This window comes from Rutidosis leptorrhynchoides, chromosome 3 (assembly GCF_046630445.1).
Source record: "Rutidosis leptorrhynchoides isolate AG116_Rl617_1_P2 chromosome 3, CSIRO_AGI_Rlap_v1, whole genome shotgun sequence".
NCBI lineage: Eukaryota > Viridiplantae > Streptophyta > Magnoliopsida > Asterales > Asteraceae > Rutidosis > Rutidosis leptorrhynchoides.
In genome coordinates, this window is record NC_092335.1 from 11,148,090 (window position 1) to 11,292,268 (window position 144,179).

Below are 144,179 nucleotides of genomic sequence, written 5' to 3' on the forward strand. Positions count from 1 at the left end.
TTGATGTTAAAAAAAGTTCATTTGCGTTTTCTACAAAGAGTGAAATATCAAACAGGGTTTGTATTAATAATAGGTAGATGAACTGGGGAGTTGAAAGAGAAGGTGTGTTTGAGGTGGGTGATTTTGTATTTGACTAATTTGAATTTGGTTAAAGAAAGAATAAGAAATTAGGGTTTGTAAAATATCCTGCTCCGTAAAGATGAAGGCGAATAATATGATAGATTATGAGAGGATTTAATGGGTGTAAGATAAAGATTAAAGAGGATGAATGACATAAATACCATGAAGTGCTTTGCACATGCTAAATTTTAACGAGAAAAGATAACGATAGTGATGAGGATCACTGGTGATTGAATTGCAAATCTTAGGGACTATCGTTGATGAAAAATAGCACAAGGACCTACAAACCACATGAAAATTTGTTAAAAGTAAAACTAAACACAACCAAAAGCAACATCAGTCTACATGTAATTATCAAGTTTACGTGATTTGAGTTTTTCAATTTAAAATCCATAATGAATTGATGATTCATGACTTTTCATGTATAGGTCAATCTTGGTGGTATTACTTTAAGCTGTTACTAAAGTTAGCCGACTTAATCCTTTTCATCAACATTAACAATCCATTAAAAAGTGACAGGTGTTATAATTCAGTAGGCTTATAACTACCTTTAGTGGTTTGATTCTTGATGTTATAATTCAGTAGGCTTATAACTACCTTTAGTGATTTGATTCTTGATTAAGAATACTAATAATGAAGTGTAAGAACAAAGATGATAATGGAGAGAAAGAAAGAAACACTTTGTAAGTGTGAGAAATGGTGCAAGTTTAATGCTTGCATTCATGGCTATTTATAGCAAAAATATCACAAGTTTAGGTAATACAATAATATTACTTTTGTGTATCAATAATTGACTATCCATTTATATATATATATATTTATATATTATAACACTCCCCCTTGGATAGCAATTTTGTTTGTTGAAGATCAACTGTAAGTTACTGCCTCGTTAAAAACCTTGCTAAAGAAAACCCAGTGGGAAAAACTTTAGCTAAGGGAAAAAGAGTGCAGCATGGAGTTGACTCCCCCTCAAGTAGACATCGCTTCGGTTGTTACATCTTTTGAACATGTCTCATGCCAATGTTATGAACGTGTGTTCTGAAAATAGCAGTTGGAAGTGCTTTCGTGAAAAGATCAGCAGAGTTTTTGCTGGATTGAACATATCTCATTTCAATCTCGTTGTCCTTAATGAGATTTTGAGTGTATGAGAAGAATCTAGGAGGTATGTGTTTGGTTCGGTCACTTTTGATATACCCTTCTTTCATCTGTGCTATGCAAGCTGTATTATCTTCATAGATAATTGTTGGACTTTTATCGCGTTCTAGTCCACAAGAATCAGTAATGATTTGTGTCATTGATCTCAACCAAAAACATTCCCGAGTAGCTTCATGTAATGCAATCACTTCGGCATGATTTGATGATGTAGCAACAAGTGTTTGTTTTTGAGAACGCCATGATATTGCAGTACCTCCATTTAGGAATACATATCCAGTTTGAGATTTAGCTTTATGTGGATCAGATAAATAACCTGCATCAGCATAACCAACCAAATCTTGTTTTGATTCGTTAGAATAAAATAATCCTAAATCAGTAGTTCCTCGAAGGTATCGAAATATGTGTTTTATCCCATTCCAGTGTCTTTTGGTAGGAACAGAGCTGAACCTTGCCAACAAATTAACTGCAAAAGAAATGTCAGGTCTTGTACAATTTGTAAGATACATAAGAGCTCCAATTGCACTAAGATATGGTACTTCTGGTCCAAGAATATCTTCATGATCTTCACATGGACGAAATAGATCAGTTTTAACATTGAGTGATCTAACAACCATAGGAGTACTTAATGGTTTTGCCTTGTCCATATTGAAACGTTTCAAAATCTTTTCAGTATATGTTGTTTGATGTACAAGTAAACCATTAGGCATATGCTCAATTTGTAAACCAAGGCAATACTTGGTTTTTCCGAGATCTTTCATTTCAAATTCTTTCTTTAGAAGTTGAATGGCTTCATAGATCTCTTTATTTGTACCTATGATGTTAAGATCATCAACATAAACAGCTATGATCACATATCCGGATGTTGTTTTCTTAATGAAAACACAAGGGCAAGTAAGGTTATTTGTATACCCTTTGCTTATCAAGTAATCACTTAATCGGTTATACCACATACGTCCCGATTGTTTTAACCCATATAAAGATCTTTGTAATTTAATCGAATACATTTCTTTGGGTTTTGCATTTGATGCATCTGGTACCTTAAATCCTTCAGGTATCTTCATATATATATCACTATCAAGTGATCCATATAGGTAAGCAGTCACAACATCCATGAGATGCATTTCTAAATTTTTAGAAACTGCCAGGCTGATTAAGTACCTAAAAGTAATTGCATCCATAACAGGGGAATAAGTTTCTTCATAATCAATTCCCGGTCTTTGAGAAAAACCTTGAGCTACAAGTCTAGCTTTATACTTTGTAACTTCATTTTTCTCATTTCTTTTTCGGACAAAAATCCATCTGTATCCTACAGGTTTCACATCTTTAGGAGTGAGAATGATGGATCCGAAAACTTTTCTTTTATTGAGTGATTCTAATTCAGCTCGTATTGCTTCTTTCCATTGAGCCCAATCATGTCTATTTTGACATTCAACCATAGATGTTGGTTCTGGATCATCATCATTATTCATGATGTCATATGCAACATTAAATGAAAATTTCTCATCAAGATTTTTCATTTCATTTCGGTTCCATAATATTTTTGAATATGCATAATTGATTGCAATTTCTGTATTGACATCATCAATCTCCTCTGCAGTAGGAGTACTGATTTGTGGTTCTTCTTGAACACTTTCTTTTACTTCATTATCAGCTGATTTTCTTTTTCGAGGATTTTTATCCTTTGAACCAATTGGTCTTCCACGTTTCTGACGTGGCAAAGATTCATGAGTGACGTTATTGCCAGCTTTTGGAATTTCAATTCGAGCTGGAGTATTTACTGCTGGTATATATGATTTTGTCACCGTTTTTGTATCTGTAAATGCATCAGGCAATTGATTTGCAAGTTCTTGTATATGCATTATCTTTTGAACTTCTGTCTCGCATTCTTTTGTGCGAGGATCAAGATACTTTAATTGAGGTTCACACCATGAAACATCATTTCTTTATTTTTCATTTCTCCCCCTAATCTAGGGAACAATGTTTCATTAAAATGACAATCAGCAAAACGTGCTGTAAAAACGTCACCTGTCATAGGTTCAATATACCTTAATATTGAAGATGTTTCATATCCAACATATATTCCCAACCTCCTTTGAGGACCCATTTTTGTACGTTGTGGTGTCGCAATTGGAACATACACTGCACAACCAAATGTTCTAAGATGGGAAATATTTGGCTCTTGACCAAAAGCAAGTTGTAGGGGGGAATATTTATGACTTGCGCTTGGTCTGATGCGAATTAATGCAGCAGCATGTAAAATTGCATGACCCCATATAGATACAGGGAGTTTTGTTTTCATTATCAATGGTCTAGCGATTAACTGTAAACGTTTAATCAATGACTCGGCTAAACCATTTTGTGTATGCACATGAGCAACAGAATGTTCAACAACAATTCCTATAGACATGCAATAGTCATTAAATGCTTGAGATGTAAATTCACCAGCATTATCAAGTCTCACCCTTTTAATGGTGTAATCAGGAAAATGAGCTCTCAATTTAATAATTTGGCAAGAAATTTTGCAAATGCCACATTACGGCTTGATAACAGACAAACATGAGACCATCTGCTAGATGCGTCTATTAGAACCATGAAATATCTAAATAGTCCACATGGTGGATGAATTGGTCCACATATATCACCTTGAATTCTTTCAAGAAACATTGGTGATTCTTTCTCAACCTTAAGTGGTGAGGGTCTAGTTATCAATTTTCCAAGAGAGCAAGATGTACATGGAACCATTGTATCATGATGGATTTTTCTATCCTTTAGTGGATGTCCATGAGTACATTCAATAATCCTTTTCATCATTGTTGATCCTGGATGGCCTAATCTGTTATGCCATAAACTGAATACACCAGGATCAATATATTTTTCGTTAACTACCATATGTATTTCTGGTACATTTATATGTGTATAATGTAATCCAGAACTAAGTCTTGGCAGTTTTTCAACCACATGACTCTTGTCAGTGATACTTAAATATTTCTCATTTTCTGTTGTCACTGACTGATAATCATACCCGTTAAGGTATATGTCGGAGAAACTCAATAAATTTCTGCTTGACTTGGGAGAAAATAAGGCATCATTTATTAAAAATTTTGTACCATTTGGTAGTATGAAATTTGCCTTTCCTATCCCTTTTATCAAGTTAGCAGGTCCTGATATTGTATGTATAGTTCCTTCCGTTGGTTTTAGATCAATAAAATATTTCTCGGATTTAAGTATAGTGTGTGTAGTTCCACTGTCTGCTATACAGAGATCTCCACCACTTGATTGATGTTGTATTCCAGCAAAATTCATATTGAACTTCATATATAAGAAATAAATAGTGAGTACATTAATATTACACAATATTTTAAACGCAAATAGATAGTACTGAAACATTTAGCAAACATAATGACAAAGACAGACGATATTAAATCGTTTATTTTTCGAAAGACACACAACTTAAACATTCAAGAAATCTTCATATAAATCAGATGGTTTCTCAGTGACTGTTGGATCGACGTTATCCACAAAGTTTACTTCCTTTTCTTTATCTTTCAGCGAATCCTGATACATCTTAACAAGATGTTTAGATGTTCGGCAAGTATTAGCCCAGTGGCCCATTCTACCACATCTGTAGCAAGATTCTTCAGAATTTTTAGAAGAATTTTCTTCAACATCTTGTTTAGTGGGCTTGTTTTGTGGTTGATATTTATATTTTCGTGGATTATTATTTCTTTGACCACCACGGCCACGACCACGACCACGTCCTCGCCCATTACCATTACCATAAGGATGGTTTCTACCATAGTTATGGCTTTTGGCATGATGATGGTGATGGTTATTATAACCACGACCTTGTCTGCGTCCTTGTCCCTGTTTATAATTATTTGCAGTATTTGCTTCAGGGATTGCAAGTGTACCAGTAGGACGGGATTGCTGATTTTTCATTAATAGCTCATCATTTTGCTCTGCAACTAAGAGATATGAATTAAGTTCAGGATATGTTTTGAACTTTAGCATTCTCAAATTTCTTTGCACTGTGATGTTTGCAGCATTCATTATGGAGAAAGTTTTCTCCATCATGTCTGCATCACTTATTTCATGTCTACAGAATTTAAGTTGTGAACATGTATTATACAGAGCTGAGCTATATTCATTTACTTTCTTAAAGTCTTGGAACCTTAATGTTCTTCATTGTTCCATAGCAGCTGGAAGTAAAATTTCTCTTTGATTATTGAATCTGCTTTTGAGACCTTCCCATAAAACATGGGGATCTTCTACAGTCACATAATTATTTTGTAAGCATTCATCAATATGTTGATGAATAAAGCAACATGCCGTTGCTTGTTCTTTTTCAGAACAAGTGTTGTTTTCATTTATGGCTTCAAGAATGCCCATTGATTTAAGATGCATTTTTACTTTTATAACCCATGGCATGTAGTTGTTTCCAGTTGATTCTAAAGGAGTAAATTTAAGCTTTTCCAGATTCGACATTTTCTATTAAAACAAACAACATGATAAATTATAGTCACTTTATATTCATAAGTATATAAACATTAAACATAAAATTAATATAACATAAATGATAAGTAGGTGACAGTGTCGACCATATGTAAGCAATCATTAATAAATGTTATATAACATAAATATAAATATTAGTAAACATAAATGATAATTAGGCGACAGTGTCGGCCATATAAATGTTAGATAATAGAAATATAAATGTTAGTAACATAAATGATAATTAGGCGACAGTGTCGGCCATATAAATGTTAGATAATGGAAATATAAATGTTAGTAACATAAATGATAATTAGACGACAGTGTCGACCATATATTATTCAGGTGGTATAACCGACCATATATCATTTAGGTGGCAGAGCCAACCATAATTAGTATTAAGATTATCGTGCTGATAACGTGTTATAATTCAGTAGGCTTATAACTACCTTTAGTGGTTTGATTCTTGATGTTATAATTCAGTAGGCTTATAACTACCTTTAGTGATTTGATTCTTGATTAAGAATACTAATAATGAAGTGTAAGAACAAAGATGATAATGGAGAGAAAGAAAGAAACACTTTGTAAGTGTGAGAAATGGTGCAAGTTTAATGCTTGCATTCATGGCTATTTATAGCAAAAATATCACAAGTTTAGGTAATACAATAATATTACTTTTGTGTATCAATAATTGACTATCCATTTATATATATATATATATATTTATATATTATAACAACAGGATCCTAATTTGAAACTTATAATAATAATAATTCGACTGCACAAAACAATTACCCGTTTAGTTTTCGAGTTAGGCGTTACTCACTTTTGATTAACAGTTTTACAACTGTGTACATGTTGTCATCAATGAAACACTGAGTATATTAAAACGGAAGTTATACGGTGTACTATTTATTTAAATGATTATTTAATTTTAATTAATATTTGTGATTTGTGTTTTATGATTAATAAAAAGGAATAGCCATCGTCAACATCCACCAATCTGCATAAAGACGATACCAAAACTATAGACATTCGTTCCTGTGTTGTCAGATACTAAAATATTCATATTCCCCATCTGAAACAATTATTTTAATTCCACATTTTTGTATTAATTAATTCAAAACCCAATCTACATTGGACTTGTTACACTACCAAAATATACCTAAAATCCCACCTTCATTATTCCCGCCTATCCATTTCTTTATGCAAACACAGTCACACATCACTATTTTCCTCCAAGATCTCACATGATGGATTAATGGGGTTTGTAAATCAAGGAAAAAGTTACTTAATTGAATGGACTGCAGAGCTTTTTAGTGCATTAATGGCTGAAAAATGTGAGATTTCTTATGGGATTTGTGTTTCTTGGTTATACATACAAAGTAAGTTCTTAAAGTTGCAAACTTTTTACGATCTTAAAGTTGATTTTAATGATTAAAGTTATTAAAGGTTAGGGCTTTTTTGATGGGTATGTTTTTATTCTATTGAAATTGATTTCTTCTGTTGCATAATGTGTGATTAATTACTCTAATTACTTGAAATGTGAATCTTATTCTGGGATTTGGGCTTCTTAGTCACATGGAATGTATGTTGGCTAAAATAGCTGTAGGCCATATTTATCGACTTTAAACTGTGGTTATCGTAGTTGTATGATACAGTTTTAATGATTATTGCTGCATTTTTCATGAGGTTATTGTATTCGACTCAAATTAATTATTTAATCGCTTTTTCAAATGGTTTTTTGGGCGGAAATTGTGAAATCTTTTATGGGATTGTGTTTCTTGTTTACATATATAAGTATATACGTAGTAACAGATAACAGATTATGATGTTAAAGTGGTGACCTTTTTGGTATTATAAGTCAATTTCTATCATTTTTAGTAGTTGATAAAGATTGGTGCTTTTTTATGGGTTTGTATTATTCTGCCTAAAATGATTATTGATTACTTTAAAATCTCAAATTAATTTCTCAATAATTGCTAAGAAGGCGACATATAGGTGATGCCCACTTTCATTTTCACGCATTTTGGGTTTCTTGAAAATAAACAAGATCAAAGCCTTAAATGTTGAAGCCGTGAGTACCAATACCAAACAAGTTAAAATTAAAGATAGTAATAGGAGAGAAAATAAAGGAGATATTTTGGTAAAAGTTAAGCCACGATTTGGAAGAGAGGGTCCATGTTCTTGTCACGTGACCTTGCTTCCCTACTCCCATAACTCCCATAAACCTCAACTTATTAACTTCCCTCTCATATATTTCTTTCTTGTGAAAAATATGTTTTTTTTTCAATCTCAAATTGGGTAAGCCTAACAGAAAGTATCATTAAATGTAATTACTTGTTCGCATGTAATGTTAGATTTAATTTTAGCATGATTTGGTTTATTTAAATGTGGATTTTTGGAAAAATTCCTTCCTGCCTAATTCTAGAGTGTTCTACCAAAATCTTTATTGTGTGCTTGAATAGGTTGGTGAAAGTTTGGTATCTATCATGAATGTTGAGCATGCCTAAGTGAGTGTGAGAGAGCAAAGTGGTCCTAAAAATAGCTTTGAATCTTGTGGGCTCATTTTTGATGTGATTGATCTGTTAATATCATATTACAGTTGTTGAGTCATGTGATTTGTAATCTCTTGCTTATATTATTCTTGGCTTTGCATGGTAATCACAATTACACTTGTACTAGTTTTAAATAGATATGAATTCTTTTGAATTCAGATAATAATAGTTGTTCATAATTGTACTTACTCTCTAACCCATTCATTTATTCCAAATTAGTTCACTTGTTGTAAAGGGTGTTTGCAAAAGTAGGAATTCATTGGAACTAGGTGAGGTATGGGTTCCATTTCTAACAAGATTGAATCTTTTCTTTGATGGGTAAAAGGGAAAAAGGTTCAATCTTTATATTATCTTCATTCAGTGTTATCTTCTGTTCTGTAAAATCATGGTGTCTTTTTAGCTTTTTAATGAGTGGGAATTGCAATTGCATTGTTTTATCAAGTTCCTTGAAATAAAGGTAAGGGATGCCATTATGGGTCTATTAACAAATGGGTCACACATTCTTGATCTTCAAAATGCTATTGCGAATTAGGAATTCGAGTTTCTTTCATTTGTCGCTTTCTGTTTAAATTCAGGATTTATTTATGGGTATCAATAAGATTTAATTTTGTTTTATTTTTTCATGTCTTTTGTATTATCTGGGATCTGCAGCTAGCACTTAAAGGAAAAGTTGCAATTGCTTCTCATTAAAACATGGATCTTGATCATGGAAAATGTTGGGCCAATTCTAAGGTCAACCATCGAAATTCCGCTGTTCTTCTTTTACTGTTTAAATGCATTCTTTAATCTGTTCTTTTAAGATTTTTCTTAGTTATATTCTTTTAGAAGGACTCTTGGAGAACAACTTTGTTGTTGGCATATCAAAGTCTTGGTGTGGTCTATGGTGACCTCAGCATTTCTCCACTTTATGTTTACAAAAGCACATTTGCTGAAGATATTCATCACTCAGAAACAAACGAAGAGATTTTCGGTGTACTTTCATTCATTTTCTGGACTTTAACACTTGTCCCTCTATTCAAATACGTGTTCATAGTTCTTCGTGCTGATGATAATGGCGAAGGTAAGTTCTTATAATATTTCAATTAATAGAAAATTTAAGTTACATTTTCTCTAATTTATTATAATCTTTAGGCGGTACTTTTGCGCTTTATTCGTCAATATGCCGGCATGCCAAAGTGAGCCTGTTACCAAACCGACAAGTTGCTGATGAGTTATTATCTACGTATAAGCTGGAACAATCTCCAGATAGAGAATATAGCTCTAAAGTGAGAATGTTGCTCGAAAAGTATAAATTTTTGCATACCGCTTTACTAATTTTGGTTCTTCTTGGCACTTGTATGGTAATTGGAGATGGAATCCTCACTCCTGCAATTTCTGGTAAAATTAAAATTCATGTTAAATTTGCTTTCAAATGCACTTTTGAATTTCAAATGACTAATATATTTTCTTTTTAATTTTATTGTTAATTGTTAGTTGTGTTTGTGTAGTTTTTTCTGCAGTTTCTGGCCTTGAGTTATCCATGTCTAAAGATCATCATCAGTGTAAGTTAAAGCTGCTCGCTTTTTTACCTATTGACTTTTCAAAGTCAACTTTTATTATTGTACGCAACTTCGAAAAATGTTATTGAAATGTGTTCTAAGATGATATGTATTTACAGATGCAGTAATCCCGATTACCTGTTTTATATTAGTATGTCTATTTGCGCTACAACACTATGGCACACATCGAGTTGGTTCATTTTTTGCTCCAATTGTGTTATTGTGGCTGATATGCATCAGTGCACTTGGTCTATACAATATAATCTGGTGGAACCCACATGTTTATCAAGCTCTTTCACCATATTATATGTTAAAGTTCTTTAGGAAGACAAAGAAACAAGGATGGCTGTCTTTGGGAGGAATTCTACTGTGCATAACAGGTAAAAAGTTTGAGCCTTTTTTAACATCCGGTATCAAATCTACTGTCTTCAATACAGTTGGTCATATGCATTTATCGTTCACCTTAAAGTTACAAAATTTTTGAAACTTCTAATTATTATTGCAAGTCGCGAGTCCAACACTTATATAGAAATCAATTTTGATGGTTAGTAAAATTAATGTCAAGCTATTAGTTAATGTATTAATATGTTTGACCCACAAGGTCAAAGTTATGTGACCAATGATGAACTGCACCTGCAGGCTCAGAAGCAATGTTTGCAGACCTTGGTCACTTCTCTTATGCTGCAATTCAGGTACAATTCAATGGGCTTTAAATGGGCATCTTTTAATTTTGTTGCTTGATATTTATTGTAATTTTATTATTTCCCCATTTTGCCCTCACAGATTGCATTTACATTTTTGGTTTATCCTGCACTCATACTCGCTTACATGGGTCAAGCAGCATACTTATCAAAACATCACCAGAACGCCGATTCAATCAGCTATTACGTTTCAGTACCAGGTATTTGACTATTTGTTTGACTTTTACATAGTCAAGATGTAAATTATGAAGTAATTTTGCTATATGACATGTGATACAGAAAGCTTGAGGTGGCCCGTGCTTGCAATAGCCATTCTTGCGTCGGTTGTGGGAAGCCAAGCAATCATTAGCGGAACATTCTCGATCATCAACCAAAGTCAATCACTCAGTTGTTTTCCGAGAGTCAAAGTTGTGCATACGTCCGACAAGATTCATGGTCAAATATATATACCCGAGATTAACTGGATGCTTATGATTTTATGTATTGCTGTCACCATTGGTTTCAGAGACATTAAGCACATGGGAAATGCATCAGGTACTTTCCACAAACCCTAATCCTAAACGATGTGAATATGGGTTATCTTTGATCTTTAACACGCCACATAATTAAAATACATAAAGATAGCTAAAATGGATTTTTTATACATCCTTACATAATTATTGAAATAATGTTATTTTTGTAGTTATACTTATAATTAGCACCTTTAGTAATTTGAAAAAGAAAAAAAAAAGACAAAAACGACCAGGTTGCAAATCTCCCTATGGGGAGTACTCGGGAGCTCGGGGAGTACTCGGATGTTGACCAAGTTTGACTTTCACCGTTTTTGACCGTGTTTTGACATATTTTCCGAGTAATCCCGAGTTTTGACCAATCACCCAACCCGCTTTTCTACTTTTTCATAATTGATAAAAGTGTTCTTTTGATCTCATCGCAGGGTTGGCTGTAATGGCGGTTATGTTAGTGACAACTTGCCTTACGTCTTTAGTAATTGTTCTTTGTTGGCATAAACCGCCAATCATCGCTCTAGTTTTCCTATTTTTCTTTGGGTCAATAGAATTACTTTACTTTTCAGCTTCACTAGTCAAATTCCGTGAAGGTGCATGGCTACCTATCCTATTAGCACTCCTCCTAGTTACTATAATGTTCGTTTGGCACTACGCCACCATCAAAAAATACGAATATGATCTTCACAATAAGGTTTCTTTAGAGTGGCTACTGGCATTGGGTCCCACTTTGGGTATTTGTAGGGTCCCGGGGATCGGGCTCGTGTTTACCGATCTAACTTCAGGCATTCCTGCAAACTTTTCACGGTTTGTTACCAATCTTCCTGCTTTTCACCGTATCCTAGTTTTTGTTTGTGTGAAATCGGTGCCTGTCCCTTTTGTTCCTCCCGCCGAAAGGTACCTACTTGGTCGTGTGGGTCCCGCATCCCATCGATCTTATAGGTGTATCGTGCGTTATGGGTATCGAGATGTGCACCAGGATGTTGACTCATTTGAGTCTGATCTTGTTCAGCGGCTTGCAGATTTTATCCGCTATGATTGGTGCCACCCAAGAGCAAGTTGTGATCAAGGTAATTGTTTTAATGTAACTAGAGACAACAATTTCGATCCGTTAAGATTATTTTGGTTATTATGTTTTAGTCTAACGGCCGGATAATCTCCCGAATATGCATAAACCTTATAAATCTTTTCATTCAAAAAATGTTGTTATTAGTGAAACATTAGTACTTTTTAATGACAAAACTTTAAGGATAGTCACCTATGGTTTGTCGAAAGCATTAAGTTTTGTCCTTGAGTTTTTTTTTTTTTTTTTTTTTTTTTTTTTTTTTTTTAATAATGGATAGTCCTATAGTTTGCACTTCAAATAAGGATACACTAATGGGCGTTAATTATTACCGTTAAATCCAGTTATGTGTCAAACATATGTGAGGATATTTTTGTCATTTTATCTGACACGTTGATTATGTATATGAAATAAATTCGACATGTGTTTTGGGCGGATCTGAACTGTCATGTCTTGACCTGACCCTTTTATTCAACTATTGTGCCTTACGTCATGGGTCCCGTGTAGGTGCCGAGGATCATGCATCAGCATCAGATCAGTCATCGGTCAAGCATAGATTATCGGCAGTAGGAAACGCCGAATTTTCAAGGACCTCAGTTTTTGAAGTGGACGAAAACATGAATCAAGTAAGTGTATCTTTCGGGTTCCAAACGGTTGAGAGTATAGGTGACATCATCGAGATGAACCCACCAAAAGAAAGACGGGTCCGTTTTGCTATAGATGATCAAGACGAGTCAGAAAGTCCAACCGAATTTGAAATGAGACAAGAACTTGAAGATCTTTTGGCAGGTCAACAAAGTGGAACTGCGTTTATACTCGGGCATTCACATGTAAAAGCAAAACAAGGGTCATCGATTATGAAGAGATTAGCGATCAATTTTGGGTATAATTTCTTACGAAGGAACTGTAGGGGACCGCATGTGGTTCTGAAGGTTCCTCCGGCGTCGCTCTTGGAAGTTGGCATGGTTTATGTTGTATAAACTTAGTTGTGTTGGTTGGTTGGTTAGTTTCTGTTGATATTATAGATCATGGGATATATGGTTTTTCCTCAAGTTAGTGTTTGGTTCTTAAATTATTCAAAATTCAATTCAATGCGTAAAGCTATAGTTTTACTTTTACATAGGAAAATCGAAAAAGGTTTTGTAGGCAGAATGAAACCATAAATGAAGAAATACAACATTCATATATTTGTGACAGATATCAACTTCTCTTATTCATTATGATTCATTCGCCATTTATAAGTATCCGTACAGGATCATAAGTAGCACCCTTTATTGCCTTTTTATTTGGCCCCTACGTAGTGGCGAAACTTAAACTCGTATACAGATAAGGCTGGTGTAGACGCTTAATAAATTTTTCATTGTCATCGGGAGTAAACACTAATAAAAATCTTATTATTTTTAGTGTAATGTAATTTTTTTTTAACCAGATGGGGCGGAAGCCCCTACCTGTCTTCACAAACATCCGCCATTTCCCACACGGTGTTTTTGGCAGTACTTGTAATCCGATCTAATAGTTAAGTGATTCCTCAAACAGAAGGACAATCCTAGTATTAGTATTAGTAATCTGATCTAAAGGTCAAGTGATTACTTGTGATTTAAGTTGTACACACCATTCATATATATGGTGAATGACTTAAATTGTGTAATCTTGTTACACTTTTAGTAGGACTTGGAATGTATATTATGTAAATATAGAAGTGCCGTTCATTAGAAAGTTAAGAAAATTTTGTAGCTATTCAACATGTACGCAGCTTGCATCCGTATAATATCGGCATGATATAAATACCTAAACAAAATATTTATAAAACACATAACCTAAGCATGCATATCAAAATCATCTGAAATACCAAAACACAAAACTTACTGATAACAGTTTGCAACACACAAAATGTTATGATCACCTGATCAGAGTAACATAGCAAATGTATGTGTTGCCATGTTTCATCAACATATGACACCAAAATGATGGTATGAAGGGATTGTTTCTATCAATGTACAAGTAACGACACCCGTTACTATACCAAAATATCATTCCACGCTCGTGTTAAGTTCAAAAACTACTCACATCACAACTGCAGAGAAATGGCTCCTTCTTCCAATTGTTAGCTGATTATCAATCTCCCATCCACTACCCTCTTTATAGCATTCAACCTGCCAAATGGTCAGTGAAAAACGTAAGCTGAAAGACTTGATAAACAATGCTTTAGAAAAAATGTTCTTGATACGGTTACGTGATAAACAATGCTTTAGAAAAAATGTTCTTGATACGGTTACATACAATGTCCAAAACTTCATCATTTTCCTTGAAACCACCAATCGCGTACAGTTTATCTCCAATCACAAAGGCACCTAAAGAACCTCTAGAGACGTTCATCGGCTCAGCTTCCACCCAAGTATCCATTCGAGTGTCAAAACACTCCACCGTTGCAACATAGTGATCACCATCATATCCGCCGACGGTGTATCTGCAAGTTTTTAACTTTTAGGATGCATTACTTGACTCGATGCATAGTTTAACAAGATTTCTGACTAATATACCCATGATACTTATCTCTACTGGATCTAACCAGTTATGTTTACAACCTTTTAAATTGTCTTACTAATTATTATAGACTGTTATATAGACTGTTATTGATGTTATTGATAGAAAATAAAGCCTTACTAATCATATTTAACACACTAACTAATTAGTTTTATCATTTAATAAAATAGACAAGTTCGGCTCAATACAACATGACCTATTCCATATGTACAAAACATTACATGTTTTGACCCGTTAACCAGCCCCCTCCATTTTGCCACAATCTAACATTCTCTAACGGATAAAATAGAGACAATTATATCAGTTTCTTGATAGGGGTGTGATTCGTACATTGCATGAGAACTACAGTCAGATAGGACTTCAATTGAAAAATCAACCATGTGAAAATATGTTTAGTATCCATATTGCATAATTAATGGTATAAGATGATCACGACAGTGAGTTTAATGCAGTAATAATTACAGAGACGAGCGTTAGAACTTACAGTTTCTCATTTAGTACAACCATCGAATGGCAGCTCTTTTTTGTGTTCATACTAGGAAGTCCACACCATGCTGCTTCACGGGGATCATATCTTTCAACAGAACTGCAATTACATAATTCAAAAATATCAAGTTAATGATGAATGCATAATAAAAATGTCCAGATGTCAAAAAATATATCTTTGAAGACTAAGATGAAAAAGACGATAATGTTTCCTTGTCGTAGGTATTTAATATAAATGAGACATAATTTTATCATAAAAGAATACTCTTATAAGTTTACCTCAAGTAAGATACCCCATCGTATCCACCGGACACATAAAGTACATTGTTCAGTTCTACTGCAGCAGAAGCAAATCTCTACAAAAGTAATTACAGGTTAGAGCAAAATGCATATGAAAACAGAAGTGGCATAATCTGAAAAAAATGAACATTGAGGTGACAATTTTGACCCATGCTTCTATAAAGAGTTTAATCCGGGTTGTGCTAAATCCCTGGCGGGCCAAACGAGCATAATGAGAGGAATATCTTGGAGGAATGGGTCAAATTATTAAAAGGCTCCTAGAGTATATGTTTAATGCATAAAATCTATTAATGCATTTAGTTGAAGAAACCTGAATTATAAAAATATGAGTTGACACAGTGTGACAGTTGATGAAACTTTTCCTGTTACTCGACCCGCCCGACCAGACCCATTTTGCCGCCTCAAAATTGAATATAAAAGTACCTTGTTTCCCATTGAACGAGCTGGAAGCCACCTCCCAACAATGAGGTCAAGATATTCCACCTCTGAAGAACAACCATGCCCACTAATACCACCAATCGCAAAAAGCCTGTCCTTAACTGACGCCCCAGCTACATACACGTTTTTCCAATATAAACTCGGTCGTGGTATCCATTGATTGGTTGTTGGGTTGTATGACTCAACTACAAAAAACGAATTAAGAAAAAACACACAAATGTTAATAGAAAGAGAACTGTTATAGTTACGAACTTCAGGGCTTTATTAGTTTATTACCTAGGTGAGATCCTAAACCACCAAAATAGTAGAGTTCGCCATACAAAGTTGCTGCCGAGCCATATGGTTTTACATAATTCATCGGACAAAGTGAATTAACGATATTGTTTGATGGAGTATAGGACTCTAGAGTTGACAACCACGAACAACCATCATATCCCCCAAAGATCAAAACAGATTCACCAAGCTTTGAACTTGAATCTCTCGATAGCTGATCATCTACATCAGCAGGGTCCACAATAGATCCTGATCGAGATTCCAACAAGGCAATTCGGTCTCTTAGCTGTAGGATTTCTTCTTTTGATTCAACCTAAGTAGCCAAATGACAGTACGCAACCGAACAAGTGCAATCGTTTAAGCAAACTATGAGCTAAATTTGATATCTTCAAGAAATAACACACACACACACACACATAGGGTTGGATTCCAGTGAGAAGACAATGTTAAAATGTGAACAGTGACAACACTTTCATTTACATTCATAACTTATTATTTGTGAACCTTTATTTTTTCTATTCACATAAAATTGAAGTAGTGAACCTTTAAAAGTTTTGGCTTCACAGTTCACACCGTTCTCAATTTAACAAAATATTCTCAATGGATCTCATGCCTATACACAAACACACACGTGTTAGGAGTAAAGATCATACCGATTCTTTCTCCAGCATGCTGATCTTCACGATTTGCTTCATCTGAGATCCTTTCAACACATGAACTTCTTGCATTAACTTGACACAACAGCAATTTAACATTGATTAGACTAATAATGTAATAATAGACAAAAATCACGAATCAACAGTAAGCATCTTAAAGTCTTTAGATTACCTTGTGGACCAGTGACTCAAGATCATGATCAGTAGACGTCTCCGGATCTTCAACTGCATTTTGCACTTCAGAATCGTACTTCTCACCATTATCCTCTTCATCACTATCATCTGTCTCAACGGAAGAGGAATCCTTGATATCATGATTGTCATTAACTGGTTTAAATGAAGATAATGTCTCGTCTACTTGTTGACCACTCAAATCTGAGATTTGACCATTTTCAACTTCAGAATTCATGTGTGATACCCAGCTTTGATCCAATTCAACTTCACGCGTCTCATTATCAACAGCTTCTGCCTCCTCCCATGTGTTATCTTCCACTAAATCACCGTTCTCGTTGTACTTCTGGTCCCACGCCAGCTCATCAGTGACCATATCTTCTTGATTGAAGTCACCTACCCAGTTTTGACCATTGGTTTCATCAGTCGTATTGACAAAATTCTGACTGTCATCCCACATGTCATCTTGAAGAACATCTTCCGCCTTTTCACACACGTTTGAACCATCAGTTTCTTTAAAAGATGACTCGTTTTTGAACAGATCGCTCCATGTTTCTGTAGGATTCGAGCTAGAAGCAACATCGCCTGCAATACTGTTTTTGACAAGAGCAGATGCATACGAAAGCGTTGAAGTCTGATTCTGATTCTCCTGAAATGCACCCGAACCCACATTTGGCTCCAAAAGATTAGTCAAGCCTGTTGGTGTTGGCCAGTTTTGTGCAGCATTGTATTCTTGTGCTTCAGATGTTACAAGCAAAAAAGTGTTCAGATTGTTACATCTTGTAACAATCTGGCCCGAACCAGGTACAGATGTTTCTGGCGACGGTTTGAACAGCTTGATCAACTTGTCTGTCTGATCCCGATCCAACTCGAAGTAGAAACGATTACTCTTACTCTTGTGGTAGTTACTGGCAATAACTGGTTTGAAGTCAGCTTCATACAATGGTAAGCAGGATTGTCTAACACGAACACGAACCTTCAATTCAAATGACACATTATACAAAGTATAAGTATGTGTTTTATTGTTATATAAGCCTATGAGTCTTTGACAGAGCTATAACATTAAACAAACCTGTGCGGGATAATATGTTGTCCCGTATTTACCATCATCTGCAACCCACGCGTAACTATCGATATTCATTTGACCGGGACTTGCAGCCTCGAATATTCCATGTAGTTTGCGATCACTGTAATTGAACAGAAACAGTGCAAGTCCTTGGCTGATGTTCTTAATATAAGAATAGTGCACAGCTGGCAAACCTATTCAAGAAACAAAATATAAAAACAGCATGAGCAACATAAAACATAAAAATGTGAACATCTAAAGAAGCAAAAGAGATACTGAAAATAACAAACTAACCAAACAAGTTTTTTGAAAGGCATTCGCTGATTGTGTCATGTGTGCATCCAAATATAACAGCACCTAGATCGTTTTTTCTCAAATTCCTAGCAGGTGCACTATAGTTGGAATGCACAGGGGCTTCTTTCGAGGCCCGCGTAAGAAATTGCTTTTGCTTTGGCTTCCGACCTCCCATTCTGCCAAAAAAACATTTGAGCATCAGAACTGAGAAGCCACACCCGAAATAATGTGACACGCAATCCATAAAGCAGAAACATATAATGAAATTACCATATATAGCGAAGATAATGACTACTCTTGTATAAATATACGTAAAACCTACTTTCCTAACAAGGTTAGATACTGTGAACAGTCATCAGTGTTCAAGATCGTATGATCGTATCACACGATCCATCACACTGTGTTTGAGACAAGCATTTTGTATATTGAAACCAGTAAAGGTATTGGCACTGAACACAATTTTGCTAGTTCAGAAAATTTGTACAGTGATAAAAATGTATCATATCATATTATATATCATACAAATAAAACCTAACTTCCTAAGGAGACTAGATACTGTTAAGTGTGAGCTGTCGATGTTCAAGATCTTGTCAAACGGTATGTCATGTGTTTTTAGACGAGCATTTTGTTTGTGGATAGAAACCATTTAATGTACAAGCATTAAACGCAATATGGATGACTAGTTCAGAAGCAAAGTAAAATTGTGTTTCTCTCTTTAGCATCAACCATATATAGCTTAACACAACATAAAAACTAATTAAACGCAATATGGATGACTTCAGAATAATAGTGCTAGTATTGGATACCAGCTCACCGCTTTTTAAACAATAAATACAGAAACAAATGAAGAACACTATGGACTCACTACTGAAAGCTTTTCACATATGTTAATGATCAAAAAAAGATTAAGTGACAGATGAACAGATAAAAGAATCAAACCATACTTGCTTTCTTGACCAGAATTAGTGTTCAACTATTCGAGTTCATACAATCGTTGAAAAATTTTAAAATCCCTTGTATTGGCATCATTTTTTCATGTCCAATACAGAGTAAATCACAAATTCCTTTAACTAAACCACGTTTTAGCATGGTAACCACAACATTTCTTCTAATAAAGCCGAGTAATCACTCCCAAAACTTAAAACCCCCAACAAAATGACTAGTTACACACACACTCAGTTACAAAAAAATGTTAAACAACCTAATTAGTACTGTGTAGCATTTCACAAATTATCATTATCTAAAAAAACTCCAAAATACCAAATAAATATCTACCTACTGCAATGTTTCATTATCTCAACAATTTTCAAAAAAATCATTTCATCTGACGAAATTTTCACAAAAACCCTAACAAAAAATGGTTCAAAATAAGTAAATAAATTAAATAATTAGCAACTTAAGCATCCGTTAACAATAATCGAAACAACAACAAAATGATCTATACATTTCAAAAGTACCAAAAATCGACTGAATAGACATCCTTACTTGCGTCGGAACTTTAGTGTACGGCCGTCCGATTAACAAAAAGTGCCTTTTCAGAACTCCGATTAACCTATTAAACAAAATAGGAACTGTATTACTGCGTATTATTCAACAAATAGAGAGAGAAAAACTTAAAAACTTAAAACAAAATTTCAAAAAAGGATGTGCTAATTGTGCAGAAAATTATACAGTATCTATCTACTAGAACTAGAAAGCGTAATTTTTATTTAAATCGAACAACGGCATTACGTCGGAAAAGTAACAACCGGCGAGTCAAAGGAAGCAGAAAACGGTCAATGAGGGCGAAGAATCAGGGTTTATTGCCGGTTTCCATAGGGTGGTAGCTAATATGGAAGTGGGGTCTGATGACAAATATGATATGACCACCTTACCCTGGAGAACGGACTGGTAACCTGCTACCGATTTGACCGGTTTTGATTTTTGACAGAAGGTAAAGCTATAAAGTGGACGCGACATTTTCCTGGTGTTACAGAGGTGTTTTGGCTTTTTCTTAAATTATCCACATTACCTATTTGATTGTTTGAATTTTTTTTATAGAAGTTTTTACTTTTTTTTGAGTTATTCTAAAAATGTATAAAGTAGATTAAAAAAACTCTCTTCTATTTTTACTTTACTTTGTTGTGTAAATAAATAGTTACAAAAAAATCAAGCAAATAAAGAAACTTCGTAAATTTTGTTGGTGAAAAGTATAAGATAAAATTTTGTTGATGTTCCATGAACTTTGTTCCAAACATTTTAAGTGACTTTAAACTATTTTTTTAAACTTCCTTGACCTCTATATATCACACTGGTGCTAACGAAAGTTAACCTTTAGCCGTTAAGTTGAACCACGTGCACAGCACGCGGGAGCATTTTAGTGCACGTACATTCATACATCACCCAAATTAGAACACGTGCTTAACATGTGTGCCAGACTTTATTAATCCAACCCGCTCCTAATCCAAACCCCAATCCCAAATTGTGAACTCTAATTTGCACTGACGACTTACTTGCTCCAATTCAAATTCGAATTCGAGATGGTTGTATGTTAGTGTGGTTGTAGCGTCGTCCTACGTACATCATGGACAACTCGAAATCCATGTCGTCGTTTTATGCTTGTCCGAATAAGGTATTGTACTCTATTTTTTTTGTGTGTTTTCATGCAATTTTACGATTTTGAACTTTTGTATGCATTGTTTGGTTGTCAGGTATAGACTTGCAGGTTTGTTGGTTGGTTTTGATCCACCATTGTGTGAATGCTCATAATTGATAATTTCGGGTTTATAAAATTCAAAAAATGTGAGCGAAGCCAAAGCTAAAAATGCATAATAACATATTTACAGTTAAACGATCAATGAACAATAAGAATACCGTATAATTCCTTCAATTTATAAATTTCATACTCTAATCGAATCCCATAAAAAATTTCTATCGACGTGATTAACATTAAAATTTTCAGGTCATGTCATTCGTTTACATTGGTTTTTTAGTAAAGAAGATAATCATGCGACTAATAAGGTTATGATTTAGTGAGTTTAAAGGTTTAATTTTGTCAAATTATGATTAATACAATTTCCTGATATTATTTGTTTAGCGAAAATAAACAATCTAACGGAGATAAAAAAAAAAGTGTGGTATGAAAAATCAATATCGATAATATTGAATGTATGATTTAACTATCAACTTTAACTGAATAGTAAGCTATTACTCCGGACTGAAGATGACATTGGCCACCCGATCCAATGGTTATCTACCTGATTCACCCGCTTCGTGATGGATATGAGTTAACCATACTTAATTCTCAAAGCAAATTCGGAAACGACAGTAATACTTTATTTTTGCACGAAATTTGGATCGAAACCACACGATTAAAGGGCACTTTCAAAAGGTTATTTGCACTTGAAAAGAACAAACAGTCGATGGTAAATGACACAATTTGCTACAACAATTCAGTCAACAATGGATCATGGGATTGGTTTAGAAATCCAACAGGTAGAGCACTAACCGACCTTAACGTACTCACTTATCTAATCTTGTCTTTTACTCTAAATGATAGGCCGGATCGGTGGATATAAAATCTAGACTCAAGTGGAATTTTCACGACCAAATCTCTAGCTAGGATCATTGGCAACATTAAGCTCGAAAGTGCGGCTACAAGTGAAGCCATTGTTCGAAACAAAAGCCACCACCAATAAAATAGACATCTTCATTTGGAGAGCAAAATTGGAAAGACTAAAGTGGAACTTGATAAACGTGGAATTGATCTCGATACGGTGTTATGCCTACTTTGAAACAACAATATTAAAACTGTAAGCCATATTTTGACTCAATGTGAAGTAAGCAACAACGTTTGGAAACTTGTCTTGAAATGGTGGGATCTACAGTCAGTACACATATCAAACATCTATTAAGCATTTATACAAGACCAAAACGAGGCAAAACAACTTGTTGGGAGAAACTATATGGCAAGCAACAAAATGGATTGTTGGTTACATGATTTGGAAGCAAAGAAGCCTCAAAGTATTTAATAACAAAGAATGGGCCCCCACCACAATTCTATCAGAAATTCAAACACAAAGTTTCAGCTGGATATAGGGATGGCAAAATGACCCGAATCCGATGGGAAAACCGAAACCCGTTATAATTGGGCCGGGTCTGACCGATTCTGTCGGGTCATGGGCCGGGTATGGGGATGGTTACAAAGAAATTTCCGGATTTGGGTTCGGGTATGGTTTTGGATACAAAACCGTTTACCCGACCCGTACACCCGACCCGCATACCCGTCCCGAGGAATTTTAATAATAATTTTTATGTAAAATTTTAGTATTAGTATTATATTGTTAATGTATGAAAGATTTCTCTTATTTGTTTTGAAAACAGGTATAATTTTATTCAATATAATCATATACAACAAGTTTTTGAGATATGATAATTTATATATTTTGTGTATTTTAGTATTTTAGAAACTTTTCAATCAACTTTTTGTATTTGATATTTTATAATACTTTAAACATGATGTAGTTAAGTTATTTTTCGATATTTTGATTTGGTAACTTATTGAAAAATAAATACATAATGACTAATCGGGTTTACCCGTTTACCCTTGGAGAAACCCGAAACCCGATAATATGTAAGTAAATGGGGACCCGATGGGTTTCAGGCCGGGTTTGGGGCGGGATTTCTTAATCGGGTTCGGGTATGGGATTACTTAAACCCGACCCAAACCCGACCCGATGCCATCCCTAGCTGGATATCAAGGCAACTCAAGAAATCCAACTTGGAATGGCAACAATGGATGATTAACCCTTGATATTTTACAACATATAATAATCGTACGTGTGTTGGTTAAATGGTTGTTGCCCATAATTAACTTAAAACTGCCATGGTCATCAATCAAAGATCATCTTCAGTTCCCATGTTTCATAGCAAGTTTCATATTTCATAGAGTTATAGCACATATTTGCAACTGTTCTGTACAATTATTAGATGTGATGTTTTCGTTTAGTTCACTGTTTAGAGGGCAAAGCCCATTTCAAATCGGCCCAGTTCCAATGGCAGGCCCATATATTTGTAATTATCACCTTAATTATTAATAATATTTCTTGCTTTAAAAAATGGATGAACCTGTATGGATATGAAAAGTTTCATCCATGAATACCATTATCACCCGAAATACATGTAACATACATAAATATAGATATATGCTTATATATTTACTATTAGGGGTGAGCAAAAAACCGCATCAACCGAACCATAACCATATTAACCGATAAAACCGCACCAAATTAACCAAACCAAATGGATAACCGCGAGTTTGGTTATCACTTTTAAATTAACCGCACTTTGTGGGTCGGTTATGGAAATCATAGGTACCCGCACCGAATTAACCGCACCTGCACCATTTAGTATTCTATATATGATCATTTTTATGGAAGATGGTCAAAATGTTAAAATATTTTAAATCAATCAATGTGTAACATTATTTTGACTTTTAAGTTGGGAAAAATTAAGCATAGATATTAATTATACCAAATGGAAACACACCAATTAAAGATACTTTGATCCATGACTCTCGGATGGAAGGAAAATAAAGTTTGAATGAAAGTTTATTTATTAAGAACTTTAAGTGAACTTATGTTTTGTCTAATTTATGGTCTTTTGCATCAATTTAGAGTGTAAAAACGACATTGATCTACTTTTAATTTCGATTAGAAATATGAGACAATGATCTAGTCTTATATTAAAATGTTATTTATGTGTAAAAACAAACTTATTAAATTAATTTTTTCCCGTAAATGGTTAACCAAATTAACCGTTTTATAATTAATCGTTAACCAATTTAACCATATTAACCAAACCGCTTTTAATCGCACCCAATGGTTAAGAAAATTAGTTAACCACAATAATGGTTATGGGTGTGGTTTTTGCCTAAAACCGCCCTAACCCGCACCATGCTCACCCCTATTTAAATGCACACATGCATTTTTCGTTAGAGTTACATTTTTTCTTTTAATTTTATATAGTGAATAACTACGATATATTTATTGTCATAAATGCATTTGTATTTTCTAACGGCGGTTATGAGTCAATGACGGGGTCCAACGCGATGTCGGAACCCACCCACCCGGTTATTACATGGGACGAACAATTTACAGTCCTACCGTCCCTCTCGACACGACGAATTCATACGGGCATCGCATGAGGTAAAACCCCCTTAGGTGAGACTCGAACGCAATACGACATAGACCTACGAGGCCCATGAAATGAGTGGTAACTTGACGGAAAATGTTTTGCAGCTCATGGAGATCAAACCCATGACGTCCCTTATGGGAAGTCAGGTCATCACCAGTACACCAACACCTTCAAATTTGTTTTTATTCTGTTAGCTTTTTTGATTAGTTAAATTGTATATTCTCATAACATGCAGGTTTGCTCACGGGTCGTGAGTGATCGCGGGCCATTGACATTGGCAAAATTTTTTACCCATTGATGGGTGCACGAACCACGATGAATAAGGATATACTCATGATAGATGCGCGACAAATATAAAAGATACATGCTTGTAGCACGCAAGTTTCGTCTCTATACATACACTTAATAATAAGTTATACTCCATTCTTAAAGTTTACACATTTAATATAATATAAATTACGAATTATTAACCTTATATACTAAATGTGGTGGGAATTTTGTAGTTTTAGTTATATCGGATTGTAGTTTTGAGTTTGCGTTCACATTACACACGGCCCCTCAACTTCGGCTATATTTACACAACGACCCCTTAAGTTTACACTTTCTCAGGGGTTAAAGGCGTATATATATATGTATATATATATATATATGTATATATATATATATATATATATATATATATATATATATATATATATATATATATATATATATATGGTGAGAATTTTGTAGTTTTAGTTATATCGGATTGTAGTTTTGAGTTTGCGTTCACATTACACACGGCCCCTCAACTTCGGCTATATTTACACAACGACCCCTTAAGTTTACACTTTCTCAGGGGTTAAAGGCGTAAATATATATATATATATATATATATATATATATATGTATATATATATATATATATATGTATATATATATATATATATATGTATATATATATATATGTATATATTAAAATAAAAGAAACTAATTCCACCCGAATTTATAACGAGCCCTATCTTCTCGCTCGGTGGAGTTAAATTTTTTCGAGACCACTGTTCAATTACAAAAAATCTTACGAGTTTGCGTTCACATTACTAAATGTGGTGGGAATGTTTATAGTTTTAGTTATATCGGATTGTAGTTTTGAGTGTGCGTTCACATTACACACGGCCCCTCAACTTCGGCTATATTTACACAACGACCCCTTAACTTTACACTTTCTCAGGGGTTAAAGGTGTAAATATATAATTTTATTAAAATAAAAGAAACTAATTCCACCCGAATTTATAACGGGCCATATCTTCTCGCTCTGTGCGAGTTAAATTTTTTCGAGACCACCGTTCAATTACAAAAAATCTTACGAACCCAACGAGACTAACTATACACGAAACGGACAATTTTTAAAAAAACGCTAAACAAAACGACAACCCGTATCTTCCCGTCGCCACGAGGTAAATTTTTTCGACGGCAGCGTCAGACTCGAAATAATTTTATGAACAAAACGGAACTAACCACGTTCGAAATAGACACTTTGTAAAAAACGCTTAACACAACGACAACCCGTATATTTCTGCTCGCCGCGAGTTAAATTTTTTCGACAGCACTGGTACACTCGAAAAAATTTATTGAACAAAACAAAACTAACTACGTTCGAAACGGATACTTTATAAAAAACGCGTAACACAACAACATCTAAAACGGCGCTTAACACATGGGCCGTGTTCCCCTCTGTAAATACACAACGCTACGTTAAATATGAATACGCAGCCCGAAAGCTCCCGCCGCAACGCGCGGGCCGGTCCGGACTAGTTACGATTATAAAAGACGCCATTAAAGTAAAACATTTCAATATACTTACAATAGCAACTCACATTTAAATATAGCGAAAACTCTGTGTTATAAACTAGCTTTAAATAAACTAAATTGTTTTAAACTGCAAATCTACACATAAACCGTAATAGGACCGATAGCCGGAGATTTGGAAGCCCATAGTCTCCGAGTCTTTTACTGGTCCACCAACAATGTCCACGTCGACACACACCACCACATTTCACCGCACACGTACTTCAATTACAAACAAACCACGTCGTCGCCACGTAAGCATAAACGCCTTTGACACCGAACACGAAGTTCGGCCGAGAAAACGAGACGTTTTAGTAACGCCGTTAATTGCGGTTGGAGTTTTCGTACTTAGATCAGCGGTAGCTAGGGCAGATGAGAAGACGGAGGCCGAGAGTGCCGTTACTTCCGTTTCGGCCGTTACGGTTACGGTGACGGAAATGAAAACGGAAGTTGTTGCGTCGGTGAAGAAAGAGGAGGTGATAAATTCGAGGATTTATGATGCGACGGTGATCGGAGAACCGATGGCGGTTGGTAAGGATAAGGGATAAGTTTGGGGAGAAAGTGATGAATGGACGAATTGTGTATTTAGGTGAAGCGAATAAGTGCCAATATATTAGTTTTATGTTAGCTAAAGATAAATTCACCCTGAGCTGCAATGTGTGTAGATCAATACAACATTTGTATGGTATCACTCAGGTAATGCCAACAATATGATTACAGAAACACTAATTTTACATTTACAATATAGTATGATACGTGTATATTGAATTGAACTTGTTAGGAGGTTGTACACATTAAAATACAATTTGGACAATTTTCAATATGTTATCCCTGTTTGACCCAATTTAGATTAGAAGTAACCTGAGCTGACCCACTACATGTTAAATAGGTCAATTTTGCCACCTCTTTAGTATTAATCAAACTGATGGTACACTGAAAGGAGTTGTGATTTGTCTATTAGATATTGAGGACTGTTCAAGCTAATGGTATTTGTAGACTTTGTAAGGCTGAGCGTAAAGCTTATGTTACTCCAGCTGGGTCAGGGTTTATTACAGGCTATACATCTCTCACATAGACCATGAAAGGATATCAACTTCCCAACTCAGTTCAAAAGAAAAATCAAACAGTTATATTACTTGTTCCTGAAAGACAGTATATTCGACATGAGGGTGAAGTTCCCATTGCTGATTTCTTATGGTATTCTGCTGCCAGACCATGCACAAGAAATTGCTTTGATGAGGCTGAAATTGCTCGAGTAATGAATGCTGCTAGCATAAGGCGAGATGCGTTGCCACAGGTTAGTAGAACCATTTTGCTGTTACAAATGTGTAACAAAATTAGAACGTCACAGCCTCACGGGCCTAGTTGGGCTGATGTTATATAATAAAAAGACGTGATTGCTTACATTTAATTGCGTGTCATTTGAGACTAGGTTCTTTTTCTGCTTTTGAGATGTTAACTAAAACTCTTAGTAGTAAATTCCATTAAACTAAATCTTAATTGTCGTGATATACATAGTTACTTACCAAGTATGCTATCCTATGGGTTTGATCCTTATAAATGAGCATATTATTCTGTTTCTTTTCCATTTGTTCCTGCATGTGTGCATAGTTTTATTATTAGTATATGTACTTGACTTGATACTTGATGTCTAGTTTAAGTGTAGCATGAACCATGCTACTTTGATTATAAAAAAAAGAGTCCATACTGCTTTGATCAAAAAAAGACCATGCTGTTTGTTATATCCTTCAGGATCCATGGTCAAACATATCCATATAAATCTATTTTTCGAATTCAAGAGTCTGATTATAATATAAATTGTTTCCAGGTGGACTTTCATAATGAAAGTGCGGGATCCATTTTATATGCATGTATTAGTCTTAACTCTTAAGTCTTACTCCATAATATATATACCATCTAGTTGAATGGATCTAGTTGCCACTAACGATAATGTTGAATAGTATATTCAAATAAGTTTTTGATAGGTGTTAATAATATGTTTTGTACATTTACTAGGGCATCGAGGTGCTTCAGTGGTTATAGGTGGTATGAAGATTGCTGGTGTTGGATTCGTTTCCAGTATTGGAGCTGTGGCAGCCTCGAATGTGTTTATAGTGAAAACTACAGTTGTTTATAGTGGATTCGTTTCCAGCGTTTGTGAATAAGCAACAGAATAAAAGATCACCAATATTGAAAACTGCAGTTGTTTATAGTGGCTTTCTTGGGACATCTGCTAATCTCCGGTACCAGGTATCCATATTATTCATTACGTAGAGTCCAGCTACAGTATGACACGAATGGGTGACTGGTGAAAACGGGATGGGTTGACCTGAAAAAAATGGTTCTAAAATTTTACATATTTCATCGACAGTTTGGTGTGTCAAATCTAGTTCAATAAACATATTTGTTACTTTAATATAATTTAACTTCTTGAATAAAATAAGTTAAAGAGGTTTTGTGTACAAAATACACATTAAGATTCGGGTGACTTTAAAGCCATGTGACCCTTTGACCAGCTTGACTTGTTAGTGATATGATATAACCCGCATACTCCATGGTTAAGGAAAGTATATGAAATTGGTGTTTCCACCTCAGGTTACACACATCTTAATTTATAATCCGTGCTAGAAAACTCATTACATTACATTTGAAGTTCAATTAAGTTCAAGTGCAAAGCTTCAATTGAATCTCAGAACGGCTCTAAAAACATCCTTGGAATGGCAACAATGGATTGAATAACCCCGGATATTTCGTTTCATCAACGGGCAAACGCACTGGAATTATTGGCTAATCTGAACAACTGAATAATATTGCGTATTTCATACGCCTCCACGTAGAATGAAACACCCTCAAGAGTAGACAAAGTCCTCCCTCTCAATGTTCTATGCATAGATAGAGATTGCTTCTAAATAGACCTCCGGTCAATAAGTAGGTTAAAAAAAGTGCGAGTTGTCATGAAAATGGTAAAATCAAATTTCTATGGATTTTAAAATCTGTCAGAAATTCAATTAAGACTGTAAGTTATAAAAGGGTATAATGTCTCATATTGTACACCTGTGTAATTATAAATTCTTCATTACTAAAATCTTTTCTCAAACAAGAAATGAGGTTGTTGCATCTTAAACTTTTTCTTTGACTTTCATGTTACCTTACTTGACAATGACAATCATCAGCTAAGAACTGTTGATGACCAAAGACAACATAAAATATCATTTTCAGTTATGTCTTATACAAACCAATATTAGTCCATTACTCGTTAATTTTTGCTTGTTTTTTCTTACCTTTTTTCCCAGGTCATATTCATATAGATGTTTGAATTGGCGTTATTCGAACTTTAGAAATTTCTACGAAATTTCTTGAGAATTTTGTCTGACATAATTTTAGAATATTCTTTTGCATTTGCCAAAAAATAAGTAAAAAATTAGTACAACTTACCACGTTGGTATATGGAAGAATCGAAATATGACGTTATTTCAAAACAAAGGATGGGGTGCTCCGGTTTTTATTGAATGAAGTTCAAGTGAAGTCTTTCGAATGGACCTCGGGTAAACTCAAAGGCAAAAGTATCGATTGGCATGTTTGGCTCACCAATCCATCTATGTATCTAAATAATTAGTCTAGTTTGGGTGTAATCTTTGCACCCTATCGTGTTTGTTCATGTTTCATTGGTTTGGTCTTAGTTTTGGCCGTTGCCTTTTCGTTGATGTACATTGTTATGTTTTTTATAATGTCACCTTGCTTTTCAAAAAAGAAAGAAAGGAATATTTAGTTAATACGGAGTAATAATTAGTTGGTAGCCGATGTTTCGGCTATGTTTGCAGTTTTCTTTCATCATCTAATGAAAGTTTTTCCAAGTTATATATGGAGTATGTAAGTTTTATTTTATCTTTTTTTTTTTTAAAAAAAAAAAAGAAAAGAAAAGAAAAGAAAAGAAAGAGGAGTAATAATTTAATCTTTTATGTTTTACATGTTCTACATTTTAACCATTTGAGTTTTATTTAATTTTAATAGTACTTTAATATTTAATAATTCTTTTGACTTATTGCTTTAACCTTTTAAGGATTTAATCACTAACCTTTTGAAAGTTAGATAGTTGAACTATAATGATAATGATTTAGTTTAAACAATGAATATCGTTATCGTTATAGCTAGTCCGGACCGGCCCACACGTTGCGGCGGGGGCTTTCGGGCTGCGTATTCATTCATATTTAACGTAGCGTTGTGTATTTATAGAGGGGAGCACAGCCCATATGTTAAGCGCATTTTAGATGTCGTTGTGTTAAGCGTTTTTTAAAAAAGTATCCGTTTCGAACGTAGTTAGTTTTGTTTTGTTCAATAAATTTTTTCGAGTGTAACGGTGCTGTCGGAAAAATTTAACTCGCGGCGAGCAGAAGGATACGGGCTGTCGTTGTGTTTAGCGTTTTTTAAAAAGTGTCTGTTTTGAACGTGGTTAGTTTCGTTTTTTTTTCAAAAAATTATTTCGAGTCTGACGCTGCCGTTGAAAAAATTTAACTCGTGGCGAGGCGGGAAGATACGGGTTGTCGTTGTGTTTAGCGTTTTTTTAAAATTTGTCCGTTTTGCGTATAGTTAGTCTCGTTGGGTTCGTAAGATTTTTCCTAATTGAACGGTGGTCTCGAAAAAATTTAACTCGCACCGAGCGAGAAGATAGGACCCGTTATAAATTCGGGTGGAATTAGTTTCTTTTATTTTAATAAAATTATATATTTACACTTTTAACCCCTGAGAAAGTGTGAACCTGAGGGGTCGTTGTGTAAATATAGCCGAAGTTAAGGGATCGTTTGTAATGTGAACGCAAACTCAAAACTACAATTCGATATAACTGAAACTACATACATCCCCATCACATTTAGTATATAAGTAAAAAATTGAACGGTTGTCTCGAAAAAATTTAACTCGCACCGAGCGAGAAGATAGAGCCCGTTATAAATTCGGGTGACATTAGTTTCTTTTATTTTAATAAAATTATATATTTACACTTTTAATCCCTGAGAAAGTGTAAACCAGAGAGGTCGTTGTGTAAATATAGCCGAAGTTAATGGACCGTTTGTAATGTGAACGCAAACTCAAGACTACAATTCGATATAAATGAAACTGCATACATCCCCACCATATTTAGTGTATAATATTAAATATTAAATATTAAATTAATATTAATATTAATATTAATATTAATATTAATATTAATATTAATATTAATATTAATATTAATATTAAATATTAAATATTAAATATTAAATATTAATATTAATATTAATATTAATATAAATATAAATATAAATATAAATATTAATATTAATATAAATATAAATATAAATATAAATATAATATAATATAATTATAATATAATATAATAATAAAAATAAAAATAGATCATCTAAAAATTCAGCCACTCCTAGCCTTTCATTATCATTAACAACTTTAATCTTAACCATCCAATTTTCCAGATCAAAATTATGACCTCATAATTACCTAGCTTAATTGTTTGATTATTATTTTATTACCCTCCTCCTACCGTAAATTAAGAAAAAAAGTCGGGCATCAATTCAAAAAATAAGGATCCTTCACTATTCATGCCATTCTCTCAAGCTCTACATCAAAAATTTCCTCAAATTCTCGATCTCAAAAAAAAAAAAAAAAAAAAAAAAAAAAAAAAAATTACAATCACTCTTTGAATCCATGTTATCGTATTACTCCTAATTCATCTACAACCCCGATCAAAAATTTTTGAGAAACCCTTCTTATACCAAAAAACGCATCCAAACGGTACAAACCCTAAACCTCGATCAAAATCGTTTTCATGATTTTAACCAAATATCTTGTAATATCGCGATTGAAGAATGGTTTTTAAAAACAATTTTATAGGTTTACAACTGTGATTAGGATGGTAGAAATCAGAAAAGGTAACTGGATTTCTTGCCCTAATTCAGATAAACGTATTCATAGCCTTTGTTGAAAGAAATCAAGGTAATTTTTTTTAGGAATTAGAGTTTTTATTTATTTATTAATTCTTCATATCTGCTACAGTATTTCTTAACCTTTGAAGTTTAATACTTTAACTGTTCAGAGGATGATTGTCCACGCCACACGTATTCGTAGGCTTTGTTCAAAGAAATCAAGGTAAGCATTTTTATTATTTAGGTTTTTTATTCGTTTTTTTTTTTTTTTTTTTTTTATATAATTGTTCATATCTGCTATTCTCTTGAAGTATGGATTTCAAACCCTACATTGAAACTAAAAGTTTGGCTATTTAATGACCGAATTTAAAACGATTTTATGTCTGCTATTTGCTTGATTCTGCTATGTCTGTTTTATTTATACATAATACACTTTAGGATACATAATACATACATATATAGATGACATATTAGTAGTTAACCCATTCATAAATATAAACGGGTCAGAATTACACATAATTATCTAAACTTTGTATACTTTAAGAGCTAAAACCACAGCCGTGACATGGTGGATTAATGTTTGGTAACGATAATCTACTCTTGGTTATAGTGTATATACGAGTTATGTTAAGGTTTACATGGTTCTTAATTTTCAAGAAGGTTTACATGGTTCGCTAAATTTTTTGCAGTCCAAGGCAATTTGCTTCAGTGTGGATGACTAATTACAAATCTTCTGTATGGTTTAAGTGGTTCATTATCGTTTTTGCATTCCAAGGCGAATGAAGGTATACAGGGTTCGTTTATGGCATTTCTCTTTCACTTTCTCGTGCTTACACTTATTTTAATTTTTTATTTCTTTGCGAGAGTGAAAGCTACATATAACCTCGGTCTATGACCTGCTAAAGTCCATAACTTGGGTATCTCTTCAATTCCTCTGTTATATCTTGTACACATACACATTTTATTTTGAAACTGTACTCATTCAATATTTTTGATCAAATGCTACAATTCACTATAACTTTTCAATTGTTATTGGACTTACTTCTAGGAAGTACATAATTAACTTGAACCCTTTAGATAATACTTTCGTGTAGTTATAATTGATACACCTTCGTCAAGTTCAGCGTTCAATGTCTTTTGTGATTGATATGTACTTAAAACTGTTCATTTCATCATATATGTAAAATAAAAGTTAGATTTAGCGTTATATATTCTACATTCAACACATGCTTCGTTTCAGTTGGATCACTATCTCTCGATGCTCGTGTTATTTGGCTAAGCATTATGGGTTTTTTTTTTTTCCTCAATAAGAGACATAAGCAAAGGTATTCGCATTTATATTCTATGATAAGTAGCCAACTGTTACTTACAAATATCTCATTGTGGGTAAATGGAATGCTCACTATAATTGTTGACATCATTAGTACATTTATAGTTTCAACTCTTGGAAATTTTAACATCAGCAAATAAGTGTCAGATTAGCTAAATAGAGAACAGACAATGGATGAAAGTTATATGCCCCATTTGTTTATATATAGGTGTAGAGATGATATTGACCCATTAAATATCACAGCCTTCGTACCATTGCTATTGTGTGTGCATGAAAATACCTCTGGACCATTTCCTTCCTTAATATGTTTTTTAACCTTCAATCTTTAATTATGCAAAAAAGGATTTTACTGACTTATTTGGGTATATTATATTTGATGATAGTTAAGTACAGAAGAATGGTATGGAGATTACACTAAGAAAGCCATTAAAAGCCTTTAATATGTGCACTACCTGGATTGATCGTAAGTTTTTGAATCTTAAATCTTTTTATTTCTCTATAAGGTTTTTTAATTGCTATTACTTGTTTGCATTAGTTATTGGTGTCAATATCTAGCCTCATGATGAAATGGCAACCAATGCATATACTCCGTATGTATAAACCCTTTTATGTGACGATGGGAATGCTTAATGAAGGAAGTGACGGCTATAGCTTTCGAGTTTTGCTTAGAGAAATAATAATGGGAAGGAGTCCGTGTTTTCTTTGGCCTACCAGGTCAACCATCATCCGTTTTTAATATATGTGCCAAAATGAGTGGGTAAAAAAGCTTTTTGATTGTTTGATCTATTTTTATTTTAGCTTAACATAAAAGGTTATTCATGTGTTTGATTGTCCAACATTTTTTCATATGAATGTGGTCCGATGCAATTGTAATGCAGGTAACGGAGAAGCTTTGTATTTAAATCAACGATAAAATGTTGTACATGGATATGTTGAGCATGCCGATTGCTTTAGTATGGATCGAAACTACTTGATACGGTTGCCACTTGTCTTTTGACACTGTTGTTTGATATAGATTGTTGCAAGTTTTACGAAGTATCACAAGTGGAAACTTACACATATTAGGTACTTATACAATGTTAATTTACTTGATTAAGTGATATTGTTCAATTTTAACTTCGTATTAATCATGTGTTTGGTCTATCAATATGGGCACAAATCACTGAATTTCGCTATACTCTAATAAGAACATCTTCTTTATTTTGGTCAGCATTGGGATCACTGGTTATCTGCTCGGAAACATGACCAATTTGATTGCCCATAGCGGTGTTAGAAATTTTAACATGGTAAGTTTTTCTTTAATTGTTCCAACTGTTTCCAACTGTGTGCATTGAGCTCCTATTTATGTTTCAGCTCACCTATTATGAATGGGTCAATTTGGGTTTTGATTGATCTTTTTTACATTATCATGCTTGGTACATAGGTAAATATAAATAGATCAAATGGGTGGTCAGAAAGAGCTAAATAGGAAATAGGCGACCAAGTGATATTTTTGTTGAGTTGAAGTACAAATTTTAGTTTTAGTTTAAGTTATTTATTTGTGGAGTTAAACTACAAATTTTGAATATAGTCATTTATATACTTATCATTGAGTTTGTAAAAGGTTGCATAGGATCTAAAATTTTATTACAATACAATGCTAAGATAGAGAAGAATGTGGTGCTCCGTCATGTCATTTTTAATAGCCAAATGTTGTTTTGCTTTTTACCATTTCTACTTTAGTAGTGTTATCGTATGATCCATTCTCTACATACAAAGCACATGTAACGTGATATACATGTTAAATATTCAGGTGCCCCAAGTGGCTATGTGTTTGATTTATCTAATACACTAAATGCCCTATAATAAGTGTTACTTGATTTGCTTTTCGGAGATAATATGAATAGAGGTGCCTACATGAGCGGGTTGAGTTCGCTCAAGGTACATTTCCTCTGTTTTCATAACCTTCATCTAATACAAATTTGTTGTCTTTAAGAATATACCTAGGAGCGGAGGTCTCATGTGTGCGTAAATGTAAAGTTTCTTATCACCTGTTATTTCGCAAGAGACTGGCATGGATTTCAAGTGTCTTAAACATGTAAAGCTCTTTTTTTGTCACTTTGTGTTTGTTTAGTATTTGTATGTAAAAATATAATTGCTTTGTATTTGTTTTTTGTGTCGCTAAATTTGAGTTAAACAAAACCTATTTTCCAGTATTATGGTTTTCAACTTTGTGTTATTTATTTTTTAAGTTTATAACTTGCTTGATTTATTATCAGTAATTCAACATTACTACTGAAATTAACAACCTAACAAATATTATATGAACTATAATTATTCAGACAATTTAATTTTTGATTCATCCCTAAAAAAATCCCGCGAATTCGCAGGTCTTAAGCTAGTAATATAATATAATATAATATAATAATAATAATAATATATAAATATCAGGGATTATAGCTACACACTTTTATTTATACTATAAATACCATATAGCCTTTTATATGGTTCAACCATCGTATTCTAATGATAAAGCAACATTTTATCAGTTTAAACATAATAAAAATGCCGTTCAAATAAATAAAAAACACAATAAAAGTGAATTTTTAAAAATTTTGATATAAAATTTAAATTTTTAAAAAATCAGTCTTCGCTATAAGACCACCATGATGTGACAAGGTTAGTATTATACTAATTCCAGAGGCAAATGTTGTACTTTTTGGTGATGTGACAAGGTTAATATTTGACATTCGGTAATCCTAAGGTCAACTTTTTGTGACAAATATTGGTGAGGTGGTGTGGTAAAATCTGATTGAAAATGGAGTGAGAAAAATAAATTAATTAAATAAGTATTTTTTTTTTTTTGAACGGCAAGATTGCATCAGTCCGGATCGAAGCCTAGTCATCATTTGCACACACACACGCGTTCGGGCAGGAAACCCGAACCACGATCACAGGGATCCGAACCCTTAAACCATCCCGAGGGGCAGGCGGGTCGGACCTTAATCCCGGATCGGGTCGGTAAAACCTTCCCTTTGGGCTGACCTCAATGGAGCCTATTTCAGTCCATGTTTAATTTGGTCATTCAGAAGCCAGGTTCGAACCCTGGTCCTCTTACCCGGCGAGGGTGTTAAACACCACCCCGATACCACTCAGGCAAATGCCTCGGTGGTATTAAATAAGTATATTTAAAACTAAATTCTGATTGGCTAGTGAACATGTCAAACACCCGTCAAAATATTCGACTAACGTCCCTTTGTGTCAAACTTTGACGCCCTGTTAATGGCGTCAGGGGCGTCAAAGCCCATTCCACCTCATCTGACGCCACATTAATGGTGGTCTAAGTTGAACAAAAATAACACCTTTGGTTCAAGTTTAGTGATGTTTCTTTTCTTTACTTATTTTCTTTTAATAGGTACGTAAAGGTAAAACGTATGGAACTAGATTATCTAGTCTCATAATTTATCTTCTAGTATTACGTATTTTGGTTTTTTGAGAATGATGATACTTCGTTATTATTTGTAATCAAATGGGGCAGTAGGCACAGTACTAGTAAACTGATCCAGACTATATGAGATGGTAGTAATCAATGAGTTTGGATGTTTTTAGTTTGCTTGAGTTTTGTGGTGTATATATTATTCGCTTGTGTACTCAACTTGTGTTTGTTGTTGTATGATCCATGTATAAGAATTATTTACTCATTGTCAGTTTGATTTGTAGAGTTAATGGTGTTGAATATATCATCATAATTAAGTAATCATGTAATTCATAATATAAAGATTAAGACATGAAGATGTAAGGCTTACTTGAATGGAAAGATGAAGCCATAAGAACACAACTAGAATGATTGATCTTCTACTTAATCCTCTCCTTTAGTGATGGACTTAGATTAATTGTAATGTGTTATTGTTATGTGTACATAGAGGTGAAGAATGAGCCTCTATTTATAGGAGAGGTCAAGGAGGGATCAACTCCAAATATTAAAGAGTATGCAACTTAATATCTCCCATCAAGATTAGTTAAGTGCATTCATTATGGTATTTAAGTATGATCATAAAAGACAACATGTAATCTCACCATATCACTAAGATGGTGACTTGTTATTAATAATGATATCTTGTGATCTCACCATATCAATAAGATGGTGACTTATCATTAATAGGTTAGGACACATTAATGTAGGAGTAATAAATAAGTCTAACATTCTCCCACTTGGCCGTATACCTATTAATGTTTTGTATAAATTTTGGCCAATTAGTTGATTTAATAATCAATCGTCATCAGGTAGAATTACTAACGCAAATCAATATAGTCACATGTATCATTTTTCGATACAGAACCCCTATCAATTATACAGTTAGTCATTCACATAATTCATAATTCTCATAATCCATAATGAATTCGAATGGTGATTAGAACATAAGTGGTAACCAACATAAACCATTCATAATAATGATCCATTAATAATCGTTTGTTAATAATATCTTATAATGTGCACAAAATAGAGAATAACAAACTTCAACATAATGTGGATAAAACATAATATAAAAGAACATAATCCTTAAACTAGGTTATTACATAATCCCATGCCGGCAACATGCTCTAGAAAGAGCTTGGGAGGTAAACCTTTAGTAAGTGGATCAGCCAACATGTCATTAGTGCGTACGTACTCAATGGCAATGCTCTTTTCTTCAACTCTTTCTCGAACGTACAAGTACTTAGTGTCGAGATACAAACCAGCTCCACTAGAACTAGTGCTATTAGAGAAACTAACAGCAGCACTATTGTCACAATATAGTCTAATGGGTCGTGATATGGAGTCAACCACCTTGAGTCCAGAAATTAAGTTCTTGAGCAAAATAGCATGACTAGTAGCGTGATAGCATGCAACATACTCAGCCATCATGGTAGAAGTGGTGGTTAATTCTTGCTTATGACTCTTCCATGAAATAGGACCCCCTGAAAGCATAAAAATGTACCCTGAAGTGGATTTCTTATCGTCCTTACATTTGGCAAAATCGGAGTCCGAGTAACCCATGACTTCAAGGTTATCCGTTCTTCGATAAGTCAACATTAAATCCTTAGTTCCTTGAAGATATCGCAAAACCTTTTTGGCTGCTTTCCAATGATCCATTCCTGGATTGGATTGATAACGTCCAAGCATGCCCGTTATGTAAGCGATATCGGGACGCGTACAAACTTGAGCGTATACAAGACTTCTAACAACCGAAGCATACGGTATAAGTCTCATCTCTTCGCGTTCTAACTCATTTTTAGGACATTGAAATGAGCCAAAACGATCACCCTTAACAACAGGGGCAACTGATGGTGAGCAATTATGCATTTTGTGTTTCTTAAGGACTTTTTCAATATATGCCCTTTGTCACAAACCCAAAATGCCACGAGACCTATCTCGGTGGATTTCAATGCCAATTACGTAAGAGGCTTCCTTGAGATCCTTCATGTCAAAATTGCTTGAAAGGAATCTTTTGGTCTCATACAACATATCTTTATCATTACATGCCAAAAGAATATCATCAACGTATAATACTAGGATAGCAAATTTGCTCCCACTGATCTTAAGGTATATACATTGATCCACTACGTTTTTCTTGAACTGAAACTTATCAATAACTTCATGAAATTTCAGATACCATTGTCGAGAAGCTTGCTTTAACCCATATATGGATTTTTTCAATTTACAAACCATGTGTTCCTTGCCTTGAACCTTAAAACCTTCGGGTTGTGTCATATAGACATCTTCATGCAAGTTACCATTTAGGAATGCAGTTTTAACATCCATTTGATGCAATTCCAAATCATAATGAACTACTAAAGCCATAACGATCCTTAATGATTCTTTTCTCGAAACAGGAGAAAAAGTTTCATTATAATCTATTCCTTCCTTTTGAGTGTAGCCTTTAGCAACCAGTCGTGCTTTATATCGTTCAATGTTACCTTTTTGGTCTAGTTTTGTCTTATAGACCCACTTACACCCAACAAGTTTTGCACCATTAGGTAATTCTGTAAGTTCCCAGACATCATTTATTTCCATCGACTTCAACTCGTCATGCATGGCTTCAAGCCATTGAGTTGATTGATTGCTCGTAATGGCTTCTTTATAGGAAGTAGGATCTTCAACTTTGCTTAAGTCATAGTCAACCTCATTTAGGTAGACTACGAAATCATCATAGTTGACAGATCTTCTAGCTCTCGTAGATCTTCGTAATGGTTGTTAAGTATCGGGTTCATGATTTTCTTCATCATCATGTGTTTGTTCATTGATGATGGGAGTGTCATGTGGTAACTCATTATGTTGTGATTCATTAACAACAGGGACACCATCCTCATTTTGAGCTAATGATGGTGTGGTTATCATGTTCGGTGGTAATGGAATATCAGACTTATGAGTGTTTACACTCTCTTCAAGTTCAATATTTCTTCCCCCACTCCCACTATTCTCACCATTCTCAATGAACTCAACATTTCTTGATTCGACAATTCTTGTAGTATGATTAGGGCAATAAAACCGATAACCTTTACTACGTTCAGGATATCCGATAAAATAACAACTAATGGTTTTGGAGTCGAGTTTCTTTATTTGAGGATTGAAAACTTTAACTTCAGCTGGACAACCCCATACCCTAAGATAGTTCAAGTTAGGTAACCTTCCTGTCCAAAGTTCAAATGGCGTTTTAGGGACAGACTTAGAAGACACTCTATTTAGGATATGAGTGGCCGTTTTTAATGCCTCACTCCATAAGTACTGTGGGAGACTTGAATTATAAATCATGCTTCGAACCATATCCATAAGAGTTCGGTTACGCCTTTCGGCAACACCATTTTGTTGTGGTGTTCCCGGCATAGTAAATTGATTTATAATTCCATGTTCACGACAAAATAAGGCAAATGGACCGGGGCTTTGTCCAACATCAGAGTGTTTACCATAATACTCTCCACCCCTATCCGATCTCACAATCTTAATCTTGCATTTAAGTTGATTTTCAACTTCAGCCTTATAGATTTTGAAAACATCAAGAGATTCATATTTTTCCTTAATCAAGTAAACATAAGTATAACGAGAATAGTCATCAATGAAAGTGATAAAATACTTATGTCCTCCTATATCAGTGATGAAAGGTCCACAAATGTCAGTATGAATAATTTCAAGAAGTTCTTTACTTCTTGTGGACCCTTTCTTATTTGTTTTCACAAATTTTCCCTTAACACATTCAATACATTGGTTATAATCGGAAAAATCTAGAGTAGGAAGAATTCCTTCTTTAGTTAGACGTTGCATTTTGTCTTTTGATATGTGACCTAAACGTTTATGCCACAATCTTGAGGAGATTTCATTTTCTAGTTTTTTTCTTTTTCAATTAGTGATTAAATTTACGTCCATGGTCAATAGGGATTCCGCAAAGTTGTTATCTAAATGAAGCTTATAGAGGTCATTTTCTAATGAACCAGTACCGACAACATGAGAATCAAAATACACTTCCAAACAATTATGCCCAAACTTAAAATCATAACCAAAACGATCAAGTTTAGAAACAGAAATAAGGTTCCGAGTCATTAATGGAACATAAAGTGTATTATTTAAGTACAAATTGAAACCACCCTCTAAAACTAATAAGAGAGTCCCAATAGCTTCAACATGTAACTCATCTCCGTTACCGACCTTAATGATTCTTTCCCCCTTTTGTAGCTGCTTCTTTGAAAGGAATCCCTGCAATGAGTTAGTAACATGAACCATAGCACCACTATCAGCCCACCAAGTATTAGAGGGAACATTAATTGAAAAACATTCATGATAAGTAATATATGATATATACGGACCTTTCTTGTCTAACCATTCTCGAAACTTTGGGCATTCTCTTTGAATGTGTCCATGTTTCTTACAAAACTTACATTTTGGACCCGTTTCCTTGCCCTTACTTGCACTTGCCTTTAAAGGACTTTCTTTTGCGGAACTTCCTTTCTCCCATTTTGAACCTTTGTTATTTTTGAAAACTTTCTTACGAGTAGTCTTAGCGGTGGTGAGGTGAGCAACATCGGGTTTTTCAATTTTCAACCTTTCCTCTTCTTGGACACACATGGCAATCAACTCGCTCATTTTCCATTTCTCCTTTTGAGTGTTATAGTTGATCTTAAAAGGACCAAACTGAGAAGGGAGAGACGTCATAATGAAGTGAACGAGAAAACCTTCAGATATTTCCATGTCCATGCCCTTTAATTTTGAGGCCATGTCATTCATCATCATGATGTGCTCACGTACCCCACTAACACCATCATATTTCGTGGTAAGCATCTTAAGAATAAGGGTACTCGCATGAGATTTAGATGAGCCCTTAAATTGTTCCTCGACAAATTCTAAGAATTCTTTAGCATTTTCGGAGTCAGGAATGGCTCCTCGAATAGCTGGCGATATAGAATTCTTCATTATCATTAGGGACATGCGATTTGATCTTTCCCATATATCATAAGTCCTCTTTTGTTCAACCGTAGTTTCATCGGTAAGAGGTGCAGGTTGATCAAATCTTAAAGCATAGTCCAAATCAGTTATGCCAAGGGAAATCTTAATTTGATCTTTCCACGATGCAAAATTAGTTCCGTTCAAGTGTTCTATGCGAGGAATACAGTTTGCAATAGCAGTGGGTGTTAAAGCTGAAATAAAATGCTCATTATTACGCTCAATAAGGACTACAATAATTTTCATGGTACAACAATAAGTTACAAAAAAAAAGACTATATTAGTGACGTTGTATTAATATTAATAACACCAACTATAGGGCAAAAGTTGGTATATATAAATATATAAATTTAATCACAACACAAGATTAAATTTATTAAAGAAGTTGGTGAAATCATTGACTTCTCGTTGGTTCCATCAACAATACACTTATAACTTCTTAATTAAGTAATGCAAAATTAATTTACAAATACATCACCGTTGGGCAGAAATATAAGTAAACTAATTATAAGTAATTTGCTAAATACCGTACGATGTCTCAAAAATTATGGGTCACCGTTGGGCTATCCCACAATTCTTAGACACAAAACGTAACTTAATATGACTTTTCATTTATTGTAGTTATTTCAACTAGTAGCCTTCCGTTGGGCCGACAACTAATCTTAATAATTAGGTAGCCATTAAACATGTTAATAAAAAAAAATACATAAACATGTTCCGTAATGCCCTATAATAAACTAATTTTACTCAATTAGTTATCAAAATAGATTGCAGACAGGTAAATCTAAATATTACTTCATAATGCGAAATCAAAATAGATGCAATCATAATAAAATATTAACAAATCATTAAGACACTAACATTAATTTATTGATGCATTAGTTGGTTACGTAATACTCCCTTTTATTAAATGGAAAGTGAAACCAAATAAAACAATAGTAATTAATTCGTAAGGATGGAAATTAAGTGGTAACTTATTTAATTATAACATTATCCTTCAAGCAAGTTTTAATGGGAAGTGATGAGTGGTCATTACTTGCATTTTAAATATGCAAGATGGGGTCAGGGGTGTCTTACGACAATTAGGCATCTCCATTCTTAAAACACATCTGATCCCTAAAATTGAAAACCTCTTCACAATCCCCAAATAAAATCGATACACTACCGTTACTCAAAAACTTTCAGAATTTTTTTTTTTTATTACAGAAATCCTTATGATCTGTATGTGCGATCATCATGGTTAATCATAATCGTATACACGAATCACATCGGCAGATACAAATCCGTGTTTACATGCCAAGAATTTAATCGTTGTTCATCAATTCGAACAATTCTTGCAATATGAAAATAAAATTCAACAGCGGTTTATCTCAAAGGCAAGTAATTTTTTTTTTTTTTAATCAATCAAATATGATTTGTTAAATCATCGCTTGAATGGAGCCTGCTAATTTAGTTTTTTTTTTTTTTTTTTTTTTTTTTTTTTTTTATGTTTAGTATAGCTATGTAGTTTCGTGCGACATGAGTAGGTTAATTAACTTACGTGTTCAAATTTTCACTTATTGAAGATTTAAGAATTGAGAAATTCTTATGAACTAACTTGATATTGAGGTGAATATGTGGATCTTGTGAAAAATGTGACCATTGACCCAGTTGATTGCAAACTCAATATTATGCCAATATCTTACATGACATATAATGGATCATCATCATATATGTTTATCTAAAATATTGTCTCATTCAAATATGTACATATATATACATATTTCAGATTTAATATAAATATATGTGATTTATTTGCTCTTGATACCACATGTTGAATATATCATCATAATTAAGTAATCATGCAATTCATAATATAAAGATTAAGACATGAAGATGTAAGGCTTACTTGAATGGAAAGATGAAGCCATAAGAACACAACTAGGATGATTGATCTTCTACTTAATCCTCTCCTTTAGTGATGGACTTAGATTAATTGTAATGTGTTGTTGTTATGTGTACATAGAGGTGAAGAATGAGCCTCTATTTATAGGAGGGGTCAAGGAGGGATCAATTCCAAATATTAAAGAGTATGCAACTTAATATCTCCCATCAAGATTAGTTAAGTGCATTCATTATGGTATTTAAGTATGATCATAAAAGACAACATGTAATCTCACCATATCACTAAGATGGTGACTTGTTATTAATAATGATATCTTGTGATCTCACCATATCAATAAGATGGTGACTTATCATTAATAGGTTAGGACACATTAATGTAGGAGTAATAAATAAGTCTAACAAATGGTAATCAAACTGATACTCGTAATTTGGTTCTCGGATGAAAAGACAAAAGAAAGAAGGGATATTCGCCAAAATATACTTTTTAAAAAAAATTCATTCAAAATACACTTTTTTAAAAAAAATTGTCTTTTTACACCATTAGGTCGACCAACGATATGGTCGATTACTTGGTCGACCACCTCATTTTTCAAGGTGGTCGACCAAACTTCAATAAGAGCATGGTCGACTACCATGTAAACATGGTCGACTACCACCTCAAATGGCTATGGTGGACCACAAAGCAAAAAAACAACGCGGGCGACCAACTCATTGGTCGACTTCCCTGTATTCAGGTTTCACGCATCTCGAAATCTGCAAAATCCGTGCAATTCTAGTAACAGTTTTTAGTGGCGCTTTTTGGTAATTTGGACTACAAGAAATCCCTGTCATACTCGGACTACAAGAAACCAAATGCGGTAATTCGCCCGACTCCCTAATTGAAGCTTTTTGGTATAATTCAAACCTGAAATTTGTCCAAAAGGATTCAATCGGTGCTTCGGGAGGATTACTTTTAATCTGGGACCCATCCACTTTTATTTTTGACCTTGCCATCCAGGGGGAAGTTTTTATTGCCATTAAAGACAAATGGGCGGGATATGCTTCCGATATGGTGATCATTAATGTTTACGGCCCACACAATCATCAGAAAAAAATTAAGATTTTGGTCCGAACTTTCAAAGCTTATCGACTCAATCGATGTGCCCCACATTATCTTTGGCGACTTTAATGAAGTAAGAACAAAATCAGAACGACTTAACTGCATCTTTAAACAAACATGAGCGGATAACTTTAATAACTTTATAAATAATAATAATCTCATCGACCTTCCACTAGGGGGAAAAAAGTATACAAGAATCTGTTTCAACAAATTTAAATTTAGTAAACTAGATCGGTTCTTAATCTTTGAGAGTACCCTTCAACTCTGGCCCGACGTCTCCTCCAAAACTCTCGACCGTGACCTATCCGACCACTGTCCAATCATCTTAAAAAACTCCTTCGTCGACTTCGGCCCTAAACCTACACGTGTCTTCAACGCTTGGTTAAAACTGAAAAACGCAGACGAAATCATAAAAAACACCTGGTCCTTGCCGGTTAATGGCAATTGCCCCGATTGTATACTCCGTAACAAACTAAAAAATGTCAAACTAGAACTTAAAAAATGTAGCCTTCAACTAAATAATCTTGACACCGAAATTAAAATACATCTTAATGCATCTAACGAATGAGAAAAAATCGCCGAAACCAGACCACTAACCGATTCCGAAAGACACACTTGGGTAAACGACAAAATAAAGCACATCGAAAAAGAGAAAAAGAAAACGAATATGCTAAAACAAAAGGCACGTATTAAATGGAACCTTGAAGGAGATGAAAATTCAAAATACTTTCATAATTACATTAAAAGACGTGCAAATAAAAACAACATTCGTGGCATCGAACATAACGGTTCGTGGTCCGAAGACCCTTCTGCAATCAAATATGAAGCTCTCAAATATTTCGAAACACTCTTTAAATCCAAAAAACGCAAAGGAAGTTGCTCTTTTGATAACGATCCTCATCGTTCTTATATCACACAAGATGACAACTTGACCCCTGAAGCCCGATTTTCTGAAAATAAAGTGTGGGAGGCTCTTCAAGACTGCGATAGCTCAAAAGCTCCAGGCCCTGATGGCTTCAACATGAAAATTTTCAAATAATATTCATGGTTGATTAAAGAGGATCTCATGAACTCCTTGGAATGGTTTTGGATCAATTCCGAAATATCTAAAGGCTGTAACGCCTCCTTCTTCACACTAATTCCGAAAAAAGCTAACCCAATCGGATTTTACGATTACCGCCCTATATGTCTAATCGGAAGTTATTATAAAATTCTCACTAAAATTCTATCCAACCGTCATTCAAAAGTTATACACAAAATAATTGGAATTGAACAAACAGCTTTCCTAAAAGGTAGGAATATCCTTGATAGTGTCCTAATTGCAAACAAAATAATTGATGAACTAAAAAGGAAAAAACAAAAGGGGCTTATCTTTAAAGTAGATTTCGAAAATGCATTTGATTGCATCGAATGAGATTTCCTTTTTGAAACTATGAAATGTATGGGGTTCGGTCCCAAGTGGATCAAATTCATTCATGCATGCCTCACATCCTCCTCCATATCCATCCTCATCAATGGGTCCCCGACATCGGAATTCTCTCCCGGTAGGGGCATCCGTCAAGGTGATCCAATCTCCCCATTCCTTTTCATCATCGCGGCGGAAGGCCTAAACATCCTTGCCAAACGTGCCATCACAAACGATCGATTTCACGGTGTCTGTGTTGGTCATGATATGATCATGGTATCCCATCTTCAATATGCGGATGATACGATCTTCTTTGGCGATTGGAGCAAACGAAACGCAAAAAATATATATTAACTCTTAAAATGTTTTGAAAATATTTCGGGTCTAAAAGTTAATCTTAAAAAAAGCAATCTTTACGGAATCGGTGTCCCACATCATGAGGTTGTAGAGATGGCCAACTACATTGAATGTGCAGCGGGCTCAACCCCCTTTACGTACCTCGGACTCCCAATTGGGGTTCCCACTACAAAAGCCTCCACATGGCAACCAATCATCGATAAATTCGACAAACGCCTCTCAGACTGGAAAGCAAAATCCATGTCATACGGCGGGCGTCTCACCCTCATTAAATCGGTACTCTCCAGTCTCCCTCTATACTATTTCTCGTTATTTCACGCACAAAATAAAATAATTAACACACTTAAAACTAAAAGAAGAAAGTTTTTTTGGGGTGGGTCGGACATGAAAAATAAAATTAACTGGATTAAATGGGGGTCAGACTCTAATGCCATATGATAAAGGTGGGTTAAACATTGGGTCGTTATTTTGTAAAAACATATCTCTTTTATGTAAATGGTGGTGGAGATTCCACAACGAGAAAAACGCACTTTGGGTTAAAATCATATCGAGCATATACGGGGAGGGGGGGGGGGGGGTTTGTACTAACGTTTTTTCTAGAAAAGTTTCAGGTTGCACAATGTAAGACCCAAATATTTATATTACATACTTATGTACTTATAACATTCGAGTTCTGGTTGCATTGGCTATTTGTATTAGTTAAAAAGCAAAAGAAGCTGGAACAGGCATGTTGCGCGCCGCGCGGTCCTGGTGCGCGCCGCGCAGAATCGAGCTGGCAGACCCCTTTTTCTTTTAAGTGTTTTAAAAAGGGTAAAATGGGTATTTCACTTGGTGGCCGGGTTTTGAGCCACAAAACTGATCCATGGGCAATCTTATCTTCATTTTCACCTCTTTCACTCACACACTTACATCTAGAGAGAGAGAAGGGAGTTTAGAGAGAGAGAGCTTGATTGGGGAAGAAGGAGTGGATTTCTCGCAAAAGCTCGGGTTTTAAAGTTGTTCCTTTCGTTCTCGGCTACGCGGTGATAGTATTGGTAAGCTCAAACTCCGAATTTCATTTATTTAATTTGATATTCAAGTTAGGGTTTTGAGTTAATTAGTTGTAAAACCCTTTTAAGTGATGAAATGGGTTAAGTGAAGCTAGTAATCGGATCTTATAGTTATTGTTGGTGGGTTTTGGGTTGGTTGGCGGTTTGGCCTTGATTAGGCTTTGATTATGAGTTTAATCACTTGGATTAGTGATTATGGAAGTATTGGAAACCATTTTAGGGTATTTGGGTGACTAATTGTGACTTTGGGTCAAATTAGGGTTTGGTGGTAATTATGACCCGATTGGCGAATTAATGAGGTTTATAAACTTAAAATGGATTAAGTTGAAGTATAAGACCGAGTTAAATGTGTTTTGGTGGCAAAACTTGTAAAGGATGAGATTTTGACCTTTATGGGTCAAAATTAGGGTTTAAGTGTCAAAATGGGTATGACACGTGTTTAACACTTGAGTTCGGGTTTAATTGGCATATTAGGACCATTCTCACTTGTGTTAGTGATTATTGGTTAGTTTGGGTACGGTTTGTGCTTGGAAGTGCATTTGGGTCGAAATGGCACTAAGTGACGAATTGGGTTAATTTGTGAATCCAATCTAATTGTGTTGTGGTATTTGTGATAATGGAATAGGTATTTTCCATCGGCGAGTTGCGGTTTACTTGGAAGCTTTCTTCAAGACTTCAAGGTGAGTGATAATATCCTATATGCATATGTATGTGTAGGATGGGTGCGGGTCGGGTGAGGTGATTCTCGGTTATAGAGCTCACTTCACATATAGGTGGATTTGAAGGACTTGTGTATGAGTCCAATTGGCACGTTTGTGCGTCTTGGTTGACCATCTTTGGCGAAGTACACGTTTGTGTGCACGTTATCACACTTGGTTGTGATTTGGTTGTTATAACCCTAATGGCGAAGGGTTGATATGGTTGTGTGGTGGATTTTATAATCCCGTGACCGTGGGTTTTAGTATTGTGAAATGAATCTCGGGTAGTGCGGATTCATGGTGACTCGGGTTGTTCGGTCACCTTATTGGAGGTAATGAATCTCGGGTAGTGCGGGTTCATGATGACTCGGGTTGTTCGGTCATCTTATGGTTGAGAAGTGAATTTCGGGTTGTGCGAATTCACAAGGCTCGGGTTGTTCGGCCAATGTTCGTGTGTTTGAGGTTAAGGGGTTAACCTTGTTCGTTTATATTGTTATATATATATATTAATGTGTTGTTGTGTTGTAGCTAACCCTCCGGGTGTAGCTATTTGGCGATGTTTACTTTGTCGTTGATGGACTATCTTTTGTGTTGTATCTTTAGCTCGTTGCTTAGATCGTACGGTATGCTTAGTGTAGACGCTTTATACTTGGATGCTTCGGTATGCGGTATTTGTTTTGTGTGGCGTATTCATTTTATACATATATATGTATGTAGTATATTATCATTCACTAAGCATTAGCTTACCCTCTCGTTGTTGACTCTTTTTATAGATCGCATGTGGATTGGTGGCTCGGGTAAGCGCGAGGACTAGAAGACGTGTATAGTTGCTTTAGTGACTTACTTTTGGATCATTTAGGATTGGGTAGCGTATTCCCAATCGCCATGCTCGGCTTTGTTGTATTAAAAGTCTTTTGGTCAAATATTGTATTTCGGTACTTAAGGTGGTAAAATGGGTCGTTGTGGGACCCGCTTCGTAAACTCAATTTTATTAATTAAACGTGCTAGTTTTATATATATGAATTTATGGTTAAAAGCGTTTTGGCTAAAAATGTCGGGAACTAGTCAAACATTTTCGTTAAATTGACTTCCGGGGACAGCGGGCTGTCCAGGTGGTTTGGCGCGCCGCGCATCCACCTGGCGCGCCGCGCGAATGAACTGCACCAGATTTTTTTTTTTTATGTTGTGAAATTTAACGGGAATTGTCGTGGTTTGGTTTGGGTTGTTACAAGTGGTATCAGAGCATGGTCTAAGGGATTTAGGTGACTTGAGATAAGTGCCTAGACTTAGACTTTTGTGTGCGCGTAATTTGTTGCGGGACTTGTAGGATTACGGGTCAGGAACGGGTTTAGTTAGTGCCTTGTTTATAGGTTGACTAACGTTTATATTAGTAATGCGGATATTATTAATATATTATTTGTGTTGTGGGGTAATTCTCGCGTGTGCTTCTATCGCGTAGAATTTTGTTTGTGTTTGTTTATAGCATCGAGCGAGGCGGTCGTTGTACTAACGAGTCGATGCGGCGTGCGTGCGTAATAAGAACTTGCAGACCTTATTACGGGTGCAAATCGTGTCTAACAAGTGATGTACGACGAGTGTTTAGCAAGATGGGGTGGTGTTGTGCGTGTCGTTTTATACGTGCGTGGACTAATCGTTTTGCATTCTTTAGAATGACGACGCGAAACGAGACCGAGACGAATGACACGGAATTTAACGCTAGAGTTGCGGCCGCCGTTGCGGAGCAAATGAGAGCGTTTCGAGAAGAAATGGATGGGAAGTATTCCGAATTCCAAAATAGGGGTGAAATGGAGCGTAGTCTTAAGAGCTTCATGAGGACTAGACCCCCGATGTATGATGGGAAACCGGATCCTTTGGTGAGTACGACTTGGGTTTCGGATGTCGAAGGGTGTTTTCGTACTATGGAATGCCCTCCCGAGAAAAAGACGAGACTCGCTACTAGTTTGTTGCGGGGTAGGGCGAAGGATTGGTTGGATGGCAAGATTGATCTTGTCGGTGGTGAAACGTTTATGACGTTATCTTGGGACGAATTTAAGGAGGAATTCTTCGAGGAGTTCCGAACTTCAGCCGATTTATCGGAATTGCGTTGTGAGTTGCGAAATTTGCAACAGGGTTCTATGGACTTGAATACTTTAAAGACGACTTTTATGTCGAAGGCTCGTTTTTGCCCGGAATATTTGGGGAACGATCGTTTGTTGATGGAGGATTTCTATCGAACTTTGAGCGATGACTTGAAAAGCAAAATTAGCCGGGGTTACGCGAAGTCGTTTGCGGAGTTATTTGCGGTGGCTAGAGGTTTCGAGTCTTATACGCGATCGAAAAAGGGCGAACCTTCAATTGAGAGAAGGGTTGTTTCTTATGGTGCTCCGAGTAAGAGGACTAAGGGTCCGAGTGCGAGTACGAGTAAAGTGGTAAAGGGCGCGGTGGAATCTCGTGCGCCTAGATGTTTCAATTGTGGCGTTAGGGGTCACAATGTAGCGACCCCGACAATTCGTCAAGTGACGGCGTCGGCTACGTGGGTCCCATTACCTGATTATAAGTCTTTAAGATAACGTTTGACCAAAATATGTCGCCTTCATTTCAAAATAAAGATTTGTTTCAAAGTTTACAAGAATTGTTCAACCAAAAGTTAAGTTACAACGTTATAAGTACGATTGAAATCCAGGCGACACAGTTTAAAGTAAAGTCAAAAGACGTTCCACGAAAAGCATGTATACTCGACATCCAATGCGAGTATCAAATAATGAGCGGAAGCATGTATCACATATCGTGCAAGACCTGAGAAAAACATAGAAATCTGTCAACGAAAACGTTGGTGAAATCATAGGTTTAGTAAGTAAATTGTATTGAACCACAAGGTTCTTTAAGAATTGCTCAACCAGAATCATTCACATTCCAAAATAGTATTTGTATCACGAGCACCCAATTATCAAGGCTTAACCGAATCTTCCCTCTGAATTTTGAATTTAGTGTTAGAACTTACACTATACATTGTTGAAATTATATTTCATTCACTAACGGTAGCGAACCGTCTGAATGAGGGTTTGTTAAACCCGTATGGCCACACAACATAATTACACGCTTACACTTACACCCTGCAAGTGGAACTAATGATAATTGGATTGAGGACTTTTGTTCAAACTCGTATGCATCTTTGTATTCGTATTTGTTCACAATGTAAAAGCATGAAAAGTAAATAAGTATGAAACGTACGTGTTTCTCAGCCCACGATGTAAAGAATAAAAGTGATTGAAAAAGTGGGACTATGATCTCACCTTGAGTGCAAGAGTAATAAAGTACTTCGACAAGTAAACGCGTGCAAAGACAAAGCTAGTCTCGACCTAAACATATAGGTTGTATCAATAACGGTAAACGCGATAGGTCAAAGATGTTCAATTAGTCCTATGGCTCGATACGACTCGATTAATATAGCATGTGAAGCAAATTGTCAAGTTTCATGCAAGATACAAGTATAAAAGCATGTTAGGAAGATTGCATTAAAAGTTTGGTTAAGTTTGACTAAAAGTCAAACTTGGTCAAAGTCAACGAAAAAAGTCAACGCGTTCGGGTTCGGTCCCGAACTATTTTTCTGAGGTTTTTACTCATATATAAGCATATTAGAACAAGTTTCATGTGAATCGGAGGTCGATAGCTAGTCAAACATTTCACGTGAAACGGGACGAGGAGGTCAGAATCTGACCAGGCACATCGGCGCGCCGCGCGGGGAAGGGGCGCGCCGCGCCACCCTCTGTGCAGGGATTTCTGGTCAGTTTTCAAGGTATGCACGAACCAAAACACAAACAATCACATTTTATGATCCGCAAACAATTAGAACATGTATTTTATATCATCGGAAAGCTATTTCGACAAGGAATACAACTAACCACATATCATCAATCAAAAACATCATTTACAATAAACGAAAACTCGTCAATTGATCGAGAAAGGTTTGTTTTCAAGTTTCAAGTTCGTAAAACGTATTTTATGATTCGGGAATCCAATTTACACATACGATATGCCGTTTTGAAGGTAATGAAGCATACATTACTACTAGACACTAACAATTAACATTCCATGGCATTTAAGCTTCCAAAAGTTCATGTCAAGAACTATCAAACCCTAGTCAAACATCACAAAATCATTAATCGGGTTTTTGAAGTTTCCTTAATCAACCTACACATCCAAATGTGGCTAATGATACTAGTAACACAATTAAAACATGCACTTTAACAATCTAACAACATTAACTCATCCAAAATCAAGGATTAAGCATCCACTTTTCATTTTCAAGCTAGTTACACCAAAACATCAAGATCGAGCATACAAATCATATAATCATGCTAGACACGAGCCATAGACACTAACTAACAACATTTCAAGTCAAAAACACGAATTTAAAGAAATCTATAGTTTTAGAAATGTTACCCAAAATCGGTGTAGTTAGTATCAAATCGTAGAGGATGAAGAGAGGATCACGAAAATGTAATTTGTTTTGTTGTAAGCCTCCTATATCGAATTTAGATGATGATTTAGTGAAGTTGGGAGAAATGGGGTTCTTGAGCTAGAGAGAAAAGGGAGAGAGATGGAGGGATTGAATGGATGAGAATGGTGGGTTGACTAGTTGACCTAGTCAACTAGTTTGCCCACTTGACAACTTCGGTCCCTCAAGTTTCAAAGCGGGTGCGGGAATTAACCAACGAAATATTTTAAAAACGCTCGAGTAACCGAGTGATGTTATAATTAAATAGCGGAAATATAATGAACGTTACTCACGGAAACTATTACTTTAAATACGAAAGATTATGTTTTAAAAAAAAAGACGGTGTTAAAATTAAATTTAACGGAAAAACGCGGGATGTTACATTATCCACACCTCAAAAGAAATTTCGTCCCGAAATTTAGTTGGAAGTAGTAGTTGTTGAATCTTACTCGAGACCTTGCGTTGTAAATTCTACGAATAAGTGAAGGTACGTCCTTGAGTATTTCCACGAATTTTGACGGTCGGGATTATATGTTGTTTTAAGGTTTGGCTTCCATGATTCATGGTTTCAACCGGTCCTCCTAGGAAGTGAGGGTTATCGTCGATAGTGAGTTCATCAAAGGAGGTAACAAGTTCTCGTTTCGCAAAACACGTCTTTGAGTTGATACATTGAATGTAGGATAAACGGAGACCCAAAATGAGTCGGAAAAGTCTAAACGGTTAGCTACGGGTCCAAAACACCCCAAGAATTTAAAGGATCAAAATATCGCGGATTTAGCTTCCTACGTTTTCCCGAAACGGATTGCACCCTTCCAAGGTGCGACTCTTAACGTGACGCGGTTTCCCACGTGGAATTTGAAATGTTTACGTCTAACATCGGCGCAGCTCTTGGTGATTACGAGTCGCGTAGGGTTTTGCCTGAATATAAATAAATTTTCTCGGTTGCTCATGAATAACCTCGGCCCCGGTGAATTGATCATCGTTTACTTGGTTCGACAAAGGAGAGTGACGTTTCCGGTCACACGTGGTTTCAAAAGGAGTGACGTTAAAACTCGAATGAAAATCATTGTAGTACGAGGATTCGGTTAAAGGAAAATATTTTTCTCAAGTAAATTTGAAGTTGGTAATACAAATTCGTATTATGGTTTCCAAGGTTTAAATCGCACGTTTGTTCGGTCCGTCGGGTTGTGGATGGTACGCGGTACTCATGTCTAAACGCGGTCCCGAGGCTTCTTGTAAAACTAGAATTGAAACGAGTATTTCGATACGGGATAATTAACAAAGATACACCGTGTTGGAATAGAATCTCTTAAGATATGTTTGAACGAGTCAGTTAGGGTTCGAAAAAAAAAAAATGTTCGTTAGGACTATTCACCCTCGTGGCGAATACTTATGTAATATGAGGAGTTTCTCTATCCATGGAGAAATGTTACAAGGAGTTTCTTTAAACGGAAATGCGAACGGTAAAGATAGTAGTGAAATGAGGACTTAGAATAGGATGAGTTTACATCTCGAGGTTGCTATAACGTGCCTCTAGTTGTCAAAAGTTGAAGTCTGAAAGAGAAACGAGGTAGTACACGTAGTTGTATAGTTCGGGGTTGAATAATAGTTGACCGATTATCAGAAACACAAGGGCGTTAAGTCAAAGAAGAGTGAAGTATCGTTGGATTGTGTGTTATCTTAATTTCCAGTAATATCAGACGGTAACGGTGAAATAACAGAGGTATGTAGTGTGGTACGTGATGACAAGAATATTGATCGGATCCACAATTTAGTATTCGAATTCTTCGTGCAAAATAACGAATTTCCGTCCCGTTGATTTCGAGTCGAGGGAGTATGCCTTTCGGCGTCCAAGTAGAAATATTTCCATATTTGAGTCCCATCTGGTGTTGTACGAATTTAGCTAGAAATGTTGGTGTGAAGAATCACGCTCAAGGTTCGATCGCGGAGAGATTAAAGTCGTGTAATACGAGAAAAGTCAGAAATGAATCTTCGGTAACAACCGGTGAGATCTAAGATTTTTACGAATACAAGTCTGAGTTGTGAGAGTTTCCTGATTACATGTGGCTTGATTTCGAGATTGATTGTAATGCCTTGACCATTAACATCATGGTCTAGAAAATTGGACTTCGTTCAACAGAAATTCTCACTCGGAGAATTTGGTATAAAGTTGCTCTTTTCTCAAAAGTTCGAGCGTAAGATGGTGATGTTGTTCGTTTTCCTTCTTTACTTAAATAAGTTAAGATGTCATCTATAAATACGATAACAGATTAGTCTATATGAATTTGCATACGCGGTTCAAGAGGTTTATGGATATGGGCGAGCCCTAAATAAATCAAACGGTACTAAGAGAGTTTTACAACTAACGTGGCGAGTTCGGAAAGTGGCTTAGGAGACATCGTCTCACTTAACCCCCAATTGATGATAACCGGAACGGAGTTCGATTTGGGACATACGGGATTCGTGCAAATAATCATGAGGTCATGGATGCGAGGGAGAGGGTATCGGTTTCCAACCGAAAATTACTCAGTTCACAATAATCTATACAAGATGATAGGGAAACTTTTTTTTTTTTTTTTTTTTTTTTTTTTTTTTTTTTTTTTTTTTTTTTCGAATAGGTTCCGAGCTCCCTAGTTCTATAGGTGTCAAGTCAAAGTCTTAACGTATATCCTCCAATAAAATTTATAGGCACACAATATTTTTTTTTTTTTTTTTCCCGTTGGTCACTTAAATCGTCTAAGTAGTATCTAGGGGAAAAAGTGGAATGTAAAGAGCACGAGTCAAAGACTTGTTTATAAAACGTCTAACGGTAACCGAATCGAATAAACATGAAACGTGAGAATTTCGAGAAGAAACATACCCGTGACTAGTCCATCGTCGTCTCGGGCATCCTAGGCGTTGATGTTGAAAGTTTAACGGCGTGCGTTGGGGTTGATTTTCTTATTTGGGCACGCACTCCTAAAATGACCCGGTTGGCCACATTCAAAACAAACACCCGTCTTGGGTGCATTGTGCTCCTTTTGAGCGACGGGAGCGGTATTCCTACAATCGTGGGCTACATGGCCACTTCTTTGACACTTCAAGCAAAATGGTTTGCCACATTCGCCTAAATGATGTTTGTAGCACTCGTTACAATACGGTAGGTGTCCGGTATAACCCCTCTTGCCGTCGGAGGTGTAAGGCTTCTTAGCAAAGTTGTTGTTGCTTGATTGGGAGGGTTCCCACTTTCTTTTGTTGCCGCCCGATTTATCCTCGGCCTTAGGTGCCGGAACTACGATTTCGTCAACCGTTTCAATTAGTTGGCGAGCCATGTTCATAGCGGCTTGATGAGTAGTGGGTTTGGATGACATCACCCCTTGTTTGATGCTTTTTGGAAGACCGAGCATGTAGAGCTCAATCCTTTGAGATTCGGGGTTAACAAGATTAGGACACATCAAGGATAGTTCGGCGAAGCGTTGATTATAAGCTTTAAGATCGTTTCCGACCGCTTTCAAAGCTCTTAGTTCTTCCTCAAGCTTTCGGGTTTCTTCGCGCGGAAAATATTCAACAATCATCTTTTCCTTTAGATCGGCCCAAGAGAGGGCATGAGCTTCATCGGTACCCACCGATTGAACATAGGTGTTCCACCATGTTAGAGCAATTCCGGAGAAAGTGTGAGTGGAGTATTTGACCTTGTCTTGGTCCCGACAACCGCTTATGCTAAAGACGGCTTCCGTTTGCTCAAACCATCGGGTGAGCACGACCGGTCCCCCGGTTCCATCAAAAGTGTGAGGTTTGCACCCCATGAAAGCTTTATAGGAGCATCCCTCGTTTGAGTTCCCGGCTCCATTGTTGTTGTTGTTGTTGTTGTGGTTGTTATTATTATTGTTGTTGGATGAGTGACCGGCCATGGCCGCATCTACGGCGGTAGCTATCATCCGTTCGAGAGCTTGTTCGGGAGTTTCATTGCGGCGTACACGACGAGGAGCCATTGTTCCTTCAAGACACAAGAATATCGTTGGTTAGTATTTTCAACAATACTAACCGGAGTATGGAATAAGTATAGAGAGAAAATTTTCCTTGACTCGCCCTAAATTCTCTATGTCATAATGTCGGAACGTCCATGTGAATCACCGTAATATAATCCCGGAAATTATATTACCCTGATTCTCATGTGCATTTAACATTACTTCATAAAGTCAAGGTGGCGCACCAACAAAATTTATCAACGTAAGATCAAGATCGAATACGAGTTAGATATGATAGAAGAGTTCGAGTATAAATGCACAATTAGTCAAATAATTCCTACTTCAGTCTATATGCCGGTTGTAGTCTAGATTCACCTATGTACCCTATGACTCGGGGTTGACACAAATGAACTCTAAATCCCTACAACCAAGGCTCTGATACCAACTGTAGCGACCCCGACAATTCGTCAAGTGACGGCGTCGGCTACGTGGGTCCCATTACCTGATTATAAGTCTTTAAGATAACGTTTGACCAAAATATGTCGCCTTCATTTCAAAATAAAGATTTGTTTCAAAGTTTACAAGAATTGTTCAACCAAAAGTTAAGTTACAACGTTATAAGTACGATTGAAATCCAGGCGACACAGTTTAAAGTAAAGTCAAAAGACGTTCCACGAAAAGCATGTATACTCGACATCCAATGCGAGTATCAAATAATGAGCGGAAGCATGTATCACATATCGTGCAAGACCTGAGAAAAACATAGAAATCTGTCAACGAAAACGTTGGTGAAATCATAGGTTTAGTAAGTAAATTGTATTGAACCACAAGGTTCTTTAAGAATTGCTCAACCAGAATCATTCACATTCCAAAATAGTATTTGTATCACGAGCACCCAATTATCAAGGCTTAACCGAATCTTCCCTCTGAATTTTGAATTTAGTGTTAGAACTTACACTATACATTGTTGAAATTATATTTCATTCACTAACGGTAGCGAACCGTCTGAATGAGGGTTTGTTAAACCCGTATGGCCACACAACATAATTACACGCTTACACTTACACCCTGCAAGTGGAACTAATGATAATTGGATTGAGGACTTTTGTTCAAACTCGTATGCATCTTTGTATTCGTATTTGTTCACAATGTAAAAGCATGAAAAGTAAATAAGTATGAAACGTACGTGTTTCTCAGCCCACGATGTAAAGAATAAAAGTGATTGAAAAAGTGGGACTATGATCTCACCTTGAGTGCAAGAGTAATAAAGTACTTCGACAAGTAAACGCGTGCAAAGACAAAGCTAGTCTCGACCTAAACATATAGGTTGTATCAATAACGGTAAACGCGATAGGTCAAAGATGTTCAATTAGTCCTATGGCTCGATACGACTCGATTAATATAGCATGTGAAGCAAATTGTCAAGTTTCATGCAAGATACAAGTATAAAAGCATGTTAGGAAGATTGCATTAAAAGTTTGGTTAAGTTTGACTAAAAGTCAAACTTGGTCAAAGTCAACGAAAAAAGTCAACGCGTTCGGGTTCGGTCCCGAACTATTTTTCTGAGGTTTTTACTCATATATAAGCATATTAGAACAAGTTTCATGTGAATCGGAGGTCGATAGCTAGTCAAACATTTCACGTGAAACGGGACGAGGAGGTCAGAATCTGACCAGGCACATCGGCGCGCCGCGCGGGGAAGGGGCGCGCCGCGCCACCCTCTGTGCAGGGATTTCTGGTCAGTTTTCAAGGTATGCACGAACCAAAACACAAACAATCACATTTTATGATCCGCAAACAATTAGAACATGTATTTTATATCATCGGAAAGCTATTTCGACAAGGAATACAACTAACCACATATCATCAATCAAAAACATCATTTACAATAAACGAAAACTCGTCAATTGATCGAGAAAGGTTTGTTTTCAAGTTTCAAGTTCGTAAAACGTATTTTATGATTCGGGAATCCAATTTACACATACGATATGCCGTTTTGAAGGTAATGAAGCATACATTACTACTAGACACTAACAATTAACATTCCATGGCATTTAAGCTTCCAAAAGTTCATGTCAAGAACTATCAAACCCTAGTCAAACATCACAAAATCATTAATCGGGTTTTTGAAGTTTCCTTAATCAACCTACACATCCAAATGTGGCTAATGATACTAGTAACACAATTAAAACATGCACTTTAACAATCTAACAACATTAACTCATCCAAAATCAAGGATTAAGCATCCACTTTTCATTTTCAAGCTAGTTACACCAAAACATCAAGATCGAGCATACAAATCATATAATCATGCTAGACACGAGCCATAGACACTAACTAACAACATTTCAAGTCAAAAACACGAATTTAAAGAAATCTATAGTTTTAGAAATGTTACCCAAAATCGGTGTAGTTAGTATCAAATCGTAGAGGATGAAGAGAGGATCACGAAAATGTAATTTGTTTTGTTGTAAGCCTCCTATATCGAATTTAGATGATGATTTAGTGAAGTTGGGAGAAATGGGGTTCTTGAGCTAGAGAGAAAAGGGAGAGAGATGGAGGGATTGAATGGATGAGAATGGTGGGTTGACTAGTTGACCTAGTCAACTAGTTTGCCCACTTGACAACTTCGGTCCCTCAAGTTTCAAAGCGGGTGCGGGAATTAACCAACGAAATATTTTAAAAACGCTCGAGTAACCGAGTGATGTTATAATTAAATAGCGGAAATATAATGAACGTTACTCACGGAAACTATTACTTTAAATACGAAAGATTATGTTTTAAAAAAAAAGACGGTGTTAAAATTAAATTTAACGGAAAAACGCGGGATGTTACACACAAGTTGTGGGAATGCACGATGCCGAGAAGTGAAGGCGGAATGTGCTACTATTGTCATAAAGAGGGACATCGCAAGCCGGATTGTCCCGAGTTAGCGGCGGCGAATGCCGCAAGGAGACGTTGAGGTACGTTTCGTTTTGATAAATATGTCTTTGAATATTTATTTATGTGGCGTTTATGTTCGGACTTGTTAATTGCATAGTGATTTGCATGTTATGGTTAAGGGTGACGTTCCTAACGGAAGTACCCTATGGTGATGTTTGGTTGTTGGACGAAGGGCGTAAGACTTGGTGTAACCAAGCATTCCTTAGTATTTGGGGAATGTTTCTACAAGCCACGGAAATGGTTTTGGTGTTCGATTGTTAAGCGCGTGTTCGCTTTTGGTGTTGAAGTGATGAACCATGAGGTTCGCCGGGTGATTGGAACCTTTGAGATCGAGTGTTTAAAATCTCGATGTGTGTTGGTAATGGAGTCTTTATGACGCGACATTAGGTGCCTCTTTTATACCTACTAGCGTGGTGTCGACTCCGATTGTGTTGTGGTTACATTGTACTTAGGGTCCCGGGAGAAACCCGTAGGTACATGAGTGACTAGGTGAAACTTGACAAACTAAAGCAATTGGATAATTGCGAGGGTATGGTTGTGTAATCGTGGTACACTTTTCGTTCGAAGTGTTTAAGGATTGATTGAAATCCTTTGTGTGCTCAAGGTTAGAGCAAGGTGTGGTGATGGGTCGTGTGTACCCAGTTGTTGGTAAAGTCTACCCTTGGTAGCATCGTACGGGTGTACGAGTTGTGATATAGGAACGTGTTTCCAAGTGGGGGAGTCGTACTCCTGCGCGAGGAAAGTGTTAGTGTGATATTTCGGATGATGCTTTTGGTAGATCCGGACACTTTGTCGAGACCTAGTTTTGGTCGATTTGTGGTAGAGTACGATTTCGGATAAATTGTACTTATGGTTTAGATTGGAATTACCACCGAGGTGGTAATGTGGTAAACCTCGCTGAGAGATAATGGTCGTGTTTGGTGAGCAAGGTGAAATCCTTCGGTTAAGGAAGGTGTGTGTCGGGTTCTCTTTTGGAGAATTCTTGTTCGGTACCTATGTTTGATATAGGTGGTTCTTGCTCGATTATGGTATGTGGTTGATGAAGCATGACCTTCGGGGTCCGCTGACTTCATCGTAGTATTGTGGATTAATGAAGCATGACTTTCGGGTCCGCTGACTTCATTATAGTATGGTTACGTGATGGAGCATGATCTTTAGGGTCCGCTGACTTCATCATGGGAGTACGTGATTGATGGAGCATGATCTTTAGGGTCCGCTGACTTCGTCATGAGCGTGGTGTTGAGATCGGTGAAGCATGATCTTCGGGTCCGCTGACTTCATCCGGTATTGAGATTGGTGGAGCATGACCTTCGGGGTCCGCTGACTTCATCAAGAGAGTTGTGTTGTGGGACGTGAATATCGGGTTGTTCGTATTCACAATATTTCGGGTAGTACGAATGTCCCTGTTGGTTGGGCTCATAGTTTGAGGTAGTGAATGTCGGGTAGTTCGGATTCACTAAGGCTCGGGTTGTACGGCCATCCTCGGTTATACTATGTGGCGGTGGTAGTGAATATCGGTTTGCGCGTATTCACGATGACTCGGGTTGTGCGGTCATTTCGTTGTGAGATATATGGATTGGGTTGGTGGATTTCGGGTTGTGCGAATTCACTAAGGTTCGGGTTGTTTCGACCATCCTCCATATGTGTTTTGGCTCGGGTTGTTTCGGCCATGTTGAGTTGTAATCTATTGGTTGTTTGATACACCAATGGTGGGGTCGTAAGGACCATGTTGTGGGAACTATCGGTCGTTTTATGCGTCGATGGTGGGGTCGTGAGGACCATGTGGTATGATTAGTGATGCGATAGCCGTGTTTCGCTCACATGTTTGTTACGGGTGTGACGATGGATGATTTCGTACACCTTGGGATTTGTGTTCCCATAGCCGCTTTGGGCGCTATCGGTTTCTAACCGTGGATTGTGTTGTTACGGTAGTTGCGTATGGGTCGTATTGCGCACTACAATGGATGATTCGTGATTGGTGGTATCCGTAAGGATTCTTTTGGTTCGGTCTTCATTGTTTCGGGTCGTTGACCTTAGGTTGAGGCTTGGTTGCTTTTAGAGTTGTACTCGGTATTAGTATGCTAAGGGATTGACATCCCGGTACGAGATTAGTTGAGTTTTCCTCGATGTTGGGGAATGAGCATGGTTTAGTGCTCGGGTTGTGAACTTGAGAAATCGCGGGTGACGATTAAGTTGTAGAAGGCGATTCGTTGGAAAGAAATGCTTAGGAAAGTCGGTTTGGGACTTACGTCGAGGACCGTGAGGTGAGGTCCGTTGGGTTAAGTGACGAGGATCACGAGGACGTGATCGAGTCTAAGTGGGGGAGAGTTGTAAGACCCAAATATTTATATTACATACTTATGTACTTATAACATTCGAGTTCTGGTTGCATTGGCTATTTGTATTAGTTAAAAAGCAAAAGAAGCTGGAACAGGCATGTTGCGCGCCGCGCGGTCCTGGTGCGCGCCGCGCAGAATCGAGCTGGCAGACCCCTTTTTCTTTTAAGTGTTTTAAAAAGGGTAAAATGGGTATTTCACTTGGTGGCCGGGTTTTGAGCCACAAAACTGATCCATGGGCAATCTTATCTTCATTTTCACCTCTTTCACTCACACACTTACATCTAGAGAGAGAGAAGGGAGTTTAGAGAGAGAGAGCTTGATTGGGGAAGAAGGAGTGGATTTCTCGCAAAAGCTCGGGTTTTAAAGTTGTTCCTTTCGTTCTCGGCTACGCGGTGATAGTATTGGTAAGCTCAAACTCCGAATTTCATTTATTTAATTTGATATTCAAGTTAGGGTTTTGAGTTAATTAGTTGTAAAACCCTTTTAAGTGATGAAATGGGTTAAGTGAAGCTAGTAATCGGATCTTATAGTTATTGTTGGTGGGTTTTGGGTTGGTTGGCGGTTTGGCCTTGATTAGGCTTTGATTATGAGTTTAATCACTTGGATTAGTGATTATGGAAGTATTGGAAACCATTTTAGGGTATTTGGGTGACTAATTGTGACTTTGGGTCAAATTAGGGTTTGGTGGTAATTATGACCCGATTGGCGAATTAATGAGGTTTATAAACTTAAAATGGATTAAGTTGAAGTATAAGACCGAGTTAAATGTGTTTTGGTGGCAAAACTTGTAAAGGATGAGATTTTGACCTTTATGGGTCAAAAATAGGGTTTAAGTGTCAAAATGGGTATGACACGTGTTTAACACTTGAGTTCGAGTTTAATTGGCATATTAGGACCATTCTCACTTGTGTTAGTGATTATTGGTTAGTTTGGGTACGGTTTGTGCTTGGAAGTGCATTTGGGTCGAAATGGCACTAAGTGACGAATTGGGTTAATTTGTGAATCCAATCTAATTGTGTTGTGGTATTTGTGATAATGGAATAGGTATTTTCCATCGGCGAGTTGCGGTTTACTTGGAAGCTTTCTTCAAGACTTCAAGGTGAGTGATAATATCCTATATGCATATGTATGTGTAGGATGGGTGCGGGTCGGGTGAGGTGATTCTCGGTTATAGAGCTCACTTCACATATAGGTGGATTTGAAGGACTTGTGTATGAGTCCAATTGGCACGTTTGTGCGTCTTGGTTGACCATCTTTGGCGAAGTACACGTTTGTGTGCACGTTATCACACTTGGTTGTGATTTGGTTGTTATAACCCTAATGGCGAAGGGTTGATATGGTTGTGTGGTGGATTTTATAATCCCGTGACCGTGGGTTTTAGTATTGTGAAATGAATCTCGGGTAGTGCGGATTCATGGTGACTCGGGTTGTTCGGTCACCTTATTGGAGGTAATGAATCTCGGGTAGTGCGGGTTCATGATGACTCGGGTTGTTCGGTCATCTTATGGTTGAGAAGTGAATTTCGGGTTGTGCGAATTCACAAGGCTCGGGTTGTTCGGCCAATGTTCGTGTGTTTGAGGTTAAGGGGTTAACCTTGTTCGTTTATATTGTTATATATATATATTAATGTGTTGTTGTGTTGTAGCTAACCCTCCGGGTGTAGCTATTTGGCGATGTTTACTTTGTCGTTGATGGACTATCTTTTGTGTTGTATCTTTAGCTCGTTGCTTAGATCGTACGGTATGCTTAGTGTAGACGCTTTATACTTGGATGCTTCGGTATGCGGTATTTGTTTTGTGTGGCGTATTCATTTTATACATATATATGTATGTAGTATATTATCATTCACTAAGCATTAGCTTACCCTCTCGTTGTTGACTCTTTTTATAGATCGCATGTGGATTGGTGGCTCGGGTAAGCGCGAGGACTAGAAGACGTGTATAGTTGCTTTAGTGACTTACTTTTGGATCATTTAGGATTGGGTAGCGTATTCCCAATCGCCATGCTCGGCTTTGTTGTATTAAAAGTCTTTTGGTCAAATATTGTATTTCGGTACTTAAGGTGGTAAAATGGGTCGTTGTGGGACCCGCTTCGTAAACTCAATTTTATTAATTAAACGTGCTAGTTTTATATATATGAATTTATGGTTAAAAGCGTTTTGGCTAAAAATGTCGGGAACTAGTCAAACATTTTCGTTAAATTGACTTCCGGGGACAGCGGGCTGTCCAGGTGGTTTGGCGCGCCGCGCATCCACCTGGCGCGCCGCGCGAATGAACTGCACCAGAATTTTTTTTTTTATGTTGTGAAATTTAACGAGAATTGTCGTGGTTTGGTTTGGGTTGTTACACACAATTTGGAACGAGATTATCAAAGCCGGAAAAATAGTGGACACCATCGGAGCCAACTTTGTAACGACCCTGGTTTTTCCATCTTTTATTAATAATATTTATTATTAATGCTTGCGCTTTGATGAATGTATTTTATTACATTTACTTGTTACCATACATGACTTTACATGTCCCGACTTGTCTTTTTGACACACGAACTTTTCACGAATAATATTTCGGATATTATTTGCATTCATGATTAATTATTATTAGTCATTTTTAATTAACTAAGGTTACTAGTTAATTACTTAGGCTTTATTGGATTATTTGTTACATACTTGGTCTTTTATTAATGGACTCATGATTAGTGGACTTGGAAGCCCACCCTACTTCCTTAATGGACTAATTAGCCCATCTTATTATGCAAGTATTACATTAGGATGGAACTAGATTGATTAAGTAAAGGAAAGGCTAGTTACATGCTCATTTACACATCTTTCCCATGCCAACTTGCTTTATTACCATTTTTAGCTAGCATCTTCACCAATACATGCAAGTAACTAGTGGACTCTTGCCTCCTTGGTCCCTTGAGAAACCGTCGGCCTAGGGTAGTGTAAGGAGGGATTCAAAATCTTTTTTTTTATTACTTATTTACTTGTATTCATCTCACTTTTACACACACACACAAACATACTTCTCCTTTTTCTCTCATTTTCTCTCAAATATTGTAAGTAACATGAGCTTTTCTTCTTCTTTTCTTCTTGTCCTAAAACCGAAAAATAAGCTTAAACATCATCATCATTTGCTTGTTTTGTTACTTGTTCTTTGTAGTTGTTTAATTACTTGCTTTGTTAGTTTGTTGTTTGTTGTTGTTAAGAATCAAACTTTCTAGTTTGTTCTTCATATCATCTTGTTCATACAAGAACATACAAGAACCTAAACTTTCTAGTTATGGTTCTACATTTAATGTTTTAAAAGATTTAAAGTTCATGAGTTTTAAAACCATACTTGTGTTCATGTTTGTAAACTTAAGGTTTACTTTCCTAAAGATCAAAGCCTTGGCTTGAATCTTTAAAGTATGAACAAGCATGAACTTGTCACTTGTAGAATTAGTTTATCTCTTCATTTTATGTGCTTTAAAGTTTGTGATGTTGTTATTTTGGTCAAGTGTTACTAGTTAACCTTGATCTCATTTTTCTTGAACCAAAGTTAACTTTGTAAGTTCAAGAATATGGAAGTATAACTTTCTAGTTATAACTTCATACACTTATGTTGGATCTAAGTTTCTATAGCTTATGGTCTTCTAATTTTGTTGTAAATAAGAGCTTACAAGCTTACATACATTTTTCAAGTTGAAAATCTAAGTTTCATAACTTATGGTTTCATTAAAGTTAAGATCCAAGTTTTGTAACTTTGGATCTAACTTAAGGACTTTAGATCTAGACTTTTGAGTCTAGGATCTTTAAGATCTAACTAAGAACTATGTTCTACAACATAAGATCCTGTTTATTTAATTTACTTTCAAGTTTGTAGCTTAATATTACTTTTATAACTCTTGTATGTGTCGGATCTAAGATCTTGATGTAACTTTGGTTCATCAAACTACTTGCAACACTTAAATGAGTTGTGCTACTTATCTTAGACTTGAACTAGTGTTATGATAGTCAAAAATTGGTAAAGATGATGTAAACACATCAACGAATTGTACACTTGAAGCTATATGCATCAAGGATGAGAACCGTGATGAACATCAAGCACCAAGAACTCACCGGAACACCTTTCTTACTGTTTTATGGAACTGATCAGACTACCTGGACTACTTTAAAGCTGATTTTCAGTTAGTTCGGTACGATTAGATGATTTTCCGTTTATACCTTGTCTTAATCCGAGTTACGGTTTAGGATCTATGGCCTCCCGAAAGTCACTACACCCTATTAACGTTGTGCTGAAATTTCTGACCTACTTGCACTTAAACCGTCACCACGGTCAAACGAAGACGAGTTTGGTTCTGGAAATTGGTCAGTACCTAGGGGACTCATATACGAAGCCATGGCCACTGGTCTCACCTTATTTCAGTTTGTATAGAGGTCGTAGCTGCTGAACGAAGTCGGCCTTTGTTTTAAATTCTTTTCTTGAACGAAACTTACTTTACACTTTTTGTTTAATGATGAATGATGATGATACTTAAGACCTAATTTACATACATTTAAACCTTTGGGAACGATTTACTGACTTAGTAACTTTTGACTTAGGTTGAGGACCCTTCCGGACAAACATACTTGCTTACTTTTCCCGTGTCAACTTTACTACTACTTAATCACTGTGAGTTATAGTATCCCTTTTTACTTTAACTATTTTGAGAACTGAGAATACATGCGGATTTTACGTTTTACATACTAGGCACGAGTACTTAAACTTTATATATGTGTGGGTTATACAACGGCATAAACTTTCCCCTTAGCTCGGTAACGTTTAGTCATTGGTCTTTGAACCGGTGAACGCGAATCTTAGATATGGATCCATAGGGTTTGACATCCCCACTCGGGCTAGTAGCGCTAGCATTTAACGGGTGTTTAATACTTCGTAAACATACGCACTCGCCAAGTGTACTTTTAGGGGGTGATAAACGTTAAGTTAGTTACCAAGTGCCCACGGTTATACATATACTTTTCATACTGTTTTGAAACGCTGTTGAAGCACTAAAATCTCGTGGCCTACCTTACATTACTGTTATACTTAAACTATAGCTCACCAACCTTTGTGTTGACGTTTTTAAGCATGTTTTTCTCAGGTGCTTAAGGTTTGCTTGCTTCCGCTGTACTAGTCATGCCTTGTAGACTTCCGCTGTGCTTACTAGAGATGTCACCGCATGAAACATTTTTATTGCATTCAAACTATGTTACCTTTTGAAACAATGATTTGTAACGACCATTGGGTCACGTACTATTACTAATTGCTTCTGTTCACTTAAGCATACTTTTGTTGTAAGACATTTGATGTTGGTTAAGACATCACCTTTATTCATGAATGCAAACTTGTTTTGAAACCGCATATAGTATTTGACCTTGTAATGATCCTGTTGTTGATGATTCATACACGATAGTTTTGTACGGGGCATCACAAACTTCTCCTCATCGATTGTCAAAAGTATCGGAAATGGAAATAACACGAAATTTTGGGTAGATAATTGGTGCGGAACGGAAAAAATTTGCACACAATTCCGAAGGCTCTTCATGCTCGAATCTAACAAAGACGTAACGGTATCGGATCGCCTTGCAACGAATAATTCATCGATTACCATATCATGGAATTGGACGAGACCGCCTAGCGGAAGGGTCCTTAATGAATTAACGGAACTAAACAACCTTCTAGCTTCCATTTAACCTTTCTAACAAACCGGATAAGTGGAAATGGAACTTAGATCAATCCGGAGTTTTTTTGCTTCAATCCTAGACAACTTAAAACTTAATAATCCCGCCAACCTTTCGCCGACACCTAGAAATAAATTAATACCACAAAAAATCAATATCTTCATGTGGCGTATTATAATGGGTGGAATACCAACGCGCGCCGAACTTGACAAACGCAACATTGACCTCGACTCACTACTTTGTGCACTTTGTAACACACACATTGAAACAATAGATCACATCCTCTTCCATTGCCCACATACAACAACCGTTTGGGAATCAATGTTGAAATGGTGGAACCAACCCACTAATACTTTCACCTCACTACACGACGTCACTCTAGGCTCCCAACCCGTCGCCTCATCCATAAGTGGCTCACGCATTTGGCAAGCCACAAAGTGGGCATCGATCTACATCATATGGAAGTACCGAAATATCAAGGTCTTTAACAAAAAGGAATGGAATGTCACTACTATACTTTCCGAGATCCAAACCCAAACATTCGCATGGATCGCAAAAAGAATTAAAAAATCATCGATCGAGTGGCATCAATGGCTTATCAACCCCTCCGCTTACACATCAACAAATGTAAATAGAACAGGTATCGGCTAACTCGGAAACTAGTCATCATCGACTCATCTGTAGCATTAACCATACGTATATATTAAACTTACCTAGGGTATCCACTCTCACTTGATTAAATGATAAGTAGACTCCAACTTTGTCATTGCAAGTGCGGTACTGTATGGTAGCTACTTCTCAGCTCGTTTTTATATAAGTGCCGCGGTGTTTCGTGGCCTATAGTCTAAGTTTGATATAGGTAGTCGATTGTATTTTTACATATTATCCAAACTTGATAGAATATTGTATAGATTATATAGCCATGTAATATTCCGAGATATCAATAAAAGTCTTGCTTTTAAAAAAAAAATCAGCTTCACATTAATTATTTTTATTATTATTATTTATTTATTTATTTACTCCCTTACTAGTACCCACCAAGAATTTTGTAGTTTCACTACTTTAGGATTGTAGTTTTGAGTTTGCGTTCATACTACACTCGGCCCTTCACCTTTGCCTCAATTTACAGAACGACCCCTCAACTTTACCTCTTTTCAGAGGTAAAAAGTGTAAATATATAATTTTATTAATATAAAAGAAACTACTTCCACCCGAATTTTTAGCGGGTCCTATCTTCTCGCTCGGCGCGAGTTAAATTTTTTCGAGTCCACCGTTCAACTCAAAAAAATCTCACGAACACAACGGGACTAAGTATACGCGAAACGGACACTTCAAAAAAAAATGCTCAATACCTCGGACTATATTCAATACATATACACACCTATAACACGCTCCGTTAACTATGATGCGCGGGTTCATTTTTCTAGTTATTATTTACTAGTAAACATCTTAGTCGTCTAGATCAAGTTGTGCTGGAGAATACAATTTGACTACTTTAACTTCACTTTGACCTTTTCCCAAACAACTTACGAGTAAAAGATATGCTAAAAAATATTAAGGTAGGTCAGCTATCAAATCAGGATTAACAGTGACATTTGCAAATTTTTTATTTTTTATTATTATTATTATTTTTTTTTTTAAATTTTTTATAGATAAAATTCCATTTTAATCAGCGAATATGACCTTTTCATCTTTTGAACTTTTTTTTTTGGTACCCTATAAACTCGCATATCGCACTTTTTTTTTTTAGGTAAACAAGGAAACCCTCATATGAACGAGCACATTGGCTCTCCATAGAAAGTAAAACTTCAGGTAATCAAGCCCTCCGAGCGCGAAACCTGGTACCGGGTGAATTGCGCATTATGCGCACCCTCTAGTCACACTCTCTTTTTGAACAATTTGACATAGTCAGGAATTGAATCCGGGTGATGTGTTTCATTGGACAAATCGGTGGCCAGACAAATGTCTAGATCATTATAAATCACTTGTGTGTACCTTGTGATTGATGACGTGCTATATGCTATCTTAAGTTCTAAGGCAACTTTGTAATTTTTTACAAGGGCGAAATGTTATACACGAGTTACCTTTAAAAAATTGAAATCCGGATTTTACTTAATTCTCTATTGTAAATATCAGTTGATAACCTCCGACAATGCTGATCTGATATGATCTCACATTAAAATTTAGACATTTTATATCAAGCTTTTTAATCTTCTCAATTTTTATTAAAAGTTATATATTAAAGGCTATATATTTGATATTATTTATATTTCAATGCTTACCCATTCGTTATAAATATAAATATCAAAATCACACCCATTCGTTAATCGTTATCATGTCATTTTAAAACGACCACATGATAAGGTGTTCACATTTGCTATGGGGACGCGTTGCAACAAGATCCATAACATAATAACATCAATATAAAACATGTTTACTAGAACAACTGAATATAACCAAGAATAGGAGTATATCCTCATCCTGGATTACAATTCTTGGTAGAAAATAAAAGAAAAAACAAACAAACAAAGCCAAATAAAAAAGTGAAATGCAACAAAACGAATCTCAACCACACATATCGCAGACGCAAAATACCACGGTGGTTCAACCCATAGGTTAGCACACCCTCCAACCTTGCCTTTGACTTATTCAACCACACCACAATAATAAGTACGACTAAACCGGATACCTAGAAGATACGATACGCGTTTTTTATATCGCAAGTACCAAACCCGGAACCGACTTCCCGACCCGGTTTGAAAGGCTGCTTACCCAAACAGATGGACAATGAAGCGAAGTACTACTAATAGCAACCGATTTAACGGAGTTACTACCAAAACGAGTTACAGTTAACGAGGTGTTGAAATACTCCCGTACCTGTGTACATTATCAAATATCAAATAATACGTAATACGAAGTATATTATATATTAATTCATAATCATATTTCATATTAATATTAAATAAATACAAAATATTTTTCTGTTTATGTACCTGAGTGATTATACCATACGAATTAACAGTCCACGCGTGAATCCAGGTAATTTCACGAGCTTGATCACAGCCTTCAATGATGACCGTAGATCCAAAGGAGTCAACGGAAAGAGGAACGAATTCAAAAAAGTCAGCGTCGTCGGAATTAACACCGGTGAGCAATCGCATCATATATTGGTGATCAGGTGGGCCATGAAACCACCATTCAAGGTCAGGTGCTAAGAGTTTGTGAATAGTAGTGACGTCACGGGAGCTTAGGGCATGGTAGAGCTGGAGCACCACGCTCTCGTTGGAACTAGTATCCTCCAGAACTTCTTGAGAGTTAGCCAGTTCTGTTAAAAGAGGACTTTGTTTGTTAAGTTTTGGGAAAGAGTAGAAGAAAATGAAAATTTATGAGATCCGAAGAGATGGGATGTTGGATATAGCATGGGGTGATACAATTGAGGTTTTATATGATCAGTGTGAGGGCAGTTTTGAGAAACGTGCTTTGTCCTTGTGGAGTGTACACAACTAATTTTTACACATATACAATCAAATATGCTTTATAGTGTTGTACTCTACAATATTATAAAGTATGTTTGATTGTGTATGTGTAAAAAATGGTTATGCATTATCATTGTGTCTTTAACCTTCAAAACAAATACCATTGGTCTCTTTTTGTCACTTTCTAATCTCAATAATTTTACATATTTAATTATATCAAACATGTTGATATGCAAGTATAATTATTGTCTTACAAAACATATACGGAGTAATGAGCTGCAAAGGAATGAAACTTTAGTTTTACCAGGTTTTACAAGGTTTCTAGTTTCTACGGCTGAACTCAAATAACAACATAATTAAGGCATTCAAAGATAAGAAAAAAGGTATCACATATGTTAAAATTATAAGGTTAAAGATAATATTGACGACTTATTATGAAGATGTAATTCAAAACTTGTTTAAGGTATCTTAAGATGGAAAAGATGGCGGCTCATTGGTAATTCTAAAAGGTAATATGTCTACGGAAGTTTCGCGACATTCGATGTTATGATGACACAGTTGACCGGGGAGAACGCACCGGGTGATAGATACGCTAATGTGTTATCTTACAAGATTGAAAATTGGTATGAGAAGAATTTATTCAAAGAGACGATTAAAGAAAAATTGAAAAAAGCGGCTCTTTGAGGCTGATTGTTTCAGTATGTCTTGTGTTCTTCGGTTAGCTTCGGTCTTGTATTTTCGGGTATTATTCGGTTTTTGTTTAGTTAATATGTTTGTATGTTTTTGGGGATGTTAGGAAGACTCGCTTATAGATTATTTTTATTTTATTGGTTGCTTTTTATGTGCGAGTTTCCCCATTTTTTTCTTTGTCCTTTTGTTTTCCCTTTTGAAGGTGTTTTCCCTTGAAAAACGTCATGGGAAGTTAAAAACAGACAATATTGTGATAGTTGTAACAGACAGCAACCTGAGCTAGATGTAATATGACTATTTTGCCCTTAAGTTTATATGTGTGGTTATATATGCTTTTAATTTCATTATATGTTTAGTGATATTTAATTATTTAGTTAAGACCAGTTTGGGACAAGGGTCACATAACATGTTTGTTTATTTAATTTGGACTCCGTTAGATCCGTCTAACGAGTTGCGTAAGTTATCTTAAAACTGTTAAATAACCGCATAATGTGGGGAATGGGTTTTAACCCTTTATGTGTGTATTACTCTTTCATTTTATCATTTTCTTATTTCTAGAAACTTCTCTCTCGTACCTAACTCTAACCCTTTGAAACCATAATCTCTCAATCTCGTTTTCCGAGTTTGATTGTGTAAGAAATCTGTTGCTAGTGGTTTCTAATATTCAAACAAGGTAAGAATCGTGCCTATTCATGTTCAAATTCGTGTGGAAAATGGGTTTTGAAGTTAGGTTTTGTATAAAAGTGAATTTGATGTCAAATGGTGCAATTTGATGTTGTTTGTGTGTAAAAGTTGTGAATTTATGTCCCAAAACATTATGTAAAAGACTTGTGTTTGGTTTTGAGGTCATAATCGAGTCCAAGATTGAGATTTGGTGGGATTTTGGTTGAAACCCGTCACTTTTGCAGCTCCTGCTGTTGAAGAACACAGTTGGCCGATGGTCGTTGAACATCGATCGATGGTGGTTGACGATCGGTCGACGGACTAGACCATCGACCGATGATGTGAGTCCTTCAACCAGTGGATATTATTTTAGACATTCGACCAACGGGGAGACCATTGCTCGATGGTGTGGCGACAGTCGGCCGATTGTCTCTGACAGTCGACCAATGGTCTTTGGCAGTGAAAATTTTACTAAGTGTTGTCTTGTAGCTGTTATGCTGCCCGTGTGTCTACTTTTGATTGGAACACTTTACTGACTTGATTTATATTGTTCTCAGGAGATAAAACAAGGAGGAAGCTCATAGTTAGAAAACTGAGCAATTGCTGGTAATCAATGAGTGAGTTTATCTCCGGATAGAGTTTCAGTAGCATGTCATGCTACTGTGGTTAACTCTTTTACCATGCTTTAGTTGAGTGATATTGCCATGTTTAGATAATGGTTGCCATACTAGTTGGATATTACGAAGTACATGCTTATTGTTGTTATGTGATCTTATGTGCGCACTGTATTTGACACCAGTCGTGCCTAGGGAGGTTGGGGACTTTCAATCGTGCCTAGGATGTTGTAGTCCGTATGAGGTCAACCGAGCCAAAGGAGGTTGGGTTCATATCCGGTTGTGTATGTATTGATTCAACAGGAAGGATAGACTCTAGCCCGATCAGCTAGGGTCGTGTGCACGTACAAGCCGTCGATCCTCATATTGTCTTTATTTGTATGCTAGTTGGACGTTAGCATGTTTGTGTTTTTGATTGCATGTGTGGTGCTTATGCGATATCTGTTAGATAGTATTCATTCACTTAGCGGTGCGCTAACCCCCCACGTACATTTACAGCCTTTGCAGGTTTAGATTATGCATCTGGTTTTGGCGGGCGGTGCTGGTGAAGACATGTTTGACTTTGTGTACTCTGATGTGTCTTTAGTAAAAGTTGAACTGTAATTTATGTAACGCCGTTTGTAAATCTAAAACTTAATAATTATAGTTGTGTTTATTTTAATGTAACTCTGACGCCGTGATTTATTTAAAAAAAATATGGTTGGCGTTATAATTGTGGTAAAGAAAGATGCTACATATAGTATTAGAGTCGTAATCTCTCAGGATGTGACGGGCACTTGGCTCGTGAGTATTGATTGTGTTTGGCCTGACGAGGTCATGGATAACGTGTTCGAGTGGAAGTAAACTAGGATGGGTGAAATCCATCGTTTATGACATTTACCTTATTCACTTCAAGATATGATGATGATGAACGCAATTTAGGAGGATGATATTTCAAGTTAAAATTTTAATAAATCTACTTATGTCTATGTATTAACAGTTTATATTATACAATTAAATAATGCTGCGATACAATCAAAGAAATGCATTGGTTTGTTTGGATTTGTCAAATAATGAACCGGATAAATCAACACCAAATAAATAATGTAAATTGGAAGAAGAAAAAACTAGAAAATCATCCCCTACATATGACCCAGCCACCCAGGTGACATGTGGACAACGGGTTACACGAATTGGAGCCAGTCAGCAAGCAAGAAGAGCATTGTGGTCAAGTTTGACTTTTCCTGTGTTGATTGGATCCACTTGCCACGTGTCTTCCTTTACAGGTCGTCCAAAATTCCAAAATAAGCTTAATTTATCATCACACTAACTAGTCGCTTCGTGAATCGTGATGCGTGGTTAACTGAAAGCAATTAGTAATAAAAGAAACATTTTCGTACACTTGCAGCATATACATTTACAATCATGGTTTAAGATATTTCAAGCCGACCAACTTAAGCCTCGTGGACAATTGCATAAATAAGTATATATCGTTCTCTAGTAGTGCTACCAACAACTTCAACCATGTGGTGCACCAGTTTTAATAACTACTTTTCGCACGATAGAATGGAATAATCCATAATGTTACAAGAAAACATATTACATTAAATGTTAACTTCTTTAGTATAAGTTCTTTATTTAATTTCAAGATGTTATTATTTATATTAGTATTTAGTATTAGTAATTAGTAATATAACTACAATGGAGTAAAGATTAATGATACAATAAAACCATAGTTACTGGGTTACTGCCCAAATTTGATTGGCATACCTCAAACATTGTGCATTTTAATCGTATACTCGGTCAAAGTGTCTTCGAAGAATATTGCATGTACATGAGTAACGGAAAACAAAAACGATGTGCAACATTAAACTAAAGAAATTGCAATCTTCAGTTGACATAGAATTCCACTAGTTGTCTAGGCATAATGGAAGTTAATGGATACTTAATTGGTTCCAACATCATTTGAAATAGATTTGTGTGATGGCGAACCATATGAAACACGCTGAAAATAAAGGTGTAGTGGCGATTCAATGACAGCTAATTAGTGAATGCAGCAACAACTATGTTGGGTTACAAGTAACTTGCAGTATCTACTACCGTACATAAAATCATCTTGATTCACTACAGACGTTAATTGGAAATAAACACACAATAATACAGTATGATGAGGCTTATAACTAACACAACCACTTTGTTTGATGGGGGAGCTTTAAATGTAGCTAGGCCAAAAGCCCTCTGAGCACATATATCAAATGTTAAGCCCATCAGTCTCGTCATGTCACTTTTATGTGCTCTATTCAATAAATAAAGTGGACCCTTAGATACGAAAGTTTTTTATTTAATAATAATAAGTTCAATAATTCTAAAAATGTCGTGAGTACTAGCCTCAATTAAAATAACAGTTGCAGAAAACGTAATATGAAATCAAATGGACCTAGATATGTAATGTTGAGGTATAATTTTTTTTTTTGGTCATTTTGAATATCAAGCCATGTGCGATTGCACATCTTGCACGACCCAATATCCGGCCCTGCCCAATACGATGTGATGATAACGTTACTGATTACTGTATGCTGAACAATGCATTCAATATTTGGTTGTTGACTTCAAACCAAGCATCTCTTGTAACATACATGTCATAACAAGAAAGAGTATTGTTCGTGTGAGAGAGCAACAACTACAAACCAGATAACATATCGCTTGTTAAACGTGCAACACCAATATTGGTCTTTGTGACTTACACAAATGACTTGGTCATCTATCCGTTTTTTATTTTCAGGATCATTTTCTTTTTTGATACTTTGATGTACTCGATTTAGTGGTAGAATTAGTAGCAGATATCATGGTAGTATTGGGATAGTGGTAATTAAGTATTTTTCTCTTGTAAGCCTACTTAAGGTATTGCTTTATTCAAGTATTATATCACACAAGATGCACAAGTTCTAATGCAATCACTGCGAGTTCGTCATTGTTCAAGTGTGTATTGTGCTTCATTATTTACGTGTAAGTTTAGTTTGAACACCTTTAAAATGGTTGATCTACAAGTCAGTTGGTGGAATTAAGAAACTAAACAGTCAGAACTAAACTACAAGAAAACACTTGTATGATGCCATAAACGTAAGGATAAGATTTATGAGAGGTTGCGAATAGAAGACAATAATGGAATACTATGGAAATCGCGGGTTCAATTTCTTAAAATCAAAGCTTTTGTGTTTTTTTTATACGTTTAAGTTTTTAAAAAACCGAGTTATTGTAGATAAGCAGCTTCAAAAACCAGGTTACAATTTCTATTCATGTAATTGCCTAATATAATCAACCGAATTCAAACTAACATCTACCATTCGAGTATTATCAGATATAATAATCAATAACTAAACGAAGAAATTATAAGCGAAATCCAGTTAACTGACCAGTTTTAGGAGGCACATATAAATTTGAATTGAACCACCAATACATCTCAATTTGTTAACTGAATATTTGTTAACTTATCATGGGTCAAAGTCCAAAGAAAAATGCTACATGACAACTAAAGATTTGAAAATAAATTAATTTCAAAAGGCCAAAAGCCAAATAAGACACAGCAGTTGCATCATCCAAGACCAGCACAATTATCTCTTCTCAATCGGCCGATTTTGCTTGCCCATCCATCTAAATTTTGCGCAGATTATTATTTCCTGTACAAATAATTTTAAAACTCCATTTATCAATTCATGAGTACAGCAATAACACAAAAATGCTTCACATATCACAAGCTGTGTAACATACCTGCCACTCTTAGCTGTAGGAACAATGATTCCTCTTTTCTCAAGGCTCTTGTATCGGTCCCTAGCAAGGGTGCAACAAGCCTACAATGCATGAATAATATTTTTACTTGGCAGTTTAAGAAACTATGGTCTAAGTAAAGAATCGTCTAATGTAAAATGACAATGTTTATGTTTATCTTTTTATCTCCGACTTAATTAACTCGAATCCTACATTGGTTGAAAAAGTGCATACCTTGAGCTTCCTTAAAGAACCAGTAATTTCTTCAGATAACAACACTTGTATAGGTGCAGGCTCAAATCTGACATGTAATATATAACGTTAACCCAATATCCATTCACGCTTAGATCATAGGTTCATAACTATATGAAACAGAGAATAGTATATAAAATAGTAAGACTTACTTGCGTCTTCCTAAACGTGGTGGGCATGATTTTAATCTTTCCTGTTTAGCAACAACACGACGAAGATGTCTCTTGCTTTTTTCTTTATCTTCCTTGGCTATTTCTTTAATTATATCTGGTAAGCTGTGTTATATAAAAAAAAAAAAAAAAAAAAAGTTAAGTGACACACAACTAATACTTTTGTGGATAATTAATAAGGGTAAGAGTATATATAGATAAATACCTGTCTAGTTCTTTTGACAATTTCTTTGTCTTTTTTGCTTCTGCTTCAAACTTGAGTTTCTCTTTGTTTCGAGCTCTCCTATTCAGCTTTACTCGTGTCACTCTCTTTGTTTTAAAAGGCCTGACGATCATAAGAATCAGTGTGGATTATGAAAAAATAGATTTCAGAAGTTTTAGTAAATGCAATTTCGATCGGTTATCAACAACAGTCGCAAGTCTGCATACAAGTAAAAAAACACATAAAACATGTGTATTATCAAAATAGGGCTTAACATCTTTTTATGATTTTACATTATATTTTTGCCACATAAATTTGTATTCTGTATCAACTATCAAGCATCAACTACACACATTAATACCTACATTTAGAGTGCAATGAATACTTTTTATGGAAAAAACAAGTCCATAACAAATGCGTCACAATTAACACTTGATACTACAAAATCTTGGTTGATGGTCCATGAAACACCTGTTGGAACAATTTTCATTTACTACCTAATCCATAAACAAATACAAAAACTTTTCTTCTGTATTTTTTTTTTTATATCTCAGCTAGTGGCAGCATTCTGCAAAACGATTCCCTCTAGGTTTCAATTTTCTTCCAAGCTAGAATTTAGTCTAACAATAACTGTATCATGTTTGCCCAACTTAAAAGCATCCAATGTCTAAGCTTAAAACAGAGGATATTTTTTAAACCATGAAACAAACAAGCCGCACGTATAACATAATTAAGTACCGGATAAGTGAATTAAACTTATTTTTCAAGGTCAACTTTCGGTATCAATATCCAGCTGTTTTCAGAATAAGGATCCATTTTGTGGTATATTGACATTAAGGATCCCAAAAACAACTAGATAGAACGGCCAAAGTGAATTTGACCGTCGATATTTTGACAACACGTGAAAAATAGCTAACTGTGCTTTAAATGCATAACCTGTTACGATACCAAAACTACGAGTCAAAACTGCAGAGACTATAAGTCTATAATGTATAATGTCACCTAGTTTCCAAGGATGCACTGCAACTTACGGTTATACTCCGTATCAAATACTTATATCAATCAGAGTGTTCATACTAAGCAAAGCCATATATACAGTCATTTAATAATAATTATCACCTTATCTTCAAACAGCTACTATTAAATGATAACAAAAAATTGAACATACCTCTTTTCATAATCTGCATCAGCATTTTCATCAACATCGTTGTCTTCTATGTCATCATCACTCTCATTAACCGCATCAAGAAAATACCTCTGTAAAGTTCTCATATCATTTTAGAAATCCATTTCACTGCATACATCAAAGACAATTCAATAAACTAACATACATATACAGACAATTAAAGGTACCCACATCTTCCTCATCAATAGCTTCTCCAACAACATTTAAAGGAACAGGTGCAGGACGCAATTCTTTCGTATAAACTTTCTGCATTTCATCTGCAATGGCCTGAGCCAACGAGTCCTGTCAAAAGTAACGAAACAATAAGAATTAGTTAATAAATAAGAGGGAAAAAAAAATTCTAATTTCCTACATACTACTTTGTAAAATGTAGACCTATGATGAGTTATTTATATCCAAGTAACCTGATGACTTTCAGACGAAGGATTGTATGAGCAGCCAGGTGGCTCTACTTCAACGGCTGGAATTACAATAGTCTTATTCCCGACCTGTCAAAAACATAATTATCTTACTCAGTAATATAGCTATAACAAATGGGCCCAAAGCAGCAAAAGCACGTATCATAGTCTTGTACGCGCGAGCAATTGAATTTACTAAAAAAAGATTGCTAATAGATGTTTCACCTTTCTCTTCTTTACAACACGGTCACCTGAAAAAACCACATACAATAACAGAATCTCATTACATCACAATTGCACACAACAAACATCCAAAAATATAAATAAATAATTAAATAGAAATCGACCTGTATCGTTCCATATATCAACCATGCCTGTATCCTTAATCCCATCTGTCTGGTACAATTACAGTACAACATCATCAATCAATCAGTATCAGTATCACACTAACAATTTACTAATAATAATTCATATGAACCAATTCTAACAACTATTTTAAAGAGTAACAAACCAGAGAACAACTTTCTATCTTCTGAATCTCCTTTTGTTGTTTATTTGTTTTTTTCTGAGTTGATGATGGTATAGGTTTTACAAATGTATTCTTCTGCAGTATACTATCAACACGAAGTATCTTCTCTCTATGTTTATCAATTTTACGCTTCACAGAAAGATCTGAAAATTCAAAATAACAAAAAAGTAATATTACATACTCCACATATATATATATATATATATATATATATATATATATATATATATATATATATATATATATATATATATATATATATATATATATGCAGAGTGCTATGATTACCTCTTGATTTATCGACGAAAAACAGCGAATCGTTGGGGACGCCGGTGAGGGGACCACCGGAAAGTGCGTCTTTGGTGGATTTATCATAGAAATCTTCGATATCTTGAGTGCTTATATTCGATCTCCATGCTTTCTTTCCTTTCCTTGAGCTCTTTGATTTCCCCATGGCGAATTCACAAGTGAAATTTGAAGTTGCCGCCAATAACGATATAAAACCCTAAATTTTTTAAGAACCGGTGAACGGAAGATGTTGATAATTGCGGGTATTAGGGTTTTATTCGGTGGAAGTTCTCGGATCCAATTTTGACCCGTGTTGTTACCGTTTAGAATTAAAGTTAGTTGACAATAGTAGTCCTTCTATTATTTTCGATGGTCAAGTTTAACCATTATACTTCTTGTTTTCACTACAAATAAGGTATTCTTATTTCTTTTTGTTGAAGTTAATAGAAAAAAAAAAGTTATTAAATTAAATTAGTAATTACATTACAATTACATTACATTACATTACATTACATTACATTACAATTACAATTACATTACAATTACAATTATATCAACAGAGAACATGTTTTCACTGTTCAACCGATTTTTTTTATTGATTTTATTATATTATATTATAACAATCATATCAATACAGAACATGTTCTCACTGTCCACCGGCTTTTTTTTAATTGATTTTACTATATTATATTATATTATATTTATTTATTATTATTATTATTATTATTAATAATATCCCATTAGATAACATGTTTTCACTGTTCACCCACTTTTTTTTATTGGTTTAATTATATTATACGAAGTATTATAATTATACCAACAGAGAATACAGATTTACTACTTACCAGATTATTATATTAGTTAAATGAGTCTTTTTACACCTCTTCTACGTACGCTTAATATCTTCAACAGTCACCGGCTCTTCATTTGGCTAGGGTTTTTCGCGACATAAGCTTCTGGAGATTTTATCGCCACCATCGCCCCATCACACCAATCATCCTCTCCACCGCCACCAAACATCGTCTCCATCCGCAACGTCCTGTCGATTTTTAGCTCCTCCATCACAACTATCATCTCCATCATGCTCCACCGATAGAGATTACTTCCTCCGACAATTTTGACAATCCCAAACATCTAACCTTTTTTTTATAACTAAACTATCAAATTACGGAATTTTTTTATCTGATTTTTGTATCAAATTAGTGCCCACGCCTACCCATCTCTCATAATCAAAATCTAGATTTCTCTACTACACCTACTTCTTCCATGACCTTATGCGATCGATTCTCATCTCCTCAATTGTTGCTTTTAACGTAATAATATGAATTATTAGGGGTTGTTGTGAAGAAATATTCTTTTTTCTTGGTTTTTTAAAAGTTATTGAAGGTTTAGATAGTGATTGAAGAATTGGGGTGAGAATCAGGGTTTGAGGTGCCGTTATCGGTAACCGGATAGTTGTAGCCGGCAATAATCATTATAACCGCTATGACCATTGTTGCCTCTATCTCCGCCGTCCCAACTGCTCGATGGTTTTTCTCCAGTAAGTTGTACTAACAATAACTAAATAATTTTACTTTATTGTTTAGTTTGTTTCGTGACTGTCCTTATATCTTCACGAAGCATTTCATTTTACTTTCTTTGAATAAACATGTTAATAATGCATTAGTTATCCACTGTTATAATATGGAGTAATTTAAAGTGGCTTAGAGTAGTTTTGGTAATTTGATTTTTTTTATTAAAAACATACTTTAGTAAAAAATATATTCTTCTTTGATATTTGTCAAAGTGAGTTTAATGCCACTTTGGATGATAATTTCGATATGTTTTTAGGATTTACCTATATCACCTATTGAAATTTTGTTGGTTCTATTGATTGAGGTTGGTTAGTTTCAAGGAGGCGGTTGAAAGATCGGCCTTGAGAGGACATTCTCTTCTTAACTTTCCGTAACTGTTGCTCCGTATTTACTTTCTATGACATGATTATTAGGTATACGGTCGATTATTATATATATCAGCATCTCACTTTACTGGCTGCTAAGTTTATGCTTTGTTTTATAATGTCAACTATTATGTCACATTGTATTAAGGCCTCAACTGTTGTTATTTATATTTCAAATGATGTTAATGAGTTTAAGATCTGCTGCTAAATGTTTTACACCAAAACATCAGTTACAGTATTCGTTAACGGACTGATTGTATATCATTTTTTCCGGGTTGTATTAAAAGCTATTTGTAGTTTAGTCCTCATTTCCTATTTTGTATTCTATATGGTAAGACACTTGGTTATTCATATTGCTGTAGATGATTTACTTTTCGTTATGTATGCTTGCTTACCTATTCCTTTGCACAGATTTATTTGAATTGGAGTGAAGATGTAGAAAGGAATTATGGTTTTATTCGATTTATCTGCAGGTATTTTCTTGGTTTTTAAAAAAAATATTTGATAGTTTCATGCGTTTATCTTCATTGAGTAGTTGTCTTTATTGATCTATCTGATGATTCAGATTCGTATTTTAGGATGAGGACGTATATGAGGAACTATCCCCGGACATTGATGAAGATGATAAGAATGAGCCACTTGCTGTGGTTGAGTGTGTTGATGAGATTCATGGTTACTACCAGAAACAAGAGGTAATTTTTACGAGTTTATGTTGGAATTCCTATTAGGATCAATAACAATGATATAGTGATGATTTGGAGAAAGCATAAGGAAAACAGTAGCAACTTTCATACCACAACTTTCAAGTTTTTTAAACCTTTTTGTGATATTTTTCAATTTAACACATTCATCTTTTATTCCCTATTATTATTATTATTATCTTCTCAGAGCAACTAAACTATGGTGTCAAATGTTTTGAGAAGTTTATGGGAGTAAACTGTATTTATGTATGTTACAACATCACATGTTGAGTTTACTGTAGTACATTGTTGCCTTAGACAAACATCAAAAGAACTGATCCAATTCAAAAAGAAACCATGTTACCTAAGGAAACAATTACATGTTAAGTTGTCCCTAGCCGTGATTATAAGTAAAAGTCAACAAAATTATAAGATCTTCACCCTTTTAATGTTGATACAGGGACACCATCGAAGAAGGAAAAAAAGATTGAAACAACATGTGCACAAGCATGGCATCTACTTTTAAATGTATATATTGAAGATGGCCCACGCTCATGGACCAACATCAACTAATGTTGCCAACATTTATTTGCTGAAAGCATGTAATTTTGATTTTTTTTCTACAACATGCCAGTGTATAACTTTATTTGTTAAAAATTGTAGACAACATAAGAACTTATTATTATGTAATACAGTTTTAGGTCTACCGGATCATATAACGGGTTGGTCGCAGCAACGCGCGACTGACCCACATGCTTGTTACTATCATTAGAGAGCATGTTTTCATTGTTCACCCGATTTTTTTATTGGTTTAATTAGTATATGCTTTAGTGAATATATAGAATTTAATGGCACTCAATCAGTAATGTTGTGTAGCTTGGATGGTTAACGTTACTAACTGTTAAACGGGTGTTCCTGGGTTCGAGTCTGTTTTATCATTATTTTCCCCTTCTTCAGTTTTCCTTTTCTTCTTTATCTAGACCAAACTCTTCATTTTTTCTTATATTTTCTCTACTGTCATTTTCATTCGCCTCTTTTTCACCTTCAATTCTTCATTGAAATACAAATACCGTAGAGGACCCAAACGGCAATAATCTTTGCTACAACCACCACAGTCGTCGCTTCTACCGTCTCCTCCTTCACCATCGCCGAAAAGACTGAATATTAGTCAATTTTCCGGTAAAGTAGAAATTAGGGTTTCATGTTACTATCCTCAAACCCTTACCAGTTGTTTTGATTTGGTTTTGGTTATCTCTGACAGCATCTCCAACCCGCATGTTCTTCATATGACCATGGATTTTGCAAAGTAAGTATCTCAGAATTTGAAGTGTGTTAGTTAATCAATTACATTTGGTTTTCTAAAAGTGGCATTATTTTTCTCTGTTTATGTATTAACATCTTTAACTCCAATCACCATGAACCCTAATTACACAATTTCACTCAAATTCTATATTCGTCAGAAAAAGCTTTCAGTTCTTAACAAGACGCTAATCATTCCGTATATTTGTGGCTCAATTTCAATAGTAAGTTATGACTTTTCTGTCATTTTTATGAATTATTTTACATGATTGAAAGCAGGTCATCATTTCTCGAATACCATGTGCAAGTTTTGTTCTTTGTTATAATAACAAATAGCATAGCATGTGTACTTAATGTTAGTAATAGATTTTATTAGGCATATATTTAGTAAAAATCTCAAAGTAGGGGTTTCAATTATCCATACATGGACCGGACCATGCTATACCCGGAGCGACCCGAAACTTGAATTTTCGGAGAAATGATAACAGAGACCAGGATCACTAATATACGGTTTGCAGCTGTATCAGATATCAGATAATGATGTGGTGGATTTACTTTATGAAGGTGCGTACAACATTTTAATAATTTTTTTTTTTTTTTTTTTTGCCAATGTCACACTGTAAATGTCTATTTTTAAAGTTTTCGTGTTAATTTTATAATGTCATTATAGTGTGTTATGTAGTTTTTTCTGCATTATATGAAATCATAAACGGCCAGAAATTAAATGATTCTTACGGCCGTATCCTCTTTTGACTACTGCGGACAGACCTTATATCGTTTCACGCATATTCCAAATGAAAGTCAAGTGTTTTATCGCATTTTTAAAGAATGAGAAACCGTTTGGTAATACAGAGCATGTATGCTTTTTTCAATCAATTCTTGCTTCTAACCATCACTAAAATATTCTTATTTGTTTATATTTTTTTTGAAAAGCAAAAAAGAATATTATTAATATTACTCGAATTATAGTATTACAAGTCCCTATATGCTACTATACATTGCTATAGACAATCGAAACAGTCGGAAAAGTGGAATGAGATAAAACTAAATTGGAGAATCTGGAGTGACGTATACTAGCTAACACTATGAGGGAACGAACTTGAGTATTCAAGCGGGGGAGGAGGGCGCAACCGTGCCGATCAAGCGGCGACAAAGTTGACACACAACCAACCCATTTAATCTACCCCACATAGGCTAACCAGAATAACGAACACTACCTGATTAAAACTATCTACATTTTAACCGACACCCGTGCGAGATGAGGGAGATGATACATAGAATGACGGGTTGAGAAGCCATTGGTGCCACTCGATTGGTATTATTTTTTTTGAACGGTTTGAAATCCAACTAAAACTTTGGGTTTGTATTTCAGAAATTATTGCTGCGGGATTCCATATTTTTCCGGAAAAGATCTTCAGGTTTCTGTGTTTCCATATAATGTAACACGTGATCCATTTAGTAGCTTGCCAAAGGGACGAACCGGTTGAGTTATATGTGAAGCCTTGATCGGTGATGGTGGCTTCGTTGATGTTAGATATAAATGCGCTGTTTTGATTCCACCAGTCGAGAATTTGTGACCAAATTGGAGACACTTTTTGACAATTTACCAATGTATGTTCAGTGGTTTCGATATGATGCTCGCATAAGGGACATAAGATCGTATCGAGGTCAATTCCTTTTTTATCAAGTTCACTTCTAACAGGGATTTTTTGCTGGGTCACCCTCCATAGGAAGATGAAGACCTTTTGTGGAACGTATTTGTTGCGAGTTATTGACAGGTTTCTTGAATTTGCACCAGATTTCAGAGTATTGATCAGATTTGACATTGTTGATGTAGTGAAGATTCCGGATGCGTCGAGGGAGAATTTCCATGAGTCAGGGCAATCTGAAATATTTACAGAAGTTATAAGATTATTAAGTTCCGTGAGTTCATCCAATGCGCGGCCACTAGGAGGTCTGGACCAGTCCCAGTTTCCAGTCGAAGTGGAATTACTACGCAGTATTCTTTCAGCTACGGTTGCTTCTTTTTGGGATTCCAACATGAATAATCTATGGAATGATGTTTTTAAGTTCTCAGTTCCGATCCATATATCATTCCAAAAACTAATTGAAGTGCCATTCCCGATGCGCTTTGAAATTGAGGAAGTGAAGGATGTGCCTACGTTGTCCGCAGTTTTTCCGGCTTTGATAATTTCTTTCCAAATGGTTCGACCTGAAATGTTCCTGCACAAGATGTTAGTATCCAACCCCCCCCCCCCCCCCCCCCCCCCCGGCCCATAAATGCTTTTGATTATTTTTACCCATAATGCGTTGTTTTCATTTTTAAAGCGCCACCACCACTTACAAAGTAGTGATATGTTTTTAGCAAAAAGGGATCCCACGTTTAAGCCCCCGCATTCGTAAGGTAAGATTATTTGGTCCCATTTAATCCAATTAATTTTATTATCATTTGAAGAACCTCCCCAGAAAAATTTCCGCCTTTTAGATTCGAGAACCTTAAGGATAGCGGATGGTGCGTGGAATAAGGAGAAGTAGTATAAAGGGATACTGCTTAGAATAGATTTGATTATCGTAAGACGGCCTCCGAATGAAATGGATTTGGCAGCCCAATCCGTTAGTCTTTTATCGAATTTTTCAACGATTGGTTGCCAAGACGAAAAGTGTGAAGTGGGGACTCCGATAGGGAGTCCGAGGTAAGTAAAAGGGGTAGATCCAGCAGAGCAGTTAATGTACTGAGCCATTTGCTCGGTTTCGATCAGAGAGGTACCGATACCGTAGAGCTTGCTTTTGCGGAAATTAACTTTGAGCCCCGAAATATTTTCAAAGCACTTAAGGAGTTTGGAGATGTGTTTTGCGTTTCGTTTAGACCACTCACCGAAGAAGATTGTATCGTCTGCATACTGAAGGTGTGTGATAGTGAGATTATCATGTCCGATTTTTAACCCTTGCAAATGACCATTGGCTAATGCTCTTTTGACAAGTATGTTAAGACCTTCAGCAACAATGATGAATAGGAACGGCGATATGGGATCACCTTGTCGGATTCCCCTTTCGGGAGAGAATTCTTTGGTGGGAGACCCGTTAATTAAGACCGATATAGACGATGAGGAAAGACATGCCCGGATGAAACCAATCCATTTTAAACCAAAACCCATAGATTGCATGGTTTTAAATAGAAAGTCCCATTCAATGCAATCGAATGCTTTTTCAAAATCAACTTTAAAGATTAGGCCTTTTTGTTTTTTACGTTTTAATTCATCTATTATTTCGTTTGCAATTAGGACACTATCAAGGATGTTGCGGCCTTTGAGGAAAGCAGTTTGTTCAGATCCTATGACTTTATGGATGACCTTTGCAAGGCGATTGGAGAGTATTTTGGTGAGGATTTTATAATAGCTACCTATTAGACATATTGGTCGATATTCATTTAGTTCAATTGGATTAGATTTTTTCGGAATTAAGGTGAAGAAGGAAGCATTACAACCTCTGGAGATTTCCGCGTTTGTCCAGAACCAATCTAGACAATTAATTAGGTCGTTTTTTATCAGTTCCCAATGTTTTTTGAAGAATTTCATGTTGAAGCCATCCGGGCCGGGAGCTTTGGAACTATCACAGTTACCTATGGCTTCCCATATTTCTGTTTCATTAAATTTAGCTTCTAATAGTTGATTGTCTAAAGAGGTGATGTAATCGAGATGTGGTACATTGTCGAAGGGGCATTCGTCACGAAGATGTTTGGAAAGGAAGACGTTTTTAAAGTAAGAATATGCTTCTTGTTTTATTAGATTAGGATCTTCAGACCATGTTCCATTGATTGACAGGCCGTGGATGTTGTTTTTACATGTTCTTTTTTTAATATAATTGTGAAAATATTTTGAATTTTCATCACCTTCAAGCGCCCATTTGATTCTGGATTTTTGTTTAAGCATGTTTATTTTCTTTTTTTCTTTGACAGTTTGCTGCATTTTTTCATCGATCCATTTTTGTTTTTCCGATTCAGATAATGGTCTGGTTTCGGCAGTTTGTTCCCAATTATTACATTCAGAAATATGATCTCGGATTTGTGAGTCAATGTTATCAAGTTGAATACTATGTTTTTTGAGCTCCATTTTTACGTTTTTTAATTTATTACGGAAGATGCAGTCTGGCCTATTACCAGTAGTCGGAATCGACCAGGCTCTTTCAATGACAATGTCGGCATCTTTAAGGTCGAGCCATGTGTCAAAAACACGTATTGGTTTAGGGCCTGAATCGAGGAGGTTATTTCTTAGAATGATAGGACAGTGATCGGAAAGATCACGATCAAGAGTTTTGGAGGATGTATTGGGCCAGATGGTGAAAATGCTATCAGAGACAAGGAATCGGTCAAGTTTACTGAATTTCATTATTTTCTCACATATCCTTGTGAATCTTTTTCCACCTAATGGAAGATCAATTAATCCGGAGTTATTTATGAAATTATTAAAATTATCTGCCCAATGTTGATTGCAATCTGTATTCATGCGTTCTGTTTTGTTTCTTACTTCATTAAAGTCACCAAAGACAATGTGTGGAATGTTAAGAGAGTTAATGAGAGATGAGAGTTCGTTCCAGAGTCTTAGTTTTTTTGAGGAAGAATGAGGACCATATACATTAATGAAAGCAATTTCAGAAACATGCCCTGCCCATGTTCCGCGTATTGCTAAGAAGAATTCGCCCTCAATCGCATAATTGAACGAAAAGATATTAGTATCCCAAATAGTTAAGATACCACCGGAAGCACCAACCGAGTCCTTTTGGACGAATTTAAAATCAGAATTACCCCAGAAAGATTCAATGGTGTTATCACCTGTTTGTCCGCATTTGGTTTCTTGTAGACCTAAAATCGTTGGTTTTTCTTTGTTGCAGATACGTTTTAGCCAACTTATTTTACCCGTTTGTCCAATACCCCGAATATTTAAAGAAATTGTACACATGAGAAAAAGACTTACAAATATCGATGTGAAGGAGGATGGATTCATTGGAGGTTGCGTCGAATCCCGATGCATTTCCCGAATTCAAACGTGTCTAAACTTTTGCTGGAGGTGGAGCCTGATTTATTATTCTTTTTGTTACGCGTCGTGTCTATGTGAGCTCCCTTCGAGTAGCCGGATGTGTTACTTCCACCATTAGACGAGGATTTATTACGTTTAGCTAGATGTGAAATTCTGAGTTTTTGCCCACTTCTTGCTAGGTGTTTCATATAAAGCATATTGGATCTAGGTCGTTTTATGTCCGGTTTTTGTAGGGTGTTTTTTGGGTTAGGAATAGGCTTGGCAGTGGTATTGGATAATTTCCTCTTTTTTGATATTGCAATATCCGAAAATAGTAGAGGTTCAAGGTTAAAAGGGTCGGAATTTGTTTGTTGCGTGGCGTTTGGGGCGGGCATAAAGGTTAAAGGTGATTTGGTATGAGAGTTTAAGGGTGAGTCATGAGTGGGGTCGGTTGGATTTTGAGTAGTGTGGGGGTCAGCTAAGTGCTCAGTATGTTCGAGTGTGTCACTATTGAGTGAGTTTACTGTTTCATTTATATCATTCTGTATGGAATCATTGGGTATATCGTTACCCGTAATATCCTTAGAGGGTATTGGGCTAGTAACCGAGACAGCGTGTACTTGGGCTTCATGAATTTTTGAGTCCATGGTAGTTGGGCTGATGCAGACTGTTTCGGGGGTATCAGGTACTTGGGCTTCAGGAATTTTTGAGTCCATGTTAGTTGGGCTGAAGCAGGCTGTTTCGGGGGTATCTGGTAATTTTGTTGTTTTGGGGCTGGTGTCGGCTATATCAGATATAGGGGTATGGGTAACAGAAGGTGTAGGCTTTGTGGTGTTTAGTTTCGATGGGTTTGAGGAGGTGGTGTAAGGTATATTGGAGTTGAAATCAGGGATGGGTGGTGGTTCGTTTGAGTCATTATCGGTTGGAGGTTGAGGTGGCTGGCGAGATTGGTTATGAGCTATGTTTTCAAAATGAAGGGTATTCATACGTTTTGAGGAGTTGGTAGATGTTTGATTAGCCGGAGAACTATCACTTTGTGGGTGCGTGAATCCAATATTTTTGGCGTAGGTGTTCTTTTCATCAATTCCTTCAACCCGGTTTTCGCAATCTAAATGTGACTCTTCGTCTGAGATATGTCCATCCGAGAGGCTATCGGCTTCCCAATTTGACGAGTCATCAATATCACCGTATGGATTAAACATAGAAAAGTTTTGAACCTCAATGATATATGCTTTAGTCTGATTAATGTCACCGGGATTGATAATAGCTTGTCCATTTATCGGTGAGAAGTTGTTTGTTTTGACAATTACCGAACCGTGAGATAAATCTTGATTGTTCTCATTTGTTATTGAGCAATTAAACGTTTCAATTACTTCACCCCAATTTTTGGCAATGTCAATGAAGGTGGATTCTAGCCAACAATTAATGGGAACCCCAAATATGTTAATATAAGCGAGTCTACCGGAGGATTTATATATTTCAGGGTCCCATGGATTAATATCCTCTAGCCAATTCCATAGTGGGTGATCCGAGTTGTTAATCAAATCAAGGGCCGGGTTGGATTCCTCAAATATAAGCATTAGATCATGCCCGCCTAGATATTTGATAGTAAACCCACTAAGGATTTCACTTTCACATATCTCGCTAAAATATTCCAAGTATTCAAGGTCTTTGACCTTTGCAATTACCGCTTGACCAAGTATTTGAATAAGTTCATCATTAGAGTTTACCTTAATCGAAGGGATGCTTTCGTTCGAGGCCGGCTTGTTGAGGATCACATCTTTGAATTTTCTGTCATCCACATGAGAAGTAAAGGCTGACTTGACATTGTTTCTTGTACCAGAATTCGATTTGTTGGGATGTGCATCAGGTTTCTTTCTTTCAGAATCATGAGCCAAGTAAACTTTGAGAAGATTATCACCTGCAACTATAAGACTAAGCCTTCTTGCGAGAGATTCTTTGTGATATGGAGGGACATCTAAGAACCGAACAAAACCAAACTTTCTTCCATTTTTCAGTGTCTTCTTAGGTATATAGACTTCATGAATATTACCATATCTTTTGAATATGTCCCAGAAGTCTATGGAGCACCAATTGTCAGGAAAGTTATGGAAGAGGTAAGAAGTTATTCTTGACTTATCAATTGGGATCGGGTTTGGGTTTGTATTGGATTTAACCGAATCAGAGCTAGGGATCCCGAACCGTTTGACAAGATTAATGGCAGATTCACGATATTTAAAATTGTTATAGATTTGATTATAAGATGAATTCAACTTTGACGTAAACTGAGAGGTTTTTGTTTTAGGGTTCGCCTGCTGAGATGGGTATCGACTAGGGTTTGGATTGTTAGAATAGCTTGCAGCATTAAGGTTCGTAAAAATTGAAGGTTTGCTATTAGGGTTTGCAGACTTAGGGTTGCTGTGTAAGGGAGGATTAGGGTTTGAAGATGACGGGTTCAAAAGTGGGAATTCATCTGCGATAGGCGTTGCTGATTGGCAATCAATCTGACGTTTCCCGTTTCTATCAATCTTAACCCAGATCCCGACGTTATCGGGTTGATATTTGATGCCGTTTATCATATTAGTAGATCTGGATTGTGTATAGTTTTTCTTCGATGATGGTATACCAGGTGTGAAAGGGGAAGTGGGAATAGAATACATTATGATGATGATGAAAAAGACAGCAAAGAAAACAAGAAAAGTGGAATAACAGTAAAAATAAACAAGATCGGCGAGATTGATTACCGGAATTTGGCCGGGAATTGTAAGAGTTGCCGGAGAGAGAAAGAGCAAAGAGAGAGCATTTTTTATATGCATGTTTCAAAGCTGATACTTCATGTGTATATCATTCTTATTGGTAGCATATATTTATAAGTTTACCGATTATTAGGTTATAACTCATTAGACTACATTTAGTTTATTTACATTCTTTGTTGATCTAATATCTGAACCTGCAAATCACACATTCTACTTTGGACCACATTGTTTCATACTTTTGGTAATTCAGGAGATCAAGTTAAATAAAGAAAAAATTGTGCCATTGGTCCCTAAAGTTTGCACGAAATTGCACCGATGACCTTAAAGTTTTAATTTGACGTAGATGACCTCAAAGTTTCAATTCATTTCAATTGAAATCCTGCACACAAATGGCGTTAGATATATGTGTGTGTCACCCTCACGTGCTACCTATGTGAGGGTATATTGGTCTTCTAGCAGCCTAACGGTCACATGGCCAATATAAAAGTCACGTCCCTTTGTTCATTCTCAAATATCCCCAATTCAATTTTCATAAACTCTAAAAAAAAAACTAGCCCCAATTACCCTAATAAAAAAATAGTTCGTTGTTGGTGTGGAGCTGAATGTGTGATTAAAACGTCATGGACAGCAAGAAATCTAGGTCTTCGTTTTCATGGATGCCCAATTTGTGACGACCCGGAAATTTCCGACCAAATTTAAACTTAATCTATATATGGTTTCGGCACGATAAGCAAAGTCTATTAAACCGAGTCTCAAAATTTTTGAACTGTTTACATGGATTCATTTAACCATTGACTACTCTCGATGATTCACGAACTATTGTCTGTAAATAAATATATAAATATATTTATAAATATAAATATAAGAGTATATATAATAATTTACATAAATAAAAAAATAAAAAAAATAAAAAAATACACTTTAATTAATTAGGATTAGAAATGTAAAATTAATAAACAAAATAATTAAGTACAATTAAAATGATTATATATATATAAACATGTATATGATATTATTATGAAACTATATGTATATATATATATATATATATGATTCCTATTAATAATTAGTACTATATTGTAATATATATATATATATATATATAAAATATATAAATATCCAATATCTAATAAATGTTGTCATAGAATATATAATATAATTAATCAATTGTATTATATTAAAGTATAAGTTTGAATATAATTGTTATATTATCATTATTGTTAATATTAATATTATTATTTTTATTATTAATATTAATATTTTTTATGTAATATATATATATATATATATATATATATATATATATATATATATATATATATATATATAAAATTTGATTTATACAAGTTGGTATATTATTATTAATATTATTATTATTATTATTATTATTATTATTATTATTATTATAACTAATAAGACTATTATTGTCATTTTTTAAGTAATAATATTATTATTTATTATTACTAGTCTCTTTATTAATAATATGATTATTATCAATAAGATTATTATTAGTATTATTAATAATATTAATACAATAATATTAGTTAATTATAAAAATTAGGAATTTAATATTTAAATACAAATATATAAACAAAATATATAAATTCAGATATATATAAATATACATATATATAAAATACGATTATATTTATATATATAAATACATATATAGATAAATATATATAAATACTGATATACATACATATTAATACGTATCATTGATCATAGAATCCAAATTCAGTTTCAAATTCTTGTTAACTGTATATGATTTTGTCTATATCATTAAAATTCATTTCATATGTAGTGACCCGAACTTTTCCATGTTTATATATATTAAATGAAATTGTTATCTACATGATTAAATGTTTCCAACATGTTAAGCAATCAAACTTGTTAAGACTTGATTAATTGAAATAAGTTTCATATAGACAATTGATCACCCAAGTTGACCGGCGATTCACGAACGTTACAAAATTGTAAAAACTACATGTTGTGGTATATATATAGACATATATATATGGTTGACATAAGATTATGATGAGTAAGTATCTCACTAAGTATATTAACAATGGGTGATATACATAAGAAATGAGATTACTAAGTTAAGAAACTCGAAATGATATATATAACGATTATCGTTATGATAACGTCTACTAAATACATATGTATCATATTAAGATATTGATACACTATATTTAACATGATAAAATGATATTTAAATATATCATTAAGTGTGTTAACAATGAACTACATATGTAAAAGCAAGACTACTAACTCAAGAATTGCGAAACGAGACTTATATGTAACGATTATCGTTGTAACGACATTTAAATGTATATATATCATATTAATATATATTAATATATCATAATATCATGATAATATAATAATTTAACATCTCATTAGATATAATAAACATTGGGTTAACAACATTTAACAAGATCGTTAACTTAAAGGTTTCAAATCAACATTTACATGTAACGACTAACGATGACTTAACGACTCAGTTAAAATGTATATACATGTAGTGTTTTAATATGTATTCATACACTTTTGAAACAATTCAAGACACATATCAAAGTACTTCTACTTAACAAAAATGCTTACAATTACATCCTCGTTCAGTTTCATCAACAATTCTACTAGTATGCATCCGTATTCGTACTCATATAATACACAGCTTTTAGATGTATGTACTATTGGTATATACACTCCAATGATCAGCTCTTAGCAGCCCATGTGAGTCACCTAACACATGTGGGAACCATCATTTGGCAACTAGCATGAAATATCTCATAAAATTACAAAAATATTAGTAATCATTCATGACTTATTTACATGAAAACAAAATTACATATCCTTTATATCTAATCCATATACCAACGACCAAAAACACCTACAAACACTTTCATTCTTCAATTTTCTTCATCTAATTGATCTCTCTCAAGTTCCATCTTCAAGTTCTAAGTGTTCTTCATAAATTTCATAAGTATAGTTTCATAAAAATTAAGAATACTTCTAAGTTTGCAAGTCTACTTCCAAGCTTTCTAATCCATTCCAAGTAATCATCTAAGATCAAGGAACCTTTGTTATTTACAGTAGGTTATCTTTCTAATTCAAGGTAATATTCATATTCAAACTTTGATTCAATTTCTACAACTATAACAATCTTATTTCGAGTGAAAATCTTACTTGAATTGTTTTCGTGTCATGATTCTGTTTCAAGAACTTTCAAGCCATCCAAGGATCCTTTGAAGCTAGATCCATTTTTCTCATTTCCAGTAGTTTTACCCAGAAAACTTGAGGTAGTAATGATGTTCATAACATCATTCGATTCATACATATAAAGCTATCTTATTCGAAGGTTTAAACTTGTAATCATTAGAACATAGTTTAGTTAATTCTAAACTTGTTCGCAAACAAAAGTTAATCCTTCTAACTTGACTTTTAAAATCAACTAAACACATGTTCTATATCTATATGATATGCTAACTTAATGATTTAAAACCTGGAAACACGATGAACACCATAAAATCGGATATACGCCGTCGTAGTGAAACCTGGGGTTGTTTTGGTTTGGATAATTAAAAACTATGATAAACTTTGATTTAAAAGTTGTTCTTCTGGGAAAATGATTTTTCATATTGAACATGAAACTATATCCAAAAATCAAGGTTAAACTCAAAGTGGAAGTATGTTTTCTAAAATGGTCATCTAGACGTCGTTCTTTCGACTGAAATGACTACCTTTACAAAAATGACTTGTAACATATATTTCCGACTATAAACCTATACTTTTTCTGTTTAGATTCATAAAATAAAGTTCAATATGAAACCATATCAATTTGATTCACTCAAAACGGATTTAAAATGAAGAAGTTATGGGTAAAACAAGATTGGATATTTTTGATCTTTTTAGCTACGGGAAATGTTTAACAAATCTATACAAATCATATCCTAGCTAACTTATATTGTATTATACATGTATTCTAATATATTATGTAATCTTGGGATACCATAGACACGTATGCAAATGTTTTGACATATCATATCGACCCATGTATATATATTATTTGGAACAATCATAGACACTCTATATGCAGTAATGTTGGAGTTAGCTATACAGGGTTGAGGTTGATTCCAAAAATATATATACTTTGAGTTGTGATCTAGCCTGAGACGTGTATACACTGGGTCGTGGATTGATTCAAGATAATATATATCGATTTATTTCTGTACATCTAATTATGGATAACTAGTTGTAGGCTACTAACAAGGACATCTGACTTAATAAACTTAAAACAGTAAAACGTATTAAAAATGTTGTAAATATATTTTGAACATACTTTGATATATATGTACATATTTTTTATAGGTTCGTGAATCGACCAGTGTGTAACATCCCGTTTTCCCGTACGTATCGAAAGGTACATACTTAATCATTTATACATTTATAACTCGTTAGCTTATGCGTAAATGTATGAATATATGTGTAGATATATATACATATATGTATACTTGATAATGTGTGCATATATAAGTTTAAACATGAGATTTGTTAGCGTTAAGTCTTGTGAGACTATTGTTGAAGGCTAGGTGAAAATAGGAAGCGGGTTTGGAATGTACAAATTAAATAAAATCGTAAATTGTTTATGGTGGTCGAGCTGTTCAGATGCAGCCTTAAGCCGCACCGCGACAAATGGGTCCGCGCCGCGGCATATCAAGCAAACCTGGATCAGAAAGGGTGTTAAGAAAGGTCGATTTTTCCGTTGTACGTCGCGCCGCGACGAATTAAACCGCGCCGCGGCAATACTGCTTGACAGACTCCGATTTTAGCTCAAATTAAATAAATTTAAGGTGCAAATTGGTAATTTAACGTGTAGATCTGATGGGAGCATTAAATCTCAACCACTTGTTCATTTAATTCATTTCTTTTTCTCTTTTCTTTCCATTTTCTCTCCCAAAACACAAAACCCATTTAGATTAAATTTAAGATTTGGAGTTGGAGAATTGTGAATCAAACCTTGGAGCAAGATTTAAAGTTGTTCCTTGTGTCTCTAGCTACACGTTGATAGTCTCAGTAAGTTCTAACTTTATGTTTTAAGTTTTAATTGGTTAATGGCTAAGGTTTTGGTTACTAGAGACTTGTATGACCCATTTGAGGGTAAAATGGGTGAATTTGGGTTATGTTGTTGTAATGAAACCCTAATAGCTACAAACTAGGGTTTTGGTCTTGTGATTTAGGGTTGTAAGTGTCAAATGGTGTCGCTAGTCACTAATACACTTTTAAATTATGAAAGAAGTGTTAATGGGTAAGTTTGGCTTGATTGTGAGGCTAAGTAATTTAAAATGGGTCAAAATGTACTAGTTGACCTAGTTTGGGTGAAATGGGTATGAATTACCCTAAGTTTGTGTTAATTAAAGTTAGTAGACTTTAATGCACTAGCTTTAGTGATTAAAGTCGGGTCTTGGCCATTTAAGGGCGGTATTGGTGTGGTCGAGTCATTTAATGCGAATTGGGTCATTAAATGCTCAAGTATGTGTAATGTGGTTAATTCCACTAGTTGGTGTATTGAAATTGTACTTAATGTATTAGGTACATTGCTTTGAAGTTCGGAAGTGCATAGTCATCATCCTTGTGTCAAGGTGAGTGGAATAATTATGCGTGTACGTATATAATGTATTTATTTGTGTGGTATGAATGTGGAATTGTCGCGGTGTTCACGACACCACATTCTAGTAGCGAGTAGTATTGTCGCGGTGTTTAAGACACTACTCATTGTTGATTGACATGTGGTATTGTCGCGGTGTTTAAGACGACATTGTCATGAGAGTGGAATAGTCGCGGTGTTCAAGACACCACTCATTGTTTTGATTGACGTGTGAATTCGTGGCGGTGTTTAAGACGCCACATTGTCATGAGGGTGAGTTAGTCGCGGTGTTCAAGACATCACCCGGGGGATTAGTGATTACGCGGTGTTTAAGTAACACTAATGGATGTTATGAACTCCAACGGGCTTTCATGTACCGTTCCCTTGTATGATTGGATAACCATGGTTGTGTGAATGTGTATTTAGCATATTACATTGCGAACTATATGCTACTATTGACGCTAGCTTCTTGTGAATTGCGGATCTTGGTTTATGCTTAATGTTTGCATAGTTGTCAAATTGCTAGCTTGTGTACGGTATTGTGTAAGTGATGCAAGTAAGTAGGTTATATATGAACATGTATAATTATTGCATTCACTAAGCGTTAGCTTACCCCTCTCGTTGTTTATCTCTTTAGTCGCAGGTGCGGATAAGGGCAAAGGGGTTATCGGGCATTAGGTGGCCCTTGATGATGTTTTGTTGAAGCTTGGAAGTTGGCCTAACGTTTTGGGTAGTTTAGTCCCAAACCATGCTCAAGTGTCGTTTGGATTATAAACTATCATTTGTAGTGGGTCAAACTTGTATTGAACTTAATTAATGGCCTTCGTGCATTTTGTAAACATTTAAATTGTTGTATGTTTAAATGAACTTTGTGGAATGGTTTACACGTTTAATTGGCGCGTAAATGTGTATTATTTTAAAAAAAAAAAATTTATCGTATGGAATACGGGTTGGGTTATTTCAAGTGGTATCAGAGCATGGTCTAAGGGATTTAGGCGACTTGAGATATGTGCCTAGACTTAGACTTTATTGTGTATGCGCTTTTATGCGGGACTTGTAGGACTTCGGGTCGAAATGGGAATTGTTAGTGCTTAGGTTTATGTGATCTAACCATGCACTAATTGTTTTGTGTTGAAGTTGAAATCATCAAGCGAGATAGACGTTGTACTAACGAGTTGATGCGACGTGCTCGCGTAGCAATGACTAGCTACCATTGCTACGAGTGTAAATCGCGTCAAACAAGCGATGTACGACGATTGTTGAGCAAGATGGGGTGGTATGGAGTGTATGCGTATATATATGTGTCATGTCTTTCGTTTTGTTGTTTGATCTTTTCTGTTTTATAGAATGAAGATGAGAAACGGACACGACACCGATAATGGAGGTACGAGTGAGGACGCTGATGTAAAGAAATCGTGTATATAATTTATCGTATGGAAAACACCAGTTTTAAAGATTGCTACACACTAACGGGCAGTGTACCCGATCGTGTAGTAGTATAGTAACTGGTTTAGTTCCGTGTATCGTTCCAAGGACAGTTATATCAGTCAAACTAGAATTAGAAGCTATATTATGATTAACTAAGTAAATTAAAGTTAAAAGTACAAGTTTATGTTTTGGTGGCTATTTAACGATTTAGCCAAATCAAAGAAGGTTAAATGTAAAAACAATATTTTTTGTCTTTTAAGTTTATGAAATGATAATAAATGCAAATAAAGCAAGTAAGATAGTTTTGAATTAAATCAAAGAGATGAAATGTTTATCTAGATATTTTACCCTCGGTATTGGATGTAAGTTTAGATATTAAGTCCTGATTGAATAATTATGTGTGTAGTTATCTAATAGGTTCACTAAGAGTTCTCTCGGATAAACACGCAAATACAATAACAAGATCAAGGGTTCCCTTTTCACTATGGTTCTTGTATTTGTAATCAAATAACTATAAGCATGCTAATCACCTAAATCGACTCGCCAAGAATTCTCTTTAGCAAGTACTCAAACTAGAATTACTAAGCGAGGGTTCCCTATTACTTAGATCTTTTCGTTTGTGACTAGTTGATCAACAAGATCAAAGACTTGAATAACAATTGTCTTTGCGTTCGCTCTACACAATTCATTCCTATTTTGTTTAACCGTTTTAATCTAGTTTACCCCCTTGGTCCGGTTTAGCAAACAATCAATCTAAGACAAGTTGATTGTAAATCAATATGATACATCAACAAGAGTTCTCTTTATCAACAACATATCAATTAACTAGATACAAATGATTTTAACAACAATAAGCATGGTTCTTAATTCAAGCTTCAATCTATCACGCTCAATCAATAAGATTACATCCAATACCTTGGTTATTAATCTAGACAAACATTATAGAAACTAGCCAACAATCATGGTAACAGACAACAATACAATCAAATTATTAACTGAAATCATTGCTGAGAACAAGTAAATAACCTACAAGAACAAGAGTTCTTGGATGAAGAAGGTTTTGATGGATGATGCCTTGATGTTGAGCCTCTTCAAAGAGGTTGGAGTTCTCCAATTTGCTCCTGAAAATCGCCTATAAACTCTCTGGTTCGTATTCTCCTCTTTTACAGCCCTCAAAAACTGAAGTTTTAAAGTGGAGAAATTAGGTAAAAAGCCAAAAAGTCGGCCACACCTACTACGGGACGTCGTCCCAAAATTCAGGACAGCGTCCCACTAAACAGAGCTAGACGGCGTCCCGTTAACCCTAGACGGCGTCCCAGAACAAAGGGCAGGACGTCGTCCCACCTTCCAGGACGGCGTCCTGTTGTGCCAATTTTGACTGTTACGTTTTCTTTTCAATATTACTTCATTTGGACGAACCCTAACATATCGGAAGCCTTGTTTTATCATTTTAGAGTGCTATCTTGACCCTAACTCGTATCGGGATCGACCAATGTCATAAATCATCAAAATTCTTTGCAAATCATTCTTCCAATACAAATTCGCGCATCTTGGCTTATCACTTGTTGGACACCTTCATTATCTTCGATTCTAGAGCGTTTTTAGTGATATTGCGATAGATATATATGATGTTATTGAATAATATCAAAACACCCCACACTTAAACCTTGCTTGTCCTCAAGCAATTCTTTCGTTACAAAGTAGAACATTATCAAATATAATCACACAATATAGATTACATACATGAATCACTCGAAGCACACGAAACACACACGTTGATATGAAACACAAGTCACACTATATGAAACACACGCTTTAAGTATAGCACACTTTTATTGAAATCACACGCACGCTATATATACGATGGAAACACACACACATTTTTGGGAGATTAGAGCCAAGTATCCGAAAAATTTGATCCTAGGGAAATCAGGACCTTGATAAAAAAACGTTTTATGGTTTTGAAAATATCATGCTAGTTTTTAATACTAGACACGTTTTCCGATTTTGTCGGATTTTCTGAATTTTGAAAAATGAGTGCGGGTTTCCCGCTATTGGTCAAGCCAATCCCTCCCACGGTACCTAACATCATGAGATGTCGGTAGAAAATAATGTGCTTAGGAGGATACACATTACGTTCGAATATCATCGATAATCATGAGGTAATCATCTAATCTGTTAAGTCAATCATAAAGATTGAAGTTCATCAGGTTTAAAAGCTGATATATTACCTTTTCGGAGGTTATCCACTGGGAATCTGATCAATCACTGACAATTTGTGTATCATGGTGCGCTTTCCATTTGGCTAGCAAATCTCCCTCATTGAGATAAGCTTTGACTACCAGTTTCCCTGTTTGATGTTGAGGCCTGGTAGATTTCCAGTCGATTTTAGCAATGACTTTTCAAGATTTTTCGTCACCCTACAACTGGTCTGGACTACAACTTCTGAAATAAATCAGCAAGTGTGTCGTTCGGGAGACTTGACTCCCTTTAGGATGGAATGGATACATCCTGTATGGTCATATAAGTGGTCGGACGCAACATTGTCCTTGTTAGGAGAAACAATGAGGATCGTCCTTAGGGTTTTCGATCTGGCGCGAGATCCGGTTTCCGACCACGCTATACAATCACCGCTCTCTCACGGTTTACACTCGTTTTGGTACAAGTGACCTACAAGTTAGCTTACTAAACTAGTAGGATTTTCATTCAAATAATTGAATGATAGTGCAACTTCAAAGACTATTAATAATTTAAAATGTAAACCAACATTTATTTTCTAGATTTTAAGACCATAATGTGTATAACGTGGTTTTTGGGCTTTTAATCGTTTTTAAGGCTACTTGAAAATTTTAAATTTTTTTAAATAATCTTATAATCAATTAAGTTTATAAAATATCTTTTAAAAATTTATATTTATAACGGAAATTCGGTTGTTATACCTGATCTTAATCCGTCGATAAATTTTAAAATCAATTTATAAAATTTAACCTTTTACAAGTTATGTTGCCTTGAACGCCTTAATTTTAGTAAAACGAGTTCCCGATAAATTTCTACTCCCCACCCCACACTTGAGATCATGCAAGGCCCTCATTGCATGAAATCAGAAAAATGATTAAATTTAGAGGGCAAAGTGATAGGGTGATTGTAGAAATTTTCAATTTTTAACCTGTAAATCGTGGAACATGTAGACGGATGCTGCTGAACTTACTGCCAGCATAAGAGCATCGTCCAGTCCGCGATTATCATCATACACACATCATAATATCAAATGTCGCTGAACTTAATGCCAGTCTTTGAAGTTCAATCATGCTGCACAAATTAACAAACCACACAATTTATAATAAAAAGAACGGTGTTTTTACAACCACAACCGTTCACAAATCCACACAATTAGCCAGTTATTACAAACCAAATATTGTCTAAAATCACACCACACAAATTAAATTGTCTCAAAACAAAGTACAAAATGATCAAAGGCACGCAGGCCTAGTTATCAAACGGCCAAAAATAATTACCCGAACCATCTCTGTACGGGCGTCCCTGTGGATATTGCTGCTCAAATCTGTTCCGAGCATCCTGCAACGCAGCGGTATTATCATAAATCGGGTGAGGCGGAGGTGGGTTTTGAGGATCCGTGTAATATTGGGGTGTCAGACGTGTCGTCCCATAGTACTGCTCGGGGTTGGAATAAAACAACTCTGAGTTATGGTTGTTCCAATCAATACCATAACTCATCCATCCCTGATCGTGCACTTGAGCAATCTGTCATTGCTCCATTCGCTGCTGACTATCCCACATTCGATCGTTGTGCATCCTTTGTTCGTTCGGGCTCAACCTCATGTTATTAACACTACCAACCAAACTGTCCCAACTTGATTGGGACGGATGCCACGGAACCTGTTCACCAACATTAGTCTGTGCCTCCATTTCCGCCTCCTCTTCCTGCCGCTGCTCTTGCTGAACACCACTGCCACTTGCGTCACCTGCACCAACTGCCACAAAAGGCACCAAATGCCCATTTCTATCTTTCATAATGATTTCAGCATTAATATAAAAAAACCTTTTTTAATGGTTTCATTACGCTCGTGTACTCCTGTAATCTACTGAAATCAATGTTAAAATGTCGGGCAATTCGGGTGATGTAGTGGCCTCCCAGAAGTGGCTTCTGTAGCCGTGTCTCAGTCGCAATAGCAAGGAAATAATTACCGATTAGCCCAGGAATGTCGGTATAGGAACCCCACTTGATTTGATCCATAATCCACAAATCTAATGTTTTCACCTTCTCATGACCCTCAATCCTCGCATTAAACGTGCATGCGATGAGTCGATGAAGCAGCTTATCATCCCGGGCTGCGATTTCGTTGTACCTGTGCTTGCTTGATCTAAAATGTGCAGGCGCAATATTTGGCTTACAAATTCTGCGCCAATAAGAGGTGTCATCAAAAACATGCCGGCCAACGTAATCAGAAGCCCGCAAATATTCACCTAACTGATTATCGGTGAATTCCCCAAAAATTCCCAGAACTCTACAAAGCTGTAAACTGCTTATACCCCTATCTTGGCCCCCGAGACAAAACCGTAGAAACTCATTCGATAAATAATCGCTGACATTGTTAAACCGCATGGTAGAGTAAAATTCTTTAAGCATCACCGGATAGATTGGTTCATTGATGCTAAAAACATGTTCCCAAGCGTGGGAGACTACTCTATTGTACGGGATGGCTAGTAAATTAGTAACATGTTGGCGCATGCCCGCTTCTTCCAATGGCCCCCAGATAAAATACCAAGTGGCATTAATCGGCCTGCGGTTTATTCTCTCAAACGTTTCGGTGTAGTCTTCGTCGTTCTGAACCTGTGTTAACCAAACTCGAGGATCATTTAGATCCTCCTCCTCTTCTTCTCCGGAAGACGATGATGAATGATGTTGTTGTTGTGGTGGTGGTGGTTGTCGTGGAGGAGCCAAACCTGCTGTCCTTCCTCTTTTTGCCGGTCCTCCTCTGCTTGGTTGTCCCTGCAAAACATTATACACCAAACCAAAAGAACATAGAAACCGTTGTGTTAATGTTAGCTAAAACATAACCGAGTAGCAGGAGAACTTAATCATTCAATTCCTAGTTCAAAAGTATCAGGATTCATTTACACAAAAGTGCATGTTCACCGTTTCAAACCAAAATCAACCAAAGTCAACATGAATTCGTTAAGACACCTTTAAAAATGAAAATCATAACTTCACAAAGTAGCACAAACTTAGGACTCGAAGATTCAAGTATGTTGTGTCATAGGTCATAACATTTAACTTTGCATTCTAATCATATTCATCACAAATCATAATACAATTTTCACAATTTTTAGCTCAAATGACCATTATAACATCATACATTAAGGCATTCCATTCCCTTAATTTGATTCAACAGGTCCTTACAAATGAAAAACAAGCATACACATTTCATAAATTCATTACAATTCAACAATATGCTTAGAAATTTACTAACATTCAAAAACGACCCGGCCAAGTTGACATCAACATCACCAACACAATCATATACTTCACAAGAATCATAAACATCATACATAAACTCAACTTCATAAGTTAAGCACCCTAAATTCGGATTTAATTTCTACAAACCCTAGAATCATGAACAAAACCCTTAAAAGCATGTAATCTTTGCAAAATAAACACATTAAGGGCAATTAAAACATCTAAGACATGTTAATCTTAACAATAATCATGCAAATCAAACACCCCACACTTATCTTTAACCAATTGATAGATATAAACATACAATTCAAGTAATTGATAAAGAAAAGTGTAAAAATAGAGTATCCATACCCAAAAGTTCATGATTTGAAGCTTGAATTTGAAGAAGGAAACGCGAAATTGAAGTAGAAATTAGGGTTTTTGGAGAGTGGTTCGGGTTAGGGCAGAGAGAAATAGAGAAGAGTGTGTTTTGTGGATGAAAAATGAGTGGGTAAGTGTTAAAAACGCGTAATTTTTTTTCTGTCAGGGGTTTCGGGACGACGTCTAGACAACCAGGACGGCGTCTAGGTCTTTACGTTGGGACGGCGTTTAGAAAACCAGGACGGCGTCTAGGCCTTTAATTCAGGACGGCGTCTAGGACTAATGGGACGACGTCCCGTTATGCTAAAACCCACTGATCTGTTTTTTTGAGTCGTTCGTGTTTAGAGGTCATACGTTAATCATTTTGTACCAAACTAAAATTTATCGTGCACACAATACAAACCTAATTACAATTGTGAACCATTTTTTTACGAGTCGTTCACCAAACTCGTCCCCATTTAGATTTAGGCGTTTTTCTTGAAGTTGAGGCTAACCTCATCCTCAATTTCTAGGGGACCATCAACATAGTGTTTGACCCGGTGGCCATTCACTTTAAAAATATCACCCTTCCCGTTCTCCATTTCGACTGTACCATAAGGGTACACCTTTCTAACAACAAACGGTCCCATCCATCGGGACTTAAGCTTTCCGGGTGATAACTTGAAACGGGAATTATAAACAAGGACACGATCGCCTTCCATGAATTCCTTTGGACGTTTCAATATTTTGTCGTGCCATTGTTTGGTTTTTTTCTTGTAAATTAGAGAGTTGTCATAGGCTTCAAGCCTCAACTCGTCTAATTCATTTAGTTGGGTCAAACGTAACCGACCCGCTTCTTGGTAATCCAAATTGCATGCCCTTAGCGGACAATGTGCTTTATGTTCAATCTCCAACGGGAGATGGCATGCTGATAATGCTAAAAACGAACATATATTTCATAGCATTATTCCTCAAGAAAGACAAGCTTTTAGTTGCAATTGTTCTATTTACAAGTGATATTCGTTTAAATAATAAAAGGTGAAGACAAAAGACAGATTCGACGAATTGAAGACGCAAACGACCAAAAAGCTCAAAAGTACAAAAGACAATCAAAAAGGTTCCAATTATTGATAAGAAACGTCTCGAAATTACAAGAGTACAAGATTCAAAACGCAAAGTACAAGATATTAAATTGTACGCAAGGACGTTCGAAAATCCGGAACCGGGACCAGAGTCAACTCTTAACGCTCGACGCAACGGACTAAAAATTACAAGTTAACTATGTATATAAATATAATATAATATATAATTAATTATATTAATTATATATATATTATATATATATATATTATAAACCGTCGGCAGAGAAAGACTCCAAGGGTGTGAGCTGTAAATACATTCTCCGCGACTCGCGGAGTTTGAAGAGGATTTTGCCGCGAGTCGCGGAGCCCCAAAAATCAACTCTGCCTATAAAGCAAACCGAATTCTGATCATTTTTCATAATCTATATCTTTTTCTTCTCTTATCATACGTAAAATTTATATATATATATATATATATATAATTTATATTTTAATTTTAATTTTAATTCTAATAATAAGGGTATGTTAGCGAATGTTGTAAGGGTGTAAGTCGAAATTCTGTCCGTGTAACGCTACGCTATTTTTAATCATTGTAAGTTATGTTCAACCTTTTTATATTAATGTCTCGTAGCTAAGTTATTATTATGCTTATTTAAAACGAAGTAATCATGATGTTGGGCTAATTACTAAAATTGGGTAATTGGGCTTTGTACCATAATTGGGGTTTGGACAAAAGAACGACACTTGTGAAAATTAGACTATGGGCTATTAATGGGCTTTATATTTGTTTAACTAAATGAAAGTTTGTTAATGTTAATATAAAGATTTACAATTGGGCGTCCCTATAAATTACCATATACACTCAATCGGACACGATGGGCGGGGTATTTATATGTACGAATAATCGTTCATTTAACCGGACACGGGAATGGATTAATAGCCACTAGAATAATTAAAACAGGGGTGAAATTACATTCAAGGGTAATTGGTGTAATTGTTAACAAAGTAGTAAAACCTTGGTTTACACGCAGTCGATAACCTGGTGTATTCATTAAACAAAGTATTAAAACCTTGTTACAATTCGAATCCCCAATTAGTTGGAATATTTAACTTCGGGTATAATAATAATTTGACGAGGACACTCGCACTTTATATTTATGACTGATGGACTGTTATGGACAAAAACCAGACGGACATATTAAATAATCCAGGACAAAGGACAATTAACCCATGGGCATAAAACTAAAATCAACACGTCAAACATCATGATTACGGAAGTTTAAATAAGCATAATTCTTTTATTTCATATTTAATTTCCTTTATTTTATATTTAATTGCACTTCTAATTATCGCACTTTTATTTATTGTTATTTAATCGCACTTTTAATTATCGTACTTTTTAATTATCGCAATTTTATTTTATCGCACTTTTATTATTCGCAATTTCATTATCGTTATTTACTTTACGCTTTAATTTAAGTCTTGTATTTATTTTATATTTTACATTAGGTTTTAACTGCGACTAAAGTCTTAAAATCGACAAACCGGTCATTAAACGGTAAAAACCCCCCTTTATAATAATAATATTACTTATATATATATTTGTATTTTTATAAAAGTAAACTAATATAGCGTTGAGCTTTGTTTAAAGATTTCCCTGTGGAACGAACCGGACTTACTAAAAACTACACTACTGTACGATTAGGTACACTGCCTATAAGTGTTGTAGCAAGGTTTAAGTATATCCATTCTATAAATAAATAAATATCTTGTGTAAAATTGTATCGTATTTAATAGTGTTTTCTGCTAAAATTAATAAACTATTTTATATACACCTCGCATAACATCAAGTATTTTTGGCGCCGCTGCCGGGGAACTCTCTTAAACACCGGAAGCAGAACGCTAATATAAAAAAAAAAAAAAGATTTTTAGTTTACTTTTATTAAAAATTCGTTTTTGTAAAAATACGTTTTAATTATTCAAAAATATAAAAAGAAAAACAAAAATATAAGTATTTTTAAGATTTTGTTAAATATTTAAGTTTTATAAGTTTCTTTATTTTTATTTTAATTTATAAAAATATAAGTTTTATTAAATATCTTTTATATATAGAAAAAAAACAGAAAACAGAAAATAAAAAAAAAATAAAGAAAAAAACGCGTCGAATATTTAAATCTGTCAACTGAATTTCTGAACCCCGCGACTCGCGGGGTTTGAAGCATTAATTACCGTGACTCGCGGAGCATCTCTGACATACGGACAGAAGCCCTAATTCAGCATTAATTACGGGTTTTAATTAATTATTATTATTATTTAACCCTAATTATTATTATTATTATTATTATTATTATTATTATTAGTTTTATTTTTACTTTTACTTTTTATTTAATTGTATTTAGTATTAATTAGTTTTAATTAAATTGTAAAATTAGTAGTTTTATTAAATAAATAATATAAAAATAATATTTTTATAAAAATTGTACTTTTTACAACTTTTTGTATATTTTTATATTTTGTCCCTTTTTAATCGTTTTAGCGTAATATTTGTATTTTTCTCTCATTTTTAATTTTAAACTTAGTTTTTGCTATAGTTATTTTTACTCCTAGATTTTTAGGCTTTGCCGTAGAATTCCTTAAGTGCTTTTTCTTTAGACTAAGATTTAGGTACTTTAAAATTTTGCGACGCCTTTTTAAGTTTTAGTTTTTTTTTTAAGTTATTTCCATTTGGGATTTAGTTTTTCCTTGTAAGCTTTAATATTTTTAGACACCTTTTTACTATGTATCAATTATCATTCCAATTAGTAATTTCAATTTGCGATTATAATTTTAAGTTAGTTGTAGTAATAAGATTAGGCTAGTTAAGTATTTTTAAGTTTTTATAAGTTTCTTTTATTTTTCCGTCACCTTTTATTTTTCAACCATTTTTTTTCTTTTTCGACCTTTTGCGACGAACTCTTTTTCTCTCTTATTTCTCGCCATCCTAGTTTTTAGGACTTAGAATTTTTTTTCTACTTCTTATCTAAATTTCTTAAAATTACGAAAATTTATTTTGAGTGGTTAAATTGATAGACATCAAAATTTTCTGGTTCGTAGCAATAGTTGGATTTGTACGTGGACCGGGTTATTGGAGCCAAACAGTCCTCAATTATATTGAGACCAAACGAATCCTGCCCCTCTGCTGCATCTTTTGGCTATTCGAAACGTGGGCAAAATCAGAAAAGTCTATTGATTGGATAACTTATTATAATTTTTCTTTCCTTTTAAAAACTAATAGGATATTCAGTGAATGCACCGAGCAAGACGTTCATCACCTTTTGTACGTTCACCACCTGTAACTAGATCAAGACATTTAGCAAATATAACCGCCGTTGATTTTTCTTTAGAATCGTCATCCAGTCGACCAAGTACTTCAGTTCAAATTTCCGATAATCCATTTTTTGAACCCGACCTCACAATTGAGAATCCGGAGAATATTCAGGAACGATTCGTAGATCCTGAACCACTAAACTTTCCTCCGGAACCACCAATCATTCAAACAGAGATTGTTGAGGAACGAACCATTAAATCAGAATCCTCTAGTGATTCCGATTCAACAAATTCAATTATGGAGAATCTGGAACCTTTAAGTATGGAAGACCGAATGAGAGCTAAACGCACTGGCCAAGGTCACGCAATTACTCATCCAGACATTAATGCGCCAGATTATGAAATCAAAGGACAAATTCTACACATGGTGACTAATCAATGCCAATTTAGTGGTGCACCGAAGGAAGATCCAAATGAACATTTACGTACCTTTAATAGGATCTGCACACTATTTAAAATCCGAGAAGTGGAGGATGAACAGATATATCTCATGTTATTTCCCTGGACTTTAAAGGGAGAAGCCAAAGATTGGTTGGAATCGTTACCTGAAGGGGCAATCGATACATGGGATGTTTTAGTTGACAAATTTCTTAAACAATTCTTTCCTGCATCTAAAGCCGTAAGACTTCAAGCAGAAATTGTTACGTTCACACAGAAGCCAAATGAAACTCTATATGAGGCGTGGACAAGATATGGAAAGTTATTAAGAGGATGTCCGCAACATGGTTTAGACACCTGTCAAATAGTACAAATATTCTACCAAGGATGCGACATCACTACAAGGAAAGACATAGATATAGCAGCTGGTGGTTTTATTATGAAGAAAACCGAAACTGATGCTTACAAAATTATTGATAACACTGCTTCCCACTCACATGAGTGGCACCAAGAAAAAGATATCATTAGATCATCTAAAGCAGCTAGAGCCGATTCTAGCCATGACTTAGATTCCATTTCCGCAAAGATAGATGCTGTGGAGAGACGAATGGAAAAGATGACTAAAGATATTCACTCAATACGAATTAGTTGTGAGCAGTGTGGAGGACCACATTTGAAAAAAGATTGTCTCAGTATTGAATTAACAATGGAACAAAGAGAGAATATTTCATACATAAACCAAAGGCCTGGAAATAATTATCAGAATAATTATCAACCGCCAAGACCGATTTACAATCAAAACCAGAATTATAACCGAAATATTCCATACAACAACCAACAAGGTCCTAGCAATCAACAAGTATCCAATAATACTTACAATCAGCAATGACCGAATTTTCAAAACAAACCACCACAACAAACCGATGATAAAAAACCAAATTTAGAAGATATGATGACGAAGCTAGTTGAAACTCAAACGCAGTTTTTCACATCTCAGAAACAAACCAATGAACAAAATGCTCAAGCATTTAGAAATCAACAAGCTTCTATTCAAAATCTGGAACAAGAAGTAAGTAACCTAGCAAGGTTAATAGGTGAAAGAAAACCGGGAAGTCTACCTAGTGATACAAATGCTAACCCCCGAAATGAAACAGCTAAAGCCATTACCACAAGAAGTGGTACAACACTTAAACCACCTGAAATACCTGTAACTTCTGATGAAACTATTCCTACTCCACAAGAACCACAACCTGATCAAGATAAGGAAAAAGAACCGGTAGTTGAAAAGGTTAATGAAAATAACACAGTTAAGGATAAACCTTATGTTAAACCATACCAACCACCACTTCCTTACCCGAGTAAAATGAAGAAAGAAAAACTTGAAGCCGAGCAATCCAAATTCTTGGATATGTTTAAACAGATAAATGTAAATCTTCCTTTCATTGATGTGATTTCAGGAATGCCAAGATATGCTAAATTCTTGAAAGATCTAATCTCAAATAGAAAGAAAATGGAAGAACTTTCGGCTGTTACTATGAATGCTAATTGTTCAGCAGTGCTGTTGAATAAGATACCAGAAAAACTATCTGATCCAGGAAGTTTCACAATTCCATGTTTTCTGGGTAGTCTTAGTTCAATAGAAGCATTGGCAGACTTAGGTGCTAGTATAAATCTAATGCCGTATTCACTATACGCTAAACTAGACCTTGGAGAATTGAAACCAACCAGAATAAGCATACAACTAGCCGATAGATCAATAAAATATCCTAGAGGGATAATGGAGAACATGCTAGTTAAAGTTAGTACTTTAGTATTTCCAGTAGATTTTGTTGTTTTGGACATGGAAGAAGATTCTCAAGTTCCTCTCATATTAGGAAGACCATTCTTAAACACGGCTAAAGCAATGATAGACGTGTTCTGTAAGAAATTGACCCTAAGTATAGAGGATGAGAGTGTTACCTTTTCAGTTGATAGAGCAATGCAACAACCACAATCTACAGATGATACATGTTATTATATTCAAACTATAGATGCACATGCAGAATTATTAGAAGAATTTCCAGAATTACAAGGAACAGGAGAATGTTCTTTAGGAGAAGGTAATGAACCAATTGATGAAGCTGAAATGTTAGCTACACTTATAGCTAATGGATATGAACCAACAACAGAAGAAATTCAAATGCTAAAAGAAGAAGACAGATATCGATATAAATCATCGATAGAAGAACCTCCGAAATTAGAGTTAAAGCCACTTCCAAACCATTTGGAATACGCTTATTTACATGGTGAATCTGAATTACCTGTAATAATATCGTCTTCTCTTACTGAAAATGAGAAATCACAACTCATTTCTGTGTTGAAAGCTCATAAACCAGCCATTGCATGGAAGATTCATGATATTAAAGGAATAAGTCCTTCGTATTGCACACATAAAATCCTTATGGAAGAAGGTCATAAAACGTATGTGCAACGCCAACGAAGACTAAATCCTAATATGCAAGATGTAGTTAAGAAAGAGATTATTAAACTGCTAGATGCAGGTTTGATATATCCAATTTCTGATAGTCCATGGGTAAGCCCAGTTCAATGCGTACCTAAGAAGGGTGGCATGACTGTCATTACAAATGAGAAAAATGAGCATATTCCTACTAGGACTGTAACAGGATGGCGTGTATGTATTGATTATAGAAAATTAAATGACGCCACCAGAAAAGATCACTTTCCCTTACCTTTCATTGATCAAATGTTGGAAAGATTAGCCGGAAATAGTTACTATTGTTTTCTAGATGGATTTTCCGGATATTTTCAAATTCCAATAGCGCCCGAGGACCAAGAGAAAACCACATTCACGTGCCCTTATGGTACTTTTGCTTACAAACGCATGCCATTTGGACTTTGCAACGCCCCTGCAACCTTTCAAAGGTGTATGATGGCGATTTTTCACGACATGATAGAAGAATGCATGGAAGTATTCATGGATGACTTTTCAGTCTTCGGTGATACATTTAAATCATGTCTAGTTAATCTGGAACGAATGCTAATTAGATGCGAAAAATCAAATCTAGTACTTAATTGGGAGAAATGTCATTTCATGGTTAAAGAAGGCATCGTTCTTGGACATAAAATTTCAAAAGAAGGAATTGAAGTGGATAGAGCTAAAGTAGATGTAATTGCTAAACTTCCACATCCCACCAATGTTAGAGGAGTTAGGAGTTTTCTAGGGCATGCCGGTTTTTACCGACGTTTCATAAAAGATTTTTCTAAAATTGCCACTCCTATGAATAAACTCCTAGAAAAGGATGCGCCATTCATCTTTTCAGATGAGTGTATCAAATCTTTTAATATTCTTAAAGAGAAACTCACTAATGCACCGATCATGATAACACCAAATTGGAATCTACCATTTGAACTAATGTGCGATGCAAGTGATTTTGCAATGGGAGCCGTTTTAGGACAAAGGATTGAAAAACGATTTCAACCTATATATTATGCTAGTAAGACATTACAAGGAGCACAAACGAACTATACAACTACTGAAAAAGAACTCCTTACTATTGTCTTTGCTTTTGATAAATTTCGATCATATCTCGTTCTAGCAAAAACGGTGGTCTATACCGACCATTCTGCTCTTAGATACCTATTTTCAAAACAAGATGCTAAACCAAGATTAATCCGTTGGATCTTACTCTTACAAGAGTTTGATATTGAAATCAGAGATAAAAGAGGAGCAGAAAATCTCGCCGCTGATCATCTTTCTCGTCTTGAAAATCCCGAATTAGAAGTTCTAAATGAATCGACCATACAAGACAACTTTCCTGATGAATATCTATTGAAGATAGATTATAAAGAAATCCCATGGTTTGCAGACTATGCAAACTACTTAGTTTGTGGATTCCTTGAAAAAGGATTATCGTACCAAAGACGAAAGAAATTCTTCAGTGATATAAAACACTATTTCTGGGAAGATCCACACCTGTTTAAAAGTTGTCCCGATGGAATAATACGCCGATGTGTATTTGGAGATGAAGCTAGTAAAATTTTAAACCATTGTCACACAGGACCAACAGGAGGGCATTATGGGCCTCAACTAACAGCAAGAAAAGTTTATGAAGCTGGATTCTATTGGCCTACAATTTACAAAGACGCACACCTTCTTTGCAAATCCTGTGATGCATGTCAAAGGGCCAGAAAAATAAGTCAACGTGATGAAATGCCACAAAATGTCATCCAAGTATGTGAAGTATTTGACATTTGGGGTATTGACTTTATGGGTCCATTTCCAAAATCTAATAATAATCTATATATACTCGTAGCCATTGATTATGTATCTAAATGGGCGGAAGCACAAGCTCTCCCAACTAACGATGCACGAGTTGTAGTCAACTTTTTAAAACGTCTTTTTGCAAGGTTTGGAACACCGAAAGCTTTAATAAGTGATCGGGGTACTCATTTCTGTAATAATCAACTTGAGAAAGTTCTTAAAAGATATGGAGTAACTCATAAAATCTCCACCGCATATCATCCACAAACAAGTGGACAAGTTGAAAATACCAACCGAGCTTTAAAACGTATTTTAGAGAAAACCGTAGGATCAAATCCGAAGGAATGGTCCATTAAATTGGAGGATGCACTCTGGGCTTTTAGAACAGCCTACAAAACTCCAATTAGAACCACACCTTTTAGACTTGTTTATGGAAAAGCATGTCATCTTCCAGTAGAAATTGAACACAAAGCATTTTGGGCTTTGAAGACATGTAATCTTGATTTATATGAAGCCGGACGTCTACGATTAAGTCAACTAAATGAATTAGAAGAATTAAGACATGAAGCATACGAAAATTCGTTAATCTATAAAGAAAGAACGAAGAAATGGCATGATAAAAGAATCAGAAGTTCAAAAGAATTTAAAGAAGGAGACAGAGTTCTTCTTTTCAATTCACGATTCAAGCTATTTCCTGGAAAATTGAAATCAAGATGGTCTGGACCATTCATAGTCAAAAGAGTTTTCCCATACGGAACGATAGAATTAATAAATTCAAATGGGATTGAATTTAAAGTTAATGGTCACAGAGTTAAACATTACATACATGGTCCGATGGAAGTCGACAACGAAGTTAATCACAATTTCGACACCACAGCTAACTAAGTGTGGGGAGAATCAAGTCTTTAAAGGATAATATGTATTTCTGTTAGAGTTAGATTGTCTGTTTTCGTGTAGTTCTCGAAAATGGAACACGTATGGTCTTTCCCTAGCAGACCCTAAAGAACTAGTCTTCTCCCCCCATTCTGAATTTTTATTTTTTTTAGGTTTTTACAAAATGAAGACTGCCTGTGAACTAAACCATGGTCTAATGCTACACGCTTTGATCACTAAAAGAAATAATGACATACTACCGAGTGAAATAGTATCAGTAATCAGAGAAAGAATGGACGGAGTTAGAAAAGAATCCAGATGCGAAGATAATAAGTTACAATTTGGTAAAGGAAAATCAAAATCCGCAGCGAAAAGAAGAGCACGACACCTAGAAAGATGTCACAAATGCGGAAAATGGTCACATGGAGGTAAATGTTCAAATAATCAAACCTATTCAAATACCGAATTTGTTACTTTATGCAGAGACGGACCGTTCATATGTTTAGAAGAAAAGACACTGAATGCTCGAGGTTACGCCTATGTAGCCATGGAAAACCAATTAAACCGACTATCTTATGAATGGGATAGATCATATAACTAAGAAATCTATTTCACAGGTATGTCTGTACAGTTTTTATTTTTATTTTTATTTTTAACCTTTTGATAATAAACGCTAATTTGTTCGCTAAAAAGTATTAAATTGGTATTGAATAAAATTAGGTTTGGCGACCGAAATTATTGATATCATTCAAAAATTTATTACATCACTGCGAAATTTAACGTTTATTCTTAAGGTATAAATATCTTTAATCAATCAACCCAAAATATTTCAAAAATTCGTCATGAGTTAAATTAGGTCTTGGAACCGAAATTACTTTACCGAAAAGAGGGGCGCATATTTTTGATAATATTTGATTGATTAAAGTGGGATAAAAAGCCAAAAAGATTTTTAATTTTATTTTTACCATGTTTTTAAAATTAATATTTAAATCTTAAATTAATATTGTAAATTTTGTAAAAACAATATATTTAAAATTGTAAATATCTGAAAAATTAATATAAGTTTGATATGAATTTATGAATTTTTAAATTAAGTTTGGTGTGAATTTTTAAAATATAAATTCTTAATTTTATGCATTTTAAATTCTAAGTTTGGTGTGAATTTTTAATAATAATTTTGAATTTTATATTTAAGTTGTGTGAATTTAAAAACAAAAATTTACTTTATCTCATTAAGTTAAGAATATGATTTTTAAAATTCGTCGTAAGTTGAAGAATAGGTCTTTGAACCGAAATTGCTTTACCCAAGGGAGGGACGAGAACTTTTATTATCATTATTTTTAATCTTATTGATTTAAAGTATGCCAAAAACATTGAAAAAAAACCAAAAATCTTAGCTTTTAAAACAATCGCTACAAAAAGACAAATTTTAAAATTTTGTCGAAGGACGGACTAGGACATCGATCCGAAACGACCTCGTCCTAAATAACAAGGGAAACAAAATTTTAAAATTAATTTCTTAATTGTTTTCAAAAGTTAATGATTATAAAAAAAAAAAAAAAAAAAAAAAAAACTCCGCGAGTCGCGGAGTTTGAAGTGTATTTTGCCGCGACTCGCGGAGGGACCAAAAATCAGAAAAAAAAATAAAAAGAGCTGAACGATCAGTGCACCACACAACCCCAAAACAGAAAAATAGCTGCGAAAAACCCACGAAAAACCACCCAAAAACACCCCAAAAATCCCAATTTTTAACCGTTAATCACCAAATTTTTTGCTAAAATCATGTTGAGAAGGATGCTATCTAAGAATTACTCAAGAAAAACGGTAAATTTCTACACCTAAACACCATTTAATTCGAAATTTGGTGTTCTTGAGCAATTTTGTCCCCAAATTGATTTTAATGCTTTTTAGTGTAATTAGACTTAAATTGTTTATGTATTATGCTTGTATAACCTAGATTGATGCTGTTTAACATGATTAGAAGCCTTAAACTTCAAATTTTGAATAATCTAGGGTTTGTGTTCTTGAGCAAATTTGGGGCTTTTTGATATAAACAGGTTATGGCCGATTTTTGTCATGAATTGTTGCTAAATTGAGTAGTGTAACATGTCTAGGTAGTTAAATGATCCAAACTTTGAGCCTAAACATGATTTTGAGAATTAAAGTGGACTTTTTCAAGTCTAAAATTCATGAACTTGATTTTTGAAAGATAATGCCATTTGAGACTTGTTTAATTGCTAGTAATGATTATTTTGACATGTTATTTGAGTTGAATGCTTATGAACTTGGCGAACATTTTCGTATATGCTTATTTGAAAAAGTGTAGATTTGATAAAAATGTGAAAATGAGCTTAAGTTTGATATAAATTGATAATGTCATTGTAATTATTTTGATTGATGATTTTGCTGACACTAATGCATATTTGGATGCACAAAAATTGTGTTTGATGTGTTTTGCAGAATGAAAGGGGTGAATCTTCATCCCAAGCCCGCAATGCTCCTGCTGAGAATTTGGAACAACAGGAGGTGGATAACTACTACAAGCAGGATATACCTCATCCAGTCATGACCTTTTCTGATATGCACTTGGAAGAGTTGCACCCGAACCTGAGATTTGACAGACTTTGGATAGATTATCCAAAATATCAACGGGGTTTGCATACTCTTCATTCCAAGGTTGTTGAGGTACCGAGGGTCATAGAATGGGGACCCTTAGAAGCTGTAGAATTGGCCGGGCCAATTAGGGAATTACTTGTACAGAGGTATGGTAATTCTTCTTTTAATGACTGGATATGTTTATTCACCATACGTAGACCTGTATATAAAGTATGGTGTGAAGAATTGTTATGTAGTATAGAGTTGAATGATCGGGTAGCTAGTTTAACCGATCGTTCTTTTATTAGATTTTTGTTAGGCGGTTCGATGCGCCACATGTCTTTACTGGACATGGCTCAGGCTTTACGTATATATACGCCTGAGGAGTTAGCGTCTGCCGATTGTAGAGGATTGATACTAAACGGTAGAAAGATAGATGAAAATTTTGATACACACGGTGTGTGGAGTCAAATGACAAGCCATCACCGTTTCAAAGGGGGAAATTACTCTTATTTGGATATAGATAGAGCCGAATTAAGAGTGATACATAGGTTTTTAGCTAATTCGATTACACAAAGGGGTAAGAACAAAGAAAAAGTAAATGAACAGGATTTGTTTTACCATATGTGTATTCGAGACCCACAAAGCGCTGTAAGTATACCATATTGTGTGGGTTATTATTTATCAGCTATGGTTCGGGGGATGCGACCACATAGCATAATAGGAGGTGGTATTTTATTACTTTGATTGGTGAATATCTCGGTGTGGATATAAGTCGGGGGGGATTATTAGTAGAAGAACCAGAACCCCGCGATACTATAGGTTTAAATGTATACCATGGTGCGAAAGTTTTGAAGAGGCGAAATAACGCCGCAGTACGATACCATGGTAGACATCCACAGGTGGAGAGAAACCAGCAGCAAGGTAATGTAGGAGGGGGGAATGAGATGCAAGAAATGCATAGGTTTATAGCTTCTCAGGAATACGAAAATGCTAGACAGAGAGCATTTGAAGATTGGCAAGTTCATCAGAACCAAATCATAGCTCATTGCCAACATATAGGTAGAAACTATATTCCTACACCGAAACCCATCTTCCCTCCTTGGTCTATAGAGATGCAGCCACCATATCCTACGTATGACCCTGCCGAAGCATTCTATAGCACTTATGGTTATGCCTGGAACCCCTATTGGTACCAATATCATCCTTAGTTTACTTATTATTTTTTATTATTTTGTAATTTGTAATTATTGATACGTTTAATACTTTTGTTAATATTGTAATCATTTTTATAATTATCTAACTTTTATTCTTAGATTTTAATAATTTTTGAATGTGGGGTAATAAACCAAACTTCAAAAATATGTATATATGTTTGCAGTTTATCTTATGTACACAACAGGGTAAAACAACGCATTTTCAAAGACTGGCATTAAGTTCAGCAAAAGCAACTAATTTTGACGACAAGATGCAAAATATATGTGAAATAACAACAAGACGGAATGAACAAATGATGTGCACCATTTATCGTTCAGCAAACAAACGCCAATATATTTGGAAACTTTGGTAAAATTTAATCATTTTCACACAAACCACCCTCAATAATTTAAATTGTTACTGATTTCTTGCAAATGAGGGCATTGCAAGATCTTAAGTGTGGGAAGGGGTTAAATTCTTTCGGATTTTAAAAAATTTTTACTTTATACACTTGGTTACCATTAAAAATACTAGTAACGCAGTAGTTGTATTAGAATCTAGTGCTCTCCGATAACAAGGAACAGCCCTAGTCTTATATACTGACTACCCAATTCTAGTAAAATTTTTCAAAATTTTCAATTAAATGAACTCAAAATCATGCTTATACATATTTATGAACGATAAAACTAGGTTTTAACACCGAAATTATTGTTACCGCGGAAAGGACATAAATTGAGAAACAAACTAAAATGTTAAAATTCATTTAAAATGGAATAGAGGACGATAAAAAGGAAAATAAAAGTCAAGTGTGGGAAAATTTACCAAGTTATCTTAACATATGTCACATATATCTGTAACAAATAACTGAAAATACTTTTGCTTTGGACTATACTAAACTGTTTTACCAGATGAAAGAAAATAAGAGATGGATCTACACGATGAATCAATTCCATCATTAAAAGGAAGTAAAGTCTTCCGAAAAAGACACGCGCTTCTTGATTTAGGTCATGAAGTTGTCGTCCAGACCAGCTGTAGGTTGACGAAAAATCTAGAAAAGTCATCACTAAAATCAGCAGGAAATCCACGGACCTCAGCATTAAACAGGGTCGCCATGTGGTCAGATTTATCCTAACCATGAGAAGGATTTATCTCGTACAATGGGGGGGGGGGGCACCATGCAAATTAGCTGGATAAGACTAATGAATCAGATCCCCAGAAAGGATAATCTCCTTAAAGATTAAAAATCAGCTTTTAAGACTGATATTACTCAATCCTAGAGATTGACCTTAAAGATTGAGAATTCAAACTCATGGAATTCAATGATATCTAAACTCGAGCTTGAACGAGAAAATATTTTGATCAAAATTACAAACCGATTTGTTTTCTGAAAACCCTATTTTCAATGCGTTCATTACCATTGAACGTAAAATCCTAGGAATTCACCTGGAATTCATTAGGTCACCTGAACTAAAACGGGTGTCAACCGTAAGAATGGTGGTTGCATAGTGGTCAAAGACAGGACCTTGTGCCAGACCGAAAAATTATAAGGGTGAGCTTTACTATTGCTCCTACCAAGGATAGTAATTGCGTCCGACACGTTATAGACCATAATCAAAAGCATGTCACGGGACATTGCCTTAACTGTTGCTTGTTCAACGCTTTCCTTTACAACCGGACGGTAGTTTGCCGAAAGGTAATATACGGGACAAGTAAACTGGACGTGTTGCTTTCCAAATACAAGGTTAGCAAGTGGGTGACACAAAACCGCAAGTTTTGAGCTAAAATTTTCAAATCTGAAACCCACCAAACCCACAAAAATATTTTGCAAACACCGGTAAAGGGTTATCCCGGAAAACTTATCTAGGGTAAAAACTAGATTTAATTTTCAAAAGATCAAATGTTTTCATAAAGATCCAATTTCCTTAATGGATCTAAATTTTTATAGTCATGTGGGACTGTAAACCATATCGTTACTACCATTGTTTATACCGCCGTATAGAAATCACTGATGTACAAAGTGTGAAGAATAAAGAAGTGATTCTAGTATTTCAAGACAATATTGCTTGAGGACAAGCAACGCTCAAGTGTGGGAATATTTGATAATGCTAAAAACGAACATATATTTCATAGCATTATTCCTCAAGAAAGACAAGCTTTTAGTTGCAATTGTTCTATTTACAAGTGATATTCGTTTAAATAATAAAAGGTGAAGACAAAAGACAGATTCGACGAATTGAAGACGCAAACGACCAAAAAGCTCAAAAGTACAAAAGACAATCAAAAAGGTTCCAATTATTGATAAGAAACGTCTCGAAATTACAAGAGTACAAGATTCAAAACGCAAAGTACAAGATATTAAATTGTACGCAAGGACGTTCGAAAATCCGGAACCGGGACCAGAGTCAACTCTTAACGCTCGACGCAACGGACTAAAAATTACAAGTTAACTATGTATATAAATATAATATAATATATAATTAATTATATTAATTATATATATATTATATATATATATTATAAACCGTCGACAGAGAAAGACTCCAAGGGTGTGAGCTGTAAATACATTCTCCGCGACTCGCGGAGTTTGAAGAGGATTTTGCCGCGAGTCGCGGAGCCCCAAAAATCAACTCTGCCTATAAAGCAAACCGAATTCTGATCATTTTTCATAATCTATATCTTTTTCTTCTCTTATCATACGTAAAATTTATATATATATATATAATTTATATTTTAATTTTAATTCTAATAATAAGGGTATGTTAGCGAATGTTGTAAGGGTGTAAGTCGAAATTCTGTCCGTGTAACGCTACGCTATTTTTAATCATTGTAAGTTATGTTCAACCTTTTTATATTAATGTCTCGTAGCTAAGTTATTATTATGCTTATTTAAAACGAAGTAATCATGATGTTGGGCTAATTACTAAAATTGGGTAATTGGGCTTTGTACCATAATTGGGGTTTGGACAAAAGAACGACACTTGTGGAAATTAGACTATGGGCTATTAATGGGCTTTATATTTGTTTAACTAAATGAAAGTTTGTTAATGTTAATATAAAGATTTACAATTGGGCGTCCCTATAAATTACCATATACACTCAATCGGACACGATGGGCGGGGTATTTATATGTACGAATAATCGTTCATTTAACCGGACACGGGAATGGATTAATAGCCACTAGAATAATTAAAACATGGGTGAAATTACATTCAAGGGTAATTGGTGTAATTGTTAACAAAGTAGTAAAACCTTGGTTTACACGCAGTCGATAACCTGGTGTATTCATTAAACAAAGTATTAAAACCTTGTTACAATTCGAATCCCCAATTAGTTGGAATATTTAACTTCGGGTATAATAATAATTTGACGAGGACACTCGCACTTTATATTTATGACTGATGGACTGTTATGGACAAAAACCAGACGGACATATTAAATAATCCAGGACAAAGGACAATTAACCCATGGGCATAAAACTAAAATCAACACGTCAAACATCATGATTACGGAAGTTTAAATAAGCATAATTCTTTTATTTCATATTTAATTTCCTTTATTTTATATTTAATTGCACTTCTAATTATCGCACTTTTATTTATTGTTATTTAATCGCACTTTTAATTATCGTACTTTTTAATTATCGCAATTTTATTTTATCGCACTTTTATTATTCGCAATTTCATTATCGTTATTTACTTTACGCTTTAATTTAAGTCTTGTATTTATTTTATATTTTACATTAGGTTTTAACTGCGACTAAAGTCTTAAAATCGACAAACCGGTCATTAAACGGTAAAAACCCCCCTTTATAATAATAATATTACTTATATATATATTTGTATTTTTATAAAAGTAAACTAATATAGCGTTGAGCTTTGTTTAAAGATTTCCCTGTGGAACGAACCGGACTTACTAAAAACTACACTACTGTACGATTAGGTACACTGCCTATAAGTGTTGTAGCAAGGTTTAAGTATATCCATTCTATAAATAAATAAATATCTTGTGTAAAATTGTATCGTATTTAATAGTGTTTTCTGCTAAAATTAATAAACTATTTTATATACACCTCGCATAACATCACATGCTTTTCCGTATACCATACGGAAAGGAGTTGTTCCAATCGGTGTTTTGTAGGCCGTGCGAAAGGCCCACAATGCATCGTTTAACTTGGTTGACCACTCTTTTGGATTGGCACCAACGGTCTTTTCAAGTATGCGTTTTAATGACCGGTTGGTGTTTTCTACTTGCCCACTCGTTTGGGGATGATAAGATGTCGAAATTTTATGGATTACTCCATATCTTTTCAACACCTTTTCCAATTGCTTATTGCAAAAGTGGGTGCCCCGGTCACTTATAAGAGCTTTTGGTGTGCCGAACCTAGAGAAAAGTTCCATCAAAAAGTTTACCACTACTCGGCCATCATTTGTTGGTAGAGGTTTTGCCTCCGCCCATTTAGAAACATAATCTATGGCGACAAGTATGTAGAGGTAAGAATGAGATTTTGGAAAGGGGCCCATAAAGTCAATTCCCCAAACATCGAACACCTCGCATACTTGGATGCTTTGTTGAGGCATTTCATCCCGTTTAGTTATTTGACCGGCCCGTTGGCACGCGTCACAAGCTTTACAGACAGCGTAGGCATCTTTGAATATGGTAGGCCAATAGAAACCGGCCTCGTAAACTTTCCTCCCCGTGATTTGGGGACCAAAGTGCCCACCTGTTGGACCAAGGTGACAGTCAAGCAGAATTTCGGTGCATTCCTTCCCCGAAACACACCGACGGATTATCCCATCGGGACACTGTTTAAAGAGATATGGGTATTCCCAAAAATAGTATTTTAAGTCACTAAAGAATTTCTTTCTTTTCTGGTGTGACATACCGGTTTCTAGGAATCCACCCGCAAGATAGTTGGCAATGTCTACAAACCATGGATCATCAATTTTCTCAACTCTCATGAGATTTTCATCAGGAAAATTATCTTGGATAACTGTCTCATGTAGAACCCCAAGATTCGGGTTCTCAAGTCGAGAAAGGTGATCGGCAGCTAGGTTTTCGGCACCCTTTTTATCCTTTATATCGATGTCAAATTCTTGCAAAAGCAAGACCCAACGTATTAAACGGGGTTTAGCATCTTGCTTAGAAAGCAAGTACTTTAAAGCCGAGTGGTCGGTGTAGACAACCGTCTTTGCTAGCACTAAATAGGATCGGAATTTGTCAAAAGAAAAGACGATTGCAAGGAGTTCCTTCTCGGTGGTAGTGTAATTAAGTTGGGCTCCTTGCAGTGTCTTACTAGCATAGTAAATGGGCTTGAAATGTTTTTCTATTCTTTGCCCCAAGACGGCACCAATAGCAAAGTCACTGGCGTCACACATAAGTTCGAATGGTATTGACCAATTCGGCGATATGAGAATCGGTGACTGCGTGAGCTTTGCTTTAAGTAGGTTAAAGGCGGTAAGACACTCGTCCGTAAAGACGAATGGAGAGTCCTTCTCAAGAAGTTTGTTCATGGGGGTTGCAATTTTGGAAAAATCCTTAATGAACCGCCGGTAAAAACCGGCGTGCCCCAGAAAACTTCTAACACCTTTCACATTCGTTGGTGGTGGTAATTTGGCTATTACTTCCACTTTAGCCCGATCCACCTCCAGACCTGCACAAGAAATTTTATGACCCAATACAATGCCCTCTTTTACCATAAAATGGCATTTTTCCCAGTTTAGTACAAGATTTGATTCTTCACACCTAATCAACATACGCTCAAGATTTTTAAGACATGAGTCAAAAGAATCACCGAAGACTGAGAAGTCATCCATGAATACTTCCATAAAATCTTCAATCATGTCATGAAAAATAGCCACCATACACCTTTGGAAGGTAGCAGGAGCATTGCATAAGCCAAAAGGCATACGCCGATAGGAGAAAGTACCATAAGGACATGTAAAGGTCGTTTTCTCTTGGTCCTCGGGTGCTATAGGAATTTGGAAATATCCCGAGAAACCGTCAAGAAAACAATAAAAATTCTTTCCCGCTAATCTTTCCAACATTTGATCAATGTAAGGAAGGGGAAAATGGTCTTTTCGGGTAGCATCATTTAATTTCCTGTAGTCAATGCATACCCTCCAACCCGTGATAGTCCTGGTAGAAATTAATTGGTCGTCTTCATTTGTGACAACGGTCATGCCACCCTTTTTGGGCACGCATTGGACCGGACTCACCCAAGGACTATCCGAAATTGGATAAATAAGACCCGCATCTAGGAGTTTTACAATCTCCTTCTTAACAACTTCTTGCATATTGGGGTTGAGTCGCCTTTGTCTTTGTACACACGGCTTATAGTTATCTTCCATTAATATCTTATGTGTACAATAAGAGGGACTTATACCCTTGATGTCATGAATTTTCCATGCTAGAGCCGTTTTATGGGCTTTTAACATGGAAACAAGCTTAGATTTCTCACTTACAGAGAGTTCAGATGAAATGATCACCGGGAGAGTAGAACCTTCTTGTAGGTAAGCATATTCCAAGTGACTTGGAAGTGGCTTTAGTTCCAAAATGGGAGGTTCTTCAATCGATGTTTTACATCGGTATTCATTCCCTAAATCCAACTTTCTGTACTCTTCATCATTTGGCTCATACCCGTTAGCCATCAAAGTGGTCAACATCTCCACTTCTTCCACCATTGTTTCATCATCACCTTCCGCAAAAATGCATTCTCCTGTACCTTGCAATTCTGGAAATTCCTGCAATAACTCCGAATACGTGTCTACGGTTTGCAAATAATAACATTGATCATCAGTAGACTCGGGGTATTGCAAGGCATGGTCAACGGAAAAGGTAACCTTCATATCCTCAATACTAAGGGTCAATTTCTGCCCATGAACATCTATCATAGCTCTAGCGGTATTGAGGAAAGGTCGACCTAATATAAGAGGCACACGTGTGTCCTCCTCCATGTCTAGAATTACAAAATCAGCCAGAAATACTAGGGTACCTACTTTTACTAACATATTCTCTAAAATTCCACGAGGGAATTTAACAGAGCGGTCTGCTAGTTGGATTGCCATTCGAGTTGGTTTCAGTTCCCCGGGGTTTAGCTTAACATATAATGAATAAGGCATTAAATTTATGCTAGCCCCTAAATCCGCTAATGCTTTAATGCATTCCAAATCTCCCAGGAGACATGGTATGGTAAAACTTCCAGGATCAGCTAACTTTTTCGGTATTTTGTTCATCAAAATTGCTGAACAATTAGCATTCATGGTGACGGATGAAAGTTCCTCCATTTTCTTCCGATTAGTAAGTAAGTCTTTTAAAAACTTAGCATACTTGGGCATACCTGAGATTACATCAATGAAAGGCATGTTTATGTTAATTTGTTTAAACATATCTAGGAATTTCGACCTTTCGGCCTCTAGCCTCTCTTGTTGTTGTTTTCTTGGGTATGGGAGCGGTGGTTGATATGGTTTTACTACGGGTTTTTCCCGTTCTTCCTTTTCAACCACTTTTTCCGGCTCCTTAACCGGTTCATCATTTTGGTTCAATGGAACCCTGAAATCAGAATTTTCGGGCATTTTTGGAGCATCGTATGCTAGACCACTCCGTGTGGTGATAACATTTGCGTGCTCATTTCGTGGGTTTTTACTGGTATCGCCCGGTAAACTACCTGGTTTCCTCTCGCTCAGTAAATTGGCTAAACCACTCATTTGTTTTTCTAAATTTTGAATTGATGCTTGTTGGTTTCTAAATTGATGTTCATTTTTCTCGTTGGTTTGGTTTATATTTGTGACAAGCTGAGTTTGTGATGTAATTAACTTTTCCAACATACTCTCTAAATTTGACTTTTTCTCTTCCTGTTGGGGTTTTTGGTAAAAACCCGGAGTTTGTTGTTGGAACCCACTACTTGACCCTTGTTGAAAATTGGAAGTTTGACCTTGAGGGTTGTAGGAGTTGTTAAAGTTCCGGTTAAATTGGGCTCTTCCCTGAAACTGGTTATTATTTCTTTGGCTTATGAAAGCCACTTCTTCTTTTTGAGCCATGGTTAACCCGGCATCACAATCTTTTCCTAAGTGGAGACCTCCACAGTATTCACAACCTACTTTCATACTATGGATTTCCTTGGTGATTTTGTCCATGTTTCGGACAACACCATCTATTTTTACACCTAGGGAGCTTAAGTCATCATAAGCACCGGCGCTTTGGACTTGAGCATTTCGAGTAATTGGGCGTTCTTGATGCCACTCATGAGAATAATCGGCTAGTTTCTCGATTATCTCATAAGCCTCTTGCTCGGTTTTGTCCATAAGAGAACCACCAGCCGCTTGGTCAATTGAAATTCGGGTTGCTACATCACAACCTTTGTAAAAGATTTGGACCTTTTGAAAGGTATCCAAACCATGGTTTGGACAACCTCTTAGCATTTTGGAAAATCGATTCCATGCTTCGTACAGGGTTTCCATCGGCTTTTGACAGAATTGGGTAATTTCGTGTTGGAGTCTCGCGGACTTGGATGCTGGAAAATATTTCTTAAGAAATTTTTCCAACATACCATCCCACGTTTCTATCGTAGCCTCGGCCAATGAATCTAACCAACTTCGTGCTTCCCCTTGGAGTGTCCAAGGGAAAAGTCTTAATAATATGGCCTGGTCAGTTTCTGGTTTAAGTTTAAATAGAAGACATATCTCTTGAAAGAGACGAATATGTTCGTTTGCATCTTCATTCGGACCACCACCAAATTGACACCTGTTATTAATCATTTGAAGAATAGGTCCTTTTATTTCAAAAGTTACCTCACCAGTAGGTGGAGTAATAGCACTACCTTGTCCGGTCCGGGTTGCTTTCATCTTTGCTGCCATTGATTGTCGTGGTACCAACGGTCTTTCTCCTTCCATTTCAAAATTTGGGGGTTGAACGGGTTTACCAAAGTCTGAATATCGAGGCTTGGTCGTACTTGATTCTGAATCAAAGGTTTCTTGCTTTGATGAAGATTCAAAAATTTCAAGTACTTCTTTTGAAATCCTACCAAGCTTTCTATCAGGTTCTGTAAACGGTGTAAGTAATGGAGATTCTGAACTTCGGGTATGTGGCATATGCGACCTATAAACTGTCAATCACACAACTAACAAAAATTATTAAACATACCGATTCTATAAGTTTAAAATCAAAGACTATTAATAATTTAAAATAATTAAGAAACTACTTAATCAAAAATTTAGTTAATAATCCTATTTTGACACAAAACTCTCCCCGGCAGCGGCGCCAAAAACTTGATGTAAAGAAATCGTGTATATAATTTATCGTATGGAAAACACCGGTTTTAAAGATTGCTACACACTAACGAGCAGTGTACCCGATCGTGTAGTAGTATAGTAACTGGTTTAGTTCCGTGTATCGTTCCAAGGACAGTTATATCAGTCAAACTAGAATTAGAAGCTATATTATGATTAACTAAGTAAATTAAAGTTAAAAGTACAAGTTTATGTTTTGGTGGCTATTTAACGATTTAGCCAAATCAAAGAAGGTTAAATGTAAAAACAATATTTTTTGTCTTTTAAGTTTATGAAATGATAATAAATGCAAATAAAGCAAGTAAGATAGTTTTGAATTAAATCAAAGAGATGAAATGTTTATCTAGATATTTTACCCTCGGTATTGGATGTAAGTTTAGATATTAAGTCCTGATTGAATAATTATGTGTGTAGTTATCTAATAGGTTCACTAAGAGTTCTCTCGGATAAACACGCAAATACAATAACAAGATCAAGGGTTCCCTTTTCACTATGGTTCTTGTATTTGTAATCAAATAACTATAAGCATACTAATCACCTAAATCGACTCGCCAAGAATTCTCTTTAGCAAGTACTCAAACTAGAATTACTAAGCGAGGGTTCCCTATTACTTAGATCTTTTCGTTTGTGACTAGTTGATCAACAAGATCAAAGACTTGAATAACAATTGTCTTTGCGTTCGCTCTACACAATTCATTCCTATTTTGTTTAACCATTTTAATCTAGTTTACCCCCTTGGTCCAGTTTAGCAAACAATCAATCTAAGACAAGTTGATTGTAAATCAATATGATACATCAACAAGAGTTCTCTTTATCAACAACATATCAATTAACTAGATACAAATGATTTTAACAACAATAAGCATGGTTCTTAATTCAAGCTTCAATCTATCACGCATAATACATTCAATCAATAAGATTACATCCAATACCTTGGTTATTAATCTAGACAAACATTATAGAAACTAGCCAACAATCATGGTAACAGACAACAATACAATCAAATTATTAACTGAAATCATTGCTGAGAACAAGTAAATAACCTATAAGAACAAGAGTTCTTGGATGAAGAAGGTTTTGATGGATGATGCCTTGATGTTGAGCCTCTTCAAAGAGGTTGGAGTTCTCCAATTTGCTCCTGAAAATCGCCTATAAACTCTCTGGTTCGTATTCTCCTCTTTTACAGTCCCTCAAAAACTGAAGTTTTAAAGTGGAGAAATTAGGTAAAAAGCCAAAAAGTCGGCCACACCTACTACGGGACGTCATCCCAAAATTCAGGACGGCGTCCCACTAAACAGAGCTAGACGGCGTCCCGTTAACCCTAGACGGCGTCCCAGAACAAAGGGCAGGACGTCGTCCCACCTTCCAGGACGGCGTCCTGTTGTGCCAATTTTGACTGTTACGTTTTCTTTTCAATATTACTTCATTTGGACGAACCCTAACATATCGGAAGCCTTGTTTTATCATTTTAGAGTGCTATCTTGACCCTAACTCGTATCGGGATCGACCAATGTCATAAATCATTAAAATTCTTTGCAAATCATTCTTCCAATACAAATTCGCGCATCTTGGCTTATCACTTGTAGGACACCTTCATTATCTTCGATTCTAGAGCGTTTTTAGTGATATTGCGATAGATATATATGATGTTATTGAATAATATCAAACGCCGAGTTGACGGCCAAGATTGAGGCCATCCTTAAAGCTCAAAAGGCGGAGTATCTCGTAGATATCAAGAAGATGTTCCTAGATTCAATTGACGAACAATTAGTCAATGTAGTAAGGGAACAAGTTAAGGCCGTCCTTGATAATGCTAAAAACGAACATATATTTCATAGCATTATTCCTCAAGAAAGACAAGCTTTTAGTTGCAATTGTTCTATTTACAAGTGATATTCGTTTAAATAATAAAAGGTGAAGACAAAAGACAGATTCGACGAATTGAAGACGCAAACGACCAAAAAGCTCAAAAGTACAAAAGACAATCAAAGAGGTTCCAATTATTGATAAGAAACGTCTCGAAATTACAAGAGTACAAGATTCAAAACGCAAAGTACAAGATATTAAATTGTACGCAAGGACGTTCGAAAATCCAGAACCGGGACCAGAGTCAACTCTCAACGCTCGACGCAACGGAATAAAAATTACAAGTTAACTATGCACATAAATATAATATAATATTTAAATAATTCTTATAATTATTTAATATATTATATTTATTTAAAACCGTCGGTAAACAAAGAGCCAAACTCCTCTGAGCTGTAATTTCAAACTCCGTGACTCGCGGAGTTTGAAGGCAAAATTGGCCGCGAGTCGCGGACCCTATAAATGAGAAACTGCCTATAAAGCCAACCGAATTCTGAGCATTTTTCATTATCTTTTTCTTATCCTCATTCATACGTAAAATATATATATATATTTATAATTTATATTTTAATTTTAATTATAATTCTAATAATAAAGGTATGTTAGCGAATGTTGTAAGGGTGTAAGTCGAAATTCTGTCCGTGTAACGCTACGCTATTTTTAATCATTGTAAGTTATGTTCAACCTTTTTACATTAATGTCTCGTAGCTAAGTTATCATTATGCTTATTTAATCCGAAGTAATCATGATGTTGGGCTAATTACTAAAATTGGGTAATTGGACTTTGTACCATAATTGGGGTTTGGAAAAAAGAACGACACTTGTGGAAATTAGACTATGGGCTATTAATGGGCTTTATATTTGTTTAACTAAATGATAGTTTGTTAATGTTAATATAAAGATTTACAATTGGGCGTCCCTATAAATTACCATATATACTCGATCGGACACGATGGGCGGGGTATTTATATGTACAAATAATCGTTCATTTAACCGGATACGGGAATGGATTAATAGTCACTAAAATAATTAAAACAGGGGTGAAATTATGTACAAGGACACTTGGTATAATTGATAACAAAATATTAAAACCTTGGGTTACACTCAGTCGACATCCTGGTGTAATTATTAAACAAAGTATTAAAATCTTGTTACAGTTTAAGTCCCCAATTAGTTGGAATATTTAACTTCGGGTATAAGAATAATTTGACGAGGACACTCGCACTTTATATTTATGACTGATGGACTGTTATGGACAAAAACCAGACGGACATATTAAATAATCCAGGACAAAGGACAATTAACCCATGGTTATAAAACTAAAATCAACACGTCAAACATCATGATTACGGAAGTTTAAATAAGCATAATTCTTTTATTTCATATTTAATTTCCTTTATTTTATATTTAATTGCACTTCTAATTATCGCACTTTTATTTATTGTTATTTAATCGCACTTTTAATTATCGTACTTTTTAATTATCTCAATTTTATTTTATCGCACTTTTATTTATTGCAATTTTATTATCGTTATTTATTTTACGCTTTAAATTAAGTCTTTTATTTATTTAATATTTTACATTAGGTTTTAACTGCGACTAAAGTTTTAAAATCGACAAACCGGTCATTAAACGGTAAAAACCCCCCTTTATAATAATAATATTACTTATATATATATTTGTATTTTTATAAAAGTAAACTAATATAGCGTTGAGCTTTGTTTAAAAAAGATTCCCTGTGGAACGAACCGGACTTACTAAAAACTACACTACTGTACGATTAGGTACACTGCCTATAAGTGTTGTAGCAAGGTTTAAGTATATCCATTCTATAAATAAATAAATATCTTGTGTAAAATTGTATCGTATTTAATAGTATTTCCTGCTAAAATTTAATAGTATTTTATATACACCTCGCACGACATCAAGTTATTTTTGGCGCCGCTGCCGGGGACCAATCTAGCTTAAAAGCCGGAAGCGCAACGCTAATAATAATAAAAAAAAAGATTTTTATTTTACTTTTATTAAAATTCATTTTTATAAAAATACGTTTTAAAAATTCGAAAATATAAAAAGAAAAACAAAAATTTATATATTTTTAAGAGTTTGTTAAAAGTTTTATAAGTTTCTTTATTTTTATTTTAGTTTATAAAGATATAATGTTTTATTTAAATATCTTTTATTTATTTAAAAACAGAAAATTAGAAAACATAAACCGAAAAAAAAAAAAAAACGCGTCGATTTAAAACTGCACCCGAGTTGAATTTCTGAACCCCGCGACTCGCGGGGTTTGCTGTTTGAAATACCGCGACTCGCGGAGGTACTCTGACACGCGACAGAAGCCCTAATCAGGCATTAATTACGGTGTAATAATAATAATTATTATTATTATTTAATTAAAAACAATAAAATAGGTTTTATTTATTTATTAATTAGTTTAGTTTCTTTTTATTTAATTTGTTTTATTTAGTGTTAATTAGTTTAATTAATTTATAAAATTAGTAGTTTTAATAAATAAATAATATAAAAATAATATTTTTTATAAAAATTGTACTTTTTACAACTTTTTGTATATTTTTATATTTTGTCCCTTTTTCAATCGTTTTAGCGTAATATTTGTATTTTTCGCTCATATTTAGTTTTAAACTTAGTTTTTGCCATAGTTATTTTTACTTCTAGATTTTTAGGCTTTGCCGTAGAATTCCTTAAGTGCTTTTTATTTAGACTAAGATTTAGGTGCTTTAGAATTTTGCGACGCCTTTTTAAGTTTTAGTTTCTTTTTAAGTTATTTCCATTTGGGATATAGTTTTTCCTGTAATCTTTAATATTTTTAGACACCTTTTACTATGTACCAATTATCATTCCAATTAGTTATCTCAATTTGCGATTATAATTTTAAGTTAGTTGTAGTAATAAGGTTATGTTAGTCAAGTATTTTTAAGTTTTATAAGTTTCTTTTATTTTTCAGTCACCTTTTATTTTTCAACCATTTTTCTTTTTCGACGAACTCTTTTTCTTTCTTATTTCTCGCTATTCTAGTTTTAGGACATAGATTTTTATTCTACTTCTTATCTAAATTTCTTAAAATTATGAAAATTTATTTTAAGTGGTTAAATTGATAGACATCAAAATTTTCTGGTTCGTAGTAATAGTTGGATTTGTACGTGGACCGGGTTATTGGAGCCAAACAGTCCTCAATTATATTGAGACCAAACGAATCCTGCCCCTCTGCTGCATCTTTTGGCTATTCGAAACGTGGGCAAAATCAGAAAAGTCTATTGATTGGATAACTTATTATAATTTTTCTTTCCTTTTAAAAAACTAATAGGATATTCAGTGAATGCACCGAGCAAGACGTTCACCACCTTTTGTACGTTCACCACCTGTAACTAGATCAAGACATTTAGCAAATATTACCGCCGTTGATTTTTCTTTAGAATCGTCATCCAGTCGACCAAGTACTTCAGTTCAAATTTCCGATAATCCATTTTTTGAACCCGACCTCACAATTGAGAATCCGGAGAATATTCAGGAACGATTCGTAGATCCTGAACCACTAAACTTTCCTCCGGAACCACCAATCATTCAAACAGAGATTGTTGAGGAACGAACCATTAAATCAGAATCCTCTAGTGATTCAGATTCAACAAATTCAATCATGAAAAATCTGGAACCTCTAAGTATGGAAGATCGAATGAGAGCTAAACGCACTGGCCAAGGTCACGCAATTACTCAACCTGACATTAATGCGCCAGATTATGAAATCAAAGGACAAATCCTACATATGGTAACTAATCAATGCCAATTTAGTGGTGCACCTAAGGAAGATCCAAACGAACATCTTCGTACCTTTAATAGGATCTGTACACTATTCAAAATCAGAGAAGTAGAGGATGAACAGATATATCTCATGTTATTTCCCTGGACTTTAAAGGGAGAAGCCAAAGATTGGTTGGAATCGTTACCTGAAGGGGCGATCGATACATGGGACGTTTTAGTTGACAAATTTCTTAAACAATTTTTTCCGGCATCTAAAGCCGTAAGACTTCAAGCAGAAATTGTTACGTTCACACAGAAACCGAATGAAACTCTATATGAGGCGTGGACAAGATATGGAAAGTTGTTAAGAGGATGTCCGCAACATGGTTTAGACACCTGTCAAATAGTACAAATATTCTACCAAGGATGCGACATCACTACAAGAAAAGACATAGATATAGCAGCTGGTGGTTCTATTATGAAGAAAACCGAAACTGATGCTTACAAAATTATTGATAACACTGCTTCCCACTCACATGAGTGGCACTAAGAAAAAGATATCGTTAGATCATCTAAAGCAGCTAGAGCCGATTCTAGCCATGACTTAGATTCCATTTCCGCAAAGATAGATGCTGTGGAGAGACGAATGGAAAAGATGACTAAAGATATTCACTCAATACGAATTAGTTGTGAGCAGTGTGGAGGACCGCATTTGACAAAAGATTGTCTCAGTATTGAATTAACAATGGAACAAAGAGAGAATATTTCATACATAAACCAAAGGCCTGGAAATAATTATCAGAATAATTATCAACCGCCAAGACCGATTTACAATCAAAACCAGAATTATAACCGAAATATTCCATACAACAACCAACAAGGTCCTAGCAATCAACAAGTATCCAATAATACTTACAATCAGCAAAGACCTAATTTTCAAAACAAACCACCACAACAAACCGATGATAAAAAGCCAAATTTAGAAGATATGATGACGAAGCTAGTTGAAACTCAAACGCAGTTTTTCACATCTCAAAAACAAACCAATGAACAAAATGCTCAAGTATTTAGAAATCAACAAGCTTCTATTCAAAATCTAGAACAAGAAGTAAGTAACCTAGCAAGGTTAATAGGTGAAAGAAAACCGGGAAGTCTACCTAGTGATACAAATGCTAACCCCCGGAATGAAACAGCTAAAGCTATTACCACAAGAAGTGGTACAACACTTAAACCACCAGAAATACCTGTAACTTCTGATGAAACTATTCATACTCCACAAGAACCACAACCTGATCAAGATAAGGAAAAAGAACCGGTAGTTGAAAAGGTTAATGAAGATAACACAGTTAAGGATAAACCTTATGTTAAACCATACCAACCACCACTTCCTTACCCGAGTAAAGTGAAGAAAGAGAAACTTGAAGCCGAGCAATCCAAATTCTTGGATATGTTTAAACAGATAAATGTAAATCTTCCTTTCATTGATGTGATTTCAGGAATGCCTAGATATGCTAAATTCTTGAAAGATCTAATCTCAAATAGAAAGAAAATGGAAGAACTCTCGGCTGTTACTATGAATGCTAATTGTTCAGCAGTGCTGTTAAATAAGATACCAGAAAAACTATCTGATCCAGGAAGTTTCATAATTCCATGTTTTCTGGGTAGTCTTAGTTCAATAGAAGCATTAGCAGACTTAGGTGCTAGTATAAATCTAATGCCGTATTCACTATACACTAAACTAGACCTTGGAGAATTGAAACCAACAAGAATAAGCATACAACTAGCCGATAGATCAATAAAATATCCTAGAGGGATAATGGAGAACATGCTAGTTAAAGTTGGTACTTTAGTATTTCCAGTAGATTTTGTTGTTTTGGATATGGAAGAAGATTCTCAAGTTCCTCTCATATTAGGAAGACCATTCTTAAACATGTCTAAAGCAATGATAGACGTGTTCGGTAAGAAATTGACCCTAAGTATAGAGGATGAGAGTGTTACATTTTTAGTTGATAGAGCAATGCAACAACCGCAATCTGCAGATGATACATGTTATTATATTCAAACTATAGATGCACATGCAGAATTGTTAGAAGAATTTCCAGAATTACAAGGAACAGGAGAATGTTCTTTAGGAGAAGGTAATGAACCAATTGATGAAGCTGAAATGTTAGCTACACTTATAGCTAATGGATATGAACCAACAAAAGAAGAAATTCAAATGCTAAAAGAAGAAGACAGATATCGATATAAATCATCGATAGAAGAACCTCCGAAATTAGAGTTAAAGCCACTTCCAAACCATTTGGAATACGCTTATTTACATGGTGAATCTGAATTACCTGTAATAATATCGTCTTCTCTTACTGAAAATGAGAAATCACAACTCATTTCTGTGTTGAAAGCTCATAAACCAGTCATTGCATGGAAGATTCATGATATTAAAGGAATAAGTCCTTCGTATTGCACACAAAAAATCCTTATGGAAGAAGGTCATAAAACGTATGTGCAACGCCAACGAAGACTAAATCCTAATATGCAAGATGTAGTTAAGAAAGAGATTATTAAACTGCTAGATGCAGGTTTGATATATCCAATCTCTGATAGTCCATGGGTAAGCCCAGTTCAATGCGTGCCTAAGAAGGGTGGCATGACTGTCATTACAAATGAGAAAAATGAGCTTATTCCTGCTAGGACTGTAACAGGATGGCGTGTGTGTATTGATTATAGAAAATTAAATGACGCCACCAGAAAAGATCACTTTCCCTTACCTTTCATAGATCAAATGTTGGAAAGATTAGCCGGAAATAGTTACTATTGTTTTCTAGATGGATTTTCCGGATATTTTCAAATTCCAATAGCACCCGAGGACCAAGAGAAAACCACATTCACGTGCCCTTATGGTACTTTTGCTTACAAACGCATGCCATTTGGACTTTGCAACGCCCCTGCAACCTTTCAAAGGTGTATGATGGCGATTTTTCATGACATGATAGAAGAATGCATGGAAGTTTTCATGGATGACTTTTCAGTCTTCGGTGATACATTTGAATCATGTCTAGTTAATCTGGAACGAATGCTTCTTAGATGCGAACAATCAAATCTAGTACTTAATTGGGAAAAATGCCATTTCATGGTTAAAGAAGGCATCGTTCTTGGACATAAAATTTCAAAAGAAGGAATTGAAGTGGATAGAGCTAAAGTAGATGTAATTGCTAAACTTCCACATCCCACCAATGTTAGAGGAGTTAGGAGTTTTCTAGGGCATGCCGGTTTTTACCGACGTTTCATAAAAGATTTTTCTAAAATTGCCACTCCTATGAATAAACTCCTAGAAAAGGATGCTCCATTCATCTTTTCAGATGAGTGTATCAAATCTTTTAATATTCTTAAAGAAAAACTCACTAATGCGCCGATCATGATAACACCAAATTGGAATCTACCATATGAACTAATGTGCGATGCAAGTGATTTTGCAATGGGAGCCGTTTTAGGACAAAGGATTGAAAAATGATTTCAACCTATATATTATGCTAGTAAGACGTTACAAGGAGCACAAACGAACTATACAACTACTGAAAAAGAACTCCTTGCTATTGTCTTTGCTTTTGACAAATTTCGATCATATCTCGTTCTAGCAAAAACGGTGGTCTATACCGACCATTCTGCTCTTAGATACCTATTTTCAAAACAAGATGCTAAACCAAGATTAATCCGTTGGATCTTACTCTTACAAGAGTTTGATATTGAAATCCGAGATAAAAGAGGAGCAGAAAATCTCGCCGCTGATCATCTTTCTCGTCTTGAAAATCCTGAATTAGAAGTTCTGAATGAATCGGCCATACAAGACAACTTTCCTGATGAATATCTATTGAACATAGATTATAAAGAAATTCCATGGTTTGTAGACTATGCAAACTACTTAGTTTGTGGATTCCTTGAAAAAGGATTATCGTACCAAAAACGAAAGAAATTCTTCAGTGATATAAAACACTATTTCTGGGAAGATCCACATTTGTTTAAAAGTTGTCCAGATGGAATAATACGCCGATGTGTATTTGGAGATGAAGCTAGTAAAATATTAAACCATTGTCACACAGGACCAACAGGAGGGCATTATGGGCCTCAACTAACAGCAAGAAAAGTTTATGATGCTGGATTCTATTGGCCTACAATTTACAAAGACGCACACCTTCTTTGCAAATCCTGTGATGCTTGTCAAAGGGCCGGAAAAATAAGTCAACATGATGAAATGCCACAAAATGTCATCCAAGTATGTGAAGTATTTGACATTTGGGGTATAGACTTTATGGGTCCATTTCCAAAATCTCATAATAATCTATATATACTCGTAGCCATTGATTATGTATCTAAATGGGCGGAAGCACAAACTCTCCCAACTAACGATGCACGAGTTGTAGTCAACTTTTTAAAACGTCTTTTTGCAAGGTTTGGAACACCGAAAGCTTTAATAAGTGATCGGGGTACTCATTTCTGTAATAATCAACTTGAGAAAGTTCTTAAAAGATATGGAGTAACTCATAAAATCTCCACCGCATATCATCCACAAACAAGTGGACAAGTTGAAAATACCAACCGAGCTTTAAAACGTATTCTAGAGAAAACCGTAGGATCAAATCCGAAGGAATGGTCCATTAAATTGGAGGATGCACTCTGGGCTTTTAGAACAGCCTACAAAACTCCAATTGGAACCACACCTTTTAGACTTGTTTATGGAAAAGCATGTCATCTTCCAGTAGAAATTGAACACAAAGCATTTTGGGCTTTGAAGACATGTAATCTTGATTTACATGAAGCCGGACGTCTACGATTAAGTCAACTAAACGAATTAGAAGAATTAAGACATGAAGCATACGAAAATTCGTTAATCTATAAAGAAAGAACGAAGAAATGGCATGATAAAAGAATCAGAAGTTCAAAAGAATTTAAAGAAGGAGACAGAGTTCTTCTTTTCAATTCACGATTCAAGCTATTTCCTGGAAAATTGAAATCAAGATGGTCTGGACCATTCATAGTCAAAAGAGTTTTCCCATACGGAACGATAGAATTAATAAATTCAAATGGGATTGAATTTAAAGTTAATGGTCACAGAGTTAAACACTACATACATAGTCCGATGGAAGTCGACAACGAAGTTAATCACAATTTCGACACCACAGCTAACTAAGTGTGGGGAGAATCAAGTCTTTAAAGGATAATATGTATTTCTGTTAGAGTTAGATTGTCTGTTTTTGTGTAGTTCTCGAAAATGGAACCCGAATGGTCTTTCCCTAGCAGACCCTAAAGAACTAGTCTTCTCCCCCCATTCTGAATTTTTATTTTTTTTAGGAAATGAAGACTGCCTGTGAACTAAACCATGGTTTAATGCTACACGCTTTGATCACTAAAAGAAATAATGACATACTACCGAGTGAAATAGTATCAGTAATCAGAGAAAGAATGGACGGAGTTAGAAAAGAATCCAGATGCGAAGATAATAAGTTACAATTTGGTAAAGGAAAATCAAAATCCGCAGCGAAAAGAAGAGCACGACACCTAGAAAGATGTCACAAATGCGGAAAATAGTCACATGGAGGTAAATGTTCAAATAATCAAACCTATTCAAATACCGAATTTGTTACTTTATGCAGAGACGGACCGTTCATATGTTTAGAAGAAAAGACACTGAATGCTCGAGGTTACGCCTATGTAGCCATGGAAAACCAATTAAACCGACTATCTTATGAATGAGATAGATCATATAACTAAGAAATCTATTTCACAGGTAAGTCTGTACAGTTTTTATTTTTATTTTATTTTATTTTTAACCTTTTGATAATAAACGCTAATTTGTTCGCTAAAAAGTATTAAATTGGTATTGAATAAAATTAGGTTTGGCGACCGAAATTATTGATATCATTCAAAAATTTATTACATCACTGCGAAATTTAACGTTTATTCTTAAGGTATAAATATCTTTAATCAACCAATCCAAAATATTTCAAAAATTCGTCATGAGTTAAATTAGGTTTTGGAACCGAAATTACTTTACCGAAAAGAGGGGCGCATATTTTTGATAATATTTGATTGATTAAAGTGGGATAAAAAAAGCCAAAAAGATTTTTAATTTTATTTTTTACCATGTTTTTAAAATTAATATATAAATCTTAAATTAATATTGTAAACTTTATAAAAACAATATTTTTAAAATTGTAAATATTTGAAAAAAAAATTAATATAAGTTTAGTGTGAATTTATAATATGAATTTTTAAATTAAGTTTGGTGTGAATTTTTAAAATATGAATTTTTAATTTTATGCATTTTAAATTTTAAGTTTGGTGTGAATTTTTAATATTAATTTTGAATTTCATATTTAAGTTGTGTGAATTTAAAAACAAAAATTTACTTTATCTCATTAAGTTAAAAATATGATTTTTAAAATTCGTCGTAAGTTGAAGACTAGGTCTTTGAACCGAAATTACTTTACCCGAGGGAGGGACGAGAACTTTTATTATCATTATTTTTAATCTTATTGAATTAATGTATGCCAAAAACATTAAAAAAACCCCAAAAATCTTAGCTTTTAAAACAATCGCTACAAAAAGACAAATTTTAAAATTTTGTCGAGGGACGGACTAGGACATCGATCCGAAACGACCTCGTCCTAAATAACAAGGGAAACAAAATTTTAAAATTAATTACTTAATTGTTTTAATTAGTATAAGATATATATATATAAAAAAAAAAGCAAACTCCGCGAGTCGCGGAGTTTGAAGGCTTAAATGCCGCGACTCGCGGAGGGATCGAAATACAGAAAAAATAAAATCGAGCTACACAGCTCAGTCCACACACCACAAGTAAAACACAGCAAAGAACAGCCGAAAATACTGCACAAAAACCCGAAAAATACACCCCAAAATCACAATTTTTAACCGTTAAACATCAAATCTTTTACTAAAATCATGTTGAGAAGGATGCTATCTAGGAATTACTCAAGAAAAATGGTAAATTTCTACACCTAAACACCATTTAATCCGAAATTAGTGTTCTTGAGCAATTTTTTCCCCAATTTGATTTTGATGCTTTTTAGTGTAATTATGCTTAAATTGTTTATGTATTATGCTTGTATAACCTAGATTGATGCTATTTAACATGATTAGAAGCCTTAAACTTCAAATTTTGAGTAATCTAGGGTTTGTGTTCTTGAGCAAATTTGGGCCTTTTTGATATAAACAGGTTATGGCCGATTTTTGTCATGAATTGTTGCTAAATTAAGTAGTGTAACATGTTTAGGTAGTTAAATGATCCAAACTTTGAGCCTAAACATGATTTTGAGAATTAAAGTGGACTTTTTCAAGTCTAAAAATTCATGAACTTGATTTTTGAGAGATAATGCCATTTGAAACTTGTTTAATTACTAGTAATGATTATTTTGACATGTTATTTGAATTGAATGCTTATGAACTTGGCGAACATTTTCGTATATGCTTATTTGAAAAAGTGTAGATTTGATAAAAATGTGAAAATGAGCTTAAGTTTGATATAAATTGATCATGTCATTGTAATTATTTTGATTGATGATTTTGCTGACACTAATGCATATTTGGATGCACAAAAATTGTGTTTGATGTGTTTTGCAGACTGAAAGGGGTGAATCTTCATCCCAAGCCCGCAATGCTCCTGCTGAGAATGCGGAACAACAGGAGGTGGATAACTACTACAAGCAGGATATACCTCATCCAGTCATGACCTTTTCTGATATGCACTTGGAAGAGTTGCACCCGAACCTGAGATTTGACAGACTTTGGATAGATTATCCAAAATATCAAAGGGGTTTGCATACTCTTCATTCTAAGGTTGTTGAGGTACCGAGGGTCATAGAATGGGGACCCTTAGAAGCTGTAGAATTGGCCTGGCCAATTAGGGAATTACTTGTACAGAGGTATGGTAATTCTACTTTTAATGACTGGGTACATTTATTCACCATGCGTAGACCTGTATATAAAGTATGGTGTGAAGAATTGTTGTGTAGTATAGAGTTGAATGATCGGGTAGCTAGTTTAACCGATCGTTCTTTTATTAGATTTTTGTTAGGCGGTTCGATGCTCCACATGTCTTTACTAGACATGGCTCAGGCTTTACGTATATATACGCCTGAGGAGTTAGCATCTGCCGATTGTAGAGGGTTGATACTAAACGGTAGAAAGATAGATGAAAATTTTGATACACACGGTGTGTGGAGTCAAATGACAAGCCATAACCGTTTCAAAGGGGGAAATTACTCTTATTTGGATATAGATAGAGCCGAATTAAGAGTGATTCATAGGTTTTTAGCTAATTCGATTACACAAAGGGGTAAGAACAAGGAAAAGGTAAATGAACAGGATTTGTTTTACCATATGTGTATTCGAGACCCACAAAGCGCTGTAAGTATACCGTATTGTGTGGGTTATTATTTATCAGCTATGGTTAGGGGGATGCGACCGCATAGCATAATAGGAGGTGGTATTTTTATTACTTTGATTGGTGAATATCTCGGTGTGGATATAAGTCGGGGGGGATTATTAGTAGAAGAACCAGAACCCCGCGATACTATAGGTTTAAATGTATACCATGGTGCGAAAGTTTTGAAGAGGCGAAATAACGCCGCAGTACCATACCATGGTAGACATCCACAGGTTGAGAGAAACCAACAGCAAGGTAATGTAGGAGGGGGGAATGAGATGCAAGAAATGCAAAGGTTTATAGCTTTACAGGAGTACGAAAATGCTAGACAGAGAGCATTTGAAGATTGGTAAGTTCATCAGAACTAAATCATAGCTCATTGCCAACATATAGGTAGAAACTATATTCCTACACCGAAACCCATCTTCCCTCCCTGGTCTATAGAGATGCAACCACCGTATCCTACGTATAACCCTGCCGAAGCATTCTATAACACCTATGGTTATGCCTGGAACCCCTATTGGTACCAGTATCATCCCTAGTCTACTTAGTTTTATTTATTTTGTAATTTGTAATGATTGATACGTTTAATACTTTTGTTAATATTGTAATAGTTTTTATAATTGTCTAACTTTTATTCTTAGATTTTAATAATTTTTGAATGTGGGGTAATATACCAAACTTCAAAAATATGTATATATGTTTGCAGTTTATCTTATGTACACAATAGGGTAAAACAACGCATTTTCAAAGACTGGCATTAAGTTCAGCAAAAGCAACTAATTTTGACGACAAGATGCAAAATATATGTGAAATAACAACAAGACGGAATGAACAAATGATGTGCACCATTTATCATTCAGCAAACAAACGCCAATATATTTGGAAACTTTGGTAAAAATTTAATCATTTTCACACAAATCACCCTCAATAATTTAAATTATTATTGATTTCTTGCAAATGAGGGCATTGCAAGATCTTAAGTGTGGGAAGGGGTTAAATTCTTTCGGATTTTAAATTTTTTTTTTTACTTTATACACTTGGTTACCATTAAAAATACTAGTAAAGCAGTAGTTGTATTAGAATCTAGTGCTCTCTGATAATAAAGAACAGCCCTAGTCTTATATACTGACTACCCAATTCTAGTAAAATTTTTAAAAATTTTCAATTAAATGAACTCAAATTCATGTTTATACATATTTATGAACGATAAAACTAGGTGTTAACACCGAAATTATTGTTACCTCGGAAAGGACATAAATTGAGAAACAAACTAAAATGTTAAAATTCATTTAAAATGGAATAGAGGACGATAAAAAGAAAAATAAAAGCCAAGTGTGAGAAAATTTACCAAGTTATCTTAAACATATGTCACATATATCTGTAACAAATAACTGAAAATACTTTTGCTTTGGACTAAACTAAACTGTTTTACCCGATGAAAGAAAAGAAGAGATGGATCTACACGATGAATCAATTCCATCATTAAAAGGAAGTAAAGTCTTCCGAAAAAGAAACGCGCTTCTTGATTTAGGTCAAGAAGTTGTCGTCCAGACCAGCTGTAGGTTGACGAAAAATCTAGAAAAGTCATCACTAAAATCAGCAGGAAATCCACGGACCTCAGCATTAAACAGGGTTGCCAAGTGGTCAGATTTATCCTAACCATGAGAAGGATTTATCTCGTACAATGGGGGGGCACCATGCAAATTAGCTAGATAAGACTAATAAATCAGATCCTCAGAAAGGATAATCTCCTTAAAAGATCAAAAATCAGCTTTTAAGCCTGATATTACTCAATCCTAGATATTGACCTTAAAGATTGAGAATTACAAACTCATGGAATTCAATGATATCTAAACTCGAGCTTAAACGAGAAAATATTTTGATCAAAATTACAAACCGATTTGTTTTCTGAAAACCCTATTTTCAATGCGTTCATTACCATTGAACGTAAAATCCTAGGAATTCACCTGGAATTCATTAGGTCACCTGAACCAAATCGGGTGTCAACCGTAAGAACGGTGGTTGCATAGTGGTCAAAGACAGGACCTTGTGCCATACCGAAAAATTATAAGGGTGAGCTTTACTATTGCTCCTACCAAGGATAGTAATTGCGTCCGACACGTTATAGACCAGAATTAAAAGCATGTCAGGGGACATTGCCTTAACAATTGCTTGTTCAACGCTTTCCTTTACAACCGGACGGTAGTTTACCGAAAGGTAATATACGGGACAAGTAAACTGGACGTGTTGCTTTCCAAATACAAGGTTAGCAAGTGGGTGACACAAAACCATAAGTTTTGAGCTAA

At 35.2% G+C, this 144,179-nt stretch overlaps 4 protein-coding genes and 2 long non-coding RNA genes across 12 annotated transcripts; 3 read left to right on the forward strand and 3 right to left on the reverse strand.

Moving 5' to 3' along the window:
* The first annotated feature begins 9,017 nt into the window (after nucleotides 1–9,017).
* LOC139895733 (potassium transporter 2-like) lies at nucleotides 9,018–13,156 on the forward strand. Its single transcript, XM_071878271.1, has 10 exons — nucleotides 9,018–9,056; nucleotides 9,150–9,384; nucleotides 9,456–9,701; nucleotides 9,812–9,865; nucleotides 9,982–10,242; nucleotides 10,502–10,554; nucleotides 10,646–10,763; nucleotides 10,843–11,097; nucleotides 11,498–12,127; nucleotides 12,637–13,156. The coding sequence occupies exons 1-10, from the start codon at nucleotides 9,018–9,020 to the stop codon at nucleotides 13,107–13,109; spliced, it is 2,364 nt and encodes a 787-aa protein (XP_071734372.1). The 3' UTR covers nucleotides 13,110–13,156.
* An 18,883-nt stretch (nucleotides 13,157–32,039) lies between these two features.
* On the forward strand, nucleotides 32,040–35,681 carry LOC139895734 (uncharacterized). Of its 7 annotated transcripts, none has more exons than XR_011776000.1 (8): nucleotides 32,040–32,142; nucleotides 32,242–32,343; nucleotides 32,444–32,496; nucleotides 32,963–33,190; nucleotides 33,514–33,598; nucleotides 33,987–34,066; nucleotides 34,139–34,668; nucleotides 34,814–34,923. It is a non-coding gene; the product is annotated as an uncharacterized lncRNA (long non-coding RNA). The 7 variants fall into 7 exon arrangements; XR_011775996.1 differs by adding an exon at nucleotides 35,027–35,681 and having other exon boundaries at nucleotides 32,058–32,343; nucleotides 34,814–34,889; XR_011775997.1 differs by adding an exon at nucleotides 35,396–35,681 and having other exon boundaries at nucleotides 32,058–32,343; nucleotides 34,814–34,889.
* Nucleotides 35,682–70,390: 34,709 nt separating this feature from the next.
* Nucleotides 70,391–71,446, reverse strand: LOC139895735 (wound-induced protein 1-like). Its single transcript, XM_071878272.1, has 2 exons — nucleotides 70,966–71,446; nucleotides 70,391–70,849 (listed from the first exon to the last, which is right to left on the reverse strand). Exons 1-2 carry the CDS (start codon nucleotides 71,134–71,136, stop codon nucleotides 70,685–70,687), a joined length of 336 nt encoding a protein of 111 aa, XP_071734373.1. The 5' UTR covers nucleotides 71,137–71,446; the 3' UTR covers nucleotides 70,391–70,684.
* Nucleotides 71,447–76,785: 5,339 nt separating this feature from the next.
* LOC139895736 (ribosome biogenesis protein NOP53-like) lies at nucleotides 76,786–80,430 on the reverse strand. The gene is made up of 12 exons (XM_071878273.1): nucleotides 80,185–80,430; nucleotides 79,879–80,039; nucleotides 79,715–79,763; nucleotides 79,593–79,618; nucleotides 79,374–79,457; nucleotides 79,141–79,251; nucleotides 78,952–79,040; nucleotides 77,787–77,906; nucleotides 77,564–77,686; nucleotides 77,394–77,460; nucleotides 77,163–77,242; nucleotides 76,786–77,071 (listed from the first exon to the last, which is right to left on the reverse strand). The coding sequence occupies exons 1-12, from the start codon at nucleotides 80,348–80,350 to the stop codon at nucleotides 77,065–77,067; spliced, it is 1,083 nt and encodes a 360-aa protein (XP_071734374.1). The 5' UTR covers nucleotides 80,351–80,430; the 3' UTR covers nucleotides 76,786–77,064.
* Nucleotides 80,431–81,074: 644 nt separating this feature from the next.
* Nucleotides 81,075–83,614, forward strand: LOC139895738 (uncharacterized). The gene is made up of 4 exons (XR_011776002.1): nucleotides 81,075–81,724; nucleotides 82,535–82,596; nucleotides 82,702–82,815; nucleotides 83,264–83,614. It is a non-coding gene; the product is annotated as an uncharacterized lncRNA (long non-coding RNA).
* Nucleotides 83,615–87,433: 3,819 nt separating this feature from the next.
* On the reverse strand, nucleotides 87,434–89,057 carry LOC139899672 (uncharacterized). Its single transcript, XM_071882520.1, has 2 exons — nucleotides 88,056–89,057; nucleotides 87,434–87,502 (listed from the first exon to the last, which is right to left on the reverse strand). The coding sequence occupies exons 1-2, from the start codon at nucleotides 89,055–89,057 to the stop codon at nucleotides 87,434–87,436; spliced, it is 1,071 nt and encodes a 356-aa protein (XP_071738621.1).
* Between the last annotated feature and the right edge of the window lie 55,122 nt (nucleotides 89,058–144,179).

What these genes read in the sequence shown, in the direction of transcription:
- LOC139895735 (XM_071878272.1), bottom strand. Translation starts at nt 71,136, where the DNA reads ATGATGCGATTGCTCACCGGTGTTAATTCCGACGACGCTGACTTTTTT. An exon ending in CGTATGGTATAATCACTCAG is followed by an intron (nt 70,850 to 70,965) that starts GTACATAAACAG and finishes TAATGTACACAG; the next exon opens with GTACGGGAGTATTTCAACAC.
- LOC139895733 (XM_071878271.1), top strand. Translation starts at nt 9,018, where the DNA reads ATGGATCTTGATCATGGAAAATGTTGGGCCAATTCTAAG. An exon ending in AATGTTGGGCCAATTCTAAG is followed by an intron (nt 9,057 to 9,149) that starts GTCAACCATCGA and finishes ATATTCTTTTAG; the next exon opens with AAGGACTCTTGGAGAACAAC. An exon ending in CTATTACGTTTCAGTACCAG is followed by an intron (nt 10,764 to 10,842) that starts GTATTTGACTAT and finishes CATGTGATACAG; the next exon opens with AAAGCTTGAGGTGGCCCGTG.
- LOC139899672 (XM_071882520.1), bottom strand. Translation starts at nt 89,057, where the DNA reads ATGTGTACAATTTCTTTAAATATTCGGGGTATTGGACAAACGGGTAAA. An exon ending in ATGAAAAAATGCAGCAAACT is followed by an intron (nt 87,503 to 88,055) that starts GTCAAAGAAAAA and finishes TATGTCTAATAG; the next exon opens with GTAGCTATTATAAAATCCTC.
- LOC139895736 (XM_071878273.1), bottom strand. Translation starts at nt 80,350, where the DNA reads ATGGGGAAATCAAAGAGCTCAAGGAAAGGAAAGAAAGCATGGAGATCG. An exon ending in TGATATATGGAACGATACAG is followed by an intron (nt 79,619 to 79,714) that starts GTCGATTTCTAT and finishes TGGTTTTTTCAG; the next exon opens with GTGACCGTGTTGTAAAGAAG. An exon ending in CTTCGTCTGAAAGTCATCAG is followed by an intron (nt 79,252 to 79,373) that starts GTTACTTGGATA and finishes TACTTTTGACAG; the next exon opens with GACTCGTTGGCTCAGGCCAT.